At 40.4% G+C, this 110,750-nt stretch overlaps 4 protein-coding genes across 5 annotated transcripts; 3 read left to right on the plus strand and 1 right to left on the minus strand.

Moving 5' to 3' along the window:
* Positions 1-292: 292 nt before the first annotated feature.
* On the plus strand, positions 293-3,536 carry LOC137245489 (uncharacterized). The gene is made up of 2 exons (XM_067776239.1): positions 293-651; positions 3,115-3,536. The coding sequence occupies exons 1-2, from the start codon at positions 449-451 to the stop codon at positions 3,308-3,310; spliced, it is 399 nt and encodes a 132-aa protein (XP_067632340.1). The 5' UTR covers positions 293-448; the 3' UTR covers positions 3,311-3,536.
* Rme-8 (receptor mediated endocytosis 8) lies at positions 2,870-76,575 on the minus strand. Of its 2 annotated transcripts, none has more exons than XM_067776238.1 (29): positions 76,420-76,575; positions 75,587-75,919; positions 75,382-75,522; positions 56,950-57,094; positions 55,094-55,292; positions 33,416-33,920; positions 33,172-33,350; positions 31,636-31,843; positions 27,940-28,350; positions 27,726-27,875; positions 27,465-27,656; positions 26,943-27,062; positions 26,793-26,881; positions 25,767-25,935; positions 24,923-25,690; positions 20,345-20,574; positions 19,715-20,175; positions 19,269-19,645; positions 18,535-19,200; positions 12,174-12,349; positions 11,576-12,110; positions 11,175-11,498; positions 9,499-9,668; positions 9,224-9,431; positions 8,997-9,164; positions 8,810-8,932; positions 6,069-6,327; positions 3,031-6,002; positions 2,870-2,966 (listed from the first exon to the last, which is right to left on the minus strand). In XM_067776238.1, the coding sequence occupies exons 2-28, from the start codon at positions 75,776-75,778 to the stop codon at positions 5,887-5,889; spliced, it is 7,281 nt and encodes a 2,426-aa protein (XP_067632339.1). In that variant the 5' UTR covers positions 75,779-75,919; positions 76,420-76,575; the 3' UTR covers positions 2,870-2,966; positions 3,031-5,886. The 2 variants fall into 2 exon arrangements, with proteins under 2 accessions (XP_067632339.1, XP_067632338.1); XM_067776237.1 differs by having other exon boundaries at positions 55,094-55,295.
* A 651-nt stretch (positions 76,576-77,226) lies between these two features.
* Positions 77,227-81,388, plus strand: Cdk5 (Cyclin-dependent kinase 5). Its single transcript, XM_067778208.1, has 4 exons — positions 77,227-77,490; positions 77,574-77,841; positions 77,905-78,189; positions 79,611-81,388. Exons 1-4 carry the CDS (start codon positions 77,323-77,325, stop codon positions 79,769-79,771), a joined length of 882 nt encoding a protein of 293 aa, XP_067634309.1. The 5' UTR covers positions 77,227-77,322; the 3' UTR covers positions 79,772-81,388.
* Positions 81,389-100,641: 19,253 nt separating this feature from the next.
* Positions 100,642-104,499, plus strand: Caf1-105 (chromatin assembly factor 1, p105 subunit). The gene is made up of 2 exons (XM_067778209.1): positions 100,642-101,353; positions 102,613-104,499. Exons 1-2 carry the CDS (start codon positions 100,761-100,763, stop codon positions 104,366-104,368), a joined length of 2,349 nt encoding a protein of 782 aa, XP_067634310.1. The 5' UTR covers positions 100,642-100,760; the 3' UTR covers positions 104,369-104,499.
* Positions 104,500-110,750: the final 6,251 nt, after the last annotated feature.

Here is a 110,750-nt window from a genome sequence, read left to right on the forward strand (position 1 = left end):
GACTGACGTACCACGTAATTTTCTTTCGGATCGTATTTGATTCGTGAACATATGTATCTTACAATTCGGCCCCAGGTACACCGTTGGCTTACAGAAATCAAGAAATTACAATCCGGCTCATTGAGTGCAGCTAGGAAAGTATCATCGCTGTATATTTCCTGAGAAGCTTTTCATCACAAAATTATTCTACCGATCTTGGATGCACATATTTCGCAATACAGAGGCATTCGACGTCGATTCATGGAACTTGGGGGTGGGGAGGGAGGGATGGCCTGAAGGTTTAATGTGGCCATATAAATCGTTCCCGATTTGGCCATAGAGTTCCCTTCAAACAATCGTATTGTAGGCAATTCGTTTTGATACACGACTATCGAGAAGTCAACTATACCCAATATATGTGTATATTTGTGTATCTTTTTTTTTGTTTTTATTTTTATAGTGGAAGCAGATGTCTATGGTCAGCAAAATAATTTATTATGAGCAACCGTTTGTCGAAAACTTGGTCAATACATGGTTGCAGCCTTTACCATTTCCAACGATACTTAAAGCATTGTTCTCCTGCGTTTTGGCTATATTAATATTATTACCCATAATATATCCAGCGGTAATATTTATTTGGTCCTACATCGAAGTACAGTATATTTTTGAAAAGTAAGTACATATTGTGACGAATATTAGCAACACTAAGGGATACTATCATCTCTAAGCCGATACTAACCAGTCACTTGTATGTACATAAACAAATCAATCATTATGTATACACATATGTACATACAAGCAGCGGAGAGATACTCACAAAAGTATGCAATCATCAGCGAAATAGTTCTCACATACGCATATGGCTATGCGAGAGGCTATAAACGTGCATCTGTAGCTTATAGCTGGTAACCAAGTAGAAAATTTTAGCAGAAGAAATGTGTAGACATTTGAGCAAAGAGTATAAAAGCAGCGAAAGCTGAGTAAACTGCAATCAGTTTGATTTAAACACGCTATCAGTTGCGAAGTGAAGTTTAATTGCGAAGTATTTTCAAAGTAGTATAATAAAGACCGTTTTGTAATACAGAATATTGGAGTGTTTTATTCAACAGTTTAGCGATACGAACGTTAGCAGAAGGTTGCAAATAAGCGGAATTTCCCGAAATTTGTTACAATATGTTCTTTATTTTCAGCGATAGCCAAGCGGCAATAAAATCCCTTGGTTCCTATTCATTCCACTCCGAATTGACACTAAACTGTCGCCGATCTCTTCAGGAGATGGCCTAACAGAACCGCGTACAACTCACATGGGTCCCCGGGACACAGGGACATAGAGGGAAACTGCGCTGCAGACGAACTTGCTAGGCGGGGTATGACCATACAGATTCTTCCTGACAAAGAACGCCTAGGTATGCCTTTGCCACTTGCAAGCTAATGCTAAAAGAGTATACCTACAATCAAGCCAACGAAAGATGGCTACTAACCCCGGGGCGTAGAACATCAAAGCAATCCTGGTCTAAATAGGATACTAAGAGATCCCGTCACGTCTACACCCTAAGCAGGTACAAAATCTCCTCACTTGTAGGTGTTCTGACTGGGCACTGCCTCATCGGACGGCATGCGGAAAGGCTAGGAGCGCCCTTTCGACGCTGCTGCAGAAGGTGTAAAGAATACGAGGTAATTAGGATAGTAAAACGAATAAAAACACTGGTTCAGAAAGTATTCCTATTGGCACCCGTTTTTGGCAACAGAAGAGACTTTCACTGAGTTGGGAGGAAGGGGTCGAGGAAGACTTCAACTGTTTTGGTGCTCTCAATTGGCGTCAGCTACCGCGAACTAGGGATAGCTGAATTGACTTGTTAATGATGAGGGTTCTTCTCGATATGTTGCGTTAAACTTCTTGATTAAAAAAAAGGCGCGATAACTCCGAGGATTTTAGACCGAGCGAGCTTCTTTTCCATTTTGTGTCGTGCTCGTTTTTAACTTTTCCTACACGTTTTATGTCGACCGAACGGAATCTGCAAGACAGATGAATTTTCACTGAAGCCCTCTTCATGGCAGAAAGGATACACTCGGAGTGGTTGCCTACACACTGCCAAAGAGCGATCGCGCTTAGAAAAATATTCTTCTAGTTGAAAAAACTTGTTTTTAAAATTTTGATGTTGCTTTGCCCTTTCGTCGTCCTGGAAGGGATTGAGCATGCCGCTCGCTACCTGTAAGCTTATTTTGAAAGGGATTTTCTTTAGGGAAGCGGGTGTGAGATGGAGCAATCTTGAATCCTGCTACCACTCTAAGCTGGTGTGGCCTGAATGGGACGCGAGACGCACAAGTCTCCTTCTTCTTGGTAGGGGGGCATATCTCTCGTGGTTTGACTTATAACCGGCCACATAGCAATCGGCAGGGTGCCCCCAATAATGATTACTGCAGGAGCTGCAAACACGAAGAGGAGATAGAAACAGTCAAACATTTTCTGTGCGATTGTCCCTCGCTTTGGCACAAGAGGAATAAATCTCTGGGATATCCCTTCTTTGACGATCTTTGTGATCTGGCTAAGTTAGAACCTAAGAAACTCCTGACGTTTGCTGTATCGAGTTGTTGGTTTGAGTAGGGGACAGATCCACGTGGTATCACAATGGGACCTTTTGGGCCTAAGTGCACTGGTGCTCGCACCGGTAGCCACTTTAACCTAACCTTTCCCGGGTCGTGAACCCAGAATCTTCGGTGTGGTAGGCGGAGCACCCTACCGGCACACCACGCCGGCGGCGAATTTCTTAATTTTTGTTTTTGCTAACACAACAGGAAACCAATATGTAAACAAATTTTCTAATAGCATCTAAAATGCTTCTGTTAAAATTGTCTATTCCTCTTCTGAATTTTTCTTTTTTGGCTATTGCAATTCTTATAGAAATTTTTCCTTTATCCACTGCCAAGTTCGACCATTTCAATTTTAAGTTTTCGGAAAACGATGCACTCGTGTGGGCAGGAGAAACCTGTTATTGGAAGATAGGATGAGGTTAAGATACATAATATTTGCTTCAAATAATACATACTTACATAGTTTTGGTCTCCATTATTTAATCATGCGCTAAATTTATATAATTTAATAAGAAAAATAAATATCACTTGTTTTTTTCTTAGGCATTACAGCATTACTTTTCCGGAGAAACTCGATGTTCTTGGCTATCTACAGCGTCTTTATGCATTCCGTATAACCAATGAAAAGTACAATATCTTTTTGGCACTGTATTTAGAGCGTTGGCGTATATTAGGTACTGCTATTGCCTCAACAATTGATTATGTTAGATTAGCGCTTTGTTTGCTGTTCAACACCTAATTAAATTAAAAAATTAAATGCAAGTTCACTAAAGAGCAAACTAAGATACACAAAATTCTAAGCAACCATTTGAAAATGAAATAGCTTTTTTTTATTATTATTTACGACTGTATTCTCTTCATTATCACTTTAATTTAGATATATGTAAGTGTTTATGTATATATTTATATGCAGTATATTTATGTCATTATATGTATATATGTGTGTGTGTATAAACTAAATACAGATTTATTTGTGTAAGCGTATGCATTGCTATCGCATATACTTACATATCCATAAGTATATCTATATTATTATTTGTAAACATTATAATCTACAAATATAAAAAAATTCCATGTATGAGTAAATATGTATATGTATTTGTTAGTGTGCTTAAAAATTGTGGGAGTTGAATAGTGTATGTATAAGTTCATTAATCGATATGCTGAGTAAAAGATCGCCCAGTGCCGACTATCGCTAGTTCAGTAACTGATTAACACCGTACCTAGAAATTTCATGGCACTATCTAAGAATTTGCTGCAAAAATTCGTAGCACAATATCGGCTACAGGGATATAGCGTTTCTGAACTTTAGTCGACTAAAATCCTGAAATAATGCACTTTTCGACAACTTCTATATAGGGCGTACTCTTTCAGCCGACAGCGTATTTTGTTTTACATGCAAGTTGTAGTGCTATATTACCCAAATTAACACAATTATTTAGTACAGTATAAAGATTTTGTATTTTCATTTTAAACATATGTGCATTTGCACGCTACCTTCAGTGCAAATAAAAGCATTATATTAACAATTCATATTCTACATAATTTAAGGAAATAATAATTATTTTCAATTTGAAAAGATATAAACTACTTTTTGTTGTTAAGCTTTTCTCATCCCTACATCCACGTAGTTTTACAAGTATTAATATAATAATACATACAAAAAATTGCCAAAATGTGTATAGAATAACATCTCTAAAAGAGGCCAACAAAAGTTTTAAAATCTTCACACCTTGGGAGAAACTTGAACCATTTCAAAAACTGAGTACAACTGCAGCTGTTTCGTTGAAGGAAAATTTGTTTTTGGTTTTTTTTTTTTCAAATTAGTTCAATCACTAATGGTGAAAGTTTCCTGATATGAGCAGCTTTACAAACCAAAATAAAAATGTATAAACTGAGCGTGATAAATGCCGGACTGTGCAATAATAGTTTCACCATATCCTCATGAGATGCATTCTAATTTCTGTGTGCGGTGGCGCTGTGGTAAGTTTTGGAAAAGCGAATATCTAGCCAATGGAGATAGCCGAATCAGCAGGTAAATCAAAATCATTTTCAAGTTCTACAATTTGCATCTTATTTTGTAATTTTTTATTTTATTATTTTTTTTTTTTTTTTTTGTGAAAAACGAAACGTTAACCTACTTCGAAAACCGTGATTTTGAGATTAGAAAAAAGTTTTACAATCTGTGAAAAGTCCAAAAAAATTGAAAAAAAAACAAAAATTAAAAAAAAATATCGGTAGCTTACGGCAAAGCAAATAAAGCCAGCTGGTGTAACCCAGAGCAAACATTTCATTAAGTACTTGTCAGGCAAAAATTTCAAAAGCGATTCGACTCTAGTTGCAAATTAGATTTGGCTTAAATGTGCACTAAATTACGTCACATGCTTATAACATGAGCCTCGTCAGTAACAGCAGATGTAGGAGAAGCGAGCTTCAGGAAGAAACCTTTGAGTACGTCCTCTGTTCGTGTCCTGCCCTCTCCAGGTCAAGTCTTCAGCTACTAGGGGTGACAAAGTTTACAGATCTCGGGTCAGCTATTAAGAAGAAAACTTTTAAGTATTCGCAAAGAGGACAGAGTTATTTTATAACGGAATTGCTGAAGTTTTTAAATTTTTTTAATCGCAAAAACTTGTTTTTAAATTTTTGATGTTGCTTGGCTCAGCACCCACGGTGTGGCAGGCGAAGCACGCTGTCAAGCAACCGATAGAAATTAAAATTAACTTTTTGACAACCTAAAATGTTTTATTTGCTCTAATAAAAAAAATGGTGCAGAATGGTGGAGCAGGCTCCTGAAATAAAAAAAGAGCAACTCAGAACAAAAAAAAAAAATGTCATTAAACACAATTATGTAAAATATTTCAAACAGGATTAATCTAGAGTAGCTCAATGAACGAAACTTTAAAGTTTTTTGATAATTAACAAAGTTGATTTCAAATCTGTTATCTGCCACCCGTTTCTGTAAAAAAAAATCGATCGAGAAAAGTTACAGAAACGCTATACTGAGATTTGAGAGTATACCAGAGTGTTATATAAAAATTTAAATCCTATTTTGCTAAATATACGAACTTAAAAATGATTTACTTTCACAAAGGCTTTACGGCTCTGATCTCTTAATGTCTAGATATCTAGAAATTTGATTCAAAGGCAAATAACTTTTTTAAAAACTCCCACTTTTTGGCTTGATTAATTTTTTCGAATCACGCGCTATCTCTTCACTGTACATCATTATCTCAATACAAAAATATTGAAATTGTGCTGATTGCCAGATGCTAAACCATTTAAATAGATATTGTTGCAGCACGCTTTAAATCTTAACTAATCCATGGCCGGCCGGGCTGATGGATCGTCGCGGTCGATAGGCGGTGGTGATGTGAGTACATCTACACTTTGCGCTGGTGCTTGCATCAAATAGCCAGCGGTGGGATTGATGCCTGCGCATTCAAGAAATAATTACTTTAAATAAGTATAATTCGCATAAATAGTGCCAGCACAATTACCCGTTAGATATCCTCTTATATTGGTATCTGTTATAAAGAGATCGTGCCTTTGATCTTTGTACTCTGCCCATATCGGATGTTTCAGTAATATTTGTGTGACGCGTTCGCCATAATTCAGATTGTGTGTCATACCCTTGAGTGCAGCAACAATTTGCGCTTTCACAGCCGATGCATTATCCACATACTCTAAACGACTATCCAATAGACCCAATAAAAAGGGCACCAAATTTACTTCTAACGATTGATTTATGAGTGAATCCTATAATGAAATTTTATAATTAAACAACAGTATAAACAATTTGCCATCAACTACCGGATTTAGTATGGACATAAACCAATACATATTATTAATTAAACGGTTTTATTTAGCTTGACTTGACAGGCCGCATGCACGGCCGTTGTGAACGAATTTTGGAATTGAAATTTAAGTAACTTCGCGATCAGCTATAAGCTTGAAACTTGGAATATAGTTCAAAACCCGATGACAATGAAATAATAAGAGAAAAAATCGCCGCTAGGTGGTGCCAAGACCGAGATATTCAAAAAAAATCGTATTTGTGGTCCGATTTGGTCCATATTTGGAATACATAATACATACATGAATAGAAAGCGAACTATGATGTCCGATTTGGCTCATATTTGGGACAAATATTATATACGTCCGGTAGAAGTGACATCAAAATATTTTGGAGTTGGAGGAGGGACAAGCATACGTGGCGCAGAGTCGAGTAAAGTCTTTGGAAGGATTATGTATTGAGGACTTAGATTGTAACAAATTGTCAGGAAAGCGTCCTTGTAATAATGAGTCACTAAATGAACTAAATAGAAGCAGAAATAATAGGCAATTAAATAAAGACTAAAAACTTGAAAATAAAATAATTAAAAAAATGTTTTTAAGTTAAACGGTTTTATTGAAAACAATATTTACATGAAATAATAATAATACTATAAGCTAGAAAATAATTAGGTAGGTCCTAGGTACTAGTAATCACACTCCTCATCAATCTAGGGCGTTGATCAGACAATTAAATAAAAGCGTTGGCCGCGTCAAATTTCTATTGATAGTCATAAGTAAGACCAACCGAACTTTAATCAGGTTATGCTACGCCTCACATTTTCAGACATTTCACGCGCCCTACGCTTTTATTTAATTGTCCGATCAACGCCCTAGCTTGATGATGAGTGTGATTACTAGTACCTAGGACCTACCTAATTATTTTCTGGATTTTAGTATTATTATTATTTCATGTAAGTATTGTTTTCAATAAAAGCGTTTAACTTCAAAATTTTTTTTAATTATTTTTTTTTTGTTATTAGGCCAAACTAAAAGGAACAAAAATTTACTGGAATATTGAAGTGGTACTATTCGATAACAGCCACGTAATCATAATAAAGTAATTTCGTAATGTGTGTCATTTTTCTGGTTTCAATAGGATTCGCGCCGAAGATAGCTCGAAATGAAAACTGCAGCACTTATCATTGGGCAAACGTGCTTGTATTGGGTTTGTTTCATACTTGCTCCAGGTTTTCCTTTGTTTATGCCAACAACACAAGTAGAAATTTCAAAATGTTACTAACTACTAAGCGTCAAAAATGAATAACAACCAACCTCAAGAATGCAGTCAAACTTCAGGTGTTTAAATAACCTAAGTGTGTACGGCAGCCATAGTTCTGAATAATCCCATTTGTAGGGAAGGTGCCACGCCCTTTTTTCCCAATTCCACATTTTACTGAAGGTGTTAGGACTTAACCGTTATATATATATTATCCTACCATTACTACATCCAGTGATGTGATATATTCCATTTGTATGGGAGGTGCCATGCCCCCTTTTTCCCAATTCCACATTTTCTTGGTGGTGTTATGGATTGACCTCATATAACTCCTCACAGAATTTCAATGTTCTGGCCAGTATACCTTCAGAGTTATGCAGTACCAAAGATTCTATTTGTATGGGAGGTGCCACGCCCCTTTTATATATCCAAATTATTTTTAGCCTAAAACCTACCTGTTGATCGAGGGAACCTAGAGCCAAAATTTGGTGATGATTGAAGTGTGGGAAATAGGTTTCAATAGCGAACACACAGACACACAGAATTTGATTTTTATATACATATATATGACCCGCCCTATGAAAAGGTGGCTTATGAGAAATGCTTCGCCCAATGCAAAAGGTGCGATCACTCACAAATTGGAATCAATATCCTCTAGTGGAAGTCTGAGGAAACTTGTAGTTTCAACGGGGTTGGACCACCGAGTAAAGGGTGTTAGAGACGTTGGTTCCACATTGCAATTGAAAAGATGGTTGATAACATGTGGGGGCACATTAATAGCATGACATGCATTGGGTATATCAGGGTTAGTGCTGAATAAGTGGGAGTTTAACCTATTACAGTATCCGGATCGAAGTTGAGCTTGAGTGACATGCGTCTCCCTGGGGAGGTTGCTTTCTACAACTGCGAGTTTAGGGTATCTCTATTTGAGAACGGCATATTAATTTCAGAGACAAGTACCCACTGGCTCTTTGTAGAAGGTATCTACAAACAAATACAAAGCGTTTTAAAAAGCTTACGGCCTTGCCAGTTATGAACAATGACCCGTGACTTAAAGCGACCAAAAAGCTCTAGCTAACATAATTTTTAGCAATGAAAAATTAGATTTTGCAATGAATTCCAATTTTGACATTATCACATTGCTTTTGGAATATGTAAAGTTGCGCCATTTATACACAGTCAACTTACATGTTGATGTTTGAAAATTCTACTAAGCGTCTCACAGGCTTTTTCAATGCAATCGCGATGATGCTCCATACATTTCTTGAGCGGAAGAATGCATTCAGTTTGCGAAACAGCGCTTACACAAAACTGTAAAGAAGAATTAAGTTATTGGAATTGCCTTTTGTTTTCTAAATGTTTCGAAATTAGTCACCTCCGATAGTGAGAGCTGGTGTAATACTGATAATGTGCCCTTAGGCTGTACAGACAGCAAATTAAATAGTTTCGGTATGTGCCCCAAAACTGGTATATCATCGGCAAGATTTGGCTGTGAACGCAATAACTCAACTAGCGCAGTTGTTGATAACTCCAAAACCTCTTTCTGTTTATAAAATATTAAATTTAATTTTTATATTATGAAAAATTTAATTTGAAATTTACCTCAGACGAGCTCTTGCTGATTTGTTCCACAACAAAATCCAATAAATCTGCCAAAAATTGTTTTGGCTTCCGTAATGTCCATGCTGGAGTGCTGACAAACAAACGTAAATACACGCCAGCAACTACAATTTCATTGGACACTATATCCTTGAGCATTTCAGGATCCTTCCACAATTGCTTATCGTTGATCTTTTGCGCTTTATAGAAACTGTATGATACATGCGGAAAATATGACATATTTATTTTATTTTCAATAAAAGAATGTACTAACAAACCTCTCACATATATCGGCAACAGCGTCACAGACATTTCCTCTTGTTTTATCATTCCATATCAGTTCAGGATGTTCGTGTATTGATTCGAATAATTGTACTGAAGTTTGTGGTGATTCCACCATTGCATCAACAAAAAGAGGAGGCAGAAATTTTGAGATTGTAATGCGTACCTAATTTGAGTAGAAAAAAATAGGACATTAACGAGAACAAATCCTTAGCCCAGAATCATAAATGTGCTAAAATAAAAAATCTTTCGGGTATCTCGCTCTACAGTTTAGTTTGCGACAGGTTGATACAGAAAAAAAAATTAAAATTTGAATTTGTTAGGTCATTTCAAGTGTCATATAGCCGAATAAAAAGGTTGAGTGAATGTAGCGAAAAATATTTATGCTCAGTAACCGTTGAGTGAATCAAAACGATTTATCAACAGTTCTGTTTGATAAAAGCGCCCCTTTCTAAATGTGCCTTTGAGTATATTTGATCCACTCAACGGTTTAGAACTTACGTCGCACTATTGATGTTGTTGTTGTTGTAGCGATAAGGAAACTCCCCGAAGGTTTTGGGGAGTGTTATCGATGTTGATAGTCCTTTTCCGAATGCAGATCCGGTACGTTCCGATAACAAGCACCATTAAGGTACTAGCCCGACCATCTCGAGAACGATTTAGTATGAATACAGGAAACTTTTTAGGCCATACCGCTCCTAGATCCATGAGGAAATTGGGGTCGTCAGAGCCTCGGCTGCTAAAGAAGCAGAATTCACCACGGGTAGGTGAGGTTAACAACTGGGTCGGAGAAACTTTAAATTGAGCTGGCAAAACCGCCTTGAAAGAGTCTCGCTAAACAATCCCTTGAATCAATTTGGTATTTTAGTCGCCTCTTACGACAGGCATACATGTCGCGGGTATATTCTAAGCTCCTTAACCCGCAGGTCGCACTTTTGATCATGCCTTTTTACTCTACATTCACTCGAAATGGGTTTGATTGGCTCCGTGGCAGTTCTTTGAAGCACTGTAGTGTCGTTTATGAACAGAAATTTTCTTTCTAATATCTTAGTCAAGTGCGACAAATAATGGAAACAGTATTTTTCCTTAAAATTTAAGAATAATTATTTCATTTACTTCTTTTTAGTTTTTTTCTATCATATTAATAAAATACAATAATTTAATAAAGTAAAAAAAAAACTGTGAGTAGCGTGTAAAAATCAATACAATTTTACAAATGTGGATGAGGCACAGACATTTCATTCCAAGAACATAACCAACCAAGAATATAGGTTAAACAGTTGCTTCTTAACAAAAAGAGAGCAACACTCAAATCATCGTGTAAAGAGTAACATATAAGACTAGATTATGTTAGCTCTACTGTAGCGGGAAAGCTCACCCAATTATTTTCAGTTTTTGCTATCATAATGAAAAATGCAACACGGTATCCTACAACAAAAAAAATATGCTAGGGCGTTAAGCGGTAATTTTTTTACCTATAACGTACGAGGTACCTGATATTGGCTGCTTAATCTGCTATGATCCATGTATACATGTGTGTGTTGATTTAGCAGGGCAAACTACTGCTAAAACAACTACATATGTATTCCACATCTGAATTTTACAAGCTTACTCTTGCTTGTCTAATTTTTCAGACCAATTTAAATTTCTTTATTTTAAATCCTATACATACCTTCGGTCCACTTAATCTATCCGCCGTCATCTTGGCCATTATTTCAGCGCACATTTCACGTATTTGTGGATTACGCGAATTACAGAACATATCTAGCAAATAAATGACAGCGCCTTTGTTTTGCGCTTCCTTTATCATTTCCTGTACATTCATTAGACCAGACATAGTTTCGAGCACTTTTACTTGACTGTTGCGTAAATCGGGATCTTTCAGAGCTACCAAAAATTGGCCCAGTAACTCACAAGCAGCAATCTCCGAAACACAATCTTTATTTCGAGATACTAAGGCGACTACTTCAAGTGCTACTGCCTTAACGGTAGTGTTCTGAAAATAATTAATAATACAATTAATTACATTCTAGCATTAAAATTTAAAAAAGACCATAAAAAGTATGCACTCACATCTTGAAACAAATTATGCGCTAAAAAACCGAAAATTATATTAAAACTGCCAATACATTGTATTTCAACTTCGGCATTGCATTTTATGACAGCCATTAAAGCTTGCAGCACCATTATCACATGTGACTGCAATGACGTATCATTAGCGAAATCGTAGCGATATTGTTGTTGCATTTGTTTTTGTTCAACTAATGCACTCGCCTCGATTTTATTCCGAATTTTCGAGCGATTATAAGCATTTAGCACTTCATCAAATGTTTTTCCCGTTCTGACGGGTTGTTGGTGCAATTGTGGATGATTGGGGGCAAGTGTGGGCGTTAATATGCCATCTTGACCTATTTTTGAAGACACAGCAGCATGTGTTGATGGAAGAGTATTAATAGTATTCGTACGACTACTTGAAGTGGTCAAGAAGTGATATGCTTGCTTCATATACTCCAGCAAATCAATCATGAACTGTTTAGGTTTCGTTATTGGGAATGTTGGCATTTCATTATATATGCGTATGTAGACACCTCCAATTTGTAGTTCGTTTCTGTAGTGCATTAGATGTTGGTGAGTATGGTTAATAAATTGAAATATATTTTTGTAAACTTACTTGCTAGCATCATATTCGAAATCTGATACTAAATCATATACTTCAGCAACATCTTCAAAGGTTTCTTTTACAGCAGCTGTACGCTGCGTCTCTAAGAAGTCAGATAGTTGCGCTCGCGTGCCATTGTCCCATATTAAATAGGGATTACGAGTGTTTGATGTAAGTACTTTCAAAATCTTAAAAAATAAAGAATAGCAAATATTAGTATACTGTCTAATTGTTCATCCAATTTTAAGATCAACACAATTTCGACCAATTTGAAAACGCATCCATTATTTGACGTTCATGTAAGCAAATAAACATTATAAAAAGCTGCCTGCCTATATTTCGTCCAAGTTTCGGATGGTAAAAGTGCTGAGGCCTTAACGGTTTGCTTAAAAATATTCAAAGTTTTAACTGATTCCTATAATTTTTCATGTCACTGAATCCGGACTTCAGACTTTACGATAGTCACGTTGGAGTCCAAAAATTAAAACAAATCATATTTTTTTTAAGTGCATGAATACAAATTATGCGCGAAATTTCGCTTCCCAAGGCAGTGGGTTCTATGTACCGGAGCGACTCGGGATTTTTCCCGACCAAGGACTGTCATTTCAGTGTGACCCCATCTAATTTGTTTCGTCCCTCCAACAAATTGTCATCCTCCCAGCAGCTCCTTGCACCACGACTGCTCCATATTCTCTTACTCCGGGAAGGCATCGAATCCAATCCGGGTCCGTCTCCTGACCCCGGTGGTTTTGCTGCATCTGCCGGAAAATAATCTTTTTAGGACGGTCATACTCTGTTCAGTGTGTCTCGTGCAAGGGATGGTTGCATCGGACAGGTTGTTCTGGGCTTGATCCCAAAACCCGACGTCCACGTAACTTTTATAAATCTTTTGTGGCTCCTTACTGTTCACGCCCAAGGGCGTCCCGTAGTCTACGTCTAAGCGCCCCCCACTACCTTCCAGCAGCCCCGCTGCTCAGCAAGCCACAACAAGTACCCGCTCCTGCTCACGCCCCACGGCGCCAACAACTCAAACAGCTGCTACCACTCATAACTACAATCTTTGTAGTAGAGTCGGAAGCAATGCTAAGCAACAGCCCCTGCCCCCGTATTCTCTCCCCCCCCCCCCCCCCCCCCCTCTTTTCCGGCAGCAATCGTGTAGGTCAGGGAAACAGACTCTTAGTCCCTACCTCCGTTTGCACCGTTTGCCAGCACAGAATATATATGTTTGCGACATCCGACCAATTCAGCTCCTGCCTTGGGTGGTGCCACTTCCCTAGATGTTCTGGTCTCCGCGACGGCAACCCCCCGACGGGTTTCATCGCGCCATGTTGCCAGGTCGCAAACCCAAATCATCCGGGTACCCCAATGCTTGCCCAAGGACGCCCAGTCCTATGGCCACAACAGCAATTGCGTCCTAGCCTTCCCCAACCCAGGCGTAGTCACCCGTCACTTACCCCCAGAGTGGCGACGTCTCCCCTTATGCACTTCAGAATTCTGCAGTTAAACTGTAATGGACTAACTGGGAAGATTACGGAGATAGTCGATTTCATGAAGCGGCACAACATCCGCATTGCTGCGATTCGAGAGGCTAAACTCACAGCAAGATCTGCATTGCAGACCTGCTCTGGGTATAATGTCCACAGGAAAGACCGCGAGAGCGGAAATGGAGGCGGCCTCGCGTTTATCATACACCACTCTGTGCAATATTATATATTTGATCCTAGCATCGACCGCAGGGACAATGTCTTAGAACGGCAAGGCCTATCTGTCCGGTCAGGCGATGCAAACCTAGAAATCATCAACATCTACATCCCTCCTGCCACCTGTTGCCCCAGTGGATACCGCCCTAATATCAGGGCCTTACTCACTGGCAACAATCGCATTATCTTAGGCGATTTCAATGCCCATCATGATCTATGTCATTCAAACTTGCGGGCGGACAGTAGGGGTGAGATGGTGGCGGATCAAATAGAAGAAACGACGTTCTGCACAGTAAACGGAGACGCCCCCACACGTATGGTAGGAAGCTGTCACAGCTCGCCAGATATCTCAATCGTGAGCGCAGAACTCGTAAACTGCGTCAACTGGCAGCCGATGGTAACATTGGCATCCGACCACCTGCCCATACTTATTTCGCTTGAGCGTACCGCCGACTTCATCGTCACTGAAAAACGCACTTTCATAAACTTCAAAAAAGGAAAGTGGGAAGAATATAAATCCTTTACAGACAGCCGCCTAGCTGCCCTCCCTATCCCAACTGATGCCCGCCAAGGGGAGCGTGCCTTCCGTAAGATCATTAAATCCGCCTCGGCACATTTCATTCCCGCCGGGAGAATTCCCCAAATCCGGCCCCACTTCCCGGCGGAGGCCGCAAACTTAGCGAGAGAACGTGACCTCATAAGACAGCTTGATCCAGGCGACCCCCAAATAAGGGATATAAACCAACGCATCAGATTGCTTGTGGATGAACACAAGCGGGCGAAATGGGAGGAGCACCTAAGAGGTTGTAACCTCTCTACCGGTGTGGGTAAACTTTGGTCCACCGTAAAGTCCCTATCGAATCTGACTAAGCACAAAGACAAAGTTTCCATCGCCTTTGGCGACAAAGTGCTGTCGGGCGCGAAAAAATGCGCGAGCGCTTTCTGCCGACAATATATAATGCATCCTACGGTCGACAAAGATAGACGGAGAGCCAATAGACACGCACATAAACACAAATTCAGCGCGTCACCAATCACCATCACCGCTAAAGAGGTTGAGGACGCCATTGGTCGTGCTAAACCATCCAAAGCAGTGGGCCCAGACGGCATAGCCATGCCGATGCTTAAAAACCTAGGGAAAGAGGGGTTCAAATATTTAGCGCATGTCTTCAATCTGTCTCTTTCCACCTTTGTCATACCTGAGAAATGGAAAATGGCCAAGGTGGTCCCGCTACTAAAGCCTGGGAAACCAGCTAACATAGGTGAGTCGTATCGTCCGATATCTCTCCTATCGCCAGTGGCAAAGACGCTCGAAGCCATTTTGCTCCCTTATTTCCAAGCAAATTTGCAGCTAGCCCCTCATCAGCATGGCTTCAGAAAACTCCATAGCACTACCACCGCGCTAAATGCCATTAGCACCCAGATAAATTGCGGTTTAAATCAATACCCCCACCATAGAACAGTACTCGTAGCGCTAGACCTATCAAAAGCTTTTGATACGGTAAACCATGGCTCGTTACTGCAGGACCTGGAAGGGTCTACCCTTCCCCCATGTCTTAAAAGGTGGACCGCAAATTATCTGGGTGGTCGGCAGGCATCGATGCAATTTAGAAACGAAACATCAAAACCAAGAAGAATTAAACAGGGGGTGCCACAGGATGGTGTCCTATCCCCACTTTTGTTTAATTTCTACATATCTAAGCTACCTTCACCACCGGAAGGAGTCACAATCGTTTCCTACGCCGATGACTGCACAATAATGGCCACAGGCCCAGGCCCAAAGATCGATGCGCTATGCAATAAAATAAACGGCTACCTCCCTGATCTCTCCAGTTTTTTCGCCTCGAGAAACCTGGCATTATCACCGACTAAATCTTCCGCGACCTTATTTACAACATGGACGCCCCAAATGTCGACCATTTTGAACATCCACGTCGATGGCACTACGCTACCGACTGTCCTACACCCCAAAATCTTGGGTGTGACGTTTGATCAGGATCTACATTTTGGTGAGCACGCAGCCGCAATTGTTCCGAGAATTCAGAGCCGTAACAAAATCCTCAAATCCCTCACGGGCAGTACATGGGGAAAAGATAAAGAAACGCTCATGACTACATACAAAGCAATTAGCCAGCCGATTACGTGCTACGCGTCACCCATATGGTCGCCAAGCCTAAAAATCACCCACTGGAAGAAACTACAGGCCTGCCAAAATACTGCTCTCAGAATCGCCACGGGCTGTCTTCTTATGTCCCCAGAACACCATCTGCATAATGAGGCGAGAATACTCCCCATCAGGGAGAGAAATGAGATGCTGACCAAACAGTTCCTGTTGAATACCCAGAAACCTGGGCATCCCAACAGACATCTGATTGATGAACCAGCACCGCCTAGGGGCTTAAGGAGTCATCTCCGTAAGCATTTTGAGGAAATACGGCACCTGAGAACCCAGCCGTATGAAGTAAAAAAACACAAGCAGGTCCTTGGTGAACTCCATAAACAGGCGTCGGACCTTTATGCCGGGAATTGCCCGGTGAATCAAGTACTTAACGAAAATTATCCAAAACTTGCGGAAGAGGAACGCATACTCCCTAGGGAAACGCGTATCACTCTTGCTCAACTTCGTTCTGGATACTGTAACAGGTTAAACTCTTACCTATCCAGAATCAACCCCGACATACAAAATGTATGCCCCGCTTGAAATGTGTCCCCACATGACACCAACCATCTCTTCAATTGTAATGTGGAACCAACACCCCTTTCCTTATGGTCCACCCCTGTTGAAACGGCAAGTCTCCTTGGACTCCCGTTAGAGGATATTGATGACAATTTGTGATCGGTCGCGGCTATTAGGTGGGGCGAGCATTGCTACAACAACAGCATGCGCGAAATTTAATTTTTTCCTGCTGAAATAAAAGTCGTTTGAAAAAAATAAATGAATACCAATCGACTGCCCAAACAACTGAAAAATATCAAAAATTTCAAGTTGCAACTGGATAAACTAATATTGGAAGGGGTCGAATGTAGCATGAACAGTTGCGGTCATTGAAATAGTAGTGTAAACTATTTCGTACGGATCCCTTATTGAGTTCTCGAGACGCTTTTAACTTTTCGTCAGGGTGAACGGTATTTTGTAATTTTTCTCAATTATCAATAAAAAAAATATAATTGTGTAAAGTAATATGAGCCTGTCTCGCTAGTAAAATGCATATCATTAATATTGATATACTATTGAGAAGCGGAAGCATTTGCTTAAACGTACTGCTAAAGATCAAATGTTACTTGTTGTTGTTGTAGCGATAAGGTTGCTCCCCGAAGACTTTGGGGCGTGTTATCGATGTGATGGTCTTTTACCGGATACGGATCCGGTGCGCTCCGGTAAGACAGCACCATTAAGGTCCTAGCCCGACCATCTCGGGAACAGTTTATATCCCCACATTAAACCTTCAGGCCATCCCTCCCTCCCCACCCCAAGTTCCATGAGGAGCTTGGGGTCGCCAGAGCCTCGTCTGTTAGTGAAACAGGATTCGCCGCGGATAGGTGAGGTTGACAATTGGGTTTGGAGAAGCTATATATTGCGCTGGCAACCTGAAGGATTTCGCTACACAGCCCCTTGAATCTTGTATTTTAGTCGCCTCTTACGACAGGCATACCTACCGCGGGTATATTCTGACCCCCTAACCCGCTGGGGGTATCCAATGTTACTAATCAAATTCTGTTGAACGCGCCTGAAAATATTCCCCCCAATTTGGATTAAAAAAGCATATAGTATTCGTAGGTACCTAATCATGTATAAGAAGAATAGCAACAAAAAAGGCAATACTATAAAAGATCATACAAGATGTTGTTGTAGCGATAAGGTTGCTCCCCGAAGCCTTTGGGGAGTGTTATCGATGCGATGGTCCTTTGCCGGATACAGATCCGGTACGCTCCGGTACCATAGCACCTTAAGGTGCTAGCCCGACCATCTCGGAAACGATTTATGTGGCCAAATTAAACCTTCAGGCCATTACCTCCCTCCCCACCCCCAAGTTCCATGAGGAGCTTTGGGTCGCCAGAGCCTCGTCTGTTAGTGAAACAGGATTCGCCGCGGATATGTGAGGTTGACAATTGGGTTTGGAGAAGCTATATATTGCGCTGGCAACTTGAAGGGTTGCGCTACACAGCCCCTTGAATCTGGTATTTTAGTCGCCTCTTACGACAGGCATACCTACCGCGGGTATATTCTGATCTCCTATCTCATCATACAAGATCTTAATGTGCTAATACTGTCAGGAAATATATGAAATGAAATGAAAAATACTTAGGGACAAAGTATAAAGCGGGCAGTGGGGCATTCATATTCTTTACACTTGAATGCGAAGATTTTGAGGTCAAAACTCAGCTCCCAAAAAGCTAGCTGATGAAGAACTGAAATTCAGGAACATGTCCTAGTAACCATCGCCGCGTGCAAATTTTGAAATTTTTTTTATTAATATCAATAACGAAAACTACTTTTACCTACACAAACACAGTTTAAGTGAAATTTTCAAAGCACTCAAGTTCGCGCTAATCTTAAACGTTTTGCGTAACATTTTCATAGAAGTCTTAAAGCACAATAAATTTTCAACTGAGCTGAGGGGTACTAATTTACATGTATTAATAAATATTATTTATTTGCATTTTTCACTTACATCGCTGGCGCGATCTTTTGGCAATGTATTAGCTATATACGGCGTAAGCAAACGATCCAGCACTTGCTTAACAATTGTATTTTTCGCTTCAGATAGTATTGTATACTTTGGCAGGTTTGAATTATCACTTTTAGTGACTGCACTGTCATTCGATTCACCTTTTCCCTCCTTGTCATCATCGGATTTATTACTAGCATTAGAGTCCTGCTTAGCTATAAAATTTTGCGCATCCAGTTCAGCTGATACACTATTCATAATCGCTAATTGCTTGTTGACATTTTGTATTGGATTATGTGCGTTTTTCGTATATGCCGACGGCGAAGGTAATGTAATGGCTGGTTTTGATTTAGTTACATTCGTTGTTGTTGTGGGCGAACCATTACCACTATCACCACTACTGCTAGTTGGGCCATTTATTGCCTTATGTAAGTCTAGCCCATAACCAGCTAAAGCAATACACGCTAACACAGACATTTTAGCTAAATTGTTAGCTACTTGTTGCTGATTGGTTTTGTCGCTAGCCTTCACCCCACTTTCGTCCAAAGTGTAATCGTAATCGAACCAGAAAATCAATAGCGACCACAACACGCCATTGCGTACTAAATTACATTGAAGTTCATAATTATTTGCTGCCATGTTGGTGACGAGACTAACAGAAAGTGTGTGCTTAATGTTTTGAGAAGAAGAAAAATGTAATATAAAGTTGAGAGCTTAATTACACGTGTAATTTTTACCTTAAAGTAGACTACACGGCAAACATCCGAAAGTAACTGTGGTAACGTAATAATTTTTTGTTTGCAACGTTCAAAGCTACAAGCCACCTCAAAACAACGTGTTACATTTGAAATAACTTGGTAGTGTAACGAATCAGGCTTAGAATCTGCGCTCAAAATCGATACGCAACGTGTATATGCTTCCAAAAGGGCTTCGATGCCCTCTTCGCGTCGTAATTCTTCTGCATTCAACGCTGAACAGTGTACAGTGTGATAACAAAGTTCCGATGCGGCTGACAAAAGTTGCACTTCTTTTGAAAACAGTTCATCATCGCGTGTCTCTAGACGTATGGTCTTAATCAGTTGAGGATAGCCAGCATACTTGTAGGGACGTAATACTTAAAAAAAAAACGAAATTTACCAATAAGAACAAAAAATGTATTCCCAATATAACTAACAAATCTTACCATCAGGATAACGTTCAAAAAGTATACTTTGGGTGCGTAGTACCAGTACTATGTTTTTGGGATCTGGCCCACCGGATGACCATACTGAACGCGAACATAAAAATTCATAGGCTTGATTAACTTTTTCGAATATCTCTCGACCATTTGGATTCTTATCTGGGTGATACATTTGCGCTAAGCGATAATAACTTTTACGTATTATCGATTCATCTGGTTTTGGAATTTTCGTCAAATCGATGCCAAGATCTTGATATGCCTGTTGTACAGTCATTTGTGGTGGTTTCTTTTCGACCTCCTTGCGCCAAGCATCTAATGTATGTTTTAATAATTGTACTGGATCTGCGATAGGCCAATTGGGGAACTTTTGTATATCACAAAGATGACGCAAATAATAAATGTGACAGAATAGTTCATTTTCCAATTGAGGGTAACTGATCGCCGGTATGGCAAGGTACGGATAGCTAAAGAAAAAAGATAAATAAGTAAATTATAGTTCAATAATAATCAATATATGTGACCCGGTCTATGAAAAGGTGGCTTATGACTCAAAAAAAGAACAGCTGTTTCTCGCAATTTCCTTTTTGAGTCACCTTTTCATAGGCCGCGTCACATATATATTTTTTTATTTACCGGGCCATTGTATGCCCTTTTAATCGTGGCGTAAAATCAGCGATGTGCGCAGAAATTTTTTCTATTAACAAACGTCGCATTTCAGAACTCCAAATTGCCTCCGGCGTATCAAATTCGCCTAAAAATATTTCTGCAAACTTCTCAGCGCTATAGTTTTCTAAAAAGCATACCATTGCCTCTGGTAGTAATTGACCTAAAATACTGCGATGCATAATTCCGGATTGAGATGTCTGTATGGAAATCAATTAAATACTCATTCAAAAAGTACTTTGAAACAATTTTTTTCTAAATTTACAGCCATCATCAAACAAAAAAATAGCAGTGGATTTTTTTTTCAAATTTCGTCAATTAAATTCGTCGCTTTTTATTTTCTATATTTTAAGAAATTTTGCAACTGAAACTAAGCAAACCAATATCAACCAATTGAAATTCAGTAACATGCCATTTTCTCTAATATCAGTACCAAAAAAAAAATTGTATAAAGCAATATGAGTGTCTTGTTAATTAGATACATATTGTGACGAATATTAGTAACACTAAGTGATACTCACATCACTAATCTGATATTAAGTAAGTAAAGCCACAACAACAATAAAGCAAGCCACACTTGTATGTACGTAAACAAATTAATCATCATGTTCACACATACATACAAGCAGCAGAGATATACTCACAAACGCATGTCATAATCAGCTACTACACTGAAATAAAAAGACTGGTAAAATCAACCGAAATACGGGTCAATTCAACCGAAATTTCTGTCAATTTTTTTCCATCGCAACAAGATTTTGAATCAACTGCGCACAAATCGTAGATTCGTAATTGACCGTTTTAGTAGTCAAATGAACAAAAAAAGTTGTTGCGACTGCTTTGTATGAAAGTACCTGTTGGAGCACATATCACTCCAAACGTTGGATTTATTAAGCAACCACTGTTCTAAAAAACATCACCTGATCGCAAATCATATTTTACATACAACATACAAATTTACACTTGAGAACCCAACATAAATATGTACATATATTCATACATGCATACAATAGTTACGCTGAATAGCTGCACCGGCTTTTGCATTTCATACAAAGTAACGGCAGCATTGACCGTCTCTCAAACCAGCTCAGTCGATAGATCGGTAACTGCATGGCAGCAGCGGCTCGGCTGATAACAAACAAAAAACTTCTCAACGGTAATATGATATGGGTCACTGGTCAAGCATAGCTCACAAACGTACGCACATGAATTGAAGTATGTAAATTTCAAGGGCAAGGTATAATAGAAATTATTAAAATCAAATGCGCATATAAAGAGTACAGAATTTTAAATCATGAGTCAGTCCACTAAATATGCACTAGCGTATACCCACCAGGGATACGCCAATAAATCAGTTATTTAAAATAAATCAGTTTGTGCAAGTGGAAAAGCCCACTTGCTCGTCCAGTACCTATGTTGCCATATAAATAAATAAATGTAAAGCGCGATAACCTCCGAAGAGATTTTAGGCCGAACTTCTCTTCCAATTTGCGTCTTCTCCTTTTTAATTTTTCTTACAAATTGGCGGGACGCGACCTACTTGTTTTATGCCGACTCCGAACGGCATCTGCAAGGCATATGAGTTTTCACTGAGAGCATTTCATGGCAGAAATATATTCGGAGTGCTTGCCGAACACTGCCGAGCGGCGGCGACTCCGCTTAGAAAACTTTTCTTCTAATTGAAAAAGCCTGTTTCTAAAATTTTGATGTTGCTTTTCCCGGGGTGTAAACCCAGGGTTTTCGGTGTGGTAGGCGGAGCACGCTACCATCACACCACGACGCCCGCCATATAAATACGTAAATATGTGAATACATAAATGCGCATGCTTGTTACATAATATGAATATAGAAATGAAAATAGTAGCCACAAAACTCAGCTCATTCTCAATTTCTTCTCTCGCATGTAGTTGCCACACTTCATTGTTTCGAACAAAACTTGTAGTATAAATGTTTGACATAACATTTTAAATAGAGAACTTGTAAGTTATAGAAAAGTAAAGAATCAAATCGCAGGAAGGTAATTCACCACTTGAGTAACTTTACATGTAATTCGGCAAGTTTAATTTTCGTAACACTTTAAGTTGAAGCGATTCCAAAACAACTCAAACTTTATTTTGTTTTTATCGGCCTATTGATAAATGATTCAAGGTTCAAATCGAGCTCAAGGCCAGAACTAGTCCAAAAACAAAATACAATTTTTCCAATTTAGAAAAAATAAAAAAAAAATAAAAAAATTAAACCATAATTCGATCAATTCCATCGAATCTCCGTTAAGTCCAGAACAACAGAACCGATTTGTTGATTTTACTAGCACCATTTCTTTCAGTGTACTTCGCTCACAAATACACATGCATATGGTTACACACTGCAAATACACGCGCGTAGGGCTAGTAAACAGGTAGAGGATTCTAGAAGAAGAAACGTCTAGACATTTGGGCAGAGTATAAAAGCAGCAGAAGCTGAGTAGTCCGTATTCAGTTTGATTTAAGCACGCTATCAATTGCGAAGTGGATTTTAATTGCGAAATACTCTTAAAGTAGTCTAATAGAGACCATTTTGTAATACAGAATATTGGAGTGTTTTATTCAACAGTTTAGCGATACGAACATAAGCAGAAGTTTGCAAATAATCGGAATTTCACGAAATTCGTTACAATATAAATAACACAGACCGACAAAATTTAACCAACATTCAGACCCAGAAACCAGACTATATATTTCCGAAGGTTTATGATGCGCTGAATCTAAATCCGGCCTCAGAATTGCTCTATCAGCACTGGTTTTCGATATATCCTAACCTAAAAGTGCGAAAAACACCGTTTTTGCCCATATATGAGGTTATGTAGCCTTGCAGATATTTTCTTTCACCAAAATTAAAGGATGGCATCTTTAAATAGAAGTCTTCTTCTTTAAAATGGCTTTGAGTTTGCTCAAATATCATTTTTTTCGCTGAGATATCGCATTTTTAAATTTTCATGTTTCTAAATTTTCCTACACCTACATGAAAATTTCAAAACGCGATATCTCAGCGAAAAAAAAAAAATGATATTTGAGCAAACTCAACGCCATCTGAAAGAAGAAGACTTGTATTTAAAGTTGTCGTCCTTTAATGTTGGTGAAAGAAAACATCTGCAAGGTTACATAACCTAAAATATGGGCAAAAACGGTGTTTTTTGCATTTTAGGTTAGGATATCTTGAAACCAGACCTGATAGAGCAATTTGAGGCAAGATTTCGATTCATCGCATCAAAATCCTTCCAAAATATATAGTCCGGTTTCTGGGTCGTCTGAGATGCTTTCGGCTTGTGTAATATATAAAAATCCAATGGCACTAACGAAGTTCTGTTGACCGAGCCTAAAAGTGTTCCACACAAATTGGATTAAAAACTTTAGCATATATATAGTTATACATAATTGTGTACAAAAAAAAAGACAAAAAAAGGCAATACAAATTACAAATCGTTCAGCGGGCATTCATATGGCTGAATTTGAAAAGCTAGCTGATAAAGAAGTGTAACTCAGAAACAGGTAACCATCGTCGTGTGCAAATTTTGTAATTTTTCTCTAATATCAATCTCAAAAACCTTAATATATTTCTAAAATTTTCAACTTTTTGTTTGGAGTTCTCTGAATATCGACATTGGTCTGCAAAACTGCATACTCAAAAGAGTTAAGAGAACTTTAAATAAATAGTTAGAAATTTCCTTAAAATATCGAAAACAAAAAAAAAAAAGAATTTAATTGACAAAACTTGATAACAGTCGCCACTGCTATTTTTCTTTTCGTTGCTGTAAACACTTGTAAGAAAAAATAATTTTAAATATTCCCTCCGAATTGTGTTCTTGCGGAAAAAATCCTCCAATTCTTTTTTCCTAGATTAGGTTAGGTTGAACTGGCAGGGTCATGAGGCCCTCATATACACTGTATGAGTTCTAAGTGTTACCAAAAGTTTGTTTAACGACCAAACTGAAAAATCCCCATCAAAAACCAGGACCTATGTTATAAAATAACTCTTTCGCGCAGGCCACGGTCACAAAACGTGCTCGATAGTTTCCTCCTACAACCTGCACTTTCTACATCTGCTATCACTGACCAAGCCTGATTTAAAGGCATGTGACACCAGAGGGCATATCCAGTCGGAATACCCGTCAACCAACTTTGTGGATCTAAGGCTGTAAGACCTACACACGATTTTCGACACTTTGCATCCCCGCGCTTGGGTCCACGCCTTTCCCGCTTGGTCGAACATGTGCACCTCTCACCTTCTCTTAATCCAGCCCAATCTAATCGAACGTCTACGTAGAAAGCTTCGAGGGATGCCCCCTTTTTAACTTCTTCATATGCTTTTTCATTCCCAAAAATATATCACTTTGAATCTACAACCGCTTTTACCTTTTTTCAAACATTGTTCAGAATATGAGGAATATATGTAAGTGGAAAAACTCTCAATGATTTTTTACTTAGAATACGAGAAATAGAAAATAGGGAAAGGAAAAAGTCGCAAGGAATATTTGTTTAGCATCGGGCTGAATATCTAAATAATACATACCTCATCACTGCGAAATCCCTGTTTCATGTGTGTCATTTTTAGGAACTTTGTTATAGGCAGTATATTGCTGCCAGTGTACATGAGCATAAAATAAAATACGCCTGTCAAGTAAACTTTCGGCATTTCCGGATTGTCTTCCATAATCTGGCATAATAATGTAGCAACGCGCTCCAACAAACCAGGATCGTGCGTTAGACAAACTTGTACAATATGTGGTAAGCAAACAAATTCAGATAGCTTGCGTGATAATTTTGGCCCAGGAATAAGTACGGCAGCGCCGTTTTGTGTGCGACTCGGAAAAAAGCTCGTACATTTTATAAGTATATCTAACAACTTAGAGGCAAGTTCAGTTTCATTATAGATGGGTGTACCCTTTGCTATGAGACACCATTTTAATTGCGGAATTTGTTGAAGCGAACGCCAACCATCCATACCTATAGCCCAACAACGTGTTTTTGGTGTTATAACACCTTTCTGCCAGAGTTCTTTTAACTCTGTGTATGTTATAGGACCTTGACGTTCAGGTTTTTGGCCCTCTTTTTCAATATTATAATACCAATCCTTTTCTTCATATGCCTCCATATTTGGTCCAGCCTCTATAACATTCGTTTTCGTATTTGGCTGTGCACGTCCCTTATGCAAATGTGCCAAAGTTATCAGATCAACAAGGCACTGTACGTGATCGACAAGTGGACGGCAATTTGATTTCTCCAGCACTAGACAGGATATCAGATTAATGAGTGCATCACGAAGCGATGGCGAGAGACACTAGTATTAATTAAAAAAAAAAAAAATATTAATTAATAAAATCCAAATATTAACAAAATTAATTATAACTACTAACACGATCAGTTAATTGTAATATATAGGACATATCACTAAAGCGTCCGATTTCTTTATGATAACGACGATAGACTTTTGCAAGTGCTTGTAATGATACCACAGTTAATTGATCATCGTTGACACGTTGCCGACAGAGGACACGGCGATAAAGTGCATTGAAGAGTTCGATTCTAAATAGGAAAGAGCATAAAAAAATCAAGCTAATGTATGCAACAGTCAATAAATGAGCTATCTCGGAAAATCATAAATGAAGTATTTAATCAAGAATCAATCAGAAAATTCAGAAACTTTTTTCAATAGTTTGGGAAAAATTTGACCAACGTTGTAGCGATAAGCTTATCTTAATCCCGAATCGTGAAACCGAGCTTAGGACCTCTACCAATAAATTATTTTCCTCATATATATCGCACACTAACTACAAAAGAGTCATAACTTAAAATTTTTCAAAATCGGTTTTTTCCATAAACCAATTCACAGTACCATCCTTAAATTTCGTTGTCATTATTTTATTCTTTAACTCGAAAATTATCGTTATGCCAGTTGGTGTTGATTGCATCGCTTGCGCTGTATCAACTAATGGGTACTATTTTTAGTTGTGTCAATGTGCTTAAGTACAAGCGAACAGTTTTTTTGCGCATAAAGCGTATTATTTTAAATTCTGACTATCTTTTAACTTCGCTGTGTATTAATTAAAACTGTCTTTTTATACATAAAGAGTAAGTAAATTTGCTTTTATTATTGTGAAATGTGCCTTTTTGATGAAATAATTGTGAATGTAGGAGTAGGCAAATAGTCATAATTCAAAATTTCGTCAATTCATTTTATAATGAAGGTCTCCTTCTTTGTAAAACTGGATTTCAGTATAACATTACAGACGTTTTCACATAAACCGTTTTTCTTCTCTCCTGAACATTTACATTTTTCAAGTTGTGACTCTTTTGTAGTTAGTGTGCGATATAATGAATTTGAAATCGTTTTCGTTTATTGCTCGAACTGTACCCGTGGCCGAGATAAAAAAGAGACTTACGGATCTTTTACAAGATTTTGTGGCCAATCATCCTTCTCCAATATTAGGCGTATATAATAGTCACCAATTTGGATTTCATCAGCCAAACACTTACATAAAAAAGTTAATATTAATTTAAATGTTTCATAAAAATAAAGGCCAAATAAAAACCTGGTAAGTAACTTGAAACTCCTGGTAATTCCACGCCACAATCATGTTGCCAGCCAAATCGCGATCATTCATAAATTGGCGTAGCTCATTTTCTAAACAAATACGCAGTTCCTCACGAGTCTAAAAACGATAAATTTATAAAATTTTTGTATTTTCTATTTTGAATTTTGTTAAAAAAAAATTATTTCAGCGCGCTGTTGTTGTTGTTGTTGTAGCGATAAGGTTGCTCCCCGAAGGCTTTGGGGAGTGTTATCGATGTGATGTTCCTTTGCCGCATATAGATCCGGCACGCTCCGGTAACGGAGCTCCATTAAGGTGCTAGCCCGAACATATCGGGAACGATTTATATGGCCACATTAAACCTTCAAAGGTTGCGCTACACAATTCCTTGAATCTGGTATTTTAGTCGCCTCTTACGACAGGCATACCTACCGCGGGTATATTCTAACCCCCTAACCCGCTGGGGGTATTTCAGCTCGCTGTAATCAGCTATGAAATTTTCGCGCGCATATCTTTCCTTACCTTATGATTCCATATCAAATTCGGCAGACTGTGATCTTTGGCAAAATTATAAAAGAAATAAGGTAAATTCAAAACAGTATCATCTTTTTTCTTGCGCTGACGACGATTACGCAGTACAACTGGACGATTTTTGATTGCCTGTGCGGCGGGATCCTGTTGCTCCAAAAGGTTCATACCCCAATGTTTAATATCCTGTTAGGAAATATATGAAAACAACTTTGTGAGTGCAAATTTTTAAAACTTTTAGTTAAAAACATATACTTGTAAGTGTTTCTCAATTATATTCTTTCTATTTCTATTGGAATGTTGTATCGCAAGTTTTAAATTATCCCGAAAATTCAACTTATCATCCTCCACGTCAGTCTTTGGAACACTCTCCTCACTCTCCAGGAACATAAGCAAACCAGCAGGCTGTAAAAAAAAGTTTAATTATAAGTAATATCTAATATTTCTAAGATTCAAAAAACAAACTTACAAATATGCGTTTAAAGAGTTCTATTGCTTCCTCATTTTCTGTTATCCACAAACCAATTAGGTGACGCGATAACTGACGGTGGGCAGCCAATGTTGGATCATTAGATGGTGTATATAATGCAACAAGTAAATGACGGCACAAAGCCGCCTCATCTAAGGCCAGTGATTGCATTTGCTGTGCCACTTGCAGTTCACCCTCCTCGATGATGGCGCGCAAAACTAGGCCAGCTCCTTTGACAATTGCCAATGAAGGATGTTGGAATAATTTATACAAATAACGACCACGATCGGCAACTAGTTCTAAAAGAATATCAAATTGCTTGCCATCTGTAGTTTCGCTGTAAGGCACACATAAAGCGAAGGTGAGAAAATCTAACATGGCGGAAAGCACTAATGCCCCGCTGCCATGGCTCTGAGGAAAAAAGCAAATAAATAAAAAATAAGAAAATATAATAAGACAATTTTTATAGAATTTTTATATAATTGATGACTGGAAATGTTTTAGTACATGGTTCTTAGGTTTAGGTAATGAAAGCAAAATAATTTTCCGAATTTTTGTGTTTAGTAGGCAACTCATAGGCATTGTAAAAAAAATATTTGTATCTTAGTTATTTATAATTCCCCATAGTGTAATTCTTTTTTTTTTTTTTCGGAGTCGAAAAAAGTCCTGGTCAAAAAATTGTCTGAGGTAAAAATGTTTGAGTTCCCAGGTATCCCTATAGCAATATCACGTCGAATCATGCATCCTTTTTATTTTTTGAACTTTTTTCATAAAAGTCCACATATAAAAGTAAAATCTGTATTTTTATTTTTTGAGTTCGATAGAACTAGTTAAACTCGGACTTGTAATTTAACTTTTATTTCCGGACTTTTATTTTTAAGGCCAAAATAAAAGTCCGACTTGAAACGGCTTATCCGAAATAACAATTTTTTAATTCAGATAAGCGTTTCTTTGTTCTCAAGCCGGACTTTTATTTGGCCTTAAAAATAAATGTCCGGATTTAACTTTTATTTCCGGCCTTTATTTTTTCAAGTCCGAGTTTAACTAGTTCTATCGGACTCAGGTAATAAAAATCCGAAAATAATTTTTATCTTGATCCAAATATATTAAAAGTCCAAAATTAATAGTTTTGTAGGGAATTATATTATAAAAGGAATAACAGTTTCGGCCCCTGGTAATTCTATTTATTTATTAGGTGAGAAGATATAGCTATGAGACAACGACTTCAGATCTCAGAACATCAATCAAATGTCAAATAACCCCGTCACACAACAAATAAAAAATATTTCGGCTGTTTTTTATGTTCCTCAAATTTAGGGACGGACTTTTGCTACTTTTTTTTCGCCCCAGTCGGGCATCAAGGCCTAATAATAACACCACACGACGAAACCACATTGTTTCTAGGTATTGAGGCAAATCTTTTGTTTTACGTAAAAAATGTAGTTGTTCTTTTCAGGACCTTTAATGCGGTTATATAGAGGCAAAAACAAAGTGCTTTCTTTCTCTTTTCGAAGCTGCCTTCAAAACATAGTCATGTGCTTTCAGAGTTCGACATTGGACCTATCCTAACTTTTTTTAATTAACGTATTGTAACGAATTTCGGTAAATTCCGCTTATTCCAAACCTTCCGCTAACGTTCGAATCGCTAAACTGTTGAATAAATAACTCCAATATTCAATAATGCAAAACGGTCTTTATTAGACTACTTTGTAAGTACTTCACAATAACCCTTATACTTCACAACCAATAGCGTGCTTGAATCAAAACTGAGCACTGATTGCTCAACTTGCGCTGCTTTTATACTATCAGTTTTCTCGTTCATCCATTTCTCCTAAGGTATAGTCATTTCGCGAAACTATATTCCAGAACAATTGTATCCCTTGCTTGGTTATTAGCTATATACATGTATACCTATTTGTGTATGCGTGAGTACTACTTCGGCTGATGATTACATGTGTTTCCGAGTATCTCTTCGTTGCCTTGTATGTACATATATGTGTAGTATCACTTAACTACTACTACGCGTCCAACGCTTTTATTTAATTGTCTGATCAACTCCCTAGATTGATGATGAGTGTGATGACTAGTACCAAGGACCTATCTAGTTATTTTCTAGCTTTAAGTATTATTATTACTTCATGTAAGTATTGTTTTCAATAAAATCATCTGACTTAAAAAATTTTTTTTTATTATTTTATTTTCAAGTTTTTAGTCTTTATTTAATTGCCTATTATTTCTCATTCTTTTTAGTTCATTTAGGGATTCATTACTACACGGACTCTTTCCTAACAATTTGTTACAATCTAAATCCTCAATACCCTTCCAAAGATTTTACTCGACTCTGCTCCACGTATGCTTGTCCCTCCTCGAACTTCAAAATATTTTGATGTCACTTCTATCGGACTATGTGTAATATTTGTTCTAAATATGAGCCAAATCGGACCACATACACGATTTTTTTGAATATCTCCATTCTTGCGCCACCTAGCGGTGATTTTTTTACAGGCCGTTTTCTATTCATGTATGTATTATGTGTTCCAAATATGGTCCAAATCGGACCACAAATACGATTTTTGAATATCTCGAACCCTCTGCCACCTAGCGGCGATTTTTTTCCATAGGTCTATTCATTATAGGTTCTATTCATGAATGTGTTCCAAATATGAAAAACATCGGACCACAAATACGATTTTTTGAAATATTTCGATCCATGCGCCACCTATCGGAGTTTATTTCTTATTATTGCATTGTCATCGGGTTCTGAACTATATTCCAAGTTTCAAGCTCGTAGCTTATCGGGCAGTTACTTAAATTTCAATTACAAAATTCGTGTCAGCCAGCGTCAAGTCAAGCTAAATAAAACCGTTTAAAAACAAAAAATTTTTATACATATAAGATTGCAATTTCGAACCTTTTTCCCTTTCCTATGTTTTGGAGGCTATCATCGAAAAATGGATAAATTTCTTTTTTTCATCTGTATCAATCCCTCCAAAATCAACTTTTTTATGTATATACCTATATCGCTTTTAATTTTTCGAAGGTCGGCTTTTTGACCCTAATAATACCTGTTATATAAACCGGAGTTAAAGTCTGAGGCAAGGCACCATCAAAAATTTAGAAAAGTTTTTCTTAAAGCGGTCGCCCCTTGGCAATGGTTTGGCAAGCATCCCTAGTGCCCTGAAAAGCTTCTCAGTGAAAATTCAATTGCTTTGCAGCTGCCATACGAAGCCGGCATAAAACACGTAAGTCATGGCGCGGCCAGTTTGTTGGAAAAATTAAACAGAGACACGACGCAAATTGGAGGAGCAGCTCGGCCTTAATCTTCAATGGCAATGGTTTGGCAAGCATCCCTAGTGCCCTGAAAAGCTTCTCAGTGAAAATTCAATTGCTTTGCAGCTGCCATACGAAGCCGGCATAAAACACGTAAGTCATGGCGCGGCCAATTTGTTTGAAAAATTAAACAGAGTCACGACGCAAATTGGAGGAGAAGCTCGGCCTTAATCTTCTCGGAGGTAAATCGCGCCAATTATTTTTTTCAGGCTGGTTCCGTTTCGAACTTACTTCGAAAGCCAGTATCTATGTTTTGGAGGCTCACTTCTAACAAAAATTTGTTTGGTACAATTCCCAACCGAGTATTGTACAGTGTTATAATACAAAATAAGTGAAAATAAAGCAAAGTAAATGAAATTCGCATACCACATGCGTTGTCCACATGTTAAGTAGCGTTTCTAAAAACGACTTCGATGATAATATTGATGATTTATTCAATTGTTCTTGCTTTAGATCATGATCAGCATTCACTGAATGCAATAGTGAGTTTATCATATCGATTGCAGAATATGTAACTGCCAAATCTTTACGGCGTAGAGCTGCTACAATTTTAGTGCCAATAATTTCGCGGAAGCTAAAATGAAAACAAAGAATATTATAAAACAAGTATAGGTGTCTAAGTTCGGGTGTAACCGAACATTATATACTCAGCGTGAGCTTCAATTGTATATTTCATTTCAGATAAGGCTTTTACACTTGTTTTATATCTAAGTTGCCGTGGTCTTTAACCGTTCATTTTTACTAGAAATATTTTCTGCTATAAGGAAAATATGTGTACACAATTTCATTACGATCCGTTAATTTTTCTTCGAGTTATGGCTCCCGAAACATAGAAAATTGCTTAGTCATAAAAGGGGCGGTGCCACGCCCATTTTAAAAATTTTTGTGTGTTCCAATTTAATGTTATAATTCAACTTAGAAAGTAAAATTCTATTGATACAAAACTCTTTTTTGCTAAGATATAGCTTATTTTATTCGTCCACGACCCTCTTAAAAATCTTTTATATAAAAGTTGGCGTGGTCTTTAACCGATCTCTTCCATTCTTTTTTTAGAAATATTTCCTGCTATAAGGAAAATATGTGTACCCAATTTTGTTACGATATGTAAATTTTTTTTCGAGTTGTGGCTTCCGAAACATAGAAAATTGCTTAGTCATAAAATGGGCGGTGCCACGACCATTTTTTTTTTTTTTTTTTTGAAATTTGAAGTTTTTCGTATTTATTGTTATAAATACACTTGGGAAATGAAATACCATTGATATAAAGCTCTTTTTTGCAAAGATATAGCTTATTTTATTCGTCCACGATCCTTTTATAAAATCTTGTATATAAAAGTGGGCGTAAAGGCAACCTCTCTGCCGAATTTTGTTACGATAGGTTTAACGATTTTTGATTTATGATTAATAATATTTTTAAAATTGATTTTATCACAAGTGGGCGGTGCCACGCCCATTCAAAAAAAAATTTCAAATTTTTATCAAGAGTCTCAATATCAGTCCACACGTCAAATTTCAACATTCTAGATGTATTATTTAATAAATAATCACATTTTTTGTGTTTTCCAAAATGTTATATATATAAAAAGTGGGCGTGGTTATCATCCGATTTCGCTCATTTTCAATAACAATCTATTCTGGGTCCAGATAAGCTCGTGTACCAAATTTGGTGAAGATATCTCAGTATTTACTCAAGTTATCGTGTTAACGGACAGACGGAGAGACGGACGGACGGACATGGCTCAATCAATTTTTTTCGATACTGGTGATTTTGATATATGGAAGTCTATATCTATATCGATTCCTTTATACCTGTACAACCAACCGATATCCAATCAAAGTGAATATACTCTGTGTGCAAAGCACGCTGAGTATAAAAAAAAAGCAGCGTTCTAAAATTGTTTACCCTGATAAATTTGTAAATGCGCCATATCCAACTTTACTCGCAAGTAAACGTGTAAGTGCATGAAAAATTGCTTCAATTTCAAGATTATTCAATTGTGCTGTTGGATTGTCGAGCTCTTTTTGTGCCAATGCTTGTAATGCGCTTAAAATAAGTTTCTCTTTATTCTCAGCAAAGAGACTCTAAAATTGAATAAAGAACATGTATAAATATAATTAACTGTATGACCATCACACATATTACATACATCTTGCGTGACACTATAATTGAGACCACTGTGCGGTATATTAGCATTAAAGCGCTCAAGTATTTCATAACGTTTTGTTGGAGTTTGTACATTATTAATAATCATACGCATCAAGTTCGCTTCAGTCTCCTCATCGACAGAGCAACTAAATGGTACATAACGTTTACCACGCGGCGTATTATTAATGCGCACATGTACATCCTTGTTACCGCTTGAACGTACTGCATCTAAGAGGGTAGCCAATAATGAATCTCGATCATTTGTTAAATACTGACGCAATATGCCATTCTTATATTCAATACAAAAACGTTGTAAGTTATCTTTATCACGCACCAAAGCAAATACATCTGATAATAAACGTAACGTACACACGCTATATGTCTGCGGATCACGTTCTAATAGTGTTGCTTCCGTTAGACAAAGTATTCGTTTTACTGGATCTGGATGACGTGGTGTAATTTTTTGCACAGTGAATTCGGTCATTGACGTTTGGTACTGATCGTCGCTGTGGAGATAAATATTGAAATTAATATGTATATGAAAAATTTTTGAATTTTCGAAAACATTTTAAAAATTGGTTTACAAAGTTTTAGCTATCTTAACTTTTTCTTAAACGAACAACAATAAATAGGTATAACAAAAAACAAAAAAAAAACAATAGTTGATAGTTGGTTTGTTAGCGACGAAATAATATACCAACAAATATTTGGAATGCCAATGGGGAATCCTCTATCTATTGTCTTCGGCAAAATACTAGACGATAGTATAGCTGAATTAATATCAAAAGGAATCTATATAAAATAAATAAAGAAATATGTAGACGACACATTTGCTATAATTAAGAAAACGGACGTAGAAATTATATTAGCTGTGTTTTTTTTACGTCTATATACGTTTACGCTTAAACTTTGTATGGACTGCTACGTTTCGTTTGCGCGTGAAAAAGACGCCTATCCTCGCTCAGATAATGCTTAGGAGACCCATCTAGCGGCAGTGGTTAAACAATTAGCTACAGCACAGGGTGTACCGAAAAGCGGAGACACAACCCTCTGTTGTATGTCTTTGTATAACATATAGCTGAATCAGTTGCGATGAATTGTGGACACGCATAGAATACATAGAATTAGTGTAGAGGGTGGAACATAGACACATATTTCAGATACATCTGAGTTTAATGCGTATTGAAATTTAGTAGTATTAATTTTATGCGTAGCAATTTCAGAGGTGTAATTAAAGTTTGTCGCTTAGCAGTCCATATAAAGTTTAAGCGTAAACGTATACAGATGTGAAAAAAAAACACAGCTAATGGCATAAAAACAAACTGGTATGCCAAGTCTGTAGCCTCGTCCAGGATGATTAATTTCAACTCGAATCATCCCTGGACTCAAAAAAGAAACACTGCGTTGAACCTGATTGAAAAAATTTATAATCTCAGCGACCAGGAGTTCAAAAAAGAAAACAATTTTAAAATCAATAACATTTTATATAAAAACGAATTTCCGAGCACCCTAATACAAAAATGGACCACAACAAAAATGAACAATAGCAAACATTCAAATCAGAACACAAAAACAGATAACCAAAAGAAAATATTAACCGGCATAGCATATGTACCAGGACTAACAGACATGAAAACGTTAGGCACATACATACCCAACAACACTATAGCTTTTGCTCATCGACCACATCAAACACTTAATACAATATTTACAAAAACGCTTTTTACTGTGAATTAAATTATTCTGTTAATAACTTAAATTTTATTATAATTTTATTTTGAGGTGATTAACTATAAATGATTGTTTGACCTTCTAATACTGTTATATAAACTCTTTTTAATTGAAAATTATTTTCTATTTTTTAGTTCGATTAGCTATAAAAGCGTGTTTTTTTAGTTTTTTTAAACCATTATTTATTTTAAATTTTTTAGTTGAAGTAATTTTAAAAGTTTTAGTCGAGAGTGATGAAACCTCGAAACGCCAGCGGTCCATGGATGAATCCAACCCCACGGCACCGAAAAGGGCTAAGACGCAGGGAGGTTGGACGCGGTCTTTCGCCGAAATTGCAAAAGGTCGGCAGATCATTGGCATTATAGACGAGAGCAGCGAAGATGGCAGGATCCCGAAACAACAGTGGAAGTGGATCGAGGCCGCGCTCGCTACGGTGGCCGTTAAGGTTAAGAAAGACAACCCTGGTCCATCGCCATCTTACACCGATGCAGGGTGCTTCTAGGGCAATGTCAAGCTAATTGCCTGTGACGACGCCAGGTCGGTAAACCTCTATAGGGCCGCCGTCACGCTGATAGGGGTGGTATATCCGGGCGCGCGCCTCAAGGTAGTGGATGCGCGTGATATCCCCTCACGACCAAGGGCTAGAGCCTGGGTTCCAGTGACGCCAACGGACCCAGCTGACATCCTGGAGCTGCTCCAGGATTACGTCCAAAAGCCGGATGGGCAGTGGACGGACTCCAGCGCTGAAACCATAAGCTTGCTTATGGATACACACTTCCCAGCAAGCGCGGGCGTGTCTTCAAATATTGTTAGCGGAAGGTCACCTAATGATCAGCTAATAAGCGAAATCACAGATGATAAAAGGATTGATTGGGATTTACAGACCTTCAAGCCCTATAAATCGCCGGGGCCGGATGGAATTTTTCCGGCTCAGCTACAGTATACTGCCGAACTTATAAGGCCCTGGATAAAAGGGATGTTTATAGGTTGTCTTAGGCTCAATTACGTACCAGCATCGTGGAGAGAAGTCAACGTGGTCTTTATCCCCAAGGCAGGGAAAACCTCCCACTCTAAACCAAATGATTATAGGCCTATAAGCTTATCTTCTTTTCTGCTAAAAGCACTCGAAAGACTCCTAGAGGACTACATCAGGAGGAGGATTGAGCCATCGCTTCTTTCGCAAGCTCAACATGCCTATACTAAGGGTAAGTCAACTGACACGGCCTTGCACTCACTGGTATCCGTTATGGAAAGGTCATTTGACCCCAAGGAATACACACTGGTGGCATTTCTAGATATAGCGGGTGCCTTCAACAACGTTCTCCCTGAGGCCATCACCTCGGCGCTGGCCGATCTGGGGGTTGACGCGTGCCTGGTGGAGTTTATATACAATCTGCTTACACGTAGGCAGATTAAAACTCAGTTAGGTGTATGCGTGATCCGCAGACCGGTCGGCAGAGGCACTCCTCCGGGCGGCGTTCTCTCTCCGCTACTTTGGGTGGTTACCGTCAACCATCTACTACGCCTCATGGAGGCAGAAGGTCACCAAGTGATCGCGTATGCAGATGACATCTGCGTCACCATGCGAGGGAAATTTCCGCAAACTCTTTGCAACTTAATGGAAGGGGCACTATCCAAAATTTCGCACTGGGCCACAGCGACAGGTTTGGAAGTCAACCCGGATAAAACCGAGCTTGTCCTCTTCACGGGGAGGTACAAAGTACCAAATCTTACACCGCCAAGAAATGGGGGTACGTTCTTAGCGTTTAGCGATCAAGTCAAGTATTTGGGAGTCATTCTGGATAGGAAGCTATTATGGAGTGAACATATAGTGGATAGGTCCAAGAATGCAGCAGCAGAGCTGCAAGAGGGCAATTGGCACCTCCTGGGGATTCTCCCCTAAGGTTACCTACTGGATTTACACAGCCATTGTGCCCCCGATTCTTCTTAATGGTGCCTTGGTCTGGTGGCCTGCACTAGCTAAAAGTACTGATCTTAGAATGCTTCAAAAGGTGCAACGGAGTTCGAAGCTCTGCATTACCGGGGCTCTCGGCTCCACTCCAGACTCCGTTACATACATACATGGATACATAGATACATAGATAGATACAGGCCAAGCTAATAAAAGCGTGTTAAAAAGGGCTCCAGTATGTTCTTTCGTAGATATGCCATGCATCCACTTCTATCATTAATAAAGGAATGCGTTTTTCGCATTATGTGCAAGGTTTCAAATCTATGGCCATTTGGGGTGGTAATAAGTTCAATTGACCTTATGTCCGTTATCCTTATGTCACCCCACCATCACATTATTGCATTGTTATCGAGCCTTGATACGTGTGCAAAGTTTCAACCAAACTTATGGCCATTCAAAGTGGCAATAAGGCCAATTGACTTTATGGCCGTTGACCTTATGACACCACACCATCACATTAATGCATTGTCATCGAGCCTTGATACGTGTGCAAAGTTTTAATCAAACTTATGGCCATTCAAAGTGGTAATAAGGCCAATTGACCTTATGGCCGTTGACCTTATGTCACCACACCATCACATTAATGCATTGTCATCGAGCCTTGATACGTGTGCAATGTTTCAATCAAACTTATGGCCATTCAAAGTGGTAACAAGGCCAATTGACCTTATGGCCGTTGACCTTATGTCACCACACAATCACATCAATGCATTGTCATCAAGCCTTGATAAGTGTGCAAAGTTTCAATCAAACTTATGGCCATTCAAAGTGGTAATAAGGCCAATTGACCTTATGTCACCACACCATCACATTAATGCATTGTCATCGAGCCTTGATACGTGTGCAAAGTTTCAATCAAACTTATGGCCATTCAAAGTGGTAATAAGGCCAATTGACCTTATGGCCGTTGACCTTATGTCACCACACCATCACATTAATGCATTGTCATCGGTTCTTGATACGTATGCAAAGTTTCAAATTAATCAGACCTCTAGAAACCGGTGAAAATTAAGCTCAAGATGTGGAAAGTAAAATAAAGAAAATATTAACGTTGGAAGGGCTTCGAATCCAACAGCAGATAAATAATGCAATGAACTACAAAGAGGATGTAGATAATATCAGCTGTGTATACAAATGTTTGATAACCAACAATTGACGAACAGCTGGAATAGAGTGTAGATGTTTTTTAAATGTAAAAATTTTGTTTATGTTAAATGTAAATATTTTTGTAAAAATGTGTAGTTAATTCGCAGTCTGCAATTTATGTTATGGTATTTATGTACTATAACTTAAACAAGTAAGGAAGGCTAAGTTCGGGTGTAACCGAACATTACATACTCAGTTGAGAGCTATGGAGACAAAATAAGGAAAATCACCATGTAGGAAAATGAACCTAGGGTAACCCTGGAATGTGGTTGTATGACATGTGTATCAAATGGAAGGTATTAAAGAGTATTTTAAGAGAGAGTAGGCCATAGTTCTATGGATGGACGCCATTTAGGGATATCGCCATAAAGGTGGACCAGGGCTGACTCTAGAATTTGTTTGTACGATATGGGTATCAAATGAAAGGTGTTACTGAGCATTTTAAGAGGGAGTGGGCCTTAGGTCTATCGGTGGACGCCTTTTCGAGAAATCGCCATAAAGGTGGACCAGGGGTGACTCTAGAATATGTTTGTACGATATGGGTATCAAATGAAAGCTGTTAATGAGTATTTTGAAAAGGAGTGATCCTTAGTTCCATAGGTGGACGCCGTTTCGAGATATCGCCATAAAGGCGGACCAGGGGTGTCTCTAGAATGTGTTTGTACGATATGGGATTCAAATGAAAGGTGTTACTGATCATTTTAAGAGGGAGTGGGCATTAGGTCTATAGGTGGACGCCTTTTCGAGATATCGCCATTAGGGTGGGCCAGGGGTGACTCTAGAATGTTTGTACGATATGGGTATCAAACGAGAAGTGTTACTGAGCATTTTAAGAGGGAGTCGCCTATTCGAAATGTCGCCATTAGGGTGGGCCAGGGGTGACTCTAGAATGTGTTTGTATGATATGGGTATCAAATGAAAGATGGTAATGAGTATTTTAAAAGGGAGTAATCCTTAGTTCTATAGGTGGACGCCTTTTCGAGATATCGCCATAAAGGTGGACCAAGGGTGACTCTAGAATGTTTGTACGATATGGGTATCAAATGAAAGGTGGTAATGAGTATTTTAAAAGGGAGTAATCCTTAGTTCTATAGGTGGACGCCTTTTCGAGATATCGCCATAAAGGTGGACCAAGGGTGACTCTAGAATGTTTGTACGATATGGGTATCAAACGAAAGGTGTTACTGAGCATTTTAAGAGGGAGTGGGCATTAGTTCTATAGGTGGACGCCTTTTCGAGATATCGCCATTATGGTGGGCCAGGGGTGACTCTAGAATGTGTTTGTACGATATGGGTATCAAACGAAAGGTGTTACTGAGCATTTTAAGAGGGAGTGGGCATTAGGTCTATAGGTGGACGCCTTTTCGAGATATCGCCATTAGGGTGGGCCAGGGGTGGCTCTAGAATGTTTGTACGATATGGCTATCAAACCAAAGGTGTTACTGAGCATTTTAAGAGGGAGTGGGCATTAGGTCTATAGGTGGACGCCTTTCCGAGATATCGCCATTAGGGTGGGCAGGGGTGACTCTAGAATGTGTTTGTACGATATGGATATCAAATTAAAGGTATTAATGAGGGTTTTAAAAGCGAGTGGCCCTTAGATGTATATGTGAAGGCGTTCTCGCGATATCGACCAAAATGTGGACCAGGTGATCCAGAAAATCATCTGTCGGGTACTGCTAATTTATTTATATATGCAATACCACTAACAGTATTCCTGCCAAGATTCCAAGGGCTGTTGATTTCGCCTTGTAGAACTTTTTCATTTTCTTCTACTTAATATGGTAGGTGTCACACCCATTTTACAAAGTTTTTTCCAAAGTTATATTTTGCGTCAATAAACCAATCCAGTTACCATGTTTCATCCCTTTTTTCGTATTTGGTATAGAATTATGGCATTTTTTTCATTTTTCGTAATTTTCGATATCGATATAGTGGGCGTGGTTATGGTCGGATTTCGGTAATTTTTTATACCAAGGTCAAGTGAGTTCAGGTAAGTACGTGGGCTAAGTTTAGTAAAGATATATCGGTTTTTGCTCAAGTTATTGTGTTAACGGCCGAGCGGAAGGACAGACGGTGGACTGTGTATAAAAACTGGGCGTGGCTTCCACCGATTTCACCCATTTTCACAGAGAACAGTTACCGTCATAGAATCTATGCCCCTACCAAATTTGAGAAGGATTGGTAAATTTTTGTTCGACTTATAGCATTAAAAGTATTCTAGACAAACTAAATGAAAATGGTCGGAGCCATGCCCATTTTGAAATTTTCTTTTATTTTTGTATTTTGTTGCATCATATCATTACTGGAGTTGAATTTTGACTTAATTTACTAATATACAGTAAAGATATTAAATTTTTTGTTAAAATTTGAATTTAAAAAAAAAATTTTTTAAAAGTTTGCTAATTTTTATTTAGCACATATATAGTAATAGTAGTAACGTTCCTGCCAAATTTCATCATGATGTCTTCAACGACTGCCAAATTACAGCTTGCAAAACTTTTAAATTACCTTCTTGTAAAAGTGGGCGGTGCCACGCCCATTGTCCAAAATCTTACTAATTTTCTATTCTGCGTCATAACGTCAATCCATCTACCAAGTTTCATCGCTTTAACCGCCTTTGGCAATGAATTATCGCATTTTTTGGGTTTTTCGAAATTTTCGATATCGAAAAAGTGGGCGTGGTTATAGTCCGATATCGTTCATTTTAAATATCGATCTGAGATGAGTGCCCAGGAATCTACATACGAAATTTCATCAAGATACCTCAAAATTTACTCAAGTTATCGTGTTAACGGACAGACGGACGGACGGACGGACATAGCTCAATCAAATTTTCTTTCGATACTGATGATTTTGATATATGGAAGTCTATATCTATCTCGATTCCTTTATACCTGTACAACCAACCGTTATCCAATCAAAGTTAATATACTCTGTGAGTGGAAGGAGTAGGGTCTGCGGTATACTGCGCTGATCCGGAGTTAAGCAGATCCTACAGGCTGCCGGATTACTGTAGCGTTTTCCAAGCGGAAATATTAGCCGTAACCAAAGCAGTAGAAACCCTGGAAGAGAATAGCTTAAGCTGCAACCGTGTTAACTTTTATATTGACATTCAAGCCGCAATTAAGGCAATAATCTCGCATAGCACAGCATCTAAATGCGTGTTAGAGTGTAAGCAGTCTCTGGAGAGAATCGAGACAGGGAGAAGCATACATCTATATTGGGTCCGAGGGGATATGGGAATAGATGGGAATGAAAAGGCGGACGAATTAGCTAAAAAGGGCGCATCCCTTGAAGCTTGCTCCGTAGACGTCCCAATTAGATTGGGCGAGATTAAGCGAAGGCGAGAGGTGCACATGATCGACCAAGCAGAAAAGGCGTGGGTTCAAGCGCGGGGCTGTAAAGTGTCGAAGATTATGTGTAGGTCTTACAACCTTAGACTAACACAGTTGCTTCTATCATTAAAAAGAGAGGACTGTAGACTCATGATGGGTATTCTGACTGGACACTGCCTTCTGGCGTCACATGCCTTTAAATTAGGCTTGGTCAGTGATAGCAGGTGTAGGAAGTGCGGGTTGGAGGAGGAAACGATCGAGCACGTTCTGTGCTCGTGCCCTGCACTTGCCAGGCTAAGACTCCAGCTATTAGGAGTGATACAGCTGTCAGATCTAGAAGCAGCAAGTGGCTTAAGTCCTAGGAAGCTTCTAGTATTTGCCAAGAGGACGCAGTTATTTTATAACATAGGTCCTGGTTTTTGATAGGGTTTTTCAGTTTGGTCGTTAAAACATACTTCTGGTAACACTACGGACTCAATCAGTCTATGTGAGGTCCTCATGGACCGGCCAGTTCAACCTACCTACCATACTCTGTGAGCTCTGCTCAACTGAGTATAAAAAGGACGTATGGCACTCGGGGACTGCCGCTGTAAAGCTATTGCATATTATCAACTTATGCAATTATAATATTTATGCAACATTTTGTTTTCTTTGGTATTAATTCAAGTTAACCTTTTTAAGCGTGGTGACAGATAAGAAAACAAATTTTTTCCTTTTATTGAATAAATGAGAAGTTAATATTTAACTTTCACTTTACCTTTAACTTTAACTTTATTTTTAACTTTAACTTAACTTTCACTTTAAATTTAACATTCACTTTAACTTTAACTTTATTTTTAACTTTAACTTTAACATTCACTTTAACTTTAACTTTAAATTAACTTTAACTTTAGTTTTAACTTTAACTGTAACTTTAACTTTAAATTTAACTTTAACTTTAAGCTTAACTTTAACTTTGACTTTAACTTTAACTTTAACTTTAACTTTAACTTTAACTTTAACTTTAACCTTAACTTTAACTTTAACTTTGACTTTAACTTTCATTTTAACTTTAACTTTATTTTTAACTTTAACTTTAACTTTCGCTTTAACTTTAGCATTCACTTTAACTTTAACTTTAACTTTATTTTTAACTTTAACTTTAACTTTCGCTGTAACTTTAACATTCACTTTAACTTTAACTTTTACTTTAACTTTAACTTTAACTCTAACTTTCGCTTTAACTTTAACATTCACTTTAACTTTAACTTTAACTTTCGCTTTAACTTTAACATTCACTTTAACTTTAACTTTTACCTTAACTTTAACTTTAACATTCACTTTAACTTTAGCTTTTACTTTAACTTTAACTTTAACTTTGACTTTAACTTTAACTTTAACTTTAACCTTAATTTTAACTTTTTTAACTTTAACATTCACTTTAACTTTAACATTCACTTTAACTTTAACTCAACTTTAACTTTAACCTTAACTTTAACTTTAACTTTAACTTTAACTTTAACCTTAACTTTAACTTTAGCTTTAACTTTAACTTTAACTTTATTTTTAACTTTAACTTTAACTTTCGCTTTAACTTTAACATTCACTTTAACTTTAACTTTATGATCCGGGGTGGGCGTGAGCTTAGCACCTGCTAAGAAGCCAACCTAATATAAACGCACGCAAGTCATTTTCTGCCAAAAATGTCTCATGCACATACAACTTATATGAGAGCAACTCAAATTGAATTTGCTGCGTGAAAACCTAACTCGATTTCCAATTTTTGTTCTGCGTGACATTTAGATTTGACGTTTGTTTTTTTTTGTTTGCACACATTCTTTACATTGTCGCAACGCATGCTTATTTGGGTTAGGGCAAAAAACGCCGGTTGTTTGCGTGCGCTAAAAAACGCAGTGCGGTTTTATTAGGTTGGCTTGTAAGCATAGCGGAACGATACAAGGTGGCAGCATGGTGACATACCTACAAACATAAATAAAAATTTCATGTACTTTGTTTTTGTAAATTCGATGGACAAATGTCAAAATCGTACTGCGCCGTAATTTGATGTATCAAATCAAATAAAAAAAGCTTAAAATCAGCTGTCCCATGCTGCCACCTTGTATCGTTGCGCCATGCTTGTAAGCGACCATATATGTATACGATAAGCGATAGCACAATGGCTACTTCGTGAAAATCAACGACAGCTCTTTTAGTTTGATTTCGATGGTCGTACGGTGAGGAAGTGTCGCACGCGCGCTTAAAACAGAGTACCAAAGAGTGCGTGTGACACGTGTTCACCGTTCAAGCATTGAAATCAAACTAAATAAATAATTGATTTTGCTTTCGTGTTTACTAACACATTCTCAATTTGGTAATCGTGTAAATGTAGTGGTGCCCACCGGTGTTTATGATAGAGATCCAATTTTATGTATTTGGCCTGTTGCTAACACCGAACCTTTTCGAGCCTTTTCGGATCTTTTTTGACAAATATCCGTTACGGTTTTTTTTGATTTAGTCGCCAAGCCCGCGATAAAATCTATGCAATAGCTTAAAAATATTTTCTAATTATGTTTTCTCGTCAAAATAAATACTTAGTCTTCCTGAAGAAGACAGAATAACTTGTCGAAACGCGCCGGAGAAAAAAAGAAAAACTAATGTTTTTGCTTTAAATTGAACGACCAAAAAAGCGCTTATAAATAAATAGTTTATAAAATATACTGCTATTCTTATGCTCGCATATGAATATTCGGGAGCTCCTTAATATACCAGCCAAAACTTGTTCAACCCCACCCTTCAAATGGTAATGCCACTATCAAAGATATAAGATATATCATATACGGACCCAGCGGATTAGGAAGCTTAAGATATAGCCGTGACAAGTATGCATGTCGTAGTAGGCGACTAAAATTATTCAAGGGTTTGTGTAGCGCAATCCTTTCAAAGGGGTAAAAGTTCAGATTCAGTGGTAACAAAAAACTAAAGTTAATTTTTTTAAAATTTAATTTTGAAATTTCGCCTAAATTTCAGGCATCTAAACTAATATTGCACTCAACTTTCCAGCATTGCAACAATTTAAGAAAAAAATATTAAAACTGTCTGAGTTCATTTCAACAACTAAATTATTTGTTGTTTATGCGGGAAATTCATACCAAAAATGTAAATTTGCGACTTGTATGGCTTTTGCAATGTGTGTCCATACTTCAACAGGCCAGGGGTCAAGGGGGTTCACAGTAAGTATCACGACATAACAGTAGAAGTGCAGCGGCTCCGGCTTATAAGCTTTCGTCGTCGTGGAGTACATGAACCGGTACGTTTGCTACTATTTCAAGTTATGACTTCCATTGGGCGAATAACTTATTTTAGACCAATGAGTCTACAAGGCGGCCAAATTTGTGCATATTGTGATCTAATTAGTATACCACCGACGCACATATGTAGGTAGATTTTCAAGTTTTAGGCGGCCAAAAATATTTTATTGCCTATATCTTCTTAAAACTGTTTAATAAATGAAAAATTATAATAATTTGTGTAATTAATCGGTTATGTTAAAAAAATAGATATTACACTGTGTAACACTAAAAAATTTCTCCGCAGTGAGGCTATTTTTCTTGTTGTACAGCAAGAAGTGTAATAACTTAGTTCTGTCTTTACATATGGTAAATTTTTAATATCAAACGAAAGGTGTTACTGAGCATTTTAAGAGGGAGTGGGCATTAGTTCTATAGGTGGACGCCTTTTCGAGATATCGCCATTATGGTGGGCCAGGGGTGACTCTAGAATGTGTTTGTACGATATGGGTATCAAACGAAAGGTGTTACTGAGCATTTTAAGAGGGAGTGGGCATTAGGTCTATAGGTGGACGCCTTTTCGAGATATCGCCATTAGGGTGGGCCAGGGGTGGCTCTAGAATGTTTGTACGATATGGCTATCAAACCAAAGGTGTTACTGAGCATTTTAAGAGGGAGTGGGCATTAGGTCTATAGGTGGACGCCTTTCCGAGATATCGCCATTAGGGTGGGCAGGGGTGACTCTAGAATGTGTTTGTACGATATGGATATCAAATTAAAGGTATTAATGAGGGTTTTAAAAGCGAGTGGCCCTTAGATGTATATGTGAAGGCGTTCTCGCGATATCGACCAAAATGTGGACCAGGTGATCCAGAAAATCATCTGTCGGGTACTGCTAATTTATTTATATATGCAATACCACTAACAGTATTCCTGCCAAGATTCCAAGGGCTGTTGATTTCGCCTTGTAGAACTTTTTCATTTTCTTCTACTTAATATGGTAGGTGTCACACCCATTTTACAAAGTTTTTTCCAAAGTTATATTTTGCGTCAATAAACCAATCCAGTTACCATGTTTCATCCCTTTTTTCGTATTTGGTATAGAATTATGGCATTTTTTTCATTTTTCGTAATTTTCGATATCGATATAGTGGGCGTGGTTATGGTCGGATTTCGGTAATTTTTTATACCAAGGTCAAGTGAGTTCAGGTAAGTACGTGGGCTAAGTTTAGTAAAGATATATCGGTTTTTGCTCAAGTTATTGTGTTAACGGCCGAGCGGAAGGACAGACGGTGGACTGTGTATAAAAACTGGGCGTGGCTTCCACCGATTTCACCCATTTTCACAGAGAACAGTTACCGTCATAGAATCTATGCCCCTACCAAATTTGAGAAGGATTGGTAAATTTTTGTTCGACTTATAGCATTAAAAGTATTCTAGACAAACTAAATGAAAATGGTCGGAGCCATGCCCATTTTGAAATTTTCTTTTATTTTTGTATTTTGTTGCATCATATCATTACTGGAGTTGAATTTTGACTTAATTTACTAATATACAGTAAAGATATTAAATTTTTTGTTAAAATTTGAATTTAAAAAAAAAATTTTTTAAAAGTTTGCTAATTTTTATTTAGCACATATATAGTAATAGTAGTAACGTTCCTGCCAAATTTCATCATGATGTCTTCAACGACTGCCAAATTACAGCTTGCAAAACTTTTAAATTACCTTCTTGTAAAAGTGGGCGGTGCCACGCCCATTGTCCAAAATCTTACTAATTTTCTATTCTGCGTCATAACGTCAATCCATCTACCAAGTTTCATCGCTTTAACCGCCTTTGGCAATGAATTATCGCATTTTTTGGGTTTTTCGAAATTTTCGATATCGAAAAAGTGGGCGTGGTTATAGTCCGATATCGTTCATTTTAAATATCGATCTGAGATGAGTGCCCAGGAATCTACATACGAAATTTCATCAAGATACCTCAAAATTTACTCAAGTTATCGTGTTAACGGACAGACGGACGGACGGACGGACATAGCTCAATCAAATTTTCTTTCGATACTGATGATTTTGATATATGGAAGTCTATATCTATCTCGATTCCTTTATACCTGTACAACCAACCGTTATCCAATCAAAGTTAATATACTCTGTGAGTGGAAGGAGTAGGGTCTGCGGTATACTGCGCTGATCCGGAGTTAAGCAGATCCTACAGGCTGCCGGATTACTGTAGCGTTTTCCAAGCGGAAATATTAGCCGTAACCAAAGCAGTAGAAACCCTGGAAGAGAATAGCTTAAGCTGCAACCGTGTTAACTTTTATATTGACATTCAAGCCGCAATTAAGGCAATAATCTCGCATAGCACAGCATCTAAATGCGTGTTAGAGTGTAAGCAGTCTCTGGAGAGAATCGAGACAGGGAGAAGCATACATCTATATTGGGTCCCAGGGCATATGGGAATAGATGGGAATGAAAAGGCGGACGAATTAGCTAAAAAGGGCGCATCCCTTGAAGCTTGCTCCGTAGACGTCCCAATTAGATTGGGCGAGATTAAGCGAAGGCGAGAGGTGCACATGATCGACCAAGCAGAAAAGGCGTGGGTTCAAGCGCGGGGCTGTAAAGTGTCGAAGATTATGTGTAGGTCTTACAACCTTAGACTAACACAGTTGCTTCTATCATTAAAAAGAGAGGACTGTAGACTCATGATGGGTATTCTGACTGGACACTGCCTTCTGGCGTCACATGCCTTTAAATTAGGCTTGGTCAGTGATAGCAGGTGTAGGAAGTGCGGGTTGGAGGAGGAAACGATCGAGCACGTTCTGTGCTCGTGCCCTGCACTTGCCAGGCTAAGACTCCAGCTATTAGGAGTGATACAGCTGTCAGATCTAGAAGCAGCAAGTGGCTTAAGTCCTAGGAAGCTTCTAGTATTTGCCAAGAGGACGCAGTTATTTTATAACATAGGTCCTGGTTTTTGATAGGGTTTTTCAGTTTGGTCGTTAAAACATACTTCTGGTAACACTACGGACTCAATCAGTCTATGTGAGGTCCTCATGGACCGGCCAGTTCAACCTACCTACCATACTCTGTGAGCTCTGCTCAACTGAGTATAAAAAGGACGTATGGCACTCGGGGACTGCCGCTGTAAAGCTATTGCATATTATCAACTTATGCAATTATAATATTTATGCAACATTTTGTTTTCTTTGGTATTAATTCAAGTTAACCTTTTTAAGCGTGGTGACAGATAAGAAAACAAATTTTTTCCTTTTATTGAATAAATGAGAAGTTAATATTTAACTTTCACTTTACCTTTAACTTTAACTTTATTTTTAACTTTAACTTAACTTTCACTTTAAATTTAACATTCACTTTAACTTTAACTTTATTTTTAACTTTAACTTTAACATTCACTTTAACTTTAACTTTAAATTAACTTTAACTTTAGTTTTAACTTTAACTGTAACTTTAACTTTAAATTTTACTTTAACTTTAAGCTTAACTTTAACTTTGACTTTAACTTTAACTTTAACTTTAACTTTAACTTTAACCTTAACTTTAACTTTAACTTTGACTTTAACTTTCATTTTAACTTTAACTTTATTTTTAACTTTAACTTTAACTTTCGCTTTAACTTTAGCATTCACTTTAACTTTAACTTTAACTTTATTTTTAACTTTAACTTTAACTTTCGCTGTAACTTTAACATTCACTTTAACTTTAACTTTTACTTTAACTTTAACTTTAACTCTAACTTTCGCTTTAACTTTAACATTCACTTTAACTTTAACTTTAACTTTCGCTTTAACTTTAACATTCACTTTAACTTTAACTTTTACCTTAACTTTAACTTTAACATTCACTTTAACTTTAACTTTTACTTTAACTTTAACTTTGACTTTAACTTTAACTTTAACTTTAACCTTAATTTTAACTTTTTTAACTTTAACATTCACTTTAACTTTAACATTCACTTTAACTTTAACTCAACTTTAACTTTAACCTTAACTTTAACTTTAACTTTAACTTTAACTTTAACTTTAACCTTAACTTTAACTTTAGCTTTAACTTTAACTTTAACTTTATTTTTAACTTTAACTTTAACTTTCGCTTTAACTTTAACATTCACTTTAACTTTAACTTTATGATCCGGGGTGGGCGTGAGCTTAGCACCTGCTAAGAAGCCAACCTAATATAAACGCACGCAAGTCATTTTCTGCCAAAAATGTCTCATGCACATACAACTTATATGAGAGCAACTCAAATTGAATTTGCTGCGTGAAAACCTAACTCGATTTCCAATTTTTGTTCTGCGTGACATTTAGATTTGACGTTTGTTTTTTTTTGTTTGCACACATTCTTTACATTGTCGCAACGCATGCTTATTTGGGTTAGGGCAAAAAACGCCGGTTGTTTGCGTGCGCTAAAAAACGCAGTGCGGTTTTATTAGGTTGGCTTGTAAGCATAGCGGAACGATACAAGGTGGCAGCATGGTGACATACCTACAAACATAAATAAAAATTTCATGTACTTTGTTTTTGTAAATTCGATGGACAAATGTCAAAATCGTACTGCGCCGTAATTTGATGTATCAAATCAAATAAAAAAAGCTTAAAATCAGCTGTCCCATGCTGCCACCTTGTATCGTTGCGCCATGCTTGTAAGCGACCATATATGTATACGATAAGCGATAGCACAATGGCTACTTCGTGAAAATCAACGACAGCTCTTTTAGTTTGATTTCGATGGTCGTACGGTGAGGAAGTGTCGCACGCGCGCTTAAAACAGAGTACCAAAGAGTGCGTGTGACACGTGTTCACCGTTCAAGCATTGAAATCAAACTAAATAAATAATTGATTTTGCTTTCGTGTTTACTAACACATTCTCAATTTGGTAATCGTGTAAATGTAGTGGTGCCCACCGGTGTTTATGATAGAGATCCAATTTTATGTATTTGGCCTGTTGCTAACACCGAACCTTTTCGAGCCTTTTCGGATCTTTTTTGACAAATATCCGTTACGGTTTTTTTTGATTTAGTCGCCAAGCCCGCGATAAAATCTATGCAATAGCTTAAAAATATTTTCTAATTATGTTTTCTCGTCAAAATAAATACTTAGTCTTCCTGAAGAAGACAGAATAACTTGTCGAAACGCGCCGGAGAAAAAAAGAAAAACTAATGTTTTTGCTTTAAATTGAACGACCAAAAAAGCGCTTATAAATAAATAGTTGATAAAATATACTGCTATTCTTATGCTCGCATATGAATATTCGGGAGCTCCTTAATATACCAGCCAAAACTTGTTCAACCCCACCCTTCAAATGGTAATGCCACTATCAAAGATATAAGATATATCATATACGGACCCAGCGGATTAGGAAGCTTAAGATATAGCCGTGACAAGTATGCATGTCGTAGTAGGCGACTAAAATTATTCAAGGGTTTGTGTAGCGCAATCCTTTCAAAGGGGTAAAAGTTCAGATTCAGTGGTAACAAAAAACTAAAGTTAATTTTTTTAAAATTTAATTTTGAAATTTCGCCTAAATTTCAGGCATCTAAACTAATATTGCACTCAACTTTCCAGCATTGCAACAATTTAAGAAAAAAATATTAAAACTGTCTGAGTTCATTTCAACAACTAAATTATTTGTTGTTTATGCGGGAAATTCATACCAAAAATGTAAATTTGCGACTTGTATGGCTTTTGCAATGTGTGTCCATACTTCAACAGGCCAGGGGTCAAGGGGGTTCACAGTAAGTATCACGACATAACAGTAGAAGTGCAGCGGCTCCGGCTTATAAGCTTTCGTCGTCGTGGAGTACATGAACCGGTACGTTTGCTACTATTTCAAGTTATGACTTCCATTGGGCGAATAACTTATTTTAGACCAATGAGTCTACAAGGCGGCCAAATTTGTGCATATTGTGATCTAATTAGTATACCACCGACGCACATATGTAGGTAGATTTTCAAGTTTTAGGCGGCCAAAAATATTTTATTGCCTATATCTTCTTAAAACTGTTTAATAAATGAAAAATTATAATAATTTGTGTAATTAATCGGTTATGTTAAAAAAATAGATATTACACTGTGTAACACTAAAAAATTTCTCCGCAGTGAGGCTATTTTTCTTGTTGTACAGCAAGAAGTGTAATAACTTAGTTCTGTCTTTACATATGGTAAATTTTTAATAGGTTTTATGAAAAATTATAATAATTTGTATAACTAATCGGTTATATTAGAATAGATATTACACTGTGTAACACTAAAAAATACCTGCGCAGTGAGGCTATTTTTCATGTTGTACAGCAACCGGGTGTATCAAACCCTCTATCTAGCCCCCTATCTGCAAGTATCTGCAGCTAAATTTAATATAGTTGGCAAGCTAATTGTGCCAAGTACCATGTTCAAAACTAATTTTCACTTGGACGGACTTGGAAGCATAATAAAACTGGTTTTGAACACCAAAAATTTAAAAAAAATAATAATTTTTTTAACATCCTAAAAATATAGGTGCTTTATCAATTTATAACTTTTAAAAATCACAAGCACCATTAATAATCAGCCCTATTCTGCATTATGACTTGGATTGGAATTTTTTCGATTTGGCATTTTTGGTATTCTGTGTTCCAATCTCTTTCGATCCAACTTCGAATCGTTCGATTTTGTGTATTCTGCATTTCGCATTTCGATCGTAGTTCCGTTTTTCTAAGTTGCAAATTTGTTGACGGAAAAATATTTTCTTTTTATTTTTTATTAATTGATAACAGAATTTTAACAAAAATGTAAGTAAAACTTGTTAAGAAACGTAAAAGGCTTGATGATGATTGTTTTTTATGTTTCCAGGTCAAAAACAACATGTCGATGTCGAAGTCCTTGGACGTATTTGCTCCGCAAAAGTATCTAACACATACTTAAGCGCATCCTTATTAAGTCGAAATTTTTTTTTTTGAACCTAAATAAGAAAATAAGTTATTAAACTTTACCACTTTTAAGTTCCATTTCTTACAATTCGTCACTCATCTCAAATGGATTACGCGAATCTCGCAATATTTGCCTTTCCATTCTCGCCTGGCCATTTTCGTATGAGTTGCTTTCCAACTCCACAAATAATGCCGCGGATATTAATTCCAGTATAATAGACAGCTATAATTTGTGTCTTTTCGTTGGCTCCAGTTATATGCCAATGCGAGCTGCCGGAGTAGAGGAAGGTGAAGCGAAAACGTAAACAATCCTTGTGGAAAGAATAAATAAATCTTCATAAAGTATTTTAGGCCAGTGCAATGAAATTAGCATCCATAAAATACAGAAAATGTCAACTATATTCGTGCAGGAATCCGTTGTAACAAAACTTGGTGGCCACGGCAGGGAATTGGCCAAAAACACACTTACAATTACAAAAGCACTTCACTCAAAAAAATATAACACTGCGGCAATATATTCTATTGCTTTTTTTGTACAAAATGGCATGGATAATAAAATATAAACGTTTCTCAGTGTTTTTTTTACAAATTTTCTTTAATTTATTTTGTTTCAATGTTCACACATTCCGTACATACAGCTGATTTCGAAAAATCATTTGCTCTTCCTCTTCTCGTTACGATTCCGTCGTAATGCAGACCCAACTTCGATTAAAGCGGAGCGTAGAACGGGAACGTAATCGAAATGCAGAATAGGGGTGAATGTTAGTATTTACCTGAAATATCAGAATCCATCACAATTACTCAATTCAATTGTCTTAAAACTTAAAATATTCACTTTAAAACATGCGATTTCACATAGGTTATAAAAAAAAACATAACACGTGTATCAGAAATAGCTAAATTCCGATTATTTGACAGCTAACGTCAGATATGCGATGGATGGGAAGGGGTAAAATTATTGTTCCCCTGTCTATTCTTAAGCTGTGAGAGTGCTTTTTTTGTAATTGTGGCAACTTTCAGAAATTCAATTATGGCCGCCTAAATGTTTAAAATCTACCTATGTGCGGCGTTAGCGCGAAGCCATTTGTGGTGGTCTACTTCGTCATATTCAACAATCGGTCGGACATTAATGTGTTGTTGTATCAACGATAAAGATACTCCGCGAAGGTTTTACGGTACGTTCCGGTAACAAGTTGCATTGAGGCCCTAGCCCGACCATCTTGGGAACGATTAATATTACTACATTAAACCGTCTAGGCCATATATTCACACAAACGGTATCACATGCTCTGATTCAGGAAACAGCATCGCTTCTGTGTAAGTCAGCTTTCAAAGCACGCCGTGTGGAGATAGAAAGGCCAGACTGGGTATACACAATTTGGGAAGCACTGAAGGGATCACAACAGAAAGATGCCGGAGTTATGAAGTGTTTCAACTGCGGTAACCCAGGTCACATTGCACGTCATTGCCGCACCGATCCTGGTAGTTCCAACGTGGCTGGTCGTAAACGCAAAGCTGGAGAAGATAAGCAAGAGCAAGTCAGATGTAAAGATCGAGAACTTGCCCCAGCTATTGAATGTCCCGTGATATCTATCTCGCAAATTGGAAGAAAATCGGCCAGTCTCACCGTCAAAGGAAATGTGGATGGCAAAGAACGTGTACTGACTGTAGATGCGTGCGCATCTCATTCCTTAATGCGATCTGATTTGGTCAACAGGACAGTAAAGCCATTACCTGGAGCAAGGTTGCGTACCATCACTGGCGAGTATAACCAAGTCCACGGAGATATGTGAAGTCTTAATTGGAACGGTCACGGTTCTACACAAATTCGATGTGGCGGAGATCGTTGATGAAGTCATATTGGGAGTGGACTTCTTAGTTGACCATGATGACAAGGATGATGTGCTATAAGAACCAGGATGTACCACTCAACTTCAGTTTGGAGAAAGAGTTCAGCAGTAAGCGAGTGCTGGTGGAGGAGATTCAACAGAGACCACAAAAGTCAAAGAAAATAAATCGGGCAAGGGTTGAGGGAATGAATGGACCAAACAAATTAAAATCAAAGATAACTGCGAGAGAAATACTGGCATTGATAAACCTAAATGGACGCACTAAAACGAAGAGAAGAATTTCCCAGAATGAATGCAAGGGTGGTTTCAAGCCAGGGCGCACTACTGTTGTGAACCGTCAAGACGATACTGATGATGCAAAGTCAATCCGTCAAGATCAAGCTCTGGGAAGTAGTTCATTGGCCAAACAACAGTGTGAGGAAACGGTCCAGGATAATGAGTAGTAGGATGAAACACAGGTACGACAAGAACAATAATTCGGAAGGTTTCCTGGAGGGAGATTTGGTACTGCTATATAACCCACACTTGCCGAAAGGTGTTCCAACCAAATTTTGGTACAGTTGGGAGGCCCGTACAAAGTTGCGAAGAGGATCAGTGATACCATCTACCGCATACAAACCATTGGTAAACCAGAAAATAGAAGGGTGGTTCATTTGGAGAGGCTAGCCGCGGTTAGATCGAGAGATTTGTCTGATCGGGATGATCAGACTTAGGTGGAGGGCAGTGTGACGAATATTACCATCTCTAAGCTGTTACTAAGTAAATGCACAACAATAAACACATTAAAGCAAGCTAAATAAACACCATAATCATCATTTACCCGCATACATACAAGGCAACGAAGAGATAACTCACACTACATCTGTGTGTACATCGGTCGAAGTAGTACTCACATATACACGCGCATATGGCTATGCGAGAGGCTATAAACTACAGATACACATGCGCATAGCTGGTAACCAAGTAGAAAATTCTAGCAGAAGAAACGTCTAGACATTTGGAGCAGAGAGTGTAAAAGCAGCACAAGCTGAGTAGTCAGTAATCAGTTTGATTTAAGCACGCTATCAGTTGAGAAGTGAAGTTTAATTGCGAAGTACTTTCAAAGTAGTATAATAAAGACCATTTTGTAATACAGAATATTGGAGTGTTTTATTCAACAGTTTAGCGATACGAACGTAAGCAGAAGGTTCCAAATAAGCGGAATATCACTAAATTCGTTACAATATGTATATAATGCAATATACAAGTCGTTTACAAAAATATTTGAAAAACACTATTGAGCAAATGATTTAAGTCATCGGACAGCCATTAGCCTATTTACTATTGTGAACGTTTTTCAAACATTCGCCACTTGTAAGAATTCGCAATGGGCAATTCACAAGAGTGTCGTATTCATGTAAAATTTAAATATTTAGTTAAATTTAGGGTTCAAATCTAGTCATTCACTGTACTTACCTATATTCACCAAATCGTTGACGTTCGAATTGCTCAAGTGTTATTTGACTTTTGAGTATCTTCGTTTCAATACCAAGGAACTGTACTGATCTCTGTGCAATATTTTGTACGATTTCATGATGATTTAATGCTCGGAACAGATGTAAACGACTAAAGCCACCATGAGCCATAACAATGCCACCTTCATAGTCGGAAATGCCTACTTATAACGTAGAGAAGGCAGACCAGTAGTGCAAAATTAAATTGAGTACGAAACAAGTAAATGTGTCTAAGTTCGGGTGTAACCGAACATTATATACTCAGCGTGAGCTTCAATTGCACATTTCATTTCAGATAAATTACTTTTCCACATAACACGTGGCACCGTCCGTTTAAAAGAAAAATGTCTCCCAATTTCCTCTTACAATAAAACTTGATAAGTGAAATATCATTGATTCAAAACTATTTTTTGCTAAGTTATATCTTATTATTCTAGTGTGCGACTCTTTTAAACTTGTTTTATATCTAAGTTGCCGTGGTCTTTAACCGATCCCGTCCATTTTTACAAGGAATATTTTCTGCTGTAGGGAAAATTTGTGTACCCAATTTTATTACGATCCGTTAATTTTTCTTCGAGTTATGGCTCCCGAAACAGAAAATTGCTTAGTCATAAAAGGGGCGGTGCTCCGCCAATTTATTAAAATTTGAATTTTTTCCTATTTACTGTTATAAATACACTTCGGAAATGAAATACCATTGATATAAAGGTCTTTTTTGCAAAGATATAGCTTATTTTATTGGTCCACGACCCTTTTAAAATTCTGTTATATAAAAGTGGGCGTGGTCCTTAACCGATTTCGTTAATTTTTCTTCAAAGCATTCCTTATAGTAAAGGCAGCCTCACTGCCGAATTTTGTTACGATAGGTTTAACGATTTTTGATTTATGATTAATAATATTTGTAAAATTGATTTTATCACAAGCGGGCGGTGCCATGCCCATTTTAAAAATTTTTTTCAAATTTTTATCAAGAGTCTCAATATCAGTCCACACGTCAAATTTCAACATTCTAGGTGTATTATTTACTAAATAATCAGGTTTTATGTGTTTTCCAAAATGTTATATATGTATATAAAAAGTGGGCGTGGTTATCATCCGATTTCGCTCATTTTCAATACCAATCTATTCTGGGTCCAGATAAGCTCGTGTACCAAATTTGGTGAAGATATCTCACTATTTACTCAAGTTATCGTGTTAACAGACAGACGGACGGACATGGCTCAATCAAAATTTATTTCGACACTGATGATTTTGATATATGGAAGTCTATATCCACCTCCATTTCTTTATACCTGTACAACCAACCGTTATCCAATCAAAGTTAATATACTCTGTGTTCAAAGTACGCTGAGTATAAAAACAACATTCGTTTGGTGTATATGGTAAAATAAACTTTGTCAAGTTTCTCGAAACTACTTATGATGTAAATGTGTCATTTTGGGGTGGAACTTCACATATTTCTTTCAATCTGACTGTAAATACTGAAATAGATGCTTCCCGCGAATTCAGTATGGATTCGCCTTGGATACTTCCATTTAAAAGTCAGAAAGAAACAAATAAAATTCCAACCACTCCGAAAGTAATCAAATGAGCGCGACTGTCATACCAAAACACATAATAGTGCCGAATATTGTTGTTTCTTCTTTTGCTAAGGTCTAGTTCAACTCTTGAAGCTATCAATTCCTCATATGTCAGTTTCGTGCCAAAAGGCTCAATTTGCATTCTTTGTAATTCAACTAATTTGTATAAAGCAAATAGCGTGCAATAGATTTTAAGTTTTTTTTTCTTTTTTCGAAATAACAAAAGAACTATTAATACCTATTATGCCTTCTATGTCTTTGTACATATAACTTGTAAGCACTTCGTTTGTTGTTGGATCCAATTGATCTAAGGAGCACGGTGTAACTTCAAGCATTGTGGGTAAGCTGATGCCGGACCAATGGTATTTATAAGCAGGGAAACGCTGGAATGCATAGTGTAAATAAACATTATGAATACAAAATCAAAGCCATACGTAAGGAACTATGAGTACGGAACATTATATACCCAGCTGTGGAGTTTATAAATATACATATAGCTCATATAGTATCTGTCGCTTCCCAAGGCAGTCGGTTCCATGTACCGGAGCGACTCGGGATTTTTCCCGACCAAGGACTGTAATTTCAGTGTAACCCCATTTAATTTGTTGCGTCAGTCCCATAAATTGTCATCCTCCCGGCAGCTCCTTGCAGCGGGACTGCTCCATATTCTCTTGCTCCGGGAAGGTGTCGAACCCAATCCGGTTCCGTCTCCTGACCCCGGCCCTGAGAAATGGTTTTGCTGCATCTGCCGGAAAAGAATCTTATTAGGACGGTCATACTCTGTTCAGTGTGTCTCGTGTAAGGGATGGATGCATCGGACAGGTTGTTCTGGACTTGATCCCAAAACCCGACGTCCACGTAACTTTTATAAATCTCTTTTGGCTCCTTGCTGTTCACGCCCAAGGGCGTCCCGAAGTCTACGCCTTAGCGCTAACCCAATTACACCGGGTACCCCAATGCTTACCCAAGGGCGTCCAGTCCCAGGGTCACAACAGCAGTTGCGTCCTAGCTTTTCACAACCCAGGCGTAGTCACCCATCTCTTACTCCTAGAGTTACGACGTCTCCCCCGTTACACTTCAGAATTCTGCAGTTAAACTGTAATGGATTAACTGGGAAGATCACGGAGATAGTCGATTTCATGAAGCGGCACAACATCCGCATCGCCGCGATTCAAGAGACTAAACTCACAGCAAGATCTGCTCTGCAGACCTGTTCTCGGTATTATGTCCACAGAAAAGATCGTGAGAGCGGAAATGGAGGCGGCCTCGCGTTTATCTTACACCACTCAGTGCAATATCATTTATTTGATCCCGACATCGGCCGCAGGGACAGTGTCTTAGAACGTCAAGGCGTATCTCTCCGGTCAGGTGATGCAAACCTAGAAATCATCAACGTCTACATCCCTCCTGTCCCCTGTTGCCCCAGTGGATACCGCCCTAACATCAGCGCCTTAGTCACTGGCAATAATCGCATTATTTTAGGCGACTTCAATGCCCATCACGATCTATGGCATTCAAACTTGCAGTCAGAAAGTAGGGGTGAGATGTTGGCGGATCAAATAGAAGAAACGACGTGCTGCACAATAAACGGAGATGCCCCACACGTATGGTAGGAAGCTGTCGGAGTTCGCCGGATATATCTATCGTGAGCGCAGGACTCGTAAACTGCGTTAACTGGCAGCCGATGGTAACATTGACATCCGACCACCTGCCTATACTTATTTCGCTCGAGCGTACCGCCGACTTCATTGTCACAGAAAAACGCACTTTCATAAACTTTAAAAAAGGAAAGTGGGACGAATACAAATCCTTTACAGACAACCGCTTTGCTGCCTCCCAACAAGGGGAGCGTGCTTTCCGCAAGGTCATTGAATCCGCCTCGGCTCGCTTCATTCCCGCCGGTAAAATTCCCGAAATTCGGCCTCACTTTCCGGCGGAGGCCGCAAATTTAGCGAGAGAACGTGACCTTATAAGACAGCTCGATCCCGGCGACCCCCAAATAAGGGATATACACAACTCCGAAGAAAGTAATTGCAGCCGTACAACATTCTGCAGCATAAACACCACATAAATTGAGACTGTGGGTTGTACAAGGCGAGTAATAAGCATTCGAGTTTTTGTCGAGAATGTGACGTAGTGCTCCGGTGTAAGCTCCTTTCATATCAAGTATGGCAAATTAGATCATCGATTTTCTGACCAGTTTTTTGGTTACAATTCACGAAAGCCAAAAACCGTTCTTGAATTGTAAAATTTGTTAGTGATTAGCTGGTCATTGATAAGTGTATCAATTGTAGCCTCCTTTTGAATTAGATTTTGTAAAGATCGCCATTGAATATAACATTTAATGTGATTTTGAGTATTTTCGTGTGTTGGTAGCTTATCGTATAGTTTCTTCCACACCTGCAATTTCGAATATCCGCTAGGACAACACATTTTAGGTCGATTTAAAGTATTGGTGCTTAGCCGACGACATGGTAGGCAATAAAAAGTATTACTACTGGCACTCCACCCCAACCAGTCACGCACCACTTTCTCTCCATTTGGCAAGATTCTGTTTAACAACGAGGTAGGAAATGCCTCGTCATAACAATCACGTGGAAAAATAACAGGACACTTTTGATGACCTAGACGAATTATTTCATTAACTCCTTCAGATCGCAAAAACTCATTATTCACGCTACCGATATCGAAGTCGTTTAAATAATCTGAACTATGATACAGAGTTTGTGCTATTGTTGGAAGGCCTTTTGAAGATGAACCTTCATCAGCGTCACCACGAAAACTACGATTTCGGATTCATGTAAACATACATTTTTCTTTGACGTTTTTATTGTCTCCTCACTGTTCGAAGGCCCAGGCAAAAAATCATTATCAATATTCGTTGCTTTTGAAATTCGGCTTACAATTTGCGGATGGAACAACTTAAGACTCTCCTGAATTAAAAAAAAATGTCTTAGTACCTCTAATTCATGGGCCCCCTGAGAAATACATTTTTGTTTGATGTTTTTATTGTCTCCTCAGGCCCAGGCAAAAAATCATTATCAATATTCTATGCTTTTGAAATTCGGCTTAAAATTTGCACATGTTACAAATAAAGACTCTCCCAAGGCCGTCGGTTCTATGTACCGGAGCGGCTCGGGATTTTTCCCGACCAAGGACTGCCATTTCAGTGTAACCCCTTTTAATTTGTTGCGTCCCTCCCACAAATTGTCATCCTCCCAGCAGCTCCTTGCAGCGGGACTGCTCCATATTCTCTTGCTCCGGGAAGGTATCGAACCCAATCCGGGTCCGTCTCCTGACCCCGGTCCTGAGAAATGGTTTTGCTGCATCTGCCGGAAAATAATCTTTTTAGGACGGTCATACTCTTGTCAGTGTGTCTCGTGTAAGGGATGGTTGCATCGGACAGGTTGTTCTGGGCTAGACCCCAAAAGCAGACGTCCACGTAACTTTTATAAATCTTTTGTGGCTCCTTGCTGTTCACGTCCTAGGACGTCCCGTAGTCTGCGCCCAGGGCCTCAACAGCAATCGCGTTCTGGCCTTCCACAACCCAGGCGTAGTCACCCGTCACTTACTCCCAGAGTGACGACGTCTCCCCCTATGCTCTTAAGAATTCTGCAGTTAAACTGTAATGGAAGATCACGGAGATAGTCGACTTCATGAAGCGGCACAACATCCGCATTGCTGCGATTCAAGAGACTAAACTCACAGAAAGACCTGCATTGCAGACCTGTTCTGGGTATAACATCCACAGAAAAGATCGCGAGAGCGGAAATGGAGGCGGCCTCGCGTTTATCATACACCACACTGTGCAATATCATATATTTGATCCCGACATCGACCGCAGCGACAGTGTCTTAGAACGTCAAGGATTATCTGTCTGGTCAGGCGATGCAAATCTAGAAATCATCAAGATCTACATCCTTCCTGTCATCTGTTGCCCCAGTGGATACCGCCCTGATATCAGCGGCGTACTCACTGGAAACAATCGCATGATCTTAGGCGATTTCAATGCCCAACACGATCTATGGCATTCAAACTTGCGGGTGGACAGTAGGGGTGAGATGTTAGCGGATAAAATAGAAGAAACGACGTTCTGCACTATAAACGGAGACGCCCCCACACGTATGGTAGGAAGCTGTCATAGTTCGCCGGATATTTAAGAACTCGTAAACTGCGTCAACTGGCAGCCGATGGTAACATTGGCATCCGACCACTTGCATATACTTATTTCGCTCGAGCGTCCTGCCTACTTCATCGTAGCAGAAAAACGCACTTTCATTAACTTTAAAAAAGGGAAGTGGAACGAATACAAATCCTTTACAGACAGCCGCTTTGCTGCCCTCCCTATCCCAACTGATGCCCCCAAGGAGAGCTGCTTTCCGCATGGTCATTGAATCCGCCTCGGCTCGTTTCATTCCCGCCGGTAGAATTCCCGAAATTCGGCCCCACTTCCCGGCGGAGGCCGCTAGTTTAGCGAGAGAACGTGACCTTATAAGACAGCTCGATCTCGGCGACCCCCAAATAAGGGATATAAACCAACGCATCAGATTGCTTGTGGATGAACACAAGCGGGCGAAATGGGAGGAGCACCTAAGCGGTTCCACATCAGGCGCCGTACTATACTCATTTGACGAGGTTACCGTCGTCGAGGTCCTTCAAGCGGTGAATAGACTGCAAGACTGCAAGTCTCCTGGCCCAGACGGGGTACCAAACAGAGCACTCAAACTAGCTCTCACTTATAACACGCCAACATTTGCGGAACTATTTAATGCATGCTTGGCTGAGGGGACATTTCCTACAATATGGAAACGACAAAAGCTGGTCCTGCTGCCAAAGTTTGGTAAAAATACGGCGGAACCATCTAGCTACAGGCCCATTTGCCTGCTCGACTCCGCCGGTAAGGTTCTTGAGCGAGTCCTCTATAATCGACTCGAAAAAGAAATTGAAGATGTGGGTGGTATTTCCGATAACCAGTTTGGGTTTAGGAAAGGAAGATCTACCATCCAAGCTGCGAACATGGCGAAGGAAGTGGCCCAAGAAGCCATAAGTGGCACCCGATGGCTCGAAGGCTCTAAGGAATATTGCCTTATCGTTACTTTAGATGTAAAAAATGCCTTGAACACTGCCAATTGGGCAAAAATTCTTGACACGCTGGAGCAGATAGGTATATCCCTTTACCTGCGCAGGATCATACGCAGCTATTTTGAAGGTAGAGTGCTGGAATATGAAACGGCTGCTGGAGTAGAAAAGCTTCACGTCACAGGCGGTGTTCCTCAAGGCTCCGTGCTCGGTCCACTGCTTTGGAATATTATGTACGACGGAGTATTTCGACTTAAGGTACCCAATGGGGTGAAAATTATCGGCTTCGCGGACGATATCGCATTGGTAATCACCGCCAAGCACCTAGGCGAAATATGCGCCAAATCTAATACAAGCATAGCGATGATTCAATCGTGGCTTACGAAAAATGGACTGCAGCTGGTGGAACAAAAAACAGAGGCTGTACTCATATCAAGTAGGAAAAGGGTGGAGCAGGTCACTATAAGAATCGGCCGCCATGACATCGACACGCTGCCTGCAATAAAATACTTGGGGGTTGTGATAGACAGGAGGTTGTCATTCAAATCCCACTTAGAGTATGCCAATGGAAAGGTAGCAAAAACCGTAGCAGCATTATCTAGGATAATGATAAATGCAAGAGGACCAAAGCAACGACGGCGTCAACTTCTGGCTGGCGTTGTAAAAAGCCAAATACTTTACGGGGCTCCTGTTTGGCATAAGGCCACGGAGTATAAATCATACTTCCGCGGGATAAAGTCGACTTACCGCCTGTGTGCACTACGCGTCTGTAGCGCCTTTAAAACTGTCTCTGACGACGCAGCACTAATCATCGCAGGAATGTGTCCTATAGACATATTAGCAAAAAAAAAAGCAGCGACGATTTATCGGGATCAAAGCTCACGTAACGGAGCACGAGAGCGAAGCGTGCAGAACTGGCAGCTCAGGTGGAATGCTTCAACAAATGGTCGCTGGACACGCCGATGTATCCCAGATATTAATATGTGGATATCTAAAAAGCACGGCGAGGTAGATTTCTACCTCACACAGTTTCTGAGTGGTCACGGATGCTTTAAGGAATATTTGCACCGATTCAATCACGAGCCTAACAACATATGCGATCACTGCGGCGGCGAAACAGTAGAAGATGTTTACCATGTATTTTTCGAGTGTCCTAGGTTCTATAGCTCGAGATGCAAACTGTGTAGAATATTTGGAGAGGATTACACTCCTGAAACAATTGTTGGATGCATGATACAAAGCAAGGTAAAATGGTCCGCGGCATGCGATGTAATAGCGGAAATAATGAAGTGTCTACGAAGTCTTGAAAGGCTACGGCGCAGCAGCGAACATTGAACAGTCGAGTTGTGTGGGTGGATAACAAATTGCTAAGGTGGAGGGGATCGAGCTGAGCACGTATTGGATGCAAGGCCTCCGTACAATTAGCGGCGTGAGAATGATAAAATAAGAAAATACCGTAATATATGTAGGTAATGTAATAGTAAACCAGGCGACGGATTGGAGACAAGGCCTCTTCAACAGTTCGAATACTGCCCCAGGTGAAGGAATAAAGCACGGATTGGAGACACGGCCTCTTCAACCGTGCGACCAAAAGCAGTCAACATACACGCAACGACAAACCTACGGATTGGAGACAAGGCCTCTCCAACTGTAGAAACAACGAGTATGAGGGTAAACGTCTCACATGTAATCAGAGTTTATACTCGGATTGGAGAGAAGGCCTCTCCAACCGGTGGAAGTACGAGGAAAGCCCCGTTACGTATTGTGGAAAAAAAAAAATTCTATTTATACATATATAAGTTATTTACACATATATACATATATAAAAAACAAAACCCTACAATACAAGTAGTCGAACGCACAAGCATGCCACAAGCACTATATGCACAGTGTTCAAGGTAGGCTTGGAAATATTCGTAGAAGTGGTATGCGTCAAGCACATTCAGGTAGTAAGCAGGGCGCGTCAGTCCCAGCGTTAACCATACCGCGGCACTATCTAAGTACAGCAACGTGACCCCGACAAGACGTAGAGCTTAGTGCTCAACCTACCTCCCGACGGAATACTTGACGGTAGTACCGGGGGGTAAATGGTACTCAGACGGTAGGAGGTTTAGTGCGGTTAAAGTCCCACACTGACTATGAGGCTTTCGATGCTTTCTCCTCGTAAAAAAAAAAAAAAAAAAAAAAAAAAAAAAAAAAAAAAACTAAGCGGTTGTAACCTCTCTGCCGGTGTAGGTCAACTTTGGTCCACTGTAAAGTCCCTATCGAATCCGTCTAGGCACAATGACAAAGTTTCCATCGCCTTTGGCGACAAAGTGCTGTCGGATGCGAAAAAATGCGCGAGCGCTTTCTGCCGACAATACATAATGCATTCTACGGTCGACAAAAATAGACGGAGGGCCAACAGACACGCACATAAACATAAGTTCAGCGCATCACCAATTACCATCACCGCCAAACAGGTTGAGGATGCCATCGGTCATGCTAAACCATCCAAAGCAGTGGCCCCAGACGGCATAGCCATGCCGATACTTAAAAGCCTAGGAAAAGAGGGTTTCAAATATTTAGCACATGTCTTCAACCTGTCTCTTTCCACCTTTGTCATACCCGAAAAATGGAAAATGGCCAAGGTGGTACCGCTACTAAAGCCTGGGAAACCAGCTAACATAGGAGTCATGTCGCCCGATATCTCTCCTATCGCCAGTAGCCAAGACGCTTGAAGCCATTTTGCTCCCCCACTTCAAAGCAAATTTGCAACTAGCCTGACATCAGCATGGCTTTGGTAACCGCCATAGCACCACCACCGCGCTGAATGCCATAAGCACACAGATAAATTGTGGTTTAAATCAGAAGCCCCACCATAGAACAGTACTCGTAGCGCTAGACCTATCAAAAGCTTTTGATACGGTCAACCATGGCACGCTACTGCAGGACTTGGAAGGGTCTACCCTTCCCCATGTCTTAAAAGGTGGACCGCAAATTATGTGGGTGGTCGGCAGGCATCGGCGCAATTCAGAAACAAAATATCAAAGCCAAGAAGAATTAAACAAGGGGTGCCTCAGGGTGGTGTCCTATCCCCACTTTTGTTTAATTTTTACATATCAAAACTACCTGCGCCACCAGAAGGAGTTACTATCGTTTCTTACGCCGATGACTGCACAATAACGGCCACAGGTCCGGGCCCAAAGATCGATGAGCTTTGCAACAAAATAAACGGCTACCTCCCTGATCTCTCCAGTTTTTTCCCCTCGCGAAACGTGGCATTATCACCGACTAAATCATCCGCGACCCTATTAACAAGCTGGACGTCCCAAATGTCGACCATTTTGAACATCCACGTCGATGGCACTACGCTACCGACTGTCCTACACCCTAAAATCTTGGGTGTGACGTTTGATCAGGATCTACATTTTGGTGAGCACGCAGCTGCAATAGTTCCGAAAATCCAGAGCCGTAATAAAATCCTCAAATCCCTTTCTGGCAGTACTTGGGGAAAAGACAAAGAAATGCTCATTACCACATACAAAGCAATTGGCCAGCCGTTTGCGTGCTACGAGTCCCCTATATGGTCGCCAAGCCTAAAAACTACCCACTGGAAGAAGCTACAGGCCTGCCAAAATACTGCGCTCAGAACCGCCACGGGCTGTCTTCTTATGTCCCCAGAACACCATCTACATAATGGGAGAGAATTGAGATGCTAACCAAACAGTTCCTGTAGAATACCCAGAAACCTGAGCATCCCAACAGACATCTGATTGATGAGCCAGCACCGCCTAGGGACTTAAGGAGTCATCTCCGTAAGCATTTTGAGGAAATACGGCACCTGAGAACTCAGCCGTATTAAGCAAAAAAACACAAGCAGGTCCTTGGTGAACTCCACAAACATGCGTCGGATCTTTATGGCGGGAAATGCCCGGTGAATCCAGTACTCGGGGAACAGTACCCAAAATTGGCGGGAGAGGAACGCATACTCCCCAGGGAAACGCGAGTCACTCTGGCTCAACTTCGTTCTGGATACTGTAACAGGTTAAACTCTTACATATCCAGAATCAACCCCGACATACAAAATGTATGCCCCGCTTGCAATGTGTCCCCACATTACACCAACCATCTCTTTAATTGTAATGTGGAACCAATGCCTCTAAACCCCTTTCATTATGGTCCACCCCTCTCGAAACAGCAAGTTTCCTTGGACTCCCGTTAGAGGATATTTATGACAATTTGTGATCGGTCGCAGCTATTAGGTTGGGTGAAACATTGCTACAACAACAATTAAAAAAAATGTCTTAGTACCTCTAAGTCGCGTGCACCCTGAGAAACCCCGGGCCCGGGGGGAATCCCCCCATCCACCACCACAACCCCTCTCGTTGTTGTTGTTGTTGTTGTAGCAATGCTCGCCCCACCTAATAGCCGCGACCGATCACAGATTGTCATCAATATCCTCTAACGGGAGTCCAAGGAAACTTGCCGTTTCAACAGGGGTGGACCATAAGGAAAGGGGTGTTAGAGGCGTTGGTTCCACATTACAATTAAAGAGATGGTTGGTGTCATGTGGGGACACATTGCAAGCGGGGCATACATTTTGTATGTCGGGGTTGATTCTGGATAGGTAAGAGTTTAACCTGTTACAGTATCCAGAACGAAGTTGAGCAAGAGTGACACGCGTTTCCCTGGGGAGTATGCGTTCCTCTTCCTCGAGTTCTGGATATTTTTCTTCAAATACTGGATTCACCGGGCAATTCCCGACATAAAGGTCTGACGCCTGTCTATGGAGTTCACCAAGGACCTGCTTGTGTTTTTTCGCTTCATACGGCTGGGTTCTCAGGTGCCGTATTTCCTCAAAATGCTTACGGAGATGACTTCTTAGGCCCCTAGGCGGTGCTGGTTCGTCAATCAGATGTCTGTTGGGATGCCTAGGTTTCTGGGTATTCAACAGAAACTGTTTGATCAGCATCTCATTTCTCTCCCTGATGGGGAGTATTCTCGCCTCATTATGCAGATGGTGTTCTGGGGACATAAGAAGACAGCCCGTGGCGATTCTGAGAGCAGTATTTCGGCAGGCCTGTAGTTTCTTCCAGTGTGTAGTTTTTAGGCTTGGCGACCATATGGGTGACGCGTAGCACGTAATCGGCTGGCTAATTGCTTTGTATGTGGTCATGAGCGTTTCTTTATCTTTTACCCAGGTACTGCCAGCAAGGGATTTGAGGATTTTATTACGGCTCTGAATTCTCGGAACAATTGCGGTTGCGTGCGCACCAAAATGTAGATCCTGATCAAACGTCACACCCAAGATTTTGGGGTGTAGGACAGTCGGTAGCGTAGTGCCATCGACGTGGATGTTCAATATGTTCGACATTTGGGGCGTCCATGTTGTAAATAAGGTCGCGGAAGATTTAGTCGGTGACAATGCCAGGTTTCGCGAGGCGAAAAAACTGGAGAGATCAGGGAGATAGCCGTTTATTTTATTGCATAGCTCATCGATCTCTGGGCCTGGGCCTGTGGCCATTATTGTGCAGTCATCGCCGTAGGAAACGATTGTGACTCCTTCCGGTGGTGAAGGTAGCTTAGATATGTAGAAATTAAACAAAAGTGGGGATAGGACACCACCCTGTGGCACCCCTTGTTTAATTCTCCTTGGTTTTGATGTTTCGTTTCTGAATTGCACCGATGCCTGCCGACCACCCAGATAATTTGCGGTCCACCTTTTAAGACATGGGGGAAGGGTCGACCCTTCCAGGTCTTGCAGTAACGAGCCATGGTTGACCGTATCGAAGACTTTTGATAGGTCTAGCGCTACGAGTACTGTTCTATGGTGGGGGTATTGATTCAAACCGCAATTTATCTGGGCGCTAATGACATTTAACGCGGAGGTAGTGCTATGGAGTTTTCTGAAGCCATGCTGATGAGGGGCTAGCTGCAAATGTGCTTGGAAATAAGGGAGCAAAATGGCTTCAAGCGTCTTTGCCACTGGCGATAGGAGAGATATCGGACGATATGACTCACCTACGTTAGCTGGTTTCACAGGCTTTAGTAGCGGGACCACCTTGGCCATTTTCCATTTCTCGGGTATGACAAAGGTGGAAAGAGACAGGTTGAAGACATGCGCTAAATATTTTAAACCCTCTTTCCCTAGGTTTTTAAGCATCGGCATGGCTATGCCGTCTGGGCCCACTGCTTTGGATGGTTTAGCGCGACCAATGGCGTCCTCAACCTCTCTAGCGGTGATGGTGATTGGTGACGCGCTGAATTTGTGTTTATGTGCGTGTCTATTGGCTCTCCGTCTATCTTTATCGACCATAGGATGCATTATATATTGTCGGCAGAAAGCGCTCGCGCATTTTTTCGCATCCGATAGCACCTTATCGCCAAAGGCGATGGAAAATTTGTTGTTGTTGTAGCAACAACAACATGGAAACTTTGTCTTTGTGCTTAGTCGGATTCGATAGGGACTTTACGATGGCCGCTTCCCAAGGCAGTCTGTTCTATGTACCGGAGCGACTCGGGATTTTTCCCGACCAAGGACTGTCATTTCAGTGTGACCCCATTTAATTTGTTTCGTCCCTCCCACAAATTGTCATCCTCCCAGCAGCTCCTTGCAGCAGGACTGCTACATATTCTCTTACTCCGGGAAGGTATCGAACCCAATCCGGGTCCGTCTCCTGACCCCGGTCATGAGAAATGGTTTTGCTGCATTTGCCAGAAAAGAATCTTTTTAGGACGGTCATACTCTGTTCAGTGTGTCTCGTGCAAGGGATGGTTGCATCGGACAGGTTGTTCTGGGCTTGATCCCAAAACCCGACGTCCACGTAACTTTTATAAATCTTTTGTGGCTCCTTGCTGCTCACGCCCAAGGGCGTCCCGTAGTCTACGCCTAAGCGTATCCCCACTACCTTCCAGCAGCTTCGCTGCTCAGCAAGCCACAACAAGTACCCGCTGCTGCTCGCGCCCCACGGCGCCAACAACTCAAACAGCTGATACCACTCATAACTACTACCTTCGTAGTAGAGCTGGTAGCAATGCTGAGCATCAGCCCCTGCCCCCGTCTTCTTCTCCCCCCCTCTTTTCTGGCAGCAATCGGGCAGGTCAGGGAAACAGACTCTTAGTCCCTGCCTCCGTTTGCACCGTCTGCCAGCACAGAATATATAGGTTTGCGACATCCGCTCAATGCAGCTCCAGCCTTGGGTGGTGCCACTTTCCTAGATGTTCTGGTCTCCGCGACGGCAACCCCCCGACGGGTTTCATCGCGCCATGTTGCCAGGTCGCAAACCCAAATCATCCGGGTACCCCAATGCTTGCCCAAGGGCGCCCAGTCCCAAGGCCACAACACCAATTGCGTCCTGGCCTTCCACAACCTAGGCGTAGTCACCCCTCACTTACCCCTAGAGTGGCGGCGTCACCCCTCATGCACTTCAGAATTCTGCAGTTCAACTGTAATGGACTAACTGGGAAGATTACGGAGATAGTCGATTTCATGAAGCGGCACAACATCCGCATTGCTGCGATTCAAGAGACTAAACTCACAGCAAGATCTGCATTGCAGACCTGCTCTGGTTATAATGTCCACAGGAAAGACCGCGAGAGCGGAAATGGAGGCGGCCTCGCGTTTATTATACACCACTCTGTGCAATATCATATATTTGATCCTGGCATCGACCGCAGTGACAATGTCTTAGAACGTCAAGGCCTATCTGTCCGGTCAGGCGATGCAAATCTAGAAATCATCAACATCTACATCCCTCCTGTCACCTGTTGCCCCAGTGGATACCGCCCTAATATCGAGGCCTTACTCACTGGCAACAATCGCATTATCTTAGGCGATTTCAATGCCCATCACGACCTATGGCATTCAAACTTGCGGGCGGACAGTAGGGGTGAGATGTTGGCGGATCAAATAGACGAAAGGACGTTCTGCACAATAAACGGGGACGCCCCCACACGTATGGTAGGAAGCTGTCATAGCTCGCCAGATATCTCAATCGTGAGCGCAGAACTCGTAAACTGCGTCAACTGGCAGCCGATGGTAACATTGGCATCCGACCACCTGCCCATACTTATTTCGTTCGAGCGTACCGCCGACTTCATCGTCACCGAAAAACGCACTTTCATAAACTTCAAAAAAGGAAAGTGGGAAGAATATAAATCTGCAACAGACAGCAGCTTTGCTGCCCTCCCTATCCCGACTGATGCCCGCCAAAGGGGGCGTGCCTTCCCCAAGGTCATTGAATCCGCCTCGGCACATTTCATTCCCGCCGGGAGAATTCCCGAAATCCGGCCCCACTTCCCGGCGGAGGCCGCGAGCTTAGCGAGGGAACGCGACCTTATAAGACAGCTTGATCCAGGCGACCCCCAAATAAGGGATATAAACCAACGCATCAGATTACTTGTGGACGAACACAAGCGGGCGAAATGGGAAGAGCACCTAAGAGGTTGTAACCTCTCTACCGGTGTAGGTAAACTTTGGTCCACCGTAAAGTCCCTATCGAATCCGACTAAGCACAAAGACAAAGTTTCCATCGCCTTTGGCGATAAGGTGCTGTCGGATGCGAAAAAATGCGCGAGCGCTTTCTGCCGACAATATATAATGCATCCTACGGTCGACAAAGATAGACGGAGAGCCAATAGACACGCACATAAACACAAACTCAGCGCGTCACCAAAAACCATCCAAAGCAGTGGGCCCAGACGGCATAGCCATGCCGATGCTTAAAACCTAGGGAAAGAGGGTTTCAAATACTTAGCGCATGTCTTCAACCTGTCTCTTTCCACCTTTGTCATACCCGAGAAATGGAAAATGGCCAAGGTGGTCCGCTACTAAAGCCTGGGAAACCAGCTAACGTAGGTGAGTCATATCGTCCGATATCTCTCCTATCGCCAGTGGCAAAGACGCTTGAAGCCATTTTGCTCCCTTATTTCCAAGCACATTTGCAGCTAGCCCCTCATCAGCATGGCTTCAGAAAACTCCATAGCACTACCTCCGCGCTAAATGTCATTAGCACCCAGATAAATTGCGGTTTGAATCAATATCCCCACCATAGAACAGTACTCGTAGCGTTAGACCTATCAAAAGCTTTTGATACGGTCAACCATGGCTCGTTACTGCAAGACCTGGAAGGGTCCACCCTTCCCCCATGTCTTAAAAGGTGGACCGCAAATTATCTGGGTGGTCGGCAGGCATCGGTGCAATTCAGAAACGAAACATCAAAACAAAGGAGAATTAAACAAGGGGTGCCACAGGGTGGTGTCCTATCCCCGCTTTTGTTTAATTTCTACATATCTAAGCTACCTTCACCACCGGAAGGAGTCACAATCGTTTCCTACGCCGATGACTGCACAATAATGGCCACAGGCCCAGGCCCAAAGATCGATGAGCTATGCAATAAAATAAACGGCTATCTCCCTGATCTCTCCAATTTTTTCGCCTCGCAAAACCTGGCACTGTCACCGACTAAATCTTCCGCGACCTTATTTACAACATGGACGCCCCAAATGTCGACCATATTGAACATCCACGTCGATGGTACTACGCTACCGACTGTCCTACACCCCAAAATCTTGGGTGTGACGTTTGATCAGGATCTACATTTTGGTGCGCACGCAACCGCAATTGTTCCAAGAATTCAGAGCCGTAATAAAATCCTCAAATCCCTTGCTGGCAGTACCTGGGGAAAAGATAAAGAAACGCTCTTGACCACATACAAAGCAATTAGCCAGCCGATTACGTGCTACGCGTCACCCATATGGTCGCCAAGCCTAAAATCCACCCACTGGAAGAAACTACAGGCCTGCCAAAATACTGCTCTCAGAATCGCCACGGGCTGTCTTCTTATGTCCCCAGAACACCATCTGCATAATGAGGCGAGAATACTCCCCATCAGGGAGAGAAATGAGATGCTGACCAAACAGTTTCTGTTGAATACCCAGAAACCTGGGCATCCCAACAGACATCTGATTGACGAACCAGCACCGCCTAGGGGCCTAAGGAGTCATCTCCGTAAGCATTTTGAGGAAATACGGCACCTGAGAACCCAGCCGTATGAAGCGGGAAAACACAAGCAGGTCCTTGGTGAACTCCATAGACAGGCGTCGGACCTTTATGTCGGGAATTGCCCGGTGAATCCAGTACTTGAACAAAAATATCCAGAACTCGCAGAAGAGGAACGCATACTCCCCAGGGAAACGCGTGTCACTCTTGCTCAACTTCGTTCTGGATACTGTAACAGGTTAAACTCTTACCTATCCAGAATCAACCCCGACATACAAAATGTATGCCCTGCTTGCAATGTGTCCCCACATGACACCAACCATCTCTTTAATTGTAATGTGCAACCAACGCCTCTAACACTCCTTTCCTTATGGTCCACCCCTGTTGAAACGGCAAGTTTCCTTGGACTCCCGTTAGAGGATATTGATGACAATTTGTGATCGGTCGCGCCTATTAGGTGGGGCGAGCATTGCTACAACAACAACAACAACATGGACCAAAGTTTACCTACACCGGTAGAGAGGTTACAACCTCTTAGGTGCTCTTCCCATTTCGCCCGCTTGTGTTCGTCCACAAGCAATCTGATGCGTTGGTTTATATCCCTTATTTGGGGGTCGCCTTGATCAAGCTGTCCTATAAGGTCGCGTTCCCTCGCTAAGCTCGCGGCCTCCGCCGGGAAGTGGGGCCGGATTTCGGGAATTCTCCCGGCGGGAATGAAATGTGCCGAGGCGGATTCAATGACCTTACGGAAGGCACGCTCCCTTGGCGGGCATCAGTCGGGATAGGGAGGGCAGCAAAGCTGCTGTCTGTTGCAGATTTATATTCTTCCCACTTTCCTTTTTTGAAGTTTATGAAAGTGCGTTTTTCGGTGACGATGAAGTCGGCGATACGCTCGAACGAAATAAGTATGGGCAGGTGGTCGGATGCCAATGTTACCATCGGCTGCCAGTTGATGCAGTTTACGAGTTCTGCGCTCACGATTGAGATATCTGGCGAGCTATGACAGCTTCCTACCATACGTGTGGGGGCGTCTCCGTTTATTGTGCAGAACGCCTTTTCTTCTATTTGAACCGCCAACATCTCACCCCTACTGTCCGCCCGCAAGTTTGAATGCCATAGGTCGTGATGGGCATTGAAATCGCCTAAGATAATGCTATTGTTGCCAGTGAGTAAGGCCTCGATATTAGGGCGGTATCCACTGGGGCAACAGGTGACAGGAGGGATGTAGATGTTGATGATTTCTAGATTTGCATCGCCTGACCGGACAGATAGGCCTTGACGTTCTAAGACATTGTCCCTGCGGTCGATGCCAGGATCAAATATATAATATTGCACAGAGTGGTGTATAATAAACGCGAGGCCGCCTCCATTTCCGCTCTCGCGGTCTTTCCTGTGGACATTATACCCAGAGCAGGTCTGCAATGCAATGCAAATGCAGAGTCTTGAAGCGCAGCAATGTCGATGTTGTGCCGCTTCATGAAATCGACTATCTCCGTAATCTTCCCAGTTAGTCCATTACAGTTTAACTGCAGAATTCTGAAGTGCATGAGGGGTGACGCCGCCACTCTAGGGGTAAGTGACGGGTGACTACGCCTAGGTTGTGGAAGGCCAGGACGCAATTGCTGTTGTGGTCTTGGGACTGGGCGCCCTTGAGCAAGCATTGGGGTACTCGGATGATTTGGGTTTGCGACCTGGCAACATGGCGCGATGAAACCCGTCGAGGGGTTGCCGTCGCGGAGACCAGAACATCTAGGAAAGTGGCACCACCCAAGGCAGGAGCTGCATTGAGCGGATGTCGCAAACCTATATATTCTGTGCTGGCAGACGGTGCAAACGGAGGTAGGGACTAAAAGTCTGTTTCCCTGACCTGCACGATTGCTGCCAGAAAAGATGGGGGGGGGAAGAAGACGGGGGCAGGGGCTGATGCTCAGCATTGCTACCAGCTCTACTACGAAGGTAGTAGTTATGAGTGGTATCAGCTGTTTGAGTTGTTGGCGCCGTGGGGCGCGAGCAGCAGCGGGTGCTTGTTGTGGCTTGCTGAGCAGCGAGGCTGCTGGAAGGTAGTGGGGGCGCTTAGGCGTAGACTACGGGACGCCCTTGGGCGTGAGCAGCAAGGAGCCACAAAAGATTTATAAAAGTTACGTGGACGTCGGGTTTTGGGATCAAGCCCAGAACAACCTGTCCAATGCAACCATCCCTTGCACGAGACTCACTGAACAGAGTATGACCGTCCTAAAAAGATTCTTTTCTGGCAAATGCAGCAAAACCATTTCTCAGGACCGGGGTCAGGAGACGGACCCGGATTGGGTTCGATACCTTCCCGGAGTAAGAGAATATGTAGCAGCCCTGCTGCAAGGAGCTGCTGGGAGGATGACAATTTGTGGGAGGGACGAAACAAATTAAATGGGGTCACACTGAAATGACAGTCCTTGGTCGGGAAAAATCCCGAGTCGCTCCGGTACATAAAACCGACTGCCTTGGCAAGCGCCCCTCTCGTCGGGCCTGGTTACATGTATCTGAATTTCATTTCCTAATCAGTTAGCTTTTAGGGATAATGCTGTAAAGGCAGATAGATGCCTCTATCCCTTCAGCCATGTGAATGCACCGCTGCGCGCATTGCAATTTGCCTTTAAGTATTTAATTTTTGTTGTTATTTCTTTTACACACAATTAGGTACATATGTATATACTATTTCCGAACCATTTTCGGAAGATTATTGGGCATTATTTAGGTATAATTTCGGGGCAGCTTCCAAATTATTTCCGAACATTTCGAAGCCCCTTTTAGGACCGTTACTTGATCACTTCGAGATGAGTTTCGGAACATTTCTGCGAAACGAAGCCAAAACTGTCCGAAATAGTCTCGAAATGATTCTAGAGTTTTCCCGAAATGATGAATAAAGCAATCTTCAAGAGATCCTGTAACAGTCGTCACGGGTAGGTGAGGTTGACAATTGGGCTGGATACGCTGAAAAATACCTTGGCAACCCTTGAAAGGGTTGCGCTCACAACCCCTTGAATCAATTTGGTATTTTAGTCGCCTCTTATGTTAGGTATACCTGTCGTGAAAAATAATAAATTTATATTTTAATAGTGGTATTTGTTATGTTCCGATTTCGTGCCGTTAGGTTTGTGGTTTCTCGAAATCCATATCTATCTCCTTGAATTCCGAGGAGTTTTGTAGCGCAACCCCCTCCGTAAGTTGCCAGCGTAATTTATAGCTTCTCAAATCCAATTGTCAACCTCACATTCTCGTGGCGAATAATGTTTATTAAGCAGGTGTGGTTCTGGCCACCCCAAGTTCCGCAAGAAACAAGAATGTTGATGACCTTTTTTATTTAACGTGGTAATATCAAGCCGTTCCCGGAATGATTGGACTAGTACCTTATTGGTGCTACTTTCCGCTACGTACTGGATCAATAACCGGCAAAGGACCAACAACATCGATCAAAGGAAATTATTTTAAAACGTTCTTGGTACTAGAATAGTACAGCTGAGTATAATAACGTGCATACATATGAACATAAACATACATAAATGCGTAATAAATAAAACAAATGGGCGTGCACAAGTTAAGTACTACACAACCAATTCACTAATAACATCTTACTTGTGAATTTTTAGGCTTATCAGCAAACTCTTTATAATATTTTAATATCGAACAAAGTATGTCATTGCGATATTCGGATGAAAAGCGCATAGAATCGACGCGTTTCTCCTTTTTTATTGATAACAAAAACTCATTGGGTATCTGTAACAAATAAATCAATTTTTCATTATACAAATTTGTATGAAAATATTAGTTTTAAACTTACATTTGAAGTTTTATTGGGTGCCGCCGAAACAATATCTGAATATGTCCAACGATTTGTTAAATCAAACTTATCTGGATTATATGTGGATATTCCAACCGTGCCAATAGCTAATATACGCTTATATTTTCCCTTCCAAGAGTGCTTTGTCACCAAAAAGCATTCCAGATCTACATTATCCTTTGGCGGCACCATTTTGAAATGCTAACGTTTTACACAAAACAAGTGCACAATGTTGAGAGGAAAAACGTTTGTATTTTGTCAATGTGTACCCAGCGTTTTTATAGTTGCTTCCTAGGGTGCCTTTTGATATCAAATTGATAATTAACTGATGACCTGCGAAAAAAAAAAAAAATTCATAGAATTACTATAAGATGAGCAATCAAAACTTTACAAGCAAACAATTATTTATTTTCTGGTGAATTTCGCTGTTTTTATCAACGTTGACTAATGCTTGAACATTTGTTGTATTTTTTTTTTTTTTTTTTTTGTTATATGTTTGGGCACTTTGCATTTGCTATGCTTTGGTTAATTGAGAGTTATCTGTAGCAACAAAGGCTATCATAATCAAACGTATATGCCGCGATACTCCAAAAAGGAGTAATATATGAACACATATACATAAATGCAGAACATTAACTTTGGAGAACAGCGGCAACGATAATGACAATTGTGTTGTTGACAATCTCATCGATTGTATGTGCTCATTGAGCTGATTGAGCCAACAAGACATCGTCTCCGACTTGAGCAAGACTGCTATGGAAAAACAGCGCGATCAACAGCATCTCATGCCGCTGCAGTTGCTGATAGTTCACATTTGCACTTTATTTTCTTACTTTTTCGTTAAGTTAATACATTTTCAAATTTGTTAAACGTAACATAAATATTTAAAGTAACTATTTATATATGTTTTCTCGCGAAAAACATAAAAATCATTGTACATTTGATTGGATTTCTTCTCTTCACAGAAAATCCTTAGTCACAACAGATATTTCACAATTGACATTTGAATGACAGTACTGCGAATGTATAAAAGCAAATATTAAAAAATGCGCACAGTTTTCAAACACTACAATGTTTTAGTACACATAAAGAGCTAATTAAACTCCCTTAACCCTAACGCCATAGTCGTAACCATACCCATATCCATAACCATCTCCAAAGTGATCGATTAATGGTGCCTTAACCTAAAAATCGTGAAATTTTCAGAAAAATGAAAAAAAACGCAAAAAATTACAACCGTTCCACAAAAAATAAGTCTCTTAGTCATAACGTATCCAAAACAATGCATACAATCTGCAAAAAGTTATTAAATTCACCAACTCAAATATTTTTAGGTTATGGATATGGCGAGAAACCAAAACCAATTGGTTGGCTATGGAATGGTTATGGCGTTAGCGTTATGGTATGGCACCATTAATCGATTACATTGATTTCCATAAGGTAGGTTCGATCAGCTGTTTTATCTGGTTATGGTTTTATGGTTATAAGTCGCCATTAATTGGTCTTTCATATATTAGATATGTGGGAAACCACTATGTACTATGACCACCTCTAACTACCGTTTACATATATCTATTCGTTTTCCAACATTGGCCTCTTATCAGCATCTAGTACAAAAAATTTTCTTTGCTCTACAGCACTGCCGTGTAGTTCTAAAACTTTTGCAAATTTTTGACAACACCGGAATTTGTAAATTGCTTTGTAGACGTTCTTTTTGTGATTGTTGTTTGGTTAAAATGCAAAAATATGAAAAATTGGAGAAAATTGGCGAGGGTACTTATGGTACTGTATTTAAGGGACGTAATCGTGAGACAATGGAAATTGTGGCATTAAAACGGGTGCGCTTAGACGAAGACGATGAGGGAGTACCCAGTTCAGCACTTAGAGAAATATGCCTCTTGAAGGTGCGTGCGAGGATCGTTAATTCATACAGTATTATTTCAACCTTATGAAATTTGCAATTGCTTATAATTTGTTATATTTACAGGAACTCAAGCATAAAAACATTGTGCGGCTCTATGATGTATTGCATTCGGACAAAAAACTTACGCTTGTTTTTGAACATTGCGATCAGGACCTGAAAAAATACTTTGATAGTTTGAATGGAGAAATCGATATGGCCGTATGTCGCAGCTTCATGTTACAACTATTACGCGGACTTGCCTTCTGTCACAGTCACAATGTACTCCATAGGGACTTGAAACCACAAAATTTATTGATAAACAAAAATGGAGAGCTTAAGTTAGCTGATTTTGGTAAATAAAGTAAAACAAAATCTACCCTAGAAATCGATTGCTCAATTATATTTTGCGTCATAGGACTTGCTCGTGCTTTTGGCATTCCAGTAAAGTGTTACTCCGCTGAAGTGGTCACATTGTGGTATAGACCGCCAGATGTCCTTTTCGGTGCAAAATTATATACAACTAGTATTGATATGTGGTCAGCTGGTTGCATATTCGCTGAACTTGCCGATGCTGGGCGTCCACTCTTCCCTGGCTCAGATGTTTTAGATCAACTTATGAAAATCTTCCGTGTACTTGGTACTCCAAACGAAGAATCTTGGCCAGGTGTAACTCATTTGGCTGACTATGTAGCGCTTCCATGTAAGTACATTTACAAATATAAAACAGAAATTATTGATTATTTTGTTTATACCCAATATTCTTAGTTAAGTGGTTTTATAAATGTCTACTTAGAGTTAATCCTTATTAACATCAATAATCGCTTTAAGAAGTCGTATATTAGTATTTGAACTTAGTTCAGTTAAAGTACCTCGCCGGTCTTTATGTGAATTGCTCTTATGATGAAGCTCCGCCTGTTCAACTGGTACGTCGCCTTAATATACAATTATTATTGGTCACTGTTTACCGATAATTTGAAAACTTTTTTTATGTTGTGAGCCACCGCAGTTGTATTTTTACATGCTCAAGAGCTAAATGTAAGCCGCAAGTTTAAGTTGGCTGATCACTGCAGTGTATTCCAAGCAGAAGTTGCTGCGATTAAGGATGTGGTGGATGAAATTCTATCCGGTGCTACTATGGTTAGGGAATTTAACATCTACTCTGATAGCCAAGCCGCTATCAAGGCCTTGAGCTCAACTACAGTGCGATCGAGGGTGGTCTGGGAGTGTCTGACTTCGCTTGCGATTGCATCGAATTATTTTAAAATTAAGATTATCTGGGCCATAGTGATATCCCGGATAACTGTCAAGCGGATCTCTTAGCCGGCATCGGTACATCTGAACCGGATGAAGATGGCTGTAGGGATTTCGGGATTACGCTGGCCACCTGTGGATTGCTCCTCCATAGCTGGGCCTCGAGTCAGCTCAGCAAACGTTGGGCGGACACCATGTCTTGCAGGGTAGCAAGATCTTTCTGGCCGAAAGTGGATGGCAGGTCTGCTGAAATAATTGGGTTCACTAAGGCTCACCTATCAATGGTCATTGGGATTCTGACAGGGCACTGCCCATGGGTATCCATGCGATACGTCTCAATATACTGGAAGCTCCATCCTGCTGCAGCTGTATGGAGGATGAATCACCAAATCACTTTATGCTTCATTGCCCAGCTTTTGCCAGAACTAGGCGAAAGTACTTCGGTCGCGACTCACTTGGATCTCCCGAGGATTTATCCAAAGTTGAGATCGGTATCATTCGGAGCTTTATCGTTGATACCCAACGATTCTCTGAGTAGCTATATCTATGTTACCGTTATTTTATTGCATGTGGTATCACAAGGGACCTTCATGTTGTCCAAGTGAACCTAAGGTCTAGCAGCATATGTATGGCATAGGTCTTAGAAAGCTTCTAGTATTTGCCAAGAGGACGGAGTTATGTTATAACATACGTCCTGGTTTTAGATAGGGTTTTTCAGTTTGGTCTTTAAACAAATTTGTGGTAACACTATGGGATAATTCAGTCTATGTGAGGTCCTCACGGACTGGCCAGTGCAACCTAACCTAGTCTAACCTATTATTGTCTTCACGTGTTTCATCTATGTATATACAAATTACCATTATTTTTCAGCCTTTCCGCCTATCACGTCATGGAGCCAAATTGTGCCCCGTCTAAATTCTAAGGGTCGCGACTTGCTACAAAAGTTATTGGTTTGCAGGCCAAATCAACGCATTAGCGCGGAACAGGCAATGCAACATCCTTACTTCACTGAAAGCTCATCCAATCATTGAAGAACTACTTCGTATACGATAAATATATATAAATATAAATAAGTATATTTAATTATTTAATTTATGTTGCTGTAACAGCTTATAATTGATAAAATTAAAATTAATTAGCTCTTAAGGATTGTCGATAAGTAGTTATGCTATGGAATAAAAATAGCCTGCGATTATGTGTAGGCTACCGTTTATATATAAGATATTTTATAAAATTCGGAAGAAGAAAACGTAAGAAAAATCTTAAATGTCAGCGTTAATTTAAGTATTTTATGTGCATAATATTTTAAATATATATTTATTTATTAAGAAATTATTCCATCAAAGTAAACCAAATATACGCGGCTGTATGTGTTTTTTTTTTTTTTTTAATTTTAATGTTTGCATTCAGATTTAGGTTTAAATGTTATATTGTATCTGTATATATCTCATTTAGCATTAAAATGAACGTATTAAAGTAATTCGATTATTATTATTATTATTATTTATTATTACGGCGTTTTAAGCCTAAAACTTAGATTATTACAAATTATAAATACATTTTAATTATAATAGTATTTCTAGCGTTTGGGGTGTCGGAATGCATGAGATTCCGATCAGCACGGGAACTGGTGGTCCCAACGGGCGAGTTTTGGAGTCATCTCATTGGGAGGTTGGAAATACGTGTTCACAATCCTGCCCTACTCCAAGACGTATGATTACACTTTTATTATGCGTGCTGTCGGAATGAATTTGATTCCGGTCAACCCAAAAGCCAGCTGCTCAGCAGAATGAGCCACTCTTATCGGACGGTTGGAAAGGACGTGTTTCCAATCCTCCCTGTACCAGCTTTTTAATTAATTATAATATATCATTGTTGTAGGAGTATACGTGATTCACATGAACTGTTTGTCTGGGGCGATATTTTCAGGAATTCTTTCCCAATTTGATTGCGAGCGATATATGTTTTTGCCCTGATACATAAGGTTCCTCTGTGTCTATTTGGATTGCCATGTACGCTCAAGGATCAGTAACATGAAATACAGATACAAAATATTTTATCTTATTGGAATGGTTTTGCAATATTCTAATAAACTTTTTTTGAAGGTGTTTAAGTTTTCACAATTTTTAACATGATTAGGTAGTTCATTAAAACATTTCAGGCCTTTGTAAAATATATTTTGCTTGTCCATTTCTGTTTTGAGAAGAGGTAATCTAAAATTTTTATTTTCCCTGATTATGTAAGAATGGGTTTCATTCACATAAACAAGTTTTTCTCTTAGGTAGGCTGGTAATTTACCATGCTTGATATAAAATACAAATTTCATACTATGGTAAAATATCAACTGTTTCACACTCAACCAGTTTAGTGCATCAAGCATACTCTTTATGGAAGTGTCGTACCTCACTTTCAATATAAATCTCATAGCTTTGTTTTGCATAATTACATACATTTAAAATATACGCGATATTGATATTACAGCTCCTCCAAGCAGGAGCATTTATGATCTTTTGTAGGAAAGGCTCTGAAATTTTCAAAAAGAGTATACCGCCATAATTGTATTTGAATAAATCATAGTTCGTACGTAGTTTTATTATGCTTATCTAATATCTAATCTAATATATCTAATAAATATTATAAATGGGAAAGTTTGGATGTTTGGATGTTTAGATGTTTGGATGTTTGTCTTTGTGACTCAATAACGCAAGAACGGCTGGACCGATTTGGATGAAATTTTGCACACATATAGCCAATAGTCTAGAAGGATCTACTAGCTATATATTTTTCAAAAGGGGCGTGGTCCCCGCCCCCTAGGAACAGTTATAATTTAATTATTATATTTTTTCGTCTTTGCGACTGAATCACGCCAGAATGGCTACACGGATTTTGATGAAATTTGGGACACAGACAGTAGTCTACTAGAGAAATTTTTTTCGACCATGGAAAGAGGGGTGGGGGTCCCACGACCCTTCGAGAAATTATTTTTCATAATTTTTACACATTATAACTTTACGTATACTGGCCTTCACCAATATCACAGACTCAAGGGGTCAAATAAGTCGAGGGCTTACAAAGTAAGCAGTGACACCCTCCGCCCGCCCCCTTTATCTCCCCCTCTGGTGTAAAATCCATAAATTGTTATAACTCAATCTAAATTTTCTCCTAAATCAATAGTTTTTGGTATCTGGTACATACAGAACGAGATCTAGGCAATTTTGGAGGAACGATCGGTGGTCCTCTCCTCTACTCCCGCCATCCGCCCTCCATCAATTGTTTTTATTAGCAGCTTTTATTAGCTTTACCTGTATGTTTCTATCTAACTTTTTATTCGCTCCAATGCGCCTGCTGCCTTATTAACATGGTTTTATAATTAGCTTCACCTTATTTGTAATCCCGTAAGGGTCATATCGAGACCCTTCCGGGATCATTTCTGGATGGTTTTCGCGATCGGTCCGGGATTACGCCGGGGTAATTTCGGGACTTTTTCGGGACTATTTCGGGATCATTTTGGGACCCTTCCAGGATCATTTCTGTATAGTTTACGGGATCCGTCCGGGATCCCGTCGGGGTTATTTTGAAACATTTTCGGGACTATTCCGGAATCATTTTGGGACTATTTCGCGATCATTTGGGGACCCTTCCGGCATCATTTCTGGATGGTTTTCGGGATCCGTGCGGGATCTCGTCGGGGTCATATGGGGACTTTTTCGGGATCATTTGAGGGCTCTTCCGGCATAATTTCTGGATGGTTTTCGTGATCCGTCCGGGATATCGTCGGGGTCATTTGGGGACTTTTTCGGGATTATTTGGGGGCTCTTCCGGCATCATTTCTGGATGGTTTTCGGGATCCGTCCGGGATCTCGTCGGGGTCATTTGGGGACTTTTTCGGGATCATTTTGGGGCTCATCCGGCATCATTTCTGGATGGTTTTCGGGATCCGTCCGGGATCCCGTCGGGGTCATTTCGGGACTTTTTCGCGACTAATACGGGATCATTTGGGAACCCTTTCGGCATCATTTCTGGATGGTTTTCGGGATCCGTCCGGGATCCCGTCGGGGTCATTTCGGGACTTTTTCGCGACTAATACGGGATCATTTGGGAACCCTTTCGGCATCATTTCTGGATGGTTTTTGGGATCCGTCCGGGATCCCATTAGGGTAATTTCGGGACTATTAGGGGATCATTTGGGAACCTTTCCGGCATCATTTCTGGATAATTTTCGGGATCCGTCCGGGATGCCGACGAGGTCATTTCGGGACTATTTCGCGATCATTTGGGATACCTACCGGCATCATTTCTGGATGGTTTTTGGGATTCGTCCGGGATCCCGTCGTGGTCCTTTCGGGACTTTTTTTCGACTAATACGGGATCATTTGCGGACCCTTTCGGCATCATTTCTGGATAGTTGTCGGGATCCCGTCACGGTCATTTCGGGACTATTAGGGGATCATTTGAGGACCTTTCCGGCATCATTTCTGTATTGTTTTCGGAATCCTTTCGGGATCCTGTCAGGGTCATTTTGTGACTTTTTTGGGGCTAATACGGGATCATTTGGGGATCCTCTAGGGGTCGTTTCGTGACTTTTTCTGTTTTATTTCGGGATCATTTGGGGACCCTTCCGGCATAATTTTTTGATGGTTTGCCGGATCCATCAGGGTCATTTGGGGACCCTTCTGAGATCATTTCTGGATCCGTCCGGGATGCCGTAGGAGCCATTTCGGGATTTTTTGTTACTTTTCCGGGATAGTTTTTGGACCCTTCCGGGATCATTTCTGGATCTGTGCGGGATCCCATCTGGGTAATTTCCGGACTATTTCGGGATCATTTTGGGATCCTTCCGGAATCATTTCTCCCTCGGAGCCATTTCGGAACCTTTTCTGGAGTATGTCGGGGTCATTTGGGGACTTTTTCGGGATCATTTGGGGCTCTTCCGGCATCATTTCTGGATGGTTTTCGGGATCCGTGCGGGATCTCGTCGGGGTCATTTGGGGACTTTTTCGGGATCATTTGGGGGCTCTTCCGGCATCATTTCTGGATGGTTTTCGGGATCCGTCCGGCATGTCGTCGGGGTCATTTGGGGACTTTTTCGGGATCATTTGGGGGCTCTTCCGGCATCATTTCTGGATGGTTTTCGGGATCCGTCCGGGATCCCATCAGGGTAATTTCGGGACTATTAGGGGATCATTTGTGGACCTTTCCGGCATCATTTCTGGATAATTTTCGGTATCCGTCCGGGATGCCGACGAGGTCATTTCGGGATTATTTCGGGTTCATTTGGGATACCTACCGGCATCATTTCTGGATGGTTTTTGGGATTCGTCCGGGATCCCGTCGGGGTCATTTCGGAACTTTTTCTCGACTAATACGGGATCATTTGCGGGCCCTTTCGGCATCATTTCTAGATAGTTGTCGGGATCCGTTCGGGATCCCGTCAGGGTCATTTCGGGGCTTTTTCGGGATCATTTAAGGATGGCTTTCAGGATTCGTCCGGGAACCCGTCACGGTAATTTCTGGACTTTTCCGAGACTATTTCGGGATCATTTTGGGACCTTCCCAAGATCATTTCTGGATGGATTTCGGGATTTGTCCGGGATGCCCTCAGGGTCATTTTGGGACTATTAGGTGAGCATTTGAGGACCGTTCCGGCATCACTTCTGGATGGTTTTCGGTATCCGTTCAGATTCCCGTCGGAATAATTGCGGGACTTTTTCGGGATCATTGGGGTCCCTTCCAAAATCATTTCTGGATGGTTTTTAGGATTCGTCCGGCATCCCGTCGGGGTCATTTCGGGACTTTTTCTCGACTAATACGGGATCATTTGCGGGCCCTTTCGGTATCATTTCTGGATAGTTGTCGGGATCTGTTCGGGATCCCGTCAGGGTCTTTTCGGAACTATTGGGAGATCATTTGAGGACCTTTCCGGCATCATTTGTGGTTAGTTTTCGGGATCCTTTCCGGGTCCCATCAGGGTCATTTCGGGACTTTTTCGGCATCATTTAAGATTGGTTTTCAGGATTCGTCCGGTATCCGTCAGGGTAATTTCTGGACTTTTCCCAGACTATTTCGGGATAATTTTGGGACCCTCCCAAGATCATTTCTGGATGGATTTCGGGATCTGTCCGGGATGCCGTCAGGGTCATTTTGGGACTATTAGGTGATCATTTGAGGACCTTTTCGGCATCACTTCTGGATGGTTTTCGGTATCCGCTCAGGATCCCGTCGGAATTATTGCGGGCCTTTTTCGGGATCATTTGGTGTCCCTTCCGGCATCATTTCTGGCTGGTTTTTGGGATTCGTCCGGCATCCCGTCGGGTTCATTTCGGGACTTTTTCTCGACTAATACGGGATCATTTGCGGGCCCTTTCGGCATCATTTCTAGATAGTTGTCGGGATCCGTTCGGGATCCCGTCAGGGTCTTTTCGGAACTATTAGGTGATCATTTGAGGACATTTCCGGCATCATTTCTGGATAGTTTTCGGGATCCTTTCGGGGTCCAGTCAGGGTCATTTCGGGACTTTTTCGGGATCATTTATTTATTTATTTATTTGTATTTTATTTATTTGTATTTATTTAGAGATGGCTTTCAGGATTCGTCCGGGAACCCGTCATCGTAATTTCTGAACTTTTCCGAGACTATTTCGGGATAATTTTGGGACCTTCCCAAGATCATTTCTGGATGGATTTTGGGATCAGTACGGGATGCCGTCAGGGTCATTTTGGTATTAGGTGATCATTTGAGGACCTTTCCGGCATCACTTCTGGATGGTTATCGGTATCCGATCAGGATCCCCTCGGAATCATTGCGGGACTTTTTCGGGATCATTGGATGGATTTCGGGATCTGTCCGGGATCCCGTCAGGGTCATTTAGGGGTGCGTTCGAGATCCCGTCAGGGTCATTTCGGGACTTCTTCGGGAATATATCGGGATCATTTCTGGATTGTTTATGGGATCCGTCCATGACCCCTTAAGGGTCATTTCGGGACTATTAGGTGATCATTTGAGGACCTTTCCGGCGTCACTTCTGGATGATTTTCGGTATCCGTTCGGGATCCCGTCGGAATCAATGCGGGACTTTTACGGAATCATTTGGGATTCCTTCCGGCATCATTTCTGGATGGTTTTCGGGATTTGTCCGGGATCCCGTCGGGGTTATTTCGGGACCTTTTCGGGGCTAATACGGGATCATTTGGGGATCCTCTAGGGGTCGTTTCGTGACTTTTTCTGTATTATTTCGGGATCATTTTGGGACCCTTTCGGCATAATTTCTTGATGGTTTGCCGGATCCATCAGGGTCATTTCGGGACCATTTTGGGATCATTTGGGGACCCTTCCGAGATCATTTCTGGATCCGTCCGGGATGCCGTAGGAGCCATTTCGGGATTTTTTGTTACTTTTCCGGGATAGTTTTTGCACCCTTCCGGGATCATTTCTGGATCTGTGCGGGATCCCATCTGGGTCAATTCCGGACTATTTCGGGATCATTTTGGAATCCTTCCGGAATCATTTCTGTATGGTTTTCGCGATCCATCGTGGATCCCCTCGGAGCCATTTCGGAACTTTTTCTGGAGTTAGTCGGGATAATTTAGGGACCCTTCCTGGATATTTTCTGGATGGTTTCTGAGATCCGTCCGGGAGCCCGTCAGGGTAATTTCGGAACTTTTTCGGGACTATTTCGGGATCAATTTGGTACCCTTCAGGCATCATTTCTGTGTGGTTATCTGGATAAGTCTAGAATCGTGTCGTTGTCATTTCGGGTTTTTTTGGGACTACTTCGGGAACTTTTGGAAACACTTCCGGGGCGTTTCTGGATGGTTTTCGGGATCCGTCCGCGATAGCGTCGGGGTCTTTTCGTGGCTTTTTCTGGATAATTTCGTTATCATTTTGGGATCCTATCAGGTTATCAGCTCATAAAGTTCTTTTTTTTACTCAATTACAAAAATAAAATGCATTAGACAGAAAAAAAATTTTAAACAGATAACTTTATAAGTAGGCTAACGTGAATAGCCCACATATTTCATTTTCTCCTTGCGGACGGGGCCGCGGGTAAAGGCTAGTATATATTATAAATGGCAAAGTTTGGATGTTTGGATGTTTAGATGTTTGGATGTTTGTCCAGACGTTTGTCTTTGTGACTCAATCACGCAAGAACGGCTGGACCGATTTGGATGAAATTTGGCACGCATATAGCCAATAGTCTAGAAGGATCTACTAGCTATATTTTTTTGAAAAGGGGGGAGGCCCCGCCCCCTAGGAACAGTTATAATTTAATTATTGTATTTTTTCGTCTTTGTGACTGAATCACGCCATAACGGCTACACTGATTTTGATGAAATTTGGGACACAGACAATAGTCTACTACCAAAATTTTTTTCGAACATGGAAAGGGGGGTGGGGTTCCCACGACCCCTTCGAACAATTACTTTTAAATTATTTTTACACATTATAACTTTACGTATACGGGCCTTCACCAATATTACAGACTCAATGGGTCAAATAAGTCGAGGGCATACAAAATGAGCTGTGACACCCTCCGCCCCCCCTCTCCCCCTTCTCCGCCCCTCTGGTGTAAAATCTATAAATTGTTATAACTCAATATACATTTTCTCCTAAATCAATAGTTTTTGGTATCTGGTACATACAGATCGAGATCTAAACAATTTTGGAAAAACGATCAGTGGTCCTCTCCTTCTCCTCACGCAATCCGCCCTCCTCCAATTGTTTTTATTAGCACGCTTTTATTAGCTTTACCTGTATGTTTCTATATAACTCCACATTCGCTCCAACGTGCCTGCTGTCTTATAAACATGGTTCTATAATTAGCTTCACCTTATTTGTAAACCCGTTAGGGTCATATCGAGACCCTTCCGGGATCATTTCTGGATGGTTTTCGGGATCCGTCCGGGATCCCGCCGGGTTCATTTCGGGACTTATTCGGGACTATTTCGGGATCATTTTGGGACCCTTCCGGCATAATTTCTTTATAGTTTTCGGGATCCGTCCGGGATCCCGTCGGGGTTATTTTGGAACATTTTCGGGACTATTCTGGGATAATTTCGGAACTATTTCGCGATTATTTGGGGACCCTTCCGGCATCATTTGTGGATGGGTTTCGGGATCCGTCCGGCATCCTGTCGGGGTATTTTCGGGATAATTTGCGTACCTTTGAGAGATAAATTCTTTACGGTTTCCGGGATCACTACGGGACTTTCGGGGTCATTTTGGGTCCCTTCCGTAATCATTCCTGGATGGTGTTAGGGATCCGTCCGGGATCCCGTCGGGGCCATTTCGGGGCTATTTCGGGATCATTAGGGGTATCTTCCGGCATCATTTCTGGATGGTTTTCGGGATCCGTCCGGGATCCCGTCGATGTAATTTCGTGACTATTACGGCATCATTTGGGGTACCTTCCGGCATCATTTCTAGATGGTTTTCGGGATCTCGTCGGGGTCATTTCGGGACCATTTGGGGTCCCTTCCGGCATCATCTCTGGATGGGATCAGTCCGGGATCCTGTCGGGGTCATTTTGGGACTTTTGCGGGATCATATGGGGTCTCTTCCGGCATCATTTCTGGATGATTTTCGGGATCCCGTCGATGTCATTTCGGGACTATTTCGGCATCATTTGGGGTACACTCCGGCATCATTTCTCGATGGTTTTCGGGATCCGTCCGGTATCCCGTCGGGGTCATTTCGGAACTTTTTCTCGACTAATACAGGATCATTTGGGGAACCTTTCGGCATCATTTCTGGATGGTTTAGGGGATCCGTCCGGGATCCCGTCGGCGTCATTTCGAGACTATTGGGTGATCTTTTGAGGACCTTTCCGGCATCATTTTTGGATGGTTTTCGGGATCCGTCCGGGATCCTGTCGGGGTAATTTTGGGACTTTTGCGGGATCATTTGGGGTGTCTTCCGGCATCATTTATGGATGGTTTTCGGGATCCGTCCGGGATATCGTTAGGGTCATTTCAGGACTATTATTTGGGGATCATTTGGGAACCTTTAGGGCATCATTTCTGGATAGTTTGCGGGATTCCTCGTGGATCCCTTCAGGGTCATTTCGGGACTATTTTTGGATCATTTTGGGGTATCCACCAGCGTCATTTCTTGATGGTTTTCGGTATTCGTCTGGGATCCCGTCGGGGTCTTTTCAGGATTCTTTCGGGATCCGTCCGTGATCCCGACAGGGTCATTTCGGGACTATTTCGGGATTATTTGGGGTACCTACCGGCATCATTTCTGGTTGGTTATCGGGATCCGTCTGGGATCCCATCGGGGCCAATTCGGGACTTTTTCTGGACCATTTGATGTCCCTTCCGGCATCATTTGGTCAATGGGTCAAATAAGTCGAGGGCTTACAAAATGAGCAGTAATACACCCCCCCCCCCCCTCCTTTCCCCCTCTCGGGCAAAATCTACAAATTGTTATAACTCAATGTAAATTTTCCCCTAAATCAATAATTTTTGGTATCTGGCTCATACAGATCGAGAGCTAAACAATTTTGGAAAAACGTTCAGTGGTACTCTCCTCCTCCCGCCATCCGCCCTCCTTCAATTGTTTTTATTAGCACGCTTTTATTAGCTTTACCTGTATGTTTCTTTGTAACTCTTCATTCGCTCCAACGCGCCTGCTGCCTTATTAACATGGTTTTATAATTATCTTCACCCTATTTGTATTCCCGTTAGGGTCATATCGAGACCCTTCCGGGATCATTTCTGGATGGTTTTCGGGATCCGTCCGCGATCCCGCCGGGGTCATTTCGGGACTTTTTCGGGCCTATTTCGGGATCATTTCGGGACTATTTCGCGATCATTTGGGGACCCTTCCGGCATCATTTCTGGATGGTTTCCGGGATCCGTTCGGGATCCCGTCATGGTAATTTCGGGACTATTTCGGGATCATTTGGAGTACCTTCCGGCATCATTTCTAGATGGTTTTCGGGATCCATCCGTGATCCCGTAGGGGTCAATTGGGGACTATTTTCTGTCCGGGTCATTACGGGACTTCTTCGCGACTAATACGGGAACATTTGGGGACCCGGCTTCATTTCTGGAAGGTTTTCGGGATCCCCTCAGGGCCATTTCGGGACAATTAGGGGATCATTTGAGGACCTTTCCGGCATCATTTCTGGATAGTTTTCGGGATCCCGACGGGGTCAATTCAGGACTTTTTCTCGACTAATACTGGATCATTTGGGAACCCTTTCGACATTATTTCTGGATGGTTTTCGGGATCCGTCCGGGATCCCATCAGGGCCATTTCGGGATCATTTGGGGTGCCTTCGGGCATCATTTCTCATGGTTTTCGGGATCCGTCCGGAATTCCGTCGGGGTCATTTCTAAACTTTTTCTCGACTGATACGGGATCATTTGGGGACCCTTTCGGCATCATTTCTGGATGGTTTTCGGGTTCCGTCCGGAATCCCATCGGGGTCATTTGGGGACTCTTACTCGACTAATATGGGATCATTTGGGGACCCTGTCGGCATCATTTCTCGATGTTTTTCGGGGTCCGCCCGGCATCCCGTCGGGGCCATTTCGGTACTATTTCGGGATCATTTGGGGTGTCTTACGGGATAATTTCTATATGGTTTTCGGGATCCGTCCGGGGTCCCGTCGGGGTTATTTCGGGACTTTTTCTCGACTAATACGGGATCATTTGGGGTACCTTCCGGCAACATTGCTAGATGGTTTTCGGGATCCGTCCGGGACCCGTCTTGGTAATTTCGGGACTATTTCGGGATCATTTGGAGTACCTTCCGCCATCATTTCTAGATGGTTTTCGGGATCCATCCGTGATCCCGTAGGGGTCAATTCGGGACTATTTTCCGTCCGGGTCATTACGGGACTACTTCGCGACTAATACGGGAACATTTGGGGACCCTTTCGGCTTCATTTCTGGATAGTTTTCGGGATCCATCCGGGATCCCGACGGGGTCATTTTGGGACTTTTTCTCGACTAATACGGGATCATTTGGGGACTCCTTCGGCATTATTTCTGGATGGTTTTCGGGATCCGTCCGGGATCTCATCAGGGCCATTTCGGGACTATTAGGGGATCATTTGGGGATCTTTCCGGCATCATTTCTGTATAGTGTTCGGGATCCCGTCGTGGTCGTTTCGTGACTTTCGGGATCATTTTGGGTCCCTTTCGGCATAATTTCTTGATGGTTTTCGGGATCCGTGAGGAATCCCGTCGGGGTCTTTTCGGCACTTTCTCGGGACTAATACGTGATAATTAGGGGAGCCTTTCAGCATCATTTCTAGATGGTTTTCTGGATCCGTAAGTGATCCTGTCAGGGTCATATCGCGACTGTTTCGGGTTTTCAGGATCCGTCCGGGATCCCGTCGGGGTTATTTCGAGACTTTTTATCGACTGGTATCGGATCATTTGGGGACCCTTTCGGCATAATTTCTCGATGGTTTTCGGGATCCGTCCGGAATTCCGTCGGGGTCATTTCTAAACTTTTTCTCGACTGATACGGGATCATTTGAGGACCCTTTCGGCATCATTTCTGGATGGTTTTCGGGCTCCGTCCGGAATCCCATCGGGGTCATTTGGGGACTATTTTCCGTCCGGGTCATTACGGGACTTCTTCGCGACTAATACGGAACATTTGGGGACCCTTTCGGCTTCATTTCTGGAAGGTTTTCGGGATCCCCTCAGTGCCATTTCGAGACAATTAGGGGATCATTTGAGGACCTTTCCGGCATAATTTCTGGATGGTATTTTCCGGCATCATTTCTGTATGGTTTTCAGGATCATTTGGGTTCCCTTCCGGCATAATTTCTGGATGGTTTTCGGTCATTTCGGGACTATTAGGGGATCATTTGAGGACCTTTCCGGCATAATTTCTGGATAGTTTTTGGGATCCGTACGGGATCCCGTCGGGGTAATTTCTGGACTTTTCCGAGACTATTTCGGGATTATTTTGGGGCCTTTCCAAGATCATTTCTGGATGGATTTCGAGATCTGTCCGGGATGCCGCCAGGGTCATTTAGGAATCCGTTCAAGATCCCGTCAGGGTCATTTCGGGACTATTAGGGAATCATTTGAGGTCCTTTCCGGCATCATTTCTGGATAATTTTCGGGATCCGTCCGGGATCCCGTTGGGGTCATTTCGGGACATTTTCGGGAGTAATACGGGATCATTTTGGAACCCTTCCGGAATCATTTCTGTATGGTTTCCGCGATCCGTCTTGGATCCCCTCGTGGCATTTCGGAACTTTTTCTAGACTTAGGCGGGATAATTTAGGGACCCTTCCTGGATATTTTCTGAATGGTTTTTGAGAACCGTCCGGGAGCCCGTCAGGGTCATTTCGCAGCTTTTTCGGGACTATTTCGGGATCATTTTGGTACCCTTCAGGCATCATTTCTTTGTGGTTCTCTGGATAAGTCTAGAATCGTGTCGTTGTCATTTCGGGTTTTTGGGACTATTCCGGAAACTTTTGGAGACCCTTTCCGTGGCATTTCTAGATGGTTTTCGGAATCTGTCCGCGATAGCGTCGGGGTCATTTCGTGAATTTTTCTGTATAATTTCGGGATCATTTGGGGATCCTATCAGGTTATCAGCTCATTTAGTTCTTTTTTTTACTCAATTACAAAAATAAAATGCATTAGACAGAAAATTTTTTTTAACCGGTAACTTGATAAGCAGGCTAACGTGAATAGTCCATATATTTTATTTTCTCCTTGCGGACGGGGCCGCGGGTAAAGGCTATTCTAATATATATTATAAATGGCAAAGTTTGGATGTTTGGATGTTTAGATATTTGGATGTTTAGATGTTTGGATGTTTGGATGTTTGTCCAGACGTTTGTCTTTGTGACTCAATCACGCAAGAATGGCTTGCCGATTTCGATGAAATTTTGCAAACATATAGCCAATAGTCTAGAAGGATCTACTAGCTACATATTTTTCAAAAGGGGCGTAGTTCCCGCCCCCTAGGAACAGTTATAATTTAATTATTATATTTTTTTCGTCTTTGCGACTGAATCACGCCAGAATGGCTACACGGATTTTGATGAAATTTCGGACACAGACAATAGTCTACTAGCGAAAATTTTTTCCGACATGGAAAGAGGGGTGGGCCGGCATCATTTCTAGATGGTTTTGGGTATCCGTCCAGGATCCCGTCATGGTAATTTCGCGACTAATACGTGATCATTTGGGGACCCTTTCGGCATAATTTTTGGATGGTTTTCGGGATCCGTCCGGGATTCCGTCAGCGTCATTTCGGGACTATTAAGGGGTCAATTGGGGACCTTTCCGGCATCATTTCTGGATCATTTGGGGTACCTACCGGCATCATTTCTGTTTGGTTTTCGGGATCCGTCCTGGACACCGTCGGGGTCATTTCGGGACTATTTCGGGATCATTTGGGATACCTACCGGCATCATTTCTGGATTATTTTCGGGATCCGTACGGGATCCCGTCAGGTTCATTTCGGGACTTTTTCGGGATCATTTAAGCATGGTTTTCAGGATCTGTACGGGAAGCCATCAGGGTAATTTCAGGACTTTCTCGGGACTATTTCGGTATCATTTGGAGACCCTTTAGGAGTCATTTCATGCCTTTTTCTATATTATTTCGGGATCATTTGGAGGACCCTTCCGGCATCAATTCTTGATGGTTTGCCAGATCCATTAGGGTAATTTGGGCACCCTTCCGAGGTCATTTCTGGATCTGTCCGGGATGCCGTAGGAGTAATTTCGAGATTATTTTGTTACTTTTTCGGGATAGGTTTGGGACGCTTCCGGAATCATTTCTGGATCCGTGCGGGATCCCATCTGGGTCATTTCCGGACTATTTCTTGATCATTTTGGGACCCTTCCGGATTCATTTCTGTATGGTTTTCGCGATTCGTCGTGGATCCCCTCGGGGTCATTTCAGAACTTTTTCTGGACTATGTCGGGATAATATAGGAACCCTTCCTGGATATATTTTGGATGGTTTTTGAGATCCGTCCGGGAGCCCGTCAGGGTCATTTCGCAACTTTTTCGGGACTATTTCGGGATCATTTTGGTACCCTTCAGAGATCATTTCTGTGTGGTTCTCTGGATAAGTCTAGAATCGTGTCGTTGTCATTTCGGGTTTTTTTGGGTCTATTCCGGGAACTTTTGAAGACCCTGTGGAGGCATTTCTGTATGGTTTTAGGGATGCGTCCGCGATAGCTTCGGGGTCATTGCGTGGCTCTTTATGGATAATTTCGGGATCATTTGGGGATCCTATCAGGTTATCAGCTCATTTATTTCTTTTTTTACTCAATTACAAATATAAAATGCATTACACAGAAACAAAGTTGTAAACAGATAACTTGATAAGCAGGCTTACGTGAATAGCCAATATATTTCATTTTCTCCTTGCGGACGGGGCCGCGGGTAAAGGCTAGTATTATATATATATCGTTAGTTAAATGCCCAAAAGCTATTAATGACAAATTTAAAATTTTACAGAAGCAGAAAACATCCCAATTTTATATTCCCTACATACAGATAGGGGTTTTTAATAGTGGGAAAACACTGTACTACATGTTTTATGTGGAAACTAAGAAGACTGTGAAGTCCACAGTAACGTAATATAGCGGCAAGGCATTAAGGGCCAATTAATGGTGACTTATAACCATAAAATGATAACCAGATAAAACAGCTGATGGAACCTATCTTATGGAAATCAATGTAATCGATTAATGGTGCCATACCATAACGCTCACGCCATAACCATACCATAGCCAACCAATTGGTTTTTGGTTTCTCGCCATATCCATAACCTAAAAATATTTGAGTTGGTGAAGTTAATAACTTTTTGTAGATTTTATTCATTGTTTTGGATACGTTATGACTAAGAGACTTATTTTTTGTGGAATATGTTTGTAATTGTTTGCGTTTTCTTCACTTTTATGAAATTTTCACGATTTTTAGGTTAGGGTACCATTAATCGATCACATTTAAGATGGATATGGATATGTTTACGACTAAGGCGTTAGGGTTAAGGAAGTTTAATTAGCCGTTAAATATTACGACACGGTTGTCATTACGGTAGAAACTCCTTCATCACCGTCACATATTTTAATTAAAATTTTTTTCTTGTACGTTCATTTAAAGAAAATAATAAAAAACAAGTAAGGACGGGACGGGACTTCACACCTTTCATGAATGGGGCTGAACAATAATCTTATTTCGTTCGTAATCTCCAAATAATCGGATGTATAAGATAAGAAATATATAGATGTACATACCTAAACGATTTCTAAGATAAATATAAAATAAAAAATGGCAAAAGACCCCTTATCTGAACGACCGGTTGTATGGGATTTATATTATATATAGCTCCGATCGAAATGATTTTTACAGGAAATAGTCTATGATATATTAGAATATATATCCCCAAGTTTCACGTTTTTATATTGGAAACTAAGGGAGAAATGGCCAAAAATCTTTCTATCTGAACGATCGGTTGTTTGGGATATATACTATATATAGTGTACTGGGTTCCATACCGGCAAAGCTATCATTTTTTTTTTTTCTTCCAAAATTCCATTCTTTATTTTAAATAAACCAATGCACTAATTTAATGTATGTCCATTCCCTATTGCAAATAAATTAATTCACTAACTTAAATACAGATAACTTCGTTGTGAATAGTATCAATCATTGATTTTCAATATCACATTACTGAAATTTACAAAGTGTCAAAAATTAGTAGAATGCAAGAAAGAAAATTGATAGAAAGGGAAGAAGGTATCCGCTTCCGGTCAAAGCAAGCCTATATATACAGGTTTTTCAGCTGAAAACCGTCTCTTGTTCCTGTTTTCCAGCCAGTGGTAAGATCATAAACGTGATCCAATTTTTGTTTGTCGGTACGGATTTTTGCCAACATTCGATACAGTTTTTACAGTCGCGTAAATGTAAAGAAAATCTTTTCGAAAAGTCGCGTTGACCGTACAAAAAAAAAAAAATTAAGTAAAATAATATAACGAAATAATAAAGCAAAAAAAACACAAATTCGAGTACGCAAACATAAATGTAACTTTACACAATATTGTTGAGGTCGGGGAGCAAATCATCATTTGGAATTGGAGAAGGGTATTGCAAGTTGCCCAGAGGACACGCAGCCAGCAGCTAAGTGGTCATGGGAATTGGATTGCTCAGTTTTTTTTTTTTCTTGGTGTTTGTATATTGGATTTTTATGCGATTAGCAAACTATACCAAATAGACATAGATACCAAATTTAGGACAGGAATTTGCTAAGAAACCAATAGAGAAAAATAGAGAGAAAATTATTAGTTTGCAAAAATTAACTTGAAGGGAAATAGGAATAAAGAAAGAAAAAGCAATGTAAGAAGTTTTTTCTTTCTCTCAGAAAATATTTAATGTCCAAAAAAAAAAAAAAAAATCTTTTCTAACTCTCATAGCATATGTACGAAAGGTATGATAAACCTAGAGAACAGGTACAGTTAGGCTCAAACTGAACTTCAAGTCGAGCTCAGTTGAAACTGAAAAATTTAGTATGTTCGTTAATCTAAAAATGTGAACATGCAGTGGAAAAGAGAAAAAAGAAGAATTGAAATGAATACAAAATTTTGGAAAAAAGAGAGGAAAAAAATGTAATAAGCAAAGTGCGGTTAATTAAAATTAAAGTTTAGATTAATTCAGTATTTGAAAGAAAAAAAAAAATCAAGTAAGGTACCTAGAAGTGTGAAATCTGAAAGAAGAAGAAAACTTCTTACAAAGTGCATAAGGTACATACACGTGGGATATATATAGCTATCAGAGCGCTGATACACCCCCATTCTTAAAGTTTTAATATTTTTTTTTTTGAATTTTCACTAGAAAATGAATGCAGTCTAAAGAAAAAAAGGGTTATCATAAAGGTAAGAGAGTTTTTTTTCTGTTATATATGCGTGTCGTTCATTCATTTATACATAGATACCTACAATCCTATTGTATATATATAATTTCCAAAGCCGCTCATCGAGGCTGCAACGAGGGAAGCGCTTCACTTCGGAACCAGTACATAACAACGTGAGTATTTGACATTATATAAAACAGTTTTGCCTTTTAAATTAATCTTTAATAAATTTTGTCCATCAAAACAAGTATAGTAGAAGTAGAAAGCAGTAACGTAAAAAAAAAAAATTACTTTTATTGCAAGAAAATACGTAATTATATATATATGTTGCCTACATACATATATGTTTGCAGTTTTACATGCTTATATACTTGTTTTATTAACATTATCTAGTGGAAAAAAATTTTGGTTGTAAAATATTGCCACGATTAAAAATAAATTTTTTCTAGCACCCTAATATACATTATTTTCTGTAGGCGCACGAACATACACATGTGCATAGTTACATAAGCACATAAGTTAGAGCGAGCGAAGAGTAGCTTAAATTGTAGAGCCCCTTTTCTTTTGGCAATATACATTTTGCTTCCTCTCTCTAATTCCGAAAATTAATTTTGTAACTTTTGTTTGTTTTGGTTTAAAGTTTCTACTTCTTTCATATTGAGGTAATCCTATGTAAAATTAGAAGTCAAGTATTAAAACAAAAACATAGGCATGTAGATATAAGGTCAATCACACTTTTTGAATATATGTACGTTATCTGTGGAAATAAACGAATTTTTGTATTGATCAGAGGGAAATGATCGTTTAAGTTCTTTTCTGTCTCTGTCTGAACCCGAAGGTAACGTAAGTTGTAGGAAGGCGGGGCTTTCACCCATTTTTAAAATTTCCCCACAGAAATGAAAGCCATGGATAGGGAGGGCAACGGGGCAGTTTCACCATCTAAAGCTGCCAGGATTTTTTTGGTAATTGGATTAGTCAGTCCGCTAGTGTGCACAATTTTTTTTTGTATGGCCTACTTGTGTAGACTCACTAGAGTTACCCTTCTTTCTTGAATCCCACGGCAAAGGCTGAAACTCCGGGTTGGACAACGAGCAAGGTGCACACGGTGGGGTAACACTGAGAAGGTGGATGTCTGTAGAGGAGCTTTCCAAGCTGCACAGGAGGGATCCATTACAATAGCTCCGATCAAAGTTATTTTTTCAGAATATCTTCTATGATATTTGCGACAGGAATGACCAAAATCGTCTTATCTAAACGATCGGTTGTATGGGAGATATATGTTATAGTGGTCCGATCCTACCGGATCCGACAAATATATAATATAATACAAAAATACATCCTTGTGCCAAATTTCATTGAGATATCACAAAATTTGAGGGACTAGTTTACGTTCATACAGACAGACGGACATGGCTATATCAACTCAGTCCGTCGCCCTGATCAATTACTTTATGATGAGTCTATCTTCTATATTTCTCAACGGTACAAACATCGGACCAAAGTTAATATACCATTTCATGTTCATGAATGGTATAAAAACACCCAAAAATTTAAAATTAAATTTTGCGAATCGTTTGTCGTAACTGTTCGTTGTTTCCAACAAAGCGGTGCCGTTGAAAACGGTGAGTATACCGGCCGCTTTTAAGCGGTCGTAACATAGGGGCACCGCTTTTGGAGGAAACCAAGTCTTTACCGCTTCCGAAAAATTTTAGAAAATTTACCAACCAGTGGGAAAAATAATTTCACTTGCAAAGTGTGCCAACACCCTTAGCCAAAGCAAATGTCAAATTCTTCTTCGCTTGGAACCAAATTTGGGAGCTGGCTACTTTTCAATATCAGATGGCGCCAGTGTCGCTCAATCTACCGTTCTCCATTAAAATACGTGCAATCTACTTATAATGCATAAGCTTGTGTTAAACTCATCTATATGAAAAACTGCTTATGTGTCGGGACTTTAACAAGCAAAGTATAAGAAAGAAAATTTGACATTTGCTTTGGCTAAGGGTGTTGGCACATTTTGAAAGTGAAATATTTTTCCCACTGGTTGGTAAATTTTCTAAAATTTTTCGCAATTCAAAGCTGCAATATAACTATCGAATACGACACGAAATATGTTAGCAAGTATTTATGTTGTATAGGGAGAATATTTATTAGGCAAGGTGCACACGAGGCTACGCGTAATAGGCGTGTACAAGATATTTCATATAGCTACAATTTTTTACGTCTCAAGATCTGCATACGAAGCTACTTTCGAGCGTCGCTACAAAAAGCAAACAATTATTGAAAAAAATAAAAAATTTAATTTATTCAGCTATATCCGTCCCCGAAACCAAAGGAAAATAGGTATTACACGTTGTTTGCATCCCCGTGCCTTTGTAAATTATGAAAGGAAATTTTAAACCACCGTGGACTAGTGAAAAGGGTGATTTCTAGTTTCCAACACTTTTTAGCCTTTTAAACACTTCAACAATGTCTAACCAAGCTGTTGTGATGTTTAATACTTTTTTCGCTTTGGTAATATACCTTTCACGCACTTTTATTAACTAAAGTAACATTTTTTAACTAATTACAAAAATTTGCTTACAAAAAAATGTAAACAAATATCTTGTTCTTAATTTTTTTAAACGTACGAACGCTCAGCGACCAACATTGTTGTACGCTTAGCTACACGAAAATTTCATGCTTTGTCGCTTTCATGCAGCTGACGCCTCGTATGTAGCTCTGCATTCAAATACATGTGTTCGGCATCAAAGCGTACAAATTTCGCCTGCAGCGTCTATGACGCGTAGCCTCGTGTGCACATTGCCTAACAATGCTTCGCGAAATTTTGTATGTGAATGGGCAAGGCGAAATAAACTTAAATTGCCAAGTCGGAAGTTCCTTCAGATTTACAAACGTAGTATGTTGTTGTTGTTGTTGTTGTAGCGATAAGTTTGCTCCCCGAAGGCTTTGGGGAGTGTTATCGATGTGATGGTCCTTTGCCAGATACAGATCCGGTACGCTCCGGTACCACAGCACCATTAAGGTGCCAGCCCGACCATCTCGGGAACGATTTATGTGGCCACATTAAACCTTCAGGCCATCCCCTCCCTCCCCACCCCCAAGTTCCATGAGGAGCTTGGGGTCGCCAGAGCCTCGTCTGTTAGTGAAACAGGATTCGCCGCGGATAGATGAGGTTGACAATTAGGTTTGGAGAAGCTATATATTGCGCTGGCAACCTGAGGGGTTGCGCTACACACCCCTTGAATCTGGTATTTTAGTCGCCTCTTACGACAGGCATACCTGCCGCGGGTATATTCTTACCCCCTTACCCGCTGGGTGGACAAACGTAGCAGCTTGGTTGATTGTGTTAAACTCATTTATGTGAAAAACTCATCTATATGAAATCACACACAGAAGATTGTTCATTCACGAGTACAAAATTGCTTCGTTCTGCGCATCTACGTCACACTTGACTGCTTCAGCGAATGAATGAAAGAGAGAGAAAAAGAAGAGCTAAAGGAAAATGAAGTAAAAATCGATTACATTGATTTCCATAAGGTATGTTCGATCAGCTGTTTTATCTAGTTATGGTTATAAGTACCATTAATTGCTCCTTTAATCTCTATGCGTATCTTGTTCACGTTTCATTGGAACACGAGGATTGGGGTGGCGTCAAAATCAGATGTTCGCTGTCTTAATTGTGAAAAGCACACTAAACAAAAATAGCATTGTTTACTATATAGTTTGGCAGCTTAAGTAGAGGTTATGTTGCGAATAGAGTGGAAGGCAGTGGACTAGGCAGTCGAATGTCATATAATGAAGGAATAGTGTACGGAGATTTTTCAAAGTTAAAAAAAAAATGATAAAAGCTTTAATATAAATAAAACTATTGTTTTAATAACAACAAAAACGCCATATATATTCTGTATACATAAATTTGTAAGGATTATCTCACCTTAAAATTTGAATTAAGTAATCTAAAGTTTTTTTTTGAAAGTGAGTCGAGAACTGTGCGTGTGAATGTGCGAATTTTCACCGATCAGCAGTTAGTTGCGCTACTTGGTAAAATTTACAATGAAAAATAGTTTGGCGCGTAAATGTGACTTTGCTTGACTTGTCATTGTTTTTGCATGGTGGAAGAAGTTTTGGTTCATAAGAAACATTTTTTAATGTTCCAAATCTAACGATGAAGTGTAAAATACCTGAAATATCATGGCATAATCGTGATCCAGTACTAAGTGTTGATATACAACCGAAACCAAATGTATGTGGTGAGCAGATATCCAATGGCAAACATCGACTTGCCTCTGGTGGAACAGATGCTCATGTACTTATTTGGTATATGAATTACACAGAGGATGGTAACGATATTGAATTAGATTTGGCGGCGGATTTAACCAGACACCAACGCGCTGTGAATGCAGTTAAGTGGTCACCAAATGGTGAATTGCTAGCATCAGGCGATGATGAGAGTGTTGTATTTATATGGAAACAAAAAGGTGATCAAGAACCACTGAATATATTAGACAGCACCAATGAACAGGACAAAGAGGTGTGGATTGTATTGAAAGTTTTGCGTGGTCATATGGAAGATATTTATGATCTGAGCTGGGCTCCAAATTCACAGTTTCTTGTAAGCGGTTCGGTGGATAACACAGCAATTATTTGGGATGTGCAAAAAGGAAAATCTATGGGAATGTTGCGTGATCATAAATCATTTGTTCAAGGTGTTGCATGGGATCCGAAAAATCAATACATTGCTTCACTTAGCTCAGATAGGTAAAGTAAAAGCCATATACATATGCACTTGGAAATCTCAATTAAAATTTGTCAGCACCGTATTACCAGCACCGATTAGTTCAGGTGCTTCATATATTCACTAGGTAGACATTCCAGACTCGAAGTTTCTAAGGGTCAGGAAATTTGAAGCGTTCTTGCTATCGAGGACGGATCTTTTTAAGAGGAAGCATTAAAAGGCTCAAAGGCGTTGTGGTTGCGGTAGTTCACATTGCAAGTCGTACGGCCTTCGGAAGTGGGTCTGAAACACGCATATATAGACGCCATTTAAATTAAATTTAATTAGAAAAGCGAATCTGAAAACCACACAATGCCGAGAATAGAAACATTACTGCGAATTAATTTAAAACGTTTATCCTGAATGAAACATCAACAATGAATTTGGATCTACTTTCATACCTAAATTATTTAATATGTACGCATACGTACCTGCAGGCTATGGTATTGTCTTTTCCTTGCGTATTCTCCTGTATTACTATATTTTATATCGCGAAATGTGCTAATGTAGGAATGCTCCGGCCATGGCGATCCCAAAAGCTAAGCCCTACGTCTTAAGTTGCGTCACATTCCATGAGGATATGTTCCGCTGTCTCCGCTGACCGATCACAGAATCGGTAGGTGTCATTTGAATGTATGCCCAATTTCTGATTTTAGGAAGCCTCGCTTGATAAAAATGGGTATGATACATTCATGCTGCATTCAAGTGATGCTGACAATTAGGTTGGAGAGGCTCTTGTTGTTGTTGTTGTAGCGATAAGGTTGCTCCCCGAAGGCTTTGAGGAGTGTTATCGATGTGATGGTCCTTTGCCGGATACAGAGCTGGTACGCTACGGTAATACAGCACCATTAAGGTGCTAGCCCGACCATCTCGGGAACGATTTATATGGCCACATTAAACCTTCAGGCCATCCCTCCCTCCCCACCCTCAAGTTCCATGAGCTTGGCGTCGCCAGAGCCTCGTCTGTTAGTGAAACAGGATTCACCGTGGATAGGTGAGGTTGACAATTGGGTTTTGGAGAAGCTTTATATTGCGCTGGCAACCTGAAGGGTTGCGGTACACAGCCCCTTGAATCTGGTATTTTGGTCACCTTTTACAACAGGCATACCTACCGCGGGTATATTCTGACCCTCTAACCCGCTGGGGATGGATATGTTCTTACCTGATGTAAGAGGCTCTTACAAACTCTCGCCATGTAATTCAATGGTTTATTTTTGAATTGAAATCGTTTTTTTATTTTCAGATATTTGCGAATTTTTGATATCCAAACAAAAAAGGTGCTCCATCGTATCAATAAATCATCACTGCCGGTCGGTGAGGGTCATCAGTTGCACGGCCATCGATTGCGATTATTTCACGACGATACACTGCAAACATTTTTTCGTCGCCTTTGCTTTACGCCTGACGGTAAACTTTTATTGACCCCTGCTGGTGTAGCTGAATCTGAAGATGTCGCACAATCATTACATACCACTTACATTTTTAGCCGTCATGCATTCCGACAACCTGCTATTGTATTACCTTGTCCAGGTCAGTATACTGTTGCAGTGCGTTGTTGTCCATTACTCTATCGACTACGACCACATAAACCTGATGTAAATCCACCGGTTGTGCCACTTCCATATCGCATGATTTTCGCTGTGGCTACACGTAGTTCGGTTTATTTTTATGACACACAGCAGCGCCAACCCTTTGCTGTAATCTCAAATATTCATTATACGCGATTGACTGATGTGACTTGGTCAAGCGATGGCCGCATTGTTGTTGTATCGAGTACGGATGGATTTTGTTCGTTGATTACTTTTGAGGCGGGTGAACTGGGTGAGGAATATGAAAAAGCAGCTGAAGTTTTAAACGCGACTGATAACACCGCCGTCGGTAAAAAGGTGAAGAAACAAAAAGAAAATGATGGCGGACTAGGCGGCAAGGATCGAAAGGCATCTACCGATGAACCAAAGGATATAGGTGCAACGAAACGTGATTCATTAGCTGAAATTCCAGAAGAACAAAAAACTAACGACGAACCAATGGAAGTGGATGCTGAACTGGTAAAAAAAGAGCAGAAGACCAATTCAGATAATGAAAAAAATAAAGAGACAAGCTCACCATCGAAGCAAACAAATGCAAACACGAATGGCATGCCTGATGATAGACCTAAGAATTCATCCGCAAACCCAGCAGAGGCTGCTTTGACAATTACGAAAACACTTGGTACTGCAATTATTATCGACAAAGAAATACTTAGCTCAGATGAACGTTTCGAATCACCCGAAAAGAAATGTCGTCCAGTTACTCCAATAATGGTTAGACGTACACCGCGTAGTACTGCGCTCCCCAGTAATACTATTCACACATCTAATACACCACCCCCTGCAAGTGGAGATACTCCAAAATCTACAACAATTATGAATACACCTACACAATTGGTAAAAACACCTGGATCGGCAGCGGCTAATTTTAGTGCTAAGCGACAATTAAAAGGTGCTACACCCATAGCAGTTCGACGTGCTCCGCGAGCTATTATTACGACCAGCAGCACAACAACACCGCCGGTATTAGCTAACATTACCAATTGCGTTGCTGACGAAATAGCACTCGATGCATGGCCAACACCAATGGAGGTGGAAGATGAAGTAAGTGCAGAGCATTCGAAAGCAGTTCAAGGCAAAAGGGATGAACTAAAAGAACCACAACAGCAAACAGCAGTACAAACGAAAGAAACTTCAAAATCCATAGAAAACAATGATACTGCTCTGGAGTGCACGGAGGATATACGTTTGGTATATGAAGATTCAGTAGATACTTTAATAACAACAGCTGCTAATCCAGTTACAGTTTTGAGTTCGGAAAAGCCTGTGTTTACTGTTACGCCCTCAAAAAATGAGGATGCTATAAATACGCTAACACCAAAAACACCATTGACAAATCAGAAGACACCACGCAGAGTTGCCCTCAAAACGATATCAACTCCAAAGTCAAAGAAAAAGCTATTGGACTAGAGCTTTAAGTGTTACGCCACTATATACTTACATATGTATTTGATTTGTAGATGTAAGATACATACATACATATAAAGTATTTTTATAATTCTAAACAAAAAGATATAAAACACGTATTATTCGTTAAATAAGTTTGCCTTGAGTTATGATAGCTGTTCATGTCAACTTGACTGCTGAGCCACTAAAATGGCAAAGTGAAGTGGTTGGGAGCTACCGCCCAGAGAAGAGATATTTTTATAAATAGTCTGCTCGAGTACCTTGCTCAAGGGACTGCCAAATGGTTTTATTTGTTGTAGTAACTTACAACTATGACACGCTTCCCAAGGCAACCGGTTCTCGGAATTTTTCCCGACCAAGGGCTGTCATTTCAGTGTAACCCCATTCAATTTGTTGCGTACCTCCCACAAATTGTAATCCTCCCAGTAGATCCTTGCAGCGGGACTGCGTGATATTCTCCTGCTCCGAGAAGGTATCGATCCGGGGCCTGTACCTGATCCAAGTCCAGAGAAATAGTTTTGCTGCGGGTTCCGGAACAGGATATTTTGAGGACTTGCCAATGTGTCACGTATAAGGGATTGTTATACCGCACGAGATGCTTTGGGCTAGACCCCAAAAGCCGTTGTCCCCGTAACTTTTACAAATCTTTTGTACCACCTTGCTGTTCACGGCCCAAGAGCGACCCGTAGTCTGCGCCTCAGCGCCCATCGGCCGTAGGGACAGTGTCGTGGAACGTCAAGGCATATCTGTCCGGTCGGGCGATGCAAATTTAGAAATCAATAAAATCTACGTCCCTCTTATCACCTGTTGCCCCAGTGGATGCTGTCCTGACATCAGCGCACTATTCACTGGCGCAAATCGCATTATCCTAGTCGATTTCAATGCCCACCACGATCTGTGGCATTCTGATCTACAGGCGGACAGCAGGGGCGAGACGTTGGCGGACCAATAGAAGAAAGGACGCACTGCTGTCACAGTTCGCCAGACATTTCCATCGTGAGCGCAGGACTTGTTATCTTCGTCAACTGACAGCCGATGCTAAGATTGGCATCCGACCATAATATATAAAGAAAAGAATACTTAAAAATCATTTTCTTACATTTTTTTGTTATATAAATAAAATTGATAAAAAAATTTTTATTTTTGAAAATTTTTTTTTCAATTAAAAAAAATAAAATATAAAAAAAAATCGGCCCACTCCGGGATTAGTGGGGATGATTGCAGAGCTGATTGAAGTTTTTTATGAGAAAAAAAAAATGGCGAAATTCGAAAAATCTCGAAAAACTGAAAAATTAAAAAAAAACCTTTAAAATTTTTTTTGTATTTTTTCCGAAAAGTACATTTAAAAACAAATTTAAAAAAAAAAAAGATCCCAAACGGTCAATTTTTGAAAAAGTTATAGCATTTTGAAAACAAAAACGGTGTTTTTTTTTAAAATTCATAGCATTTTTTGAGTTGGATGAAAAAATTTGAAAAAATTCTGAAAAACGTCTTTCGTAAGCTAGAAAAAGAAGAAAAACTTTCAGCCAATTCTAAAGGGGTCCGGTTCAAAATTGGTCGAAATGGGATGGAATACCCCATATATATCTATCCTCTTTGGTATAAGCAATATTCTACCAATTAAGTTGCACTGTAGCAATAGTACTGTGTTTATTTGGCGGCGCGAACACACCCTGATTCCTCCTGTTATATTTTTGGACTCAGAATTCTTACCTTTTCATCAGCGGCCTGACGTACCGAATGAGAAAGACGCTTCCCATTGCTCGATTACATTGTTCATCAATGTCCTCTAATGGGAGTCCGAGGAAATTTGCAGTTTCAGAAGGGCTGGACCAGAAAGATAAGGAGGTGAGAGGCTTTGATTCAACATTGCAATTGAAAAGATGGTTGACGTTATGTGGGGACACTTACAAACGGGACATACATTGGGTAAGTCGGGGTTGATTGACGATAAGCAAAAGTTTAACCTATTAGAGTATACGGATCGATGTTGAGTTACAGTGAGTTAGAGTGACGCGCGTCTCCCTGGAGAGGGTTCCTTCCTCAACTGCGAGTTTGGGGTGTTTGTCTTTAGGAACGGAGTTCACCGGACAACCCCTGCAATAGTGGTCCAACGCTCTTCTATAGATGTTTCTGAGGGTCGATTCATGCTCCTCTTTTTCAAACGGCTGAGTTCTTAAGTGCCTGATTTCTTCATAGTGCTTTCGAGATGACTTCTTAGATTCCTGGGAGGCGGGCCTCTTCATTCAGATGTCGGTTGGGAAGCCCAGGTTTCTGGGAATTCAGCAAAACCTGTTTGTTCAGCATTTCATTTCTCTCCTTTATGGGGAATATTTTCGCCTCACCGTGTAGGTGATATTCCGGGTACATAAGAAGACATCCCGTGACGCTTCTGAGTGCAGTGTTTTGACAGGCCTGAAGTTTCCTCCAGTGTGGAATGGCCAATTTCTTTATAGATGGTTTTGGGCGTTCCTTTATATTTGCTTCAAGTGCTGCAAGCAAGAGACTTGACTTGTTTGCGGCATTCAAGAGGTTGATAAGAGCAATTAATAGCTTCCGCAACTCAATTTTCAACCGCATTTGATAAGAGCAGTATATAGCTTCCGCAACCCAATTGTCAACCGCATTTACGTGAGGCTCTGGTGACCCCAAGCTCCTCATGGAACTAGGGGACGGACCAGGACGGCCTAGAAGTTACAATGTTTGCTTGCTAAATTGGCGTTTAACCTTTGAAAATGTTATGGCCGTCCAACAAGGCGCGTCAGTCGCTTCTGCCACCAATTGGTTACAACAAGGAAGTTTAAATCGTTTTCCACCTGGTCCTTCCAGCGGATTGGGGGTCGCCCTCTTCCTCTGCTTCCATATGCGGGTTCAAGTTTCAATGTGGTCCTATTAAATCGTTCCCGAAATGGTCGGGCTAGTACCTTAATGGTGCTTGTTACCGGAGCGTACCGGATCTATATCCGGCAAAGGAACATCAAAATCGGTAACACTCCGCAAAACAACAACAACATGGATTGTGTTGCGACTCTGGACTTAAGGTACAATTTCGGCTGCTTATGACCCCTGAACATCATCTGCATAGTAGGGTAAAAGAGCTTAACACAAAAGAGCATAATGAAATGCTGAACAGGCAATTTTTGCTGAATTGGCACAAACTAGGACATCCCAGCAAACAGTTGATTGATTCAACCTCGTCTCGAAGAAAAATAAGAAAACATCTCTGTAATCACTATGATTATATACGCCGCCTGCCTTTGCACACAGAATCGGTAAACACCTTCACTTTATCGCGCCTGGTGAACTCCGCTATCAATATATACTATCCAAACTTTGCTAAAGAAAAAAGCAAACTTCCAAGAGAGACATGAGTCTCCCCCAGCGGGTTACGGGGTCAGAATATTCCCCTCGGTAGGTATGTCGTAAGAGGCGAATAAAATACCAGATTCAAGGGGTTGTTGTAGCGCAACCCTTTTAGGTTGCGAGCGCACTTTACAGCTTCTCCAAACCCATTAGTCAACCTCACCTATCCGTGGCGAATCCTGTTTCATTAACAGCCCAGGCTCTGGCGAACCCAAACTCCTCATAGATCTGGGGGGTGGGATGGCGGTATGGCCAAGAAGGTTGCATGTGGTCATAAACAATCGTTCCCGAGATGGTCGGGCTTGGTACCGGAACGTACTGGATCTGCATCCGGCAAATGACCGTCAAAATCGATAACACTCCCCAAGGCCAGCGCAATTTACAGCTTCTCCAAACCAATTTGTCAACCTCACCTATCCGTGGCGAATCCTGTTTCATTAACAGCCCAGGCTCTGGCGAACCCAAACTCCTCATGGATCTGGGGGGTGGGATGGCGGTATGGCCAAGAAGGTTGCATGTGGTCATAAACAATCGTTCCCGAGATGGTCGGGCTTGGTACCGGAACGTACTGGATCTGCATCCGGCAAATGATCGTCAAAATCGATAACACTCCCCAAGGCCCATTATGTGTGCATGTCCAAATGTCCATGATTTGTGCCATTAATACGTGCAGTTATCGTTATCTATTCAATATGTATATATGTATGTATGTACATACATAACATGTTTGTAGGAAGCATTTATATTTGTTTTTTAATTGTTTTGTTGTGTTAAACAATAACTGTAGCATTCACATTTTACAACAACTTTAACAAGAATCTCTGAATCGATATCAGAGTTTGACTTATCAATTTGTTTTCTATTCGGTTTTGATCGTATTGCATCAGCGCTATTGTTTATTATATTTTACCTGGCAGAATTTGTTCAGCCGAAACTTGGTTTGCTTACAAAAAAAAAGTTAGCCTCGCGTTCCCGCTTCACTCACTATCCTATTCTGTTCTATTTTATCTTCCATTTCTTTTCTCATTCTTGTCCATTCCTTATCTAATCCTTCCCAAACCCACCCCCACTCCCACTTCGGTTTTCTTATATGTACATACATATATGGGAGTGTTGAATACCTGCTTCACCTGGCCGAACCGGTCGGCTTTTTTATAATCCATTAAGAAAACAACGTACAATTTTTAAAATTCCATTGATTTTATATATGATGAATTTCATATCAAAACCGATATGCGGTGAACCCGACCCCCTCAAATTTTGATGAAATTTTGCATAGAGGTACACTTTACCTATACAAGCACAACCTCATTTTTAAAAATTCCATTTTTGAAAAATTGTGAGCGTGGCAAGGTGCTAAAGTTGTGAAAAATGCGTGGAAAATTACGATAATAGGCACTTTTGAGCTGTGATAACTACGGAATGGCTTAAACGATTTCAAAGATCTTGGTACCATTGGAAAGGTATTCCCATTCCGTTCTAGTCGTTTCGCTGGAGTGGTAGTGCGGGTCATCCTCGGCTCAACTACAATTTGTCGGGCTTTTTTAGTTGAGCTGAAAATCTAAGTAGGCCTCAAGGTTAGCGTTGTGCTTCCTTCTGGCGGTTTGGCGGAGTTAGGAGTTGCAATGCTTCCCTGACCTGGAGTTAGGGTGGTTTTGTGCACTCCTAATAGGAATCATTGGCATTTGGAAATGGATAACGGAGTGTTAAAGACAATAAATAAATGTAACGGGATTTTTTAAAAGAAACTAACGGAATGTCTGGCGTGACGCCATGATAATCAAACGGTTTTTATATACGGAACTTAAGAATTATAGTAAACAATGTTAACAATATTGATAAATAAATCTGACAAAGTTATAACCTGGCGTGGAGCCATTAAAATACCTATATCATTTGAAATTACGAACAATTTATTTAAGCTGAATAAAGTATAATACAGACATACAAATATTACAAGCAATACAAAATGGTGGACATTGAAACATACGACGGCATGCACAGCTGTCTCTTAATGTCTACATTTCAATCAAGCACAAAACGAATTTTAAACAAAGTTTAATAAATAAAATAATACATATAATAACCTGGTTAATAAATAGAGTAAATAAAATTACTCGCCACCCAATAAAGCTGAATGTGCGGCAGCTTCATAGCTTAAATAAAAAAAAGGAAAGGTATTCAAATCGGATTTCGAAAACGTGCATTGAAAAAATGTTTGTTACACTAAAAAAAAAAATGCACAAAAATCAGCGGAAAATGTGTCGTTATACAAAGACCTATTTTTGCTGAACTTTGATTGATAAAATTTTGTCTAAAAAATCGTAAAAAATTTATTATAAATTCCACGAGACTAAATGTTTAGCTTGCTTTTTATTTAGCATCAGAACTAAAACTCACCCAATTTCCCTAATTATCACATATTTATACTTTATAAGTAAGAGTTGAGCCGTGTGTAGAAGTCCACGAAAGTGGGGAAAGCTTCTGACCGCCATTCACCTGGGAATGGCCAGAGCGATTCTTTTGCATGCGGTTCAAGCAGCTCACTACTGCCGGTCGCTTGCGGTCAAGTATCCTCTGGGTAGCCGCTAAACATCCGTTTAGCGGTGAGCTAATGTGAGAAGGCGACAAGCTGGCTAGGCCACTCTGACACAATCGGTTTAAGGGCTAGCCGGGGGGAGATCTCATCGGCAGGGTCTGTACACCTCTATGTGCGGCTGCAAGCGGGCGTCTGTCTTCGACCAAGCGGCTCGCTATATAAACGTGCAAGTAATATTTTCACCCCCGCTGAGCGGGTTGTGCGCTGGGCTTGGGACTCGCCACGTAAAACCATACTCCAATGAAATATAACAACAAGCCTCGGATAAATACACTCTCTATTGACGACGAACATGGCAAACGTTTGAAGGACAATGAATTGAGGGCATGTACCTGGAACGTCCGCTCCCTGAATGGGATTGGTGCAGATGCCCGGCTGGTTGATGTCCTCGTCAAAGCAAAATCTGACATCACCCCATCCAAG

This window comes from Eurosta solidaginis, chromosome 3, assembly GCF_040869045.1.
Source record: "Eurosta solidaginis isolate ZX-2024a chromosome 3, ASM4086904v1, whole genome shotgun sequence".
Classification (NCBI taxonomy): Eukaryota; Metazoa; Arthropoda; class Insecta; order Diptera; family Tephritidae; genus Eurosta; species Eurosta solidaginis.

Bases quoted from the DNA above. Each gene is read 5' to 3' on its own strand.
- LOC137245489 (XM_067776239.1), top strand. From the start codon at position 449: ATGTCTATGGTCAGCAAAATAATTTATTATGAGCAACCGTTTGTCGAA. The intron at 652-3,114 runs GTAAGTACATAT...TTTTTTTCTTAG, and splicing joins GTACAGTATATTTTTGAAAA to GCATTACAGCATTACTTTTC.
- Rme-8 (XM_067776237.1), bottom strand. From the start codon at position 75,778: ATGGTGCCGCCAAAGGATAATGTAGATCTGGAATGCTTTTTGGTGACA. The intron at 27,876-27,939 runs GTAAGTTTGTTT...TTTTTTTTACAG, and splicing joins AACTCTTTAAACGCATATTT to CCTGCTGGTTTGCTTATGTT. The intron at 9,165-9,223 runs GTAAATTTCAAA...TTTTATAAACAG, and splicing joins TCAGCAAGAGCTCGTCTGAG to AAAGAGGTTTTGGAGTTATC.
- Cdk5 (XM_067778208.1), top strand. From the start codon at position 77,323: ATGCAAAAATATGAAAAATTGGAGAAAATTGGCGAGGGTACTTATGGT. The intron at 77,491-77,573 runs GTGCGTGCGAGG...TTATATTTACAG, and splicing joins GAGAAATATGCCTCTTGAAG to GAACTCAAGCATAAAAACAT. The intron at 78,190-79,610 runs GTAAGTACATTT...ATTATTTTTCAG, and splicing joins TGACTATGTAGCGCTTCCAT to CCTTTCCGCCTATCACGTCA.
- Caf1-105 (XM_067778209.1), top strand. From the start codon at position 100,761: ATGAAGTGTAAAATACCTGAAATATCATGGCATAATCGTGATCCAGTA. The intron at 101,354-102,612 runs GTAAAGTAAAAG...TTTTATTTTCAG, and splicing joins GCTTCACTTAGCTCAGATAG to ATATTTGCGAATTTTTGATA.